General features: G+C 31.4%; 2 protein-coding genes and 1 long non-coding RNA gene across 9 annotated transcripts in view; 2 read left to right on the top strand and 1 right to left on the bottom strand.

The window, feature by feature from the left end:
- Nucleotides 1-24860: 24860 nt before the first annotated feature.
- LOC134724920 (FMRFamide receptor-like) lies at nt 24861-102684 on the bottom strand. 7 transcript variants are annotated; one of them, XM_063588282.1, is made up of 3 exons: nt 102385-102684; nt 36817-36883; nt 24861-27054 (listed from the first exon to the last, which is right to left on the bottom strand). In XM_063588282.1, exon 3 carries the CDS (start codon nt 26988-26990, stop codon nt 25836-25838), a length of 1155 nt encoding a protein of 384 aa, XP_063444352.1. In that variant the 5' UTR covers nt 26991-27054; nt 36817-36883; nt 102385-102684; the 3' UTR covers nt 24861-25835. The 7 variants fall into 7 exon arrangements, with proteins under 7 accessions (XP_063444352.1, XP_063444355.1, XP_063444353.1 ...); XM_063588285.1 differs by lacking the exon at nt 102385-102684 and adding an exon at nt 87994-88283; XM_063588283.1 differs by lacking the exon at nt 102385-102684 and adding an exon at nt 64962-65089.
- LOC134724921 (uncharacterized) lies at nt 33828-40130 on the top strand. The gene is made up of 2 exons (XR_010108505.1): nt 33828-34076; nt 39697-40130. It is a non-coding gene; the product is annotated as an uncharacterized LOC134724921 (long non-coding RNA).
- A 32883-nt stretch (nt 102685-135567) lies between the features above and the next one.
- The window catches only part of LOC134726965 (perlucin-like protein), a 6462-nt gene continuing 3952 nt past the window's right edge, over nt 135568-138077 (top strand). Inside the window, exons 1-2 of the mRNA XM_063591362.1 lie at nt 135568-135575; nt 137220-137373. Coding sequence (XP_063447432.1) covers nt 137235-137373 — 139 coding nt within the window. The 5' untranslated portion in view covers nt 135568-135575; nt 137220-137234. The remainder of the gene's footprint in view (nt 135576-137219; nt 137374-138077) is intronic.

Below are 138077 nucleotides of genomic sequence, written 5' to 3'. Positions count from 1 at the left end.
GTGAAAGATTTCATTGTTATTATATTTCTTGATCGAACAAACTTTTCATATTTTTTTTTATCACATACTTCAACAGGAAACATACAGAGAAAAACTTTTTTTCAAACTTTGAAAAATTGCTTTAGTTGTAATATTTCTTTTGCATGTTTTTCTGACTTTTATATTTTGTTTGTTTGCAATTTTGCTATGTTTTACACAAAAAAAACGTATCATTGAGGTATATTTTTCGGAACTAGCTGAATGACATCGACATGTTATTCGATCATGTTAAAGCAAACAAAGCATGCGATATGAAACGGAAACAGTGGATATAAACCGGAAACAGTGGATAATAAACGACATATCACACGGCTTAGCGATTCTTCAAATGAATAAATATATGTTCAAACAAGTTTCATCGTTACAATTATATCATTATTTTCTATAAGTATATGATAAAAATATTAATTCATAGCTACATACAATGTGTAACTTTGTACTTCTTTGAAAAACCGTATCAATAGAAAATGCAGCTATTTACCATATTACGCTAAGCTCAGTTACAAAGTGCTCTCAGTTTGCTATTTCATAATTACTGTATCTGATTAAATGCTGCAACAAAATTAAACGACATTTAGGCAATTCTGTTGCGCAGTTCTCTTTGATTGAGACATGCTTAAAGTTGTATTTATTTGAGTATTTTCAATGTAAATAAGAAGATTAGTCTGTTTTGGCATTGCAATTTGGGTCAGAAAACAATAACAATTGATTGTTTTGAAGAGAGTTTAATGACGAAGTCTGAGCACGCTATTAAACAATCGATTAAACAGTTGAAATTATTCTTCAAATGAACAGTTTTGTCTGATTTTTATTTGCATTTGACGATATTGCACCTGAAAGCTATCGACAAAAGCAGTTTTGTCCAATTTTCAGTAGCATTTGACTATTTTGCATTAGTTATCGACAAATATATATAGTAAATGGAATTTATGGTACAATTGTATACTCATCGTTTATATCTAAGGTAATCGCAACAAAGAATACATCATCAACAACAAGAAATAATAAATATATGCTTTCGGAATGATGCACTCCTGTTAACGCTTACCAAAAGTCACAAAGTTGAGAAAAATGTGCATCAAAAGAAGAATTTAACCAAACAAACCGAAATGACCTGCACTTGTTATCAACTTGTTTGGACTTTTAACACACGGAGTCAAGTGATATTATTAACTCCATAAACCATTTCATCAGGCGACTTACGCATGCTTTTCAATATTTATTGTCAAGCAAATTGACCTAAACATGTAAATCTTTACAATTTAATCAACCTTATATGATTAATATTGAATCTTTACAGAGAACCGAAAAACAATATTTAACTTGAAGCTATAAGTATGAAATTGACTGAATTTTATTACGGTCTGATAATAATTTATAAATTTCCTATTTAACGCCTAGGTGCTATCGTGGAAATTTTCCTTAAGCTTTAAGACATTAAATGTGATTTCAGAAGAATTTTTCAACCATTGCGATGCAGAAAGAAATGGTAATGTTTTAAGGCAATGAATGTCCAGTATAATATAGGCAAAGGTCAGAGAGATTCACAAAAATGTTGTCTAATCTATTTATTACAAAATACTGTCATTAGTTATCTTTCCATAACATTTTTTTTTGGGGGGGGGGGTGGGGGGGGCAAAGTTACCAATTGCTACGAGATTGGACAAACAAATTTACACACATATATTTGTAGAAATATACCTGTTCAAAGTTGGTTTTGTGAGTGCATTATGCCGATCTGATAAGTAAAACTATTTCAAACTGATTTTAAGTATATCGTAGTGTTAAACACCTATCCCACTCTCACGGAAGGGTTGAGCACTTACATGTTAAACGCCGCCTCATTCTATATATATATACAACTATCCCAAGTACTAGTAGTCGTTTGGTTTTTTATTGCACTGCTCCACATTTTGTCAGATCATGACATACTAAAGCTGACAATATGGTATATGAAATTGAGAAAGGAAATGGGGAATATGTCAACATGTGGTATATGTAGTGTTCATTGTTGAGGGTCGTAAGTTGACTCATAGTTGTACAAATCCTCTTTGAACTATTTTTGATAGTTTTTTCTTTGGTAATTATACCATATCACCTTATTTGATCTCTTTACTGTTTTTCTTGCAATAAAGAGTTTTGAGTTTCAACAAACAAATTTAAATATGCAATTCATTAAATAAAATTCTATACAAGATTTTAGCTTAAGCTCATTAGTCCAAAATATTGACATGTAATGTGAACTGAAATTATATTTCCAACTGCAACTAATCAAACGCAAGAATAAACAAGTTTTAAACAGAGTCAAGCATCATTTGACATTTTGAAAGCAAGTGACTGAATTTCCAATATGTATAAAAAACAAAAGAATAAAAAAAAAAAATGCATCCGGCATAAACAAGCTAAAAATCACTTTAGATGCAAGGATGATTTATTATGAATTCAATATATTAGTAACATTCAACCTGGTGGTACTGATCCGAAACGATTTCGCACAGATATTGAATATTATTTCCAGAGTGAAACTAACTACAATGTTATTCGGTGGCCTAGATTACCGCAATATTTATAGAATTAATTGTAGTTAACGACCCGTTAAGCAAAATTCATTAACACTCCAAAAGAGAGGTTCGAACGCCATCATGTTCTGTTATACGCCCTAATGGACACATTTATCAATTATTAAGGCAGTGATTTCGTTGCTACATATTACTTGCAACTTTTACTTAGTCCTTTCATAGATACAATGCTTTGGTAAAAATACATGTAGAAGATCATTACACACGGGATACTCTATCCTCAATTGTACGTTGATGTTGTTTAAAGAGTCATAAATTTGATGTGATATGTGTACACACGTCGATCCTTTTAATAAACCTAATTTAAAAGGTTATTTATTATATATAACATTGGACATTATAATACTTTTTTTAAAACTGGTATATTGATGATGTTATCTATACTATTAAACGAGAAGACCCCATTTTTGGTGTCGCTTCTCTTCCTTCCACAATAAATCAATCATCATGCCTCTGTGTCCTATATGTAACATGCATAGTCGCATTTGTCATCCATTCTTATGATTATTCAGATTGAGTTATTTTGGGAGAAAAAGGACAAAAAAGTAATCCGGAAATGATTCCGTCACCAGACTGACTTTTAGTCATAGATAAGACTTCCTGTTTGAAACATCCACAAATACAACCAATCGTATGATAGATAACAAAAAAAGAAAAATAGATAAGCCAATCAGAGCGTTCTCCATTTCATGGTGTTTACATTGCAAGAACCACAACTATTATACCTCCTAAGAGAGGACAATTATTGTTCACGTTTATCTACATGTAAACTACGATTATACTCCTTTAATATATAGAGAATCTCTGTATTCTGTCAACTGTTTTTTTTAAATGTTCATTATTCAGGGGGTCATACCAGTTGCATTTATATCAAAATAAGTAAAACATGTGACACAAGTACAACCAATCGTAGAGCGTTCGCCATATCACGGTGTTTAGATAGCAAAAATAACAACTATTATATCCTTTAGAGAGGACAAATATTTTTCGCGTTTACGATCATACTACTTTAATATATAGAGACTCTCTGTATTCTGTCAGGGAATTTCTATATATAATTTATTGTTAAAGGGAAAATAGTGATTTGGCAAAAACGAAAGTAACTTGAAAGTAGAGATTAGAGGGATGCGGGGCCTTTTTCGGGGCGTCAGGATCGGGTGTCTTCCTTTAAGCTCGGGATTCGGGGACTGATCCTTATATTTTTCGATTTCGGGATATGAATTCCTTTAAATTCTGCATCTCGGGATTTCATGGTTTTAAGCCCGGGATATCGGGATCAGGACCCCTCCGATCGACAACCCCTCAAATTAACCTTAGTCGCTATTAGTTATTTATACATGATTCAAATCCTACCATTGGCATATTAATAAGGCTCTAAAAAAAGCACTGATGGATTGTCATAGAAGCATATTTTTTAGACTCATAATGGTCTATATATAAGCAGTTACATTTATTTCATGTTTGAAACGGTGCAAATTTTTAATTTGATTTGACTTTTACCAAAAGAAGCATTCACGGTAGCAAAGGAGAAAAATAATAATTGTGGTTGTAAACCAGAAACACGAATATATTAATTGAATTTAACAGAAAGGAAACAAATATCGGACTTTGGAAAAATGGATATTCCTTTTATGTAATTCTCAATACATAATATCTTTTACAAAAAATCATCCTACAACAGTTCACAAGCTGTATATGCCCGCGATTTCGCGGGTGTTTTCTAGTATCACTGAATTATTCATAGTTCAGTCAGTACTTGCATCTCATATTAATTACATTGAATTTGAAATTAACTGATTAACTGATAAATAAGGACTGCTTCATACCTTGATCTTTGCCTCAATATTGACACAGATGGATGACTCAACTTCCCAATTATTAATTTCCCATTTTCAATTTCTCAGGAGTTAAATACCCTCTCAGTCCCCGTCATATGGTGTTTACATGTATGTAAATTGGTACGTTATGCAGTTGCATGTTCACACTATACCGACTTCATTTGTAGAAGTGTGCACCTTACGCAGAAACTGCTCCTACAGAGTTGTGAGGAGGAAATTTTAGAGATAGACAGTCTTTAAATTTCATGGATACCATCACAAATTGGTTGATCCATACGATGTATCTGTGTATAAACTAACTAATGGCATTATAACCACATCTTAGATTGTGGTTTAACATCCATGTGGTATGTCTGGTTAACGTGAATTACTCCCGAATATGACTCTTATACCGAATGTGCATTTTCATTGCTGTACGTGTCTCAGTATTTTGTACGTCCATCATTCGTGTATTTATTTTTTTATGTTTCAACTATGTTTTTGTTTTGATAACTGTGATGTTGTATCGTTTGTACAACAAATAATTGTAAAAGTCACCTTAACATCTTTGTACTGAAAATTCTATGAGATTGATTGTTAGTTACTTAAGTGCGTCACTGTTTTTTTTTTAATTTTCTATGGTGTTTGTCTGTGATTTAAAATGTTCGATGTCTTTTTGCAGTTTGAATGTTGTGTCGACCTTTATAGTTGTTATTTGTTCGTTTCTCTGTGATGTTCTGTTTGTGTTTTTGCTGTATTTCTGTCATGTAAAGTTGTTATGTCCGCGATATTCATGATTTAACATTGTTATAAAGCAGGAGGTTTGACCAGGTTCATCTCATCATTTTTTTTCTTCAAAAAATGTCCTGAATCAAGGAGTACGGCCTTTGTTATCAAATAGTTCGTTACTATATATGCTCGGGTTTGTTTTGTTGCACTTCAGTGTTCTTGCGGTTTTATGGTTTTCCTCTTATAGTTGATGTGTTTCCCTTGGTTTTATTTTGTAACACGATTTTTTTCATTCAATCAATTTATGACTTTTTTTTAACACCGGTATACTACTGTTGTCTTTAATTATTGGTACTATCATTTCATTTATGATGATTGATAAATTACCAAAATAATAATTTAAAATATGACTCTGTACTCAAATACAAATGTGACGGTCAATCACTACACGAAAAGGTCGATTTGAATTTATTTTTCCTTGTATAAATATATTTCCTGACTGTTTGACGTCTTTACACTCAATCTGTTGGATTTTTACTAATTGATATTTGGATCTCTGCACCATGATTTATCTATTAGTAACAATTGGCTTTACCTTTCTGTAATATCGAGTCATCTTAGATAGGTACTTTGTGCCATCAATCTTGTTGTTAATTGTGCTTTTTTTTTTTTTTTTATGTTGATCGGATGAGTCAATCTTTCCATCTCATTTTTTTAATTATTTCTTATGTTTTGATGCTTCGCCACTGTCGCTGGTTAGAAGCGCTTGAGCGCTAAAAAAACATAAAATACAGAACTACTGTAAACCAACTTATTTTCGCGACTTTCGCGAGTAGAAAAATAACGCGAATATAAATCGTCGCGAATATGTAAACCTTGGAACTTTCCATATTAAACTTCATCAAGGAAATAAGAAAATCGCGAAATAAAGTATCCGCGAAAATAAGTTGGTTTACAGTATTCGAAACACCTTTGTTTGTCAACCCCATTTCATGAAAGACTAAGCCGTATTTATACAATTTTTCAGACATTAGATCTCTGTATATAGTTTACATTGGCACTAATATCGATTTTGTTATTAGCAAATTAAAACATAACTAAATTGTTTTTTTTTTTAGACAGGCTGTATAGAGACACACACACGTTAACCTTTATCTCTAACGAAGTCGCTTCTAACTATCCTACTACCTCGATACATTTCTTTTTTGCTTGCACAAGTCATGCCTCTCTGACTGTTCGTGACATTAAAATACTAAATCCCTGGGATGTGTAGATGATTTTTTTAGTCTTTGATGCAAGATTTTTTACGTTCATAGTGTTTTAATTTACGTTGTTTAATTGAGTTCAGCCTTCCAATTGATATTTTATCGTGTGTTTTTCTATGTTGTGATGTTGTACTATTGTTTCAGAAAAAGGGAGAAGGTTTGGTACCATTAAACGTTTAATCCCGCTGCAAATATTTGCACCTGTTCTAAAACAGGAATCTGATGTACACTAGTTTTCGTTTGTTTATGTTATTTATACGTGTTCCTCGTTTCTTGTTTTTTTTTTATATAGATTAGACTGTTGGTTTTCCCGTTTGTTTTCCCGTTTGAACGGATTTTGTCGAAAACTAAGTCCGTTTCTGTGTGTGTTACATTTTGGTGTTGTGTCGTTGTTGTCGCCTTATATTAAATGCGTTTCCCTCAGTTTTAGTTTGTTGCCCCAATTTTTGTTTTTTGTGCATAGATTTACGATTTTTGAACAGCGATATACTACTGTTGCCTATATTTACAGTGGTAATTTTGAGGCCCTTTATAGCTTGTTGTTCGGTGTGAGCCAATGCTCCGTGTTGAAGGCCGTACATTGGCCTATAATGGTTTAATTTTATAAATTATCATTTAGATAGATGTCTCTTGGGCTCTCATACCACATCTTTCTATATCTATTTTGGTTGTAAAATTTCTGATTTCTTTTTAAAAAGTAGACAAAGTGCGCGTCTGGCTTACCAAATTATAACCCTGGTATCTTTGGGTAGTTTTTCGTTTATATGATACCGTTTATCGCATACCAAAGTGTGAATATCTTAGCTGTTGTGTTTGTCAACGAGACAACAATCAAATGACACAAATAATCAGTAGAAGTCCAGAAATGTAAATACAATACTTTTGACAACAACAAAATATCAAATTCCGCAAAAATGTATTGCATAGTGTGTTGATGTTAAACGACTTATAAACTTGTAATGAAAGTTTCAATATATATCATTTAAAGACTGGTAAATGAATAACAGAACAAAGTTGCACACTTACAGATCTTCAAGTATTTCCTCTATGACCAAGCATATACAGCATATGAGACTCTTTTTGTGCCAATCATATAACAAAGCATCTGGTTTGCCGTCTTGAAAAATAATGTGCACATGAATTGGCAATTATAAAAACAAAACTAGTCATTCTTGTTACTGTATTACAACAACATGCTAAGTCTTCTTGGCATCACAGAATAGTCACCAAAATAAAAGTTAGTTGATAATCTACTACATATATTTATACTTCGCCGATTGTATTTGCTTTCTATCCAAATAGTCACCCATTTTGTATGAATTTAATCAGTAGTATTTTAAATTCTAAATAAGATAAATGCAATATTTTTTCGATTTTTAGTTGAAGTGCATCCATTCAGAGTTTAAAATGCAAAATTTAACTGAAATCTGTGTCATAAACAATTTACTGTTATTTGACCTCAAATTAATGAACCTCTTTTTGTACTACCAAACGTCCGGACACCATCGGGCTCTAATATGCAATGAGAGGTAGCTATGTTTAATATTTGTTCAGCTCAAGTCAGGATGAATTTTAAGATTCAACCTGAAATAGCTTAACATGATCTGTGAACTATGAGTGCTTGAAACTACAAGCAATGAAATAAATGTGGCTGTGAATTATGATAAGTGTTTTTCCTTTTAAAAGTGTTTTTACTTTATAAGGAACCATATTCACATTCGCCGAATTACAGTTATGTCCATGCCATAAACTATAAAATGTAATGACGTCTGACGGAACATGAGACATTAAACCCTAAGATTTCTGTTCTTTGTACTGTTAAAAGATACATATATAGATTACATAACCAGCATGTTTTTCTTTGCTACATGCTAACAATTACAACACGAGATAATAACTTTTCAGTTCTTTCAAATATTTGTATAACCTCTTAATTTAATTAAACCAGAGGAGTGGATTTCATGGAAAAGATAGCATCAACAAATAGTATGATATATTAGAATAGTCAGATGTCAAAACTGATTAACCGCAAAGACTAGTACATGTCAATATGGTTCCAATGTATTCATAAAATGGTGAATTCGATTAGTATACAGTATGACAATGTCGGGGAAAATACAGAACGAAGGTCGACTTGATTATGCTCTTGAGGAAAATGGTACCAAGCGACACTGGTTAAATCGTAACAAAAAGATTAACTTTCATTCGCCTCATCGCAGACCGTTTAGGCATTGTTTAGACATTCTGTCAACAAACATAAATAATAATCCCGGAAGACTTTGTTTGCATAATATCATGACTCAAATATTTCAACCAGATTTTTGTTTTATTTAACAAAGTACATAAATCTTAATAGAAACAGCTGTCCCACACTACATGCAATATGTTTTATTGTCCTATCCTGGGTTTTATTCTACTATTCATCAATTTATAACTACCAGACAACACATTCATTATATGAACAGCAAACTTTTAAGTGACTAGGGACAGTCGCGTAAAAAGTCATATCACAAAAATACTGAACGCGGAGGAAAATTCAAAACGGAAAGTTTCTTTTCAAAGTGCAAAATCAAAACTTCAACTCATCAAACGAATGGATAATTTTAAATGATAGTATATGAAAGATAGTCAGAGTTACTGAAAGCAACATTAAAGGACATACACCTGCTTTTCGAAAAAGCTCTGCCGTTTTTATATAGAAAACACACACAGACGAGAAAGGAAAAAAACCAACACAAACAAACAAACAAACAGAAAAATACAACAATGACGTGTTCAACTGTACTTATCACATGATGTATGTAGAATTAATAGACTACGAATTTTGATTTGTAGCAAGTTTCCTTAAGTCAACTCTTATAAATTAGATTTAAAACAAATGATAATAAATATATTCGTCAAAAGCCAAGCGACTTCAAAAGATCTTAAGGAATAGTCGATGATTGATGCAATGATTGTTTAATTCAAATTATATCAATATTTCACAAACTGGCATACTTGCTATTCTAACTGAATAAATATCTTGCCAAGAAAAATAGAAATTAGACAGTGATCAAACAAAATTCGAAGTATCGGAATTGGAAACTTATATTTCAGAATGCTAACTGGTTATTATCTTACCTCATTCATATATGTACAGTTATGAGAAGAAAGCTAACCTATTAATTTATGCTGAAAGAGTTTTGTGGGGGTATAACATTTTGTATTTTAATGAGACAGACACCCAATAATTTAACAGTACTGGTAAACAAATCTACATATTTAATATGTTACGACACTGTCTCTGATGTCATGCATATATAAAGTAAGACAATTATTATATCTATAAGTCCTCATCATGAATATTCTGCAGCTTTTGGTTTCAATTTGCATCATTGTGAATGTCCTTGTTCAATTATTTGCAATACATCAATTTAATTAGTATACTTTATATCCATTTTACTTCATTACGCCAACGCCCCCAACATATTGCGAGGCCATGACAATAAATTGCTCTTGTAAGGTAAAATATTAAGGCGGTAGTAAATGAATATTGAATATTGAAACAAAAGAATGCAAATACGTAGAAAAACCTTAACCTAGCATCATCAAAATCGACGCAATCAATCAAAATGACATATTAAAACATATCCCGTGCTTAAATCAGACTTCCTCGGACGAAGAATTTCAGAAGTTGTACATAATTGGTCTGCACTTTAAGTGAAACAAATTAATAGTATCCTTGTTTTGTTATACTATAGACAGATCAGGAGTGTCGTGTAAAGATATAAGAGATGGAATTAAATGTCACATTTAGCTATTAATCACGTGTTAATTATGGACTGTCCAGTATCGTCCACGCAAATTTCTTCTGATATCTTGACCCTGATGGACGATCTGTGTACTGCCCGATATCTTCCTCGCTTCATCATTCTGTTATTTTCAAGAGTTATACTTTTCTTTTGTGTCAAGCTTGTGGTACTGTTTGTTTTTCATATTGTTTCGTATGCAGTTCTGCAAGGCAAATATAAAAAGTCTCATTGAAAGAAATGGTAACCTTAAATCAAATTTCATTTACTAACAACTTGTATGTGATGTTATGTTTACTTATTGATTTAATGATATTTTCGATTTCAAGACGTCACCTTTGTTTTTCCTCTTAAGTATCTACATGTATGAGCAATGGTAATTTAACGTCCCGAATATTAAAAATATCACAATTATTTTTATTATAAGTTCTTGCAGGACTAGGCAGAACAATGTTTACAAAGCTTTTTTTTACCTGAAAGAGACATTGCCTTAACTTTGAATTTTCTATATATTTAATAAACATTATCTAGACATAATTGGAACGCCATCGTTTGGGTGAATGCAATATCAGCTGGTCCGTCTTTCCATACAAATGTCCGTACGTTATGAATTGATTTCAGTTCTCTAACTTAATCTTGCCTGAACCATATATTATGAAACTTGTACACAATGTTTGGATACCACAAAACACTGAAATTTGGTTGCGCCACTTTTATCTTTGTATCTATGTAGAGTAATGTCCCTTTGCAAGTGGAATAGTTCCTAAATGTATCGTTTCCGTTCTCAAACTTTGGTTTCCTGAAAAAAATGGTATGAATCTTTTATATAATGCTAAATACTATATAACACTGATCCAGCTTGAATTTTGGGTGCACTTATACCGTTCTAGAGTTACACCCTTTGCAAATGAAAAAAATGCAGCATATTTTGCTTTTGTTTAGTGTCCCTAAATATCAGCTATATTTGTCGAGGTTAAGATACTGGGGGTATTTCAAGCTTTGTCGAGCTATTACTCCTGTTTCAAGCCGAGTACAAATACAGCTGATATTTAAAGACACAAAACAGTTATTGTCTTTATCCTTGAATTAATTCTGTAAACTGTTTGTGCTTTGAAAAAAACAAAATAAAAAACTCATTTTTTTGGCAATTTTTTTCGATATAAAATCTCTTGAGGCTCAAATAGTAATATTAAAATTAAACATTAAGCTGAAGACGGGTTTGCAAAAAAAAGAATCTCGAGTGGTCAATAATTATACATTTCTCAAGGTGGATAATTATCTATTTTAACACAACAACTAATTTCAAACTTTTGAACTTAACTTGACATTCACCGAACATGCATGCTGAAATTGACATGATTGATTTTGTTACACATGTAGGCATTCAAGTTTTGTCGCCGTAGCAAATACGTTTGTTCATGTTTGTCTGTTATCAGAAAATTAGGTTCAATTCTTATTGCTCTAAAGAAATGTTTGAAAGCAAACAGAACATATAAAAGTAATCGTGAATTTATATAAGGTCAAACAATACATCATTAGAATACGATTGAAATATACATTCCGAGGTCACGCAAGTTCATACAACACTCGTCAACAGAAATACACAAACGTAGTCCGGTAGTAGGCGGAGCTTTAAAGCGATATCTGTATAGTATACAGATACACCATCGCGATATTTGTACGGCTGGACCTGTATAATAAGACACCCAATTGCAGGATAATTGTTTTTAATCCTCGTATCTGTGATGAGTTTATTTGAAGATAAAAATCAAAAATGTTTTTGCTGAGAATTTAATGTATAAATATTACACACATTCTGACAAGAAGATACTGATGTGTACACAGTCGTTCTTATCCCAGGCATGGATTACTTTAGCCATATTTGGCACAACGTTTTGGAATTTTAGATCCTCAATGCTCTTCAACTTTGTACTTGTTTGGTTTTATAAATATTTTGACATGAACGTCATTGATGAGTCTTATGTAGACGAAACGCGCGTCTGGCGTACTAAATTATACTCCTGGTACCTTTGATAACTAATTACACTTTTATTCTATTTGCGAGTGTATCGGCCAAGATTACACAACTCTAGAAAAATATTTGTTGAATCATTTATATCATTAATGGAAACTTTTGATGCTCTTAATCAAATACAACAAGCTATCAGCTGATTTTGTTCTGTAAACACCATTACCGAACAGATGGCAAAACAAGACATCGGAAAGAGTCATACATCAGAAGCTATCATAAAGACAGTTAAAAACTTTCTGCATCGATAAAAAGCTAGAAAACACTGGTTGTATCATTAAATATGTAATTTCATTTCGCTCCAATATGAATACAATATCAAGCTAAGTGAATGATTAATTATTCTGTTGAAAGAAATTCGGTCAGAAAATGTAACAAAAAATGTACTTTTACACTTGATTGTCATTTTCCCGAAGTTTCTTAAACTTGTAAATCTTCATTCAAAATTTGACAAAAGAGAAAGCCATGGATTCTTTAATAAATATGGACGCAAAAGTTTTTTTTAATGCAGCATTTCCCTCAACAACTGGCCATGTGTGATTCAAAATTAAAGTGGCATTAGCTACCAATTGCATGCCCACGAATTGACTTAAACTCTTAAACTTACACTTATTAACGGGTTGTAATAACATGAGCAACACGATGGGTGCCACATGTGGAGCAAGATCTGCCTTCCCTCCATGGGCACCTGATATCACTCCCAGTTTTTGGTTGGGTTCGTGCTGCTTATTCTTTAAAGTTGTGTTTTATATATACTATTGTTTTTCTGTTTTTCTGTTGGTCTTTTAATTTTTTTAGCCATTGCGTTTTCAGTTTATTTTCGACCTATAAATGTTGATGTCTCTCTGGTATCTTTAGCCTTTCTTGAAAACATTTTTTTGCCACTTATACTTATACTGTCGAACCTATAACTCGTGTTGTTTCGATGAGAAATTATAAATCAATCACCATCGTTATTTTTAAGACAGAAGTAATGATGCTTTTAATAAATGCAAAACAGTGAAGTATGACGATTTAATTTTAATCATACGATATTCAATATTAATCATATGTTATTCAATTCTAGTGGTATGTAGTCGTATGTTATTCAATTCTAGTCGTTAATGTTATTCAATTCTAGTCGTATGTTATTCAATTGTAATCATGTGTTATTCAATTTTAATCATATGATATTCAATTTTAATCATAAATTATGATAAAAGAGGGACGAAAGATACCAATGGGACAGTCAAACTCATAAATCTAAAATAAACAAACACTATGGCTAAAAGTGAAAAAGACAAACAGACAACCAATAGTACACATGACAAAACATAGAAAACTAATTAATAAACAACACGACCTTATGATAAAGTAATGCTTGTTACTCAATTGTCTAGGTTATATTTCAAAATGTTTACTCCCAATGTAACAGTACTTGTCCGTAGAACAAAACGAAGCAAAAAAAAATCCACATTATATTTGTGTTTGAAATACGAAACATGCTTCTTCCAATAAAAAAACACACTAAAAAGAGACCACCGAGGATGGCAAACAAATATATATGATCTACATCTTCCATTTGATAATTGGGTAATTTAAAATGTCTTTTTATTTCAATTTATATCTTTCTAGTCTGCGCTTATTTCACTTACAAATAGCAACAAGATCGTAAAATTCTACGATGCTGATGAACTCTATGTATATGATAATACGATTTAGAGGCGTTTAACTGATAAATAGGTACAAAGTTTCACCATTAGAATAATTAGATAAAATGTTTAATTAAACTTCCGAACAGCAGGAGGCTTATTCTAATATTGGCTAAACTTGTATTTTATGAATGAAACATTGCTTAATATAAAACTTTAAATATAGTACACACTTTACAAAATTGTAGCATCATTATTGTTACATTTATATAATAAGAAATAAGCATTACAGCTAAAACAAAACCCCAACCTAAATACTGAAATGGAAAAAAAAACCTTACAAATATTCCAGAAATTAAGTTCGCAATATAGAAACCACCGTTACATTGACTTGCATTATATATAGAATCTTTAAATTATATTGTCAATAGCGTATGGACGTGAAAAACAGTTTTTTTTTTCAAAATTACAGAAGGGATACATATGAAATATGTTTCACTGGATTTTAAGCAAGCAACAGTAAATAGTTATTGCACTGATTGATCTTTATATGAAAATATAAAAGAGCATAAACCATCCTATTTTGTATTCAATGAAAAAAATGATCGGTTGGTCAAAGTGTAAGTCAAATTTAAAGATATGTGCCCTACAAGTTGTTCCGTTGATATCTTGAGTTTTCAGCTGTCATAAAACAGAAGTTCCTTAACAATATCAGTTTCAAATGGAAGACATATTTAGGATTATTAATTCTCTTTTATCAAATGACTGTTTGTTCCCGTAATAAACGGTATACAATAATTGTTTCAGCAGGAACAGATATGATGGCTTTGCTCATAAAAAATCCAGCACATCTTTCTGACCTGATAAGAGGAACAAACAAACGTTGGCACATATATTATATATATTTGTTCTATTTTAAACTTAAATGTCGCAAGCAAACGTTGTAAATGTATATAAGTATATGATAAAATAAAATTACAAAAAAAGCTTTTCAAAAGATATTTGACGAAGATATATATATATATCGTGTCATGCCATTAGTCTGGACACAGTTGAATGACTAGTGCAGTCATTGACCTTCCTGAATACGCTAAATGCGTCGGCAATAAAAGAAAGAATTGAACAAATGGGAAATGGCGCAGTCCAACTTTTTCCATGATAATTAGAAATGTAATGTTGATCAAAACCGTCAAGTAATAATAATAGAGGATATGGTGTCTAGACTTTTGCGTGATTTTAAAATTCAAAACGGGAAAATTGACATTTCTAATTCAAAGGCCAATTCTTCATGCCTCTTTTATTTTTTGAAAATAACAATTAATATTGAAATTTGATACTAAGCTGAAATAATGCGTAATTGCAAATGGCTATTTCGTAATTCAATGTATGAATTATTTTGTATCATGCCATTTGTTGCATGATTTTAAATGAAGGTAAATGAGTGCTTTTTGAATGCTGATGTAATATGAATGAACCATAGCTGTAAAAATTTAACAAAGTTTGACAAGAATTTTGCTTCACAGAATCGAAATAGGAAAATTGACAAAACCGTGGAAAAACTGTATTGACTATACTTCTACGATTCCTAACTAACGAATCCTTTTCATGTAGGCTGGCATATAAGACTGATACCAGATCTCTCCATAGTTGTCTGTCCTTTGCAATCTTCTCCATTTCACCCCAGGTCTTTCCCATGCTTTTAAATTCACTATCAATTGTCCTTCTCTAAGTTTCTTTATGTCTGGCTCTGTTTCTGTTACTTTCAGATGGTGTCCATTTCAGAGCTGTTTTGGTGATGTCATTCTGCTCTTTTCTGAAGTTGTGTTCTAGCCATCTGAATCTTCGTCTGTTCTTTTGTAATATAAACAAAATTGATAAGTTACACAGTATGCAATTGTCTTAATACGAGAAATTACCGGATCAATAAAATTCATATCAGGTGAGGGGAAGCCAAACCCGATATGAATTTTATTCACCCGTATTAGGATATTTGAACACTGTGTTATGAATATATCCTGATTTTGTTATATAACATATTATCAGAATGTGCCAAAAGAGACATCAAACCAACCAAAACGCAATGAATACAGCCACCAACTGGTCCTTGACACAACGGGACAGTACCGCACCCAGAGGCGGGCTTCACTAATCTAAAAAAAGAACCAACATATAAACTGAATCAAATAAATAGCATGCCTTGTCACATAACTATAACCCGGATAAAACAAAGTAGTTCAAAGATTTCTGATGCAATAAAAATGTGTTTCCGGAACCTGATTATGTATTTTATATGGCAAAATCAAAGGTACTTTATTCAAATGATTTGCACCACGTGACTTTGTCCCTTTTGATCAAATTACTTATTATGTTGCTTAAGATTGAAAATATAATTTGTTTTAGATTTTGCAGAATCTGTCTTTGGCGGAAAATTACAAAAATGCTGTGTAATTCCAAGGGAAAATGCCTAAAATTTTACTTTTTTACGAAATGGGAAGGTTGAAATCATCAAGTTTAAAAAAAAATTGGCCGAAATCTTCTGAAAGCAGGTAAGTTAATAGTTGTTCAACTTTAAAATTCAACCTCTCTTTATGCGAACAAATCATGAACAATATCTTTTTGCATATGTATTTCTGTTTTGAATCTTTAAGTTTCTATTTTACAATTTTCCTTTCGTCTATTTGATCGTATATAGCAATTACACAATGGTTACGCTTCCAATTTTTAAACTAAAAAGGCCGACAGAGTAGACAATGTCCATTTGTACAAGGACAAAAGCCTAAAAACATGTACAATACACCTATATGCGAACAAATTGTTTACTCGACATAGGTATTTCCATATTGATATTTTTATCAAAGGGCTTATATAATCCTGTTGAAATGGCTGCCGTCATGATAAAGCAAAATGGCCCCTATGCAAATTAGCAAATTTCCCCCAATTTAGCCATACGTTTTCCATTTTGATATTGCACATCTGCACCTCCTATTTGAAGACATTTGGGCAGCATACACGATTGGAAGAATTTGAAATTGCAATGGTCTACCTGCTTAAGTTATCTTGATACCTGGTATCTATTAATTAAATATAATTTGGTATCAGAAGTTATTTGTTTTTCTATTTATACATTATATATTATATATTTTTGTTTGTAATATATCACGAGAGTTTATAGAGGTTATGAGTATACGTCACTAGCAATAAAATAGACGTCACAAACTAGGTGAACCAAATTGATTTTGTCTGGTAACGTCGTTGAGCGTTATTTGTGATGCCTTTTATTGCTAATTATCCATTTACTGATTAGATGTTTTAAAACTTATAGTGTACAACAAATAATTAACAGATTAAATCACGCCAAAAATCAATAGATTTTAGCGCAAGTTGCCAACATCAAATGCCAATGTTGACTAAACCTTCATTACTAATATTTCCAAATGATACTAGAAATATGAAAATAACCGTAATCCTAAGCTAACGAAGTTACAAATAAAAAACAATACATGAACGTATGAAAAAAGCCAAAAGTATGCCACTGCTGGTTGACATTTTCTCCGAGAGTTACCAGATCAGTAGTCAGCACTTCGGTGTTGACATGAATATCAATTATATATAAAAATAAAGATGTGGTATGACTGCCAATGAGACAACTGTCCACAAGAGACCAAAATGACACAGACATTAACAACTATAGGTCACTGTATGGCCTTCAACAATGAGCAAAGTCCATACCGCATAGTCAGCTATAAAAGGCCCCGATATGACAATGTAAAACAATTCAAACAAGAAAACAAACGGCCTTATTTATATAAAAAAAAGCCGAAAAACAAATATATTATACATAAACAAACGACAAGCACTGAATTATATGGTAAGTTTTATAAATTTTCTGTTTACGAAGGTGATTTTTTTCCTCGAAAAACTAAGGATGTCCTTATCCCAGGCATAGAATACCTTGGCCGTATTTGGCACAACTTTTTTGAACTTTGGGTCCCTAATACTCTTCAACTTTGTACTTGTTTGGCTGTATACCTATTTTGATCTGAGGTCACTGTTGGGTCTCATGAAGACGAAACGCGCGTCTGGCGTATTGAATTATAATCCTTCTCTCTTTGATAACTATTCAATTTACTAAATTTTACATGCCACCTAGCAACAGAAATGTTGCCTAGCAGCTTCCCAGACATTTGATCTTTTATCAATATATGAGTAGCTTATGTTTAGTAATCTTTGAACAATTTATCTATTGTATCTATGCTGTTACACTCTAATATCATATATAAGCCGTCCTGGTTTTATTTTGAAGTTCATATGTTGAACTTAGCAACACAAATGTCAGCAGCCGAATACAATGTAGGTGTGAATTAAAGATAGCTACAAATGAATGTGTAATATAACTACAAATTAGAAACAAATGGAACACCAGATTGTCTGGAAATACAAACATACAAGTGAACGATAGACATAACTAAGGACTTCTGCAGTCCTAAACTGCCATGGGTGTTATTATGTTCAAAATAATGGATAACAGTTCTGCAAAACATTAGTTTGCCTCCACAGGATAAATAACAACAATACACCAATCTCATTACGTTGAATCCACAGGGTCGATAACAACAATACACCACTTTTATGACGGTAAATCATCCACGAAAATAAAGTTCGTCTCCTATGTAATGTGTCTTCTCATAAACATAGTCTTTATCGTTGTATATAGTTAGTGTCTATATAGATATAAAATAGTCTATATTGCCTTGACAACCTCTTCTTTAATTAGATGTTATACCATATAATTCAGACGGACATGATGTAAAATAATTTGAGGAATTCATTTATTACCCTACATTTTTCTAACCTGTTCTTCTTTGAATCAGAGCAAACGAGTTCATAACCTAAAAAACCAGATTAAACAATAGAAAAGTCAATAACTACCCCCCCCCCCTAAAAAAAAACAAACAAAAAAACAAACAAAAAACAAAGCACATATTTGACGTTAAACGTGGCACACATCACTATGCAATACTTGTATACTATGTATAAAGAAATAACAAAATGTACAAAAACAAGCATGTATGATAAATTCTTGCTTTAGTTGTATTTTGAATGCCTTTATTATCTTTACCAATTATAGTCAATTCTACGTTAAATATATAAGATTTGCCACCAAATCAAGACTTCCTTTATAGTAATAAAAGCCGATTCAGATAGACAGAATTATGTGCAGATGAACAACTACATAATGCAGATAAAGCTATCAACATTTTTCTTATGTAGTTTGGGAAACCAATACAAATTAGGAGCCCGGAAGTAGCTTTTAATCCGATAAGCAGCTTACAAGCGGGTAGTAGTTAATGATAATGAAGTATATACCATCCAGAAGAATGAAATTATACATTTTCTATAACTAGTACATAATATTGTCACTACCCCATCTCAGTTTAAGGCCTCCTTGGAACATTTAAAGGTTCAAAATTTTTAATGGCTACAACAAAAACCCCAACCAAAACAAACAAAACCCCGAAAAAAAACCTTTAAAAGAGGGACGAAAGACACCAAAGGGATAGTCAAATTCATAAATCTAAAATAAACTGACAACGCCATGACTAAAAATGAAAAAAGACAAACAGACAAACAAAAGTACACATGACACAACATAAAAAACTAAAGAATAAACAACACGAACCCCACCAAAAACTAGGGGTGATATCAGGTGCTCCGGAAGGGTAAGCAGATCCTGCTACAAATGATACGGAACATATCCGATATCATTTGTGAAACGGTTATTCTATAACGGTCAACCAACTCGTGATGGCGTCCGTAAAATTTACGAAGGGATGATTTCAATTTGGAACTCTTGGTTTAATAGCTTCCTTGTGAGCAGCAACCCTCTATCAAGAAAATCACGTTATGAAATGCAAGCACGGGAATATCGTATCAATTGGGAGATATATACCCCGTATGCAGGTTCTGCTGGAATGTTGCTACTTAGAAATGGAAAGTTCACAATTGGAAAGCTAAAATCATCTCTTTTGTCGTAAAGTTTTGTTTTCAACCGACCCTCATTGTCAATTTCTAAATGTAAGTCAAGGTATGAAGCCGACTTAAATGTATCTGTAGTATCCTTTATATCTAGTTCGATGGGATAGATGCGTTCCACATAGTCACCAAATTTTGAATTATATAGTGAAAGAACATCATCTATATAGCGGAAAGTAGAGTTAAAGGATATTGCTTAATTTCATTTTAATTTGACGTTTTGTGATTTTTTTTTCTGAGAACTAGTTCTCTAATTTCTTTTAAAGAACTCGTTATTTTTTTTGTAACTAAGCATAGGAAAATAATGGAAACCATAATTTTATGGATGTTTTCTAGTGTTTATCTTAGTTTGTTAAAATACAGCATTTTTTCTTAAAATGTCTTGGACTAAGTCAGGAAAATGACAATTGTTATTTGATAGTTCGTTTCGCAGTGTGTTGAATTATCGATTATTTTTTTGTTGCACTTTAGTTTTTCTGTTTTTTCGTTATTTTCCACTTATATTTGATGTGTCTCCTGTAGATTTGGTTTGTATCCTTGTGAACAGCGGTATACTACTGTGGCCTTTATTTAAACTATACTGGTTTTTCTTTTACAAAGTGTGACTTGGATGGAGAGTTGTATCATTGACACTCATACCACATATTTTTTTTAAATCTATTTATGCAATACATTAAGCCATTTTTTAAGCAGTAATTGCAATACTTTGACATCAGACTTGTTCTTGTATTGTTTTGAATAACAATGTATGGCTATAAAAACTCAGTAAAGATCCGTCTTAGTTACATTTCATTTTGTAATGGATAAATTAAAAAAATTTTAGAATACCCTTCACAAGATGATAGTTTTGCTCTAAATAATCCAGACTTTTTTTTCGAAAGTTTAACTATTGGAAATTTCTTTAACATAGAATGATAATGGTGTTATTTGTCCTTTTCTAGATTAAGATATGCCATGTTCAAAAGTGAAACAATGTAGAAGCGTTTACGACAAAAAATACAATACATGGTCCGAGAACACAATTAATTCGTAGTGTATTTCTTTTAGAACATAAATGAGAATAAAAAAAATCCCACCTGCGCTTTCTCAAAGAAACTTTTACAGTGTGTTGTACTACTTTTGGGACAAATTATATCAAATTTATAGAAAACTTCATCGCCTCTAACTCAAAATATGGACAATTTTATGTTTAGGGCGTCTTGAAATCTTTTGACAGCTTCCGAAGTGCTCATTTTCAACCTTTTTCAGCTGGACCAAATCACTACTTTCCTTTAAAATTCTGGACCCAATTTTTTCTACAGTGTAATTTCATCCCCCTACTTGCAATTTGAGGCATTGAACATGGAGAAATAAATTTGGAAGGGGTATAGAAATTAATGGCAAGTAACCCACTGTCAACACTAGGGACTATATTTGTGTCAAGGGACGACAATGGTGGTCTCGGACCACATCGTTGACTACCCGATTGTAATTTTTTTCTTATCGAAATATTTTTCTTGTTGAAAAATCAAATTAAAATTAAATATATTTATGTTAAGTTATGCATTTTATTATCCTTCATTATTTTACATCCATCCTGTTGATATTGTTTACTTATCTTTGACATCAAACTAGGTTATGTGTTTCTCAGACTGTTTGTGAGGTTTTTTACTAAATCTGTTGGATGAATTATGATTAAAACTAATAGAACACGATTTATATTGATCATTTGAACTTCGATTTGAACGAACTTACAGTAAGTGCGAGAACTCTTACATTGGTGCTTTGTGTTTTTGTGTCTTTTGCTTTTTTATTCTTTTTATAGTCGTGAGTTAAGAAACTCCAATATATTTTTCTTCAGAAGTTATAGGTACTTGTTTTCATAACATTATATGTACTTATGTTTTGCAAATATCAGTATGATACTTAAATAAATGTTTTTAACTTCAAAATCGTTTATGGCTGTTTCTTCGCGATGTTTTTTTTACATTTATTTTAAATCTATTGCGTATGATAGACACTCATCTTTCATTTAATGTTATACTATCATTTGCACTGTGTAGTTGCCGAAGTACTTACGAGTCAGATGTCTCGCGGCTAAGGTAACTGCACTGAAAATTAGTCCTCGGCAATTTAAACTACGAAACTTGTCAACTCAAAAGTATGAAAGATTTTCAATTAATTTTTTGAATTTAAGGTATCAAACGACTATATTTTTTAAGTGTTTTTAACAAGATTCCCTTGGTTTTCTTATAAACTGCAATTCTTTTTTTCTTAATAAGTTAATAACAAATGGAGTAATAATAAACGCGTATTACGTAAATAAACTCATCAAAGATACCAGGACTAAAATTTGTATATACGTCAGACGCGCGTTTCGTCTACAAAAGACTCATCAGTGACGCTCGAATCCAAAAAAGTTAAAAAGGCCAAATAAAGTACGAAGTTGAAGAGCTTTGCGGACCAAAATTCCTAAAAAGTGTAAAGGACAAAAGGTGAACCTTCAACGCATGTATATGTCACAAACGAGGAAAATATTAGACAATACTTGATTGTTGAATAAACCAGAGATAACAATAAGGTTACTCATCTATGAATCGGGGTACTCAGTCATAGAGTGGTTTAAAAAGTGTATTTTCTGTATTTCTAACCGTTCAACACTGATGTTGTGAGATCATGTCACAAACGCGCCCGATGTGTTCGACTACAATCGTACATGTAATGAATATGATGGTCTGTTTTTTTTCTAAAAAAACAAAGGTTGAAACATATATCCTTTTAATCAAACGGTAAACGCTTATCAAATTTATTTCTTCTGTTTTACATAGTATTGTTTCATGAATTCTAAGTATTTATCGCCATGGTGTTATAGTTAAATGTAATATACGCATATCCATCTCCATTTATAAATACAGAATTGTTGTAGATGCATATGCAGGTCAGTAATTGAATGTTGGGTAGTATAGCCTTATAAGCATAGATTGCGATGGTCACCCGTCAACTATTGAATCAAGTTTTCGTCTATATAGCTAGTACTGAATACTTATGTTCAATCCATGGTCGTCAAACAAAATAATCACTCTTTTAGCGACCTCAATACTTCTCTACAGTTTTCATGAACCATGAGAAGTTTTAAACAATGTTTCGTTGTACAATGCCTGAACTAAATATATACTTAATATACTTAAATTACGTTTATGATCAAGTTAAGCAGGTTACGGATGGACGATTTTATTATCTAATTTCTTTAACGACCAAATAGATGATGAGACTACATGGATATGTCGTCCTGTCATAACCGTGCATTCCATAGAGTTTACATCTCCAAATAAAGTGTCATAATATACTAATCAATGATACTAGCCATAAGTTTGTACGCCAAAAAAGACTCATCAGTTGCGTTTGCCTAAAGAATTTAAAAGTCATTGGGGCCCCCAAAAGCCGAATTATTTTGCCTGATACAGCTACGGTAAAATATGCCAGGAGAGAAAGAAAAAGAGACAAAAAGATTCCCTTATGATTTAAATAAAAGGTATAAATAAAATGAATACAGATTAAAGAATCAAAATATGAAAATAAAATAAATCAAAAAATCAAAACTATGTCTCAAGATTTTTTCGCCAACCACATGGTCATGATTTCAATTAGCAAGGAATTTTAACAAAGTTTTTATAATGTTATTTAATTAATCTGAACAGTAAAAACACTAAGCAGTAATTTATAATCCTGAATATTGAATGAATGAAAAGTCAATGAAACTATTGCTGTCAAAATAAGACAATAAAAAATAACAATAAGTTTTGAACGTAAATCCGTCATAAAGACAGGAAAATTGACTTAATTAATCTATTATGATGGATAGGTCAGACTAGTTGTTTTTCGTGTTATTGTGACATATTTTCCTTCGAAACTCCTCTATATTTTACATTTTGAATACATGGAGAGCAGAAGTACAAGGGAGCGTTGCAACAGCGTGTTGACAATAACAACACAGTATTTTTAATAAACGTTGATAAAAAAAAGTGAAAACGTTAATCCCCAAAAAGATAAATAAAAGAAACATAAATAAAGTTAAAAAAAGTTGAAGTATCATGTATGATATCTATGCTGACGTTCCGAAAGTTTCGTTTGTCGTCTATGACTTGAAAAAGACTTCGAATGTTTGATATTTTATGGGTGTTAGAAGTCAATTTCTGCTTTTCATGCCAAACAACAATCTTTATACTCTTTTTTGTCCTTTTATATTTATAACCTTTTTTGATAAGTCTGGATGTGACTTTTATTTCAAACAGGTTTTCTTTAATGGATATCTTTTTCATAAATTTCCTTGTTAAAAATATGACGAACTTTAAAGATCAGGTCATCAGTTAGTATTTTTATTTGTATCTATAGAAATAATTACTTTATTAACAAAATATATATAAATATATCATCTATATATTAAATTACATTAATAGACATGTTTAACAAGTTTTATTCTTTCAAGTTTTTTTAATTGATAAAAGTTCTAGATGTGGTATGGTCGCTTGTGAGACAACTGTCAATCAATGACTATGAAGAAATTCCCAATATGTAAAATAAGAAAAACTCTTTTGTCGGAAATTTTCACTCTTTGTGTTTCCGTCAAATTAATTCTTATTTTAAATGAATCTAAAAGAAGACACAGTACCCTGCTAAATCAGCGTTTAGAGTTGTATCAAGTTTAACATATTATTGTTTTCTAAGTTGGCATGAGTTTTCTCGCTTGAATTGTTTTACATTGTCTTATCAGGGAATGTTATAGCTGACTATATGCGGTATCGGCTTTGCTCATTGTTGAAGGCCGTACGGTGACCTATAATTGTTAATGTTTGTGTCATTTTGGTCTTTTGTGGATAATTGTCTCATTGGCAATCATACCACATCTTCTTTTTCATATGATCCAGAAAAAATGTCAGTTACCTACAACGAAATTATAAACCAAACCATTAATCATATTTCTCATTTAATTTGAAATGACAATGTGATATTGAAAGACAAGTGTATAATAATAAATAATAAATGTATAAATACGACCTATCACATAATTAGCAAGTATTGTTTACACTGCTATAAATGTCAAAATATCAATAAGATATACACACATACATGGAACTCCCTTTTTGAGTCATAGTTTTGTATTCATAATTGCAAAGTATAAAACTTTCTTGACTGTAACACTAAGGATCACGTTTTACAATTTATAAAAAACAAAGTAATGTGTTTTTATGATTTTAAAACAAATCATCAACTCATTTCCATTACATATATTGCCCTACATGCATTTTAAAGCGGATTGAACTACAATCACAACAGTTCATTTCAATACATGTACATTCTAAAAGAAAATACTTCAGCAAAGTCGAACATTGGATCGTGAGATATTTAAAAACAAACAAGTTAGACAACGTTCACCGACCTGGTATCGAGTCAAGTTTTTCGTAGTGTTTATGCATAAGCCAATGAATCTGGTCATACATGTACTATGTAAAAATGTGAATAAATCGTAAACTAATTTCGAAAACACCCTATGTTTTGTATGGCACTACTGGTTGATAATTATACTGTCAAATATACAACTTTACATATGAATAAAATCTGGTTACCATAAACGAGACAGCAGTCCAAAACCGTGAATAGTAAATACACAAAACAGACATTAAGAGACAACCAAAAGGTATTTTACGCTGGATAACGTATATTGAAAGCTCATAATTTTCATTTTCCTAGAACACAAGGTTTTTGAATCATAAAAAAACTACATGCAAATAAACAGTACATAGTTTCATAGTACGTTTTAGGTTTGAAAATTTAAACTTTAAAATTTAGTCACTTAATTGGCACAGTACCTCTTATTGATATTTTGACATCTTTTTGTTACGATACACAAACAAAACACTAATAAATACATATATGGAAGCAAATAATTTAATCCTTTAGACGCATCTTCTCTAAATTTTCAATTTGTGTTTCTTCTGAAACAGCTGTGTAAGTTGTATTGTTTAGTTCATACCCACCGACAGTTCCTCGTCTTGATTGAGAAGATCGGGAAATTTCAGAAAAGGAAGATCCACGAAACACTCTTGAGAAAAATTTCATAAGGTTCTTTCGGAATTTTCGACCAACGGCAGTGTAGATCAAAAAGTTCACTGACGAATTTGTAACGAACAGAAAATTACTCACAGCTAAATATTTAATCATCACAGTAGGATCAAACAAAGTATCAAATTGTGCTAACAAGCCAGGCGTCTGACAAAGCAGAAAGACAACAACAATTAATACAAGAACTAGGCTAAGGTTTGCTTCATTATCTTCCTGTATATTTAAACCAGCACGACGTCTGCGCATACGCATAAGTTCATTAATTATCAACAGATTCAAGACAAGAAGTGAACACAGTGGTATCACATATATAAGAAAAGTATACAGATATAGTTGGTAAAAGTGATAAAAATTACTGCCACCAAATTTAGTTGTCATAAGGACAAAACAATCGCCACTTGACTGACCCTCCACACATGGAGTTTTTGTTTTAAATGCTAAACAGCGTGGAATGTTATAAATAATCGAGACAATTGTAATGATGGCTAATGATATTTTCGTTTTCTTTTTTGAAATCCACTTTGATGCTTTAAACGGATGACAAATCGAAACATACCGTTCTACGGATGTTGCTACGGTTATCCACACGTTACATTGTTGTATCGACATGACTAGAAATGTACAAGGCATATAGATATTAGGATAAATGACGTTTTTGAAATACCTAAGTTCCGGGTGATAGAACGCAAGTGTATATGGTGTCATTGCTACACACGCGACAATTATAATTCCAGTATCTGTCACCACCAACCCGCGCATTAAAATTATTGTTGATGAATGCATCTCTCGACGCCACAAAACCACCATTGTTAAGGCATTACCCAGAATGCCTACCACTGCTAATATTGGTAATAATATTCCATTGAACACATACTGAAGATATATGGCGTCCCAACAAGCGGAAGTGTTACAAGAATCTTGTAAGTATTCACCGTTGTTATATGACAAATTCAATGCAAAGTTTATCTCATGGACTCCCATATTGAAAGTACCTTCACTTTGTCGATCATTTCATTTTTCTCTCCTTATTCTTCATCTCTATATCCTGAAAAAGAAGACACATTATTACTAAAGGTTTCGGAAAATGATTTTAACAACTCTTCACTTTAAAATGAAAATAACACTTTCTAAATTTCCAGGATTTATCTTCTGCAGGAACACTGAAGTAAAACAAACTTGAGAGCTAAAGTCGAATGAATACTGAATACGCAAAGAACTATATGACCAAAAAGGGACCTTTATATGACATGTCATATATAAAATATAGACACACTAATTGGTGATCAACTGAAGGAGCTGAACCTTAACTTGACAATTATGTATCACTGACTTAAAATGTTACTGTCGGTATCTTTAACAAAAAGTATAGTATAAACAATTATCTCGGAGAATAACTAGATATAGAAGTTCTGTGGTCTAGATGCAATACTTTACTCTACAGGAATGATTTGATAAATATGTAAGGTGTGTGTGCATCAACATGACAGCTGTCTAGGACACACGAATCAAAATCAAATCTATAGGTCAAGCTATACGTCTAGTAGTCTTAAAAATAAGCTTTTATAAGATGCGAAGCTATAAATGGCCACGACTAAGACATGAAATTGGAAATGGGAAATATAACAGATAGTGCTAAAAATATTACAACAACATCAAACTCCTTAAATGCCTAAGAGCATTAATTGATCTGACAAAAATCTTGACAGTGGTCATGACTTAAGTATTGATATTTTTCCCAACCTTACACAACCTTATTCGTTATCTAATAGGTAACATATGCTATCCTATTGCATCTCATACAAGTATATCATAATATGCAACACGTTATAGAGTTCAAATTAGTTTTATAAGGTTGTACTACTTACATGTATCTTGGTTTTACTTAAGGATTATGTACCATTGTGATTTTTCAATGCTAAATATATGGATTTTTTTTTAAATCCACAGCCTTTCCCCTTGTTCTCTCATATTTGACAATTCGATGCTTGATAAATAGATGATTATTGTGTTTAGTGCAAGCAATGATTATCTTACAACAAATCTATACATTTAGATATCGGTGATCACAATGTCGTACAAATGAGAGGTTTAGCGCTACATGTATAAACCCAGTTTCAATCCACTGTGTTTTGTCATTTGATTTTGCCAAGTGATTAGGGACTTGCCGATAAAATGTTCCTCAGAGTTCAGTATTTTTGTGGTTGCTTTTTAAAACAAATAAATATGCACCAATTTAAGTTTACCTTCTAGGGTGCGCTCAACTTTAGTGAATCAGCACGATATGTTATGGAATTTAAAGGTTGTTAAGAACTTTAAGCAAACAAAAAACGCTAGCACATCATAGAAAAACAATTGAGTAATCTATGTTTTAAATTTGTAGCAAACAATTGGTATAATTGTCACCATATTCCCTTTTTCTATTAAATGCAATAAAACAATAACAAGTAATGTTTTGCACAATGTTTCCCTTTGGTATATGTACAAAGTTGCTCATCTTATTTTTGTATAATCTCTGCTGTTTTGATACTATTGCAATTTGAATATTCGTAATTCACAGGCCACAGAAGGGGTCATAAACCTTAAAATATTTATATATGTTAATGCTGTCAAATTTAAACTATGGATAACATTTTGGGATTTAACTCCTTACCGTTATAACAAAACTTTTAACTAAACAGGATTTTTTTTTTATCAACAAACGAGGTGGTAATTTTGTCTATCCCCGATTATATTCAACTCCGTACTTTATTTGGTCTTTCTCACATATTTGATTTTAGGGTCACTGGTGAGTCAGTTCAGTTGTGGACACAATGAGTGACTGACATACACATTACTTAACTTGATATCTTTGATGGTTTTATTACCGGAAAAATATAGTCTATTCCAGATAAACAGTTTGGTCTTGTTCTACAATACTATTAAAATACATGTATATTAGTACAATATTTATTATTTATGCCAATGACCACTAAATATATGAAACGAACAGGATGCACGACAATATATCAAGTGTATTGAATAATAAGAGTTATATCTTTTCGTTTAAAGTTTTCAAATCTTAGAAGTATTTTGATTTTGTAAAATCTGCAGGTAATTGAGAAGATTCGGTTTATGTTTATACCGTATTTTTGTTTATTTTTGATGCTTTGTAACATTTTATTAAATTAGCAATACAATTTTTGGAACCTGGTATATGTGTTTTCATGCTATTATTTTAACACTTACCCTTTCGACCAAGTTGGCCTCACTACCTCTTGTGTTTATGTGATCCGAACATATTTCGTTTGTTATACTTTTAATCGACTTTCTAATTGCCGAGATTAATATGATAATGGTAGTGGCAATGTTTCTATAGGCTTATAGATACTTGTTTCAGATTAAAAAGCTCGACTTTGAAAATGATGGCCGAAAAATTTCTATTATAAAGTCAAATAAAGTATTTTACAAACAAAGTGAAGCTTTATCGAAAAATCATCCAACATTTCATCAGGATAAACGTCAAAGGATAGTGTTAATTTACTGTCTGACTGTTATGTAAACGATGCGCAAATGAAATGTTGCGTTAAATCAATGACCGTCTCGGGACGTTATCAGCAACCTATAACATAATAAATCCGATGATATTAATGCAATTTTCTCCACCTTTCATAACCTACTTCGTTTCCTAATCAGATTACTGATTCTATCCTATTGCGTCGCATTTTAGTATATAGTATATACTTAACAGTCTACGTAACTAGCTAATTTCCATTAGGGTGAAAATTTGATAATGAATAGCATTCCGTGACAACAAACACTCCCAAAACATGAAGGTACTTATTTTGTTTTTACAATAATGCTTTTATTTAACGATAGTCATCTCTCGGAATCAATTGACATGTCCAACTGTAATTGAAACCAAGATATTATTGGACCTTTTCATGGTTTATTTGACATTTCGTTTATATCTGTTTTACGCCTTGGTTACGAATTTACAGACACCATAAACATGTCTGCATTATTGTGATAACGGTTTATCAGCGGTAGAAGCTACGTTTTCATGACTGAATTTGGTGTAATATTTTCAGATTTAAATAAACCTCTGTTGAGATTGCTTCATTAGTCATTATTATGCAAAATTAATGGAAAAATAGCAACAAAATTGTATGGTTTTACTATATCACATATTATATGACAGTTAAACCTAAATATTCCAAACCATCTATAAACCAGTAGCCTGCATATCCTGGAGCTCTATATCAGATATAGACTAATTATTGTTAGTTATTCGACCTGTGGTAAGCATATACCTGCTCAATTAGAACAAATTTTCATTTGTAAATGAATTTGGTTATTATAGGCCGGTTTCATTGATTTGAAACTTTGAACAATTTGCCATTGTGTTTTTCCTAATTTTTCACAAAGTTTGTAATGAGAACATTTTAAATTATACAAAGTTTTAAGTTTTCTATTTTCAATAACGGGCTCTTTAAAATCACATTTCCGCGTCGTCAGTTACATGGTGTGAATTCCTAAAAATCAAGAAAACTAAGGTAAATATGAAAGGCGGGAAAATGCATGTTTGCATGGTAGATATTAACGAATCTGAATAAAATAAAACAAACTGTCTTAAAACAACACTATCATATACAAGAAGAAGGTTATGCTAGCTTTAAGACTAGGCTGATTAACCATCACTTCGGTAGGAAATGCCTGTACCAAGACAGTTGATTTCAATTCGTTTGGTGTATTTGCGCTTTTTTATTTTGTAATTTGAATTTTCCTTGGCGCGCGGTATTTTTTGTTGTTTCACTTTTTTAATATGTTATGCTCGTGATCAATTTAATTAACATCTAGGAAAATATTCCCAAAGCGTCTGTTACATGGTGGTCCGTTTATTTAGTGAACGTGTATTTTCATTAAACAAAAATTAGGAAAGCAATCATTTCTACAAACTTTTGAACAGAAAAAGTTATTTAGTTAACATTGACACAATTAATCTCTGAAGATTCAAGTTCAATATTAGCTTCTTGTTCAATTCATAGGATTTTGATTGAGAAAAAACGCTGTCTAGATATTGGAAGATAATATCCAATTTAAACGTATACGATGTCACTTTTATCGACATATAGCTAATATAACTATGTTACAGATGTTAATTAAATATATCAAATCATGAATTCTATTTTGCTATCAATTATTTCAAACGCGTCTGGCTTAGTAAAGACTCAGTGCATTTCAAAATGTCATTTTGACATTAGAAATTATCTCCAACAAAACCTTAGATCCACTTACACTACTATTGCTAAACAGGGAAGTTGTTGCTACATAGAAGTTTATGATTGCCGATGATACAATTCTTCAGGGAAGACCAAATGACAAAGATATTCTGAATTGAAATGTTATCAAGTCATTTGACCACTTGCTGAAGACTATTTTGGTATAGTATTGAACAATTTGCAGGTTTAAGCAATTTTTTTTAATAAGATGATTCCTTTACATGAATTATTTTACATAATTATGAAAAAAATGCATCTTTAAATTGCAACACTTACGTTTTTATGTTAGGAATGTCCTTCTACAATTATTTCTTCCTAAATTATGATCAAAATTTGACATCAATCGTAATGTTGTTTTGAATTATGATTAAGCATTAAGAATATAATCAATATCCTGATTTTTTTTTGGAGAACCAGAAGTTTATCCTCAAACATATTTTTCATTATCGACGATTGTGTTTGAAATATATTATTGTATAACCCGATGTCAGACGAAATGTTTTCCAAAAGAGATTTGGAAGATACCAAAGAAATATGATAACTCGTAAGTAACAACTAACTGCCAACCCCATCGCATGAAAACTAAATACGACCAAGAAGACACAATAGTCTACAATAAATGTTATATAAAACTAATAACAGGGCAACATGAATCCCTGTATAAAACTGGATACTGCAAAATGATGGGCCCAATCTGGTAATGTAGCTGTTCAGAATAAATATATATATATATATATTTCATACATGTATGGACTATAAATTATTATTTCATTTAGAACCTTTTTTTTAGACGAACCTTAGTGAGATACATTTAAAAAAAACACGCCACTTAAAAAGATATGATTCTTTCGTCACTGAACTTATAGATAAACAATAAACAGTCTGTTTTACACCAATCATGTATTAATCTAAATAATTCTTATGATAAATATCTAAATAAACAGGAATTTAGATCATTTACATCCCATTTCAATACAATTACTACATAATTAGATAATAAATGGCACAAGTGCGGAGAAGATAAGGTTCTTCGGAAATGAAATTGATTTTAATCCCGCTGAGAAAACCGCTTAGCATAATAAGGTGGCAAACTGGACAATATGGTTATAGAGTAATCCTATTATGTTATTTTGACAGGGAATTGTATCAATATCTCAGTTTCAATCATATGAGCATTAGAAAACAATATGATTCCCACTGTGTCCAAATTACTTCACAACAGAAAGAAATCGATTCATCTCTCTCAGTAAGTACTTCATTGACGAGCATAAGTAAGAGCAAATCCGCTTAAAGTCATATTCTATTGTCTATTGTCGGTTAATGCTGTTAGAAAATTATTTTGAGAAAGTTTTTACTCATTCCGGAAATGTAGAAGTGATTGATCCAGCAGTTTTAAAGATAAACAATATCAAAAATATTAAAACCATAAATTCCTAAAACGTTTAGAAAAAGACCTCCGTATTTTGCCATAAGCTTTAACCAACAGAATATTTAAGAAATAAAAAAATACTCTCTTCAAAAGAACCGTTTTTAGAATGAACATTTCATTCCAATAAACCTATTGGTGTTAATCTGAACTGAAAATGCCGTCGGGTATGTCAACATGAAAACACACATGACTACAACATGTACAAAACAACTACTTTTCGTGATTTTTGCTTACAGAAAATATATTATAACTTTGAATTTTAATCGTCGACATTATATCAAACTTAATATAAATGACTGAACGCGGAAAAATGATACAGCTAAAACAAGTTACTTTACAGTATATATGTGCCAACGATTTTTTTTTAAAGCACTTGTTTATGAACTCTCGTTTTCTGCAAGTACATTTACTTTTTTGTTAATTGTTTTAATTCGGCGACATCCGGTTGTTAATTGATATATAATGGCAAATTTCCAAACAAACAAAAGAAAATATTACAACTAAAATCAATTAAAAAAAAAAAATTTGGGTCAAACCTGTCTGATGTTGACAATCTTATTTCCTGGCTGATAATAAAACTATTTGGTAATTATCAATCATACTTATTGTTTGTTTACTATAAATATCAAATCTATAATTGTTGACAAGTAATATTTAGTTTTTACTGTTATCAATGTGATGAACCATTGTACTGTTTTAGTCTTTCGTCTGATAATTTACTTTCGACGATGTTGGATCTTCCGTTCCAGATATCACAATCGTGTTGTTATTATATGGGGGTTTCTTTGTATAATTCATTTACAATTAGTCTATAGTTTGGAGAACTGTAAATTAAGGCAACAATGGTTTACCGATTATCGTAAATCAACTTAGAAGACACGTTAAGGATATGAAAAACGAAAATTGAGGCAACTGTATAACCCAAAAATGGGAGCATGTTTCAAATGGTAGACAAAACAAAAAACCCTCCTGACCATAATAAATTATGTTAGAAAAGGATTTCAATTATCTATAGTATTATTGTGTGTATTATAGAACTTGGAAAAGTAATTACATTTCAAAGGTTGATCATTTTTGTTCAAAGAAAATCTTCTTTGGATTAGAGACTTGTGTATGTTTGTGCAGAAGACATTCAACTAAGGTATTTGAACCTGAATTAATTATCACATGATTTAAAAATAATATTCCAGTGGAAGATACACCTTAATCGCTAATCCCGGCTGACCCGGCCGCTTGACATTTTGACGCATACAACAATCATTTTTCCATTGCGGCGTCAGATATTTTGTTTTATGACGTCAAGATTTTAAGGGGACTTGTATGATATCCAGTAATGGCGGACATATAGCGATAAGGTGTATTGGGAAAACCAGTGTAAAAGTAAGTTTTATAGGAGGACTGCCATTGTTTTCATTAATCATTACGTAATTCTAAATGTAAAGTTACGTCTTGTTGAATTGCATAAAGTTTCGATCAAATTGATCCTTATATTTTAATGTTTTTGACAAGGCCAATATACAAACTTCACTTGGAAATAATTGGAATATTACTACAGCTAATAAACTCTTTCAAGCAAATATAATTATAAAATACAAAACGATAGCCGCTTAGTAGTGCAAACTTTGTGTTATAAACATGGATTTGGTCCAATGTTTCGATAATTTATAACATATTTTACTTTATCACAACCGATGATTCAGTTTTTTGTATGTCAAATAATTATATTTAAATCTTGACACCTTTTGGTTGGGGAACATTTGTATCGTTGGTTATTACCAAGGTTTTCCTAAATCTTTTAGGTCCACAAAATGAACAAAAATATCTTAACAACTTTAACAGAATACTTTTTATATCTTTAATATGAAGAAATTGAAATGCAAGCCCATATTGGCCAAAAGTGAATCTCGGACATATTTAATGTAAGAAAATCAATATTGTATTTTAACGGGATATTAGATGAGTATGGCACCTAATTAGTTTGTCGTTGTCTTTTCTAAAGACCGACGTTCGTTTAAAATCTCTAGCGATATATATTTATATGTGGTGTTTGTAATTAATATACATTTCTTTCTCTTTCTACGCACAAAACATTAGATGTCACTTTTTTTTTCAAGTGACACTCGTAGTGGTGTATGAAAATAGCAACATGCGTCATACTGAAAGTGCTTCACTAAATAGTCAAGTTGCAAATATAAAATCAACACTGACATTATTACCAAAAAAGTGAAAAAGTTTTTAATTTTTTTTTTAAAGGTTAATTTTCTATTCTTAAGCTTGCTTTTGAGAGTGAATTTGTCACAGATTAGATATTCTTAAAAGTAGTCGACATGATTAAACAAAACCAGGAAGCAAAATGAAAACGCAAAAATATCCCTTTTTTTTTTGATAATATACTTAACTTTTTGAACATCCATAGATACTACTTTGGACTTGTTTTTCATGTGATTGATGCATAAAAAGGGCTGCATATCTTCACGGTCATCATATCAAACTCTTTTATTTCAATTGATATTGCTCTATTCTACGTCTGAGTGAACGCAAATCAAAAGCCTAGTTTATTTGACCAGTTTATTCGTATCGAAACGGACATCTATATTCTATCTTCGTTCATTCTATGTGTTTGATCTTTCGATTTTGCTATTTGAAAAAGTGCTTTTCTTTTTAAATTTTCCTTGGTGTGTTTGTTATTGGTGTAATTTTACTTACTTCCATAATTCCGATATACCGACATGTCTGGTGCTTTAATATTATTCTTATAAATTTCAAAATTGTGATCCCTTAACAACAATCCCAATCACCATAAAATGTTTGCCACTATACATGCACTAAATGACGACTCAAACAAGGATCTTTGACAGTCGAGATGGTTGCAGTTTTCCTGCTAATATATCTCTGTTTTAAACATATTTTCATCCAGCTTTTATCGTTTACGTAATTATAGGAATAACTATCCCAGATGTTGTTTGGACACCTACGGGTAAGGGAATTCTCGCTACATTAAAGACCCATTGTTTGCCTTCGGCTGTTGTCTGCTCTATGGTCGGGTGGTTGTCGCTTTGACACATTCACCATTTCCTTTCTCAATTTTATTCATTAGAAAGATCTGACAAAAAGATATGTTTTTCTTCGAAAAATCCAATTGGTTTTAGATGATGAACGACTACATCGTCAATTGACGAGATATAGGGTCGACACCATGAATCAGTTGATCCATTCTCTGTCTTAGTGTTTCAAAGTATTTCTAACATATTACGGATTGATGTCTACCCTATCCTATATCTCACAAGTCAAGTATTATCATTCGTCATTATCAGTCATTATTATTGGTTTTGTAATCGAACTGACCCAGACATTTACTACTGGATACGACTTTGGAATCGCATGTCTGGTAATACATGTTTCCTCTGCCAAAGAGCTTACAAATCAAGGGTTGCAATCTGACATTATTCAAACCTTGTACCAGTCCATTTCGTGTATTCATTTTTATTTTTATTTTTTTTATGTTTATGTTTTTTTATGTTCATACTAGGACATACAACCATTTAAGCTTTTATCAGCGAGCCATCTTTATATTCTATGTGATTTTACTCAATTTGATATCAAATGATATTTCTTAAATCATTTGTCTTGAGCATCCCCGAAGAGACATTACTTATCAAAATGGGCATCTGGCGCAGTAAAGTATGCTTAGTTAATGTTTTTATGAATCTTATACTTTTACTTGTGTTCCATAAATCTCTACGTTACTATTTCGACGCACCTGGTCTCGCTCCATTTAGAAGTTAATTCGATTGCCTCAAGTTTTATCTATTGGATTGTGCATTCAAAATAGATTTATGAGTATCGAACATCGCCAACTCACAGTGTAGTCTTATTCCTCACCAATTTTGTTAAATATGTTTTACTTAGATGCATCATAGTAACATTAAAGACATGAAATTAAAATACAGTTACGGAATAATATTTGTAGTTAATCAAATAACTCAATAATACGCAGGCTATATATTGTTAAAACGCTTAAATAGAAATCTGCAAGAAGCTTGTGCTTTACTTTCAAATAAGATTGAAAATAATGTCAGACGTCCTGCTAAAAGAAAATTATAATTATCACAGTACTTACTTTTTAGTATACATGTTTCTATGTTAGTGTCCTTGGTGTAGAGTAAGTATACCGTAAATCACGTAATCTGTAAGAGATATGAAAAGATCTGGTTATAAACGTCTTTACAAAAGTCAATTTACAGTGATATTGTATTGATAATAAAACATATATATGATAAATTTAATAAATATGCATTTCACCCTTATCAATGAAAATATAAAAATTGTTTACCTCGATAAGCTTAATTTCCTGTTCACGCATTAATTAGTTGGATCCACCTTTAAGTTTATGTTTTGAAACAAAAAAAAGGTTAAAGGTTTTTGAGATAATATTAAAAGACAGCTAATTAACCATTTGCGTGATTAGATTAAAAATGTACATCAATATTTAAAAAAATATCAGATTGAATTGACCTTGGTATATTGTTTATACTGGTGTGGCGTTGACATAAATGAAGATAAGATATAATCTGCTAGTTTAGATGATAAAAAAAAAAAAAAAAAAAAAATAATAATAATAATAATAATAATAATAATAATAATAATAATAATAATAATAATAATAATAATATATAATATATATAACAATATTGAAAACAATGTATATGTATGTCATTTCAATTGTTTTGTAAAATCAAAATACCTCAACATCTTTGAAACAAGTTTATTGATCCTTTCTATGCGAAACATGATCACTTAGTTGTTAAAATATGAGCAATAAATGCATGAGTCGCATGAATAATCATGAGTCTCTCACATGTACCCAGATCATAAGAACTTCCATTAAAGTAAGATGACTGTCAATACACTTACCATTTAGTTTTTAATTCCTTTAAGTATATCAGATATATATTAATGTTAGTTTCCATTTTAAATATGAATCCCGTTAGTTTACATATCGTAATCACTTTATCTCGTTCTTGATAAGTTTTTCTTTAAATAGCTTTAATTGAAAAACTATTGCTTTTACATCCAATGAAAGCAGAAAAATATTCACTCTTTCATCATTTCTAGTATTTCGTTTAACTTCCGGAAATCAATACAGATCCGACAGTAAAGTTTTTGTTTTGATTTTATGTATATCAATGCTTGACTATAAATGGTAAAAGAACATCCCATTTCCATCCAATACTATTAACACAATGAAGAATTAGAAATTCGCTTGATAACCAATCGATTCCTTAGAGATTTTTACTCCGATTTAGTTTCCTTGATATTAAAGAAGCTTATAGTTCCAATAAACTATTTTGACCATTTATTAGTCAGAACGATGACGTCTACGTCGTACTATACCAATGAAATATTGCCCCTGATTAAATTCAGATGATATAGAATTCGCCCGTTTACTTCCTGATACATATTGCCTATACGTCGGTTTCAGTAACTGAATTGGAATAGTATTAAAGAACAAATATGTTTCTTCAAACTCATACCTCAAGTTATTTCAAAAGTATGTGTCCTTAAATACACATATACATGTATATTTCATACGCCGAGACAACACTTTACTTTTAATTTGTCATCCATATCCTTCCTATAAAATTTATTTTATTTAATTTGTAAAACAACACACTTGAGGAGAGACAAAGAACAAAACTACTACAAATTCACTCAGTGTACAAGTGAAGTGAATAAGATTATTCATTATTAGATACTTATTGGAGTGTTGATCACTTATGTAGATTGTTCTTATGTAAAATACATTTAAAAATTTCCTTTATCACTGCTTAAGTTCTTAAACCGTCACACTTAACTCTTGAAAGCTTTTTTTTTTTTTTAATAAAACGTTTTTTTGGGGGTTTTTTTTTTTGGGGGGGGGGGGGGGGGTTGGGTTCTTAAATGTGGTGAATGTTTGTTTTGTTTCCCCATTCATTTTAAACTTAAAACAAACATAAAGCGAAAAGTCAGTAAATAGTTATCAAAGGTACCAGGATTATAATTTAGTACGCAAGACGCGCGTTTCGTCTACAGAAGACTCATCAGTGACGCTCATATCAAAATATATATAAAGCCAAACAAGTACAAAGTTGAAGAGCATTGAGGATCCAAAATTCAAAATCGTTGTGCTAAATACAGGTAAGGTACCATCTATGCCTAGGATAAGAAAATCTTAAGTTTTTCGAAAAATTCAAAGTTTTGGAAACAGGAAATTTATAAAAAAAAAATACCACGTAATTGATATTCATGTCAACGCCGAAATGTTGACTCATCAACACATCATTGAAATTTTGGGTAGAGCTGTCTTTTATCATTCACGTTAAGGTTTATCTACCAGGCTGTGGATTTTCTATAAAAATCTTGATTTATTTGCCACAAAGTCCTCTTTTTTTACCAAATGCAATGAAACAGTAAAAATTAATGCTTTGCATCAAGTTTCCGTTTGGAATATGTATTAAATGGCCTATCTCTATTATTCATTATATCTGTAGTTTTGATACAATTGAGGTTTAAAAAATTGGTACAACAATGGCTACAGAAGGGTACATAAACCTTAATTTGTGTTTCGACACAACTGCGAACTTCTTGTGTACGTTTTATTACATAGTTTTTATATTCAAAAGCATCAGTTTGAATTACAAATAGAAATGCCAATAAAAGGCAAGCATGCTCATAAAAGGAAGCCATGCTGTGAATCAGCTCAATTTACAAGTAAGCCAAATGATTAAAACTAAGTGTCACTATTTATAATTAAACAAAACTGAGGTAAATCGAAGCTGCTATAAACAAACAAAAACAAAATCGGATCTCTCTGCGCGAGTCAAAAGCTCGCGCTATTCAAATCATACAGAATATAATATATTGTTGATAGTTCGAATTCTTTAGTGTTTTCTTTTACTAAAAACAATATTTTGCCTATACGATTTAGTATTTCATTATAAACATTTTTTTTAATTTACAGACTACAAGTTCAGTAAATAACATAAAATGCCTCAAACTTAAAGCATTCAACACATAGAAACTGTTGACATTGATGGTGTTGTTGGAGGAGTATCATCGTCGTTATGTACTTGGAAGCATGATTATTGCTAAATAGTCGTGATCTTTTGACATTAAAATGATTATAACTTCCCTAAATAGTTCCTATTTGGATTTTAATTATCAAAGTGCATTTGCACTCTCCGCAATGTACTCTGTCAACCGACACAATATTCAGGATATTCTGTTTGAGTCAAAAATAATCTCACATTATAAACTTTAATATTTGTTTAATATTTAGACGAATAATGACATTTAGATGAATTTATATAAATAATATAACGTTTTTCAGTTTCTAATTCCTGTTGAATAGCATGGAACATACGCAATCTTATCGATATATACTTACAACCTCAACATTGTCTTAGTGAGTAGTTATTGTATGACACAGATGTGTAAGGCAACCTTAGTTTACCGATGTACAAGTATTGTTGGTCCGCTTTTGTTATTCCAACCAAAATATCAAAATAGGGAAACGTATGAACTCAAAACGCAGCAAAACTTTATTGGTCGACCGAAAGGGATCGCTATATTTTGTGAAATACATTTTTTATTTTGACCCTGTCTTGAAAAGATTTCAACAGAGTGATGATGTCCATTTGATTTTCAGCGATTTTGAATCGCATGAGATTATTATTGGACTGCATTATTTATTTCTATCAACGCACATTCTATATCGTTTCTTGACATAATAACAACACGTAGTTCGAGTCATTGTTTCGAGTATCTGTCAAATATTTTATATAAATATTAACGGTTTAACATGATTTTAGTTGTCATATTAAAACTTGTCATTTCATAAAACAATAATTATGCGATGGCAATTTAACCGGCTGGTATTGAGACCTTCACTTTAGCGGAGAACCTTCTATTGAACCGCCTCACCAAATGGTCACCCTTGAACAAGGAAGTGATCATAGGTCCCAAGCCTTTTGATAGAACTTACCTCTCTAAAAATAAAGCCAGGCAATGCCTCTTCACTTTCGTTTATACAGTCCACATTAAATGTACTCATAACAATATTTGATAACTCCTTTCGTATTACATGTATGTAGCGAGTGTTACGAATACATAGAAGTTTGTGTATTTTCAATGGATAATATTTATGTAAATAAGCGTTATACTTTACACTATAACTCCCTTTTTGTCAGAGTAAAAGATACGATATCACATTTTACACGTCGGTCAACATTTTATTTAGTTATATGTTGTATGAAGTTCTTGGATTCCATTTCCAATAAAAGTAACATTATCTTTTTAAAACATGAACACCAATCACATATTCCGTTTCTGTGAATGTTGGTGTTTTTTTTTGTATCTTTTCAGTGTTTCTGTTGATCCGTTTATTTCCTTTCTTAGTTCATGTATTTTCCTCAGTTTTTGCTTGTTACCCGGATTTTTTTCAATTAAAGCGATTTATGTCTTGAAGAGGAGTATATATTATATTGCCTTTAAATAGTGCCAAAGCAAGGTTTCAATTTTGGAATGCAATTTCTCTATTTTTTCGTCAATTGATCCCTTTCTGCACCGATTGTATATATTTTTTTCAATCATTATGTGGTTTGTTTGATCTCAGTTCTTCATTGGTTAAAATCCGATTATGACGTCGAATTTCTTCCTCTGAATTTCCTATCGTGACGGCATGAAAAGGGCGACGATGCCTGATGACGTCATATAGAACGAACAGATCTTTTTGCAAGATTATCTAAAAAGAAGGAATATTTTTGCCTGCATATTGTTTGATAATCGTTACAGAAACAAATTCCACCACCAAATCTCGTGTAATAGGATATATATATCCACTCTCAATAGTTTGAAAATTTAACTGTCTCGAGTGGATATATATCGTATCACACTCGATGTAGTTGTGAAGTCAATATATGTGTATATATTTAGTGTTGATGTTAAAGTGTAGATCTTAGAAAAGCATATGCGTTTAAATCTAGGCTCGACTATCTATCGTTCCCTTTCAACCTTAGTATTTGAATTTACAAACAACTTCACATACTAGTAATTAAAATAAAAATCACATAATGACATGACTTTCCTGAGTTCGAAAGAGCATGTTCAAACGTTTTTCCTTTAATAAATTGTGTTAATCCTAATGTTTTATTTACTAAATAGTCCATAAAACTTTTTGAAACAAAATTTTAAACATAGCATATCAAAATTCATCTATCGAACAGAAATCAGAGTGATTTATCTAACCACACAAAGTTTAAAATAGTAACATGAAGTGAATATGATTGAGGCATATCCTGTATACATGCAAGTTAAATGATATTTTGATAATAATGTACAACCAAAAAGGAGACTGTGTTAGAATGCCAACCTTTTAGTCATCCCCAGTCCTAAAATAAAGGACAGTTTCAAGGATTGGCTTCTTTGAATGTGCTAAAACAAACACATTACCATAAATTAAATCGAAGCATTTTCGTTGAACTCTGCTTTTTTGTGAGGTTATGTAATTTTTCCTGCTGAGTCGATCTATAAATTATGCACAAGTATCAATACAGGGGAAATCAGACTACACTGCGATCGGCCGAAAGACATACATTGAAAAGTAAAACGAAACTCCACAAGCCTTTACCATGATAACAACGACATGTAATACAAAAAGTACTAAAATGGGGAATCTATAATGACAACCTATTCATCAAATTTACCGTTAAGAAACATTGGTTCAAAGCGTCCTTATGAGCAGCAAGCCTCTATCAAAGAAAAGGGCAATACATAATAATTCTATTTAGTTGTACAGTTAAAATGTAATTGCTGCTGACTAACTTCAGTTCTTTTAGCTGAATTGACTAAAAGAAGAAAAGACTATCATTTTAAAGTTGGAAAATTTCAATTTGACCGAATTACTTGATCGACTTTAACACACTTTTTGATGAACTATTTGATAAACTAGAACAAAGACTTAATGGTAAATTGGAGTGAATTGTTTTCTGGAGATGTCTTTTGAAGTACTGGGTACAGTTTTTCATGCTTAAGTAAATATAAAAAATATTTTTTATAATGTTGACAGAATGACAATTTTTGATGGATTAATGTTCACTATTAACAATATTTTGGAGATCACTTACACTGAGACAATGCGAAATTGTGTAATCTTCGGTTGTGTTTTTCTAATGAAAGTCATCTCAAGAATTGTTCAATTTGCAAATATTAATCTAAATTTCAAGAAAAACTCTTGATGGAAATGGTTTCAATATAATTTAATTTGTAAAGGTCACAATACCCAGATAATCCACTAACGGCTTGTTTCCTGTCTTAGTAATGGTTTTAAACTAATGTGTACATCTCACATAAATAATTCATTTACTCGTTACAAGTACTCTTAGAGAATGAAAACAAGGACATTGTTGACATACGTGGCTTCTTAAGCAGCACTTGTTATTTGGCAGTTCACTATTACTCTTTTAAAATCAAATAACATGGCTTTAAATTCGCTAATAGGTATAAGTGTCAGTGTCGTTCTTAAAAATATTTGAAAGGTTGGTCAGGTACAAGATGCATCTAAAAAGAGGCAAATAAGAAAGGGTTACAGGACATGATTGTGAGAAAACGGGACAAGAATTGTCTGACAAGGCATGATGGTAATAAAACGAAACTAGAACAACCTCACAGGGCAAGGCGGTTAAAAAAGAAACAAGAAAAAGCCCAAAAGGGCATAATGGTAAGGCAACGAAACAAAAATAGTCTGACAGGGCATGCTGGTTAAAAAACTAACCAAGAAGGCAAGAAAATGACACAAGGGGGGAAATCAGACAGGGCAAGATTTTTCGAAAACAAAACAGGAATTGATTGTCAGGAAACTAAACAAGAATAGTCAGTTGACAGTGCATGCTTTATCTTTATCTTGTAGATTTGATATAGATTAGTCATATGGATTGCGTTAAAGTTTTGTCCGTTCTTTCTGTTACCCCTGATTTTGATTAACCCCCCTGATACATTGTACATTCACCCTTTTCAAAAATAATCAATCAGCTCATTCCATTGCATTTTGTTAAAATGTTTGCTTGTGTCGACAATAAAGCTATTTAATTACGTCTACTAAAGCTCTAGTTCGTTTTTTATAGACACTGTAGTAAAAGTTGTGTTTCCGTTAACGTTATGCATAACACGAGTCTAGGAATTCAGATACGCGGTTTTGTTTAGGTCAGTGACAATGTTTCTATTGTGCACTGGTATTTCATTCATACTAATTTCAAAGAAGATTGACAGATTATTAACCTTTGAGAATAAAATGTACAAGACAGCTGACTTACGGTACTGATTGACTCTTTACATGAAAATTACAACACTAAGTGTCTCGATCATTACGCAACGTATGTCAAATTTACAATTTATAAGAATCACGTAGTCTTTTATCTAAACTGCTTAGGCGTTTCAAAATGAAATTTAAGTGGGTGACTATTTCAAGAATTTTAAAAGGTACTTATGCTGACAGTCGAATTAGTAAATTGTTGTGATAATATTTTTTTATGAATGAGTTATAACAGATATTCGACATCAATACTAAGTTTCAGCATCAACGGTCTGTCTCTCTGTTGGTAGGATAGTTGTATCCAGTATGTGAGGTTGGTCGTCGTGACTAATGCGATACTTTAAAATGCACATTTGCTCTTCTTCGACAATTAGGAGTAAGCTTAAATTCTGATCGGAATTTGTCAGAGTAGGATGGCACTTTTTTTCAGGGAACTGTTACCATTGTATCGAGTATTAAGTATCCGACTTCCGTGTGGTACAAAGCAGGACAAGTGTATGGTCTTATACCACAATTAGACGTTACCGCCATGGGTACTCATGTGATATTTTCTGATTGACATTAATCAGTCATAAATCAATCAATCAGTCAATCAATGTTAGATATCTATCATTTTACAAATGTCAAACACACAAAATACTTGAAATAGTTTTTTGGTGTATTTATTTTTCAATTAAATTTTCACATTAAGACATAAATTTCTACCACGTGTCTTGTAAAGGTACAGTGGAGATCACTTCTAACCTCTCATTAAATCTGTCAGAATCTGTCAGGAGAACTGTTCTAGGACAGTACGTAGAACTGTCAGCCTGACACCATTTAGTCAGTTCTAGGTTAGAACTGTTCTACCTAGAACTGATTTGGACAGTTCTACCTAGAACTGATCCTGACAGTTCTACCCTAGAACTGATTTGGACAGTTCTACCTAGAACTGATCCTGACAGTTCTACTCTAGAACAGTTTTAGTCAGTTCTACTTCTAGAACAGTTCTGATTACAAATTCTACGGCTAGAATTGATTTATAAATTCTACGGCTAGAATTGATTTATAAATTCTACGGCTAGAATTGATTTATAAATTCTACGGCTAAAATTGATTTTTAAATCCGACGGCTAAAATTGATTTATAAATTCTACGTCTAGAATTGATTTATAAGTTTGAAGAACTCTTTGTCTAAATATAAATGCTTCGGCAAAATATCGATTAATATTATAAAGAGTTTTGCTATTTTGCCGGTTTTATTTCAAATTTTTCGTCGACAAGAGAACATGTTTAACCCCGTCATATTCTGCATGTATGTGGCTGTTCCAAGTCTGGAGCCTGTTATTCAGTGATTTTCTTTTGTTGATGTGTTACATAAATTATTTGTTTTTCTTTCATTTTTGAACATAGATTAAGCCGTTAATATTGGGAAAAAGGGGGGGGGGGGGCATTTTTATTTCAATTGTTTTACATTTGTCATTTGGGGAGTCAGGATAGCTCATTTTACATAAAAAAATTATCTGACCTTAATCTTTGTGTAATATGTTATTCTGGCCCAAACCACCAGGGACGGATCCAGCAGTTTTAAAAGGGGGGTCCAACTAAATGGCCTCATTCAAATGCATTGATCGTAAAAAAAGGGGGTCCCCCCACCGCTCTGGATCTGCCATTGAGCCACTATTAACTTAAACTGATCATATTTGATTTCATCATATAAATCTAAATACATTTAGCTGCAAACTGCAGGAATCCAGTTTATCTTTAGGCAAGGATACCAATTATATTGGAAAACATTAATGATTTCAAAATTTTATTTGCACTCAATTTATAGTACCTAAGCATATCCTCTTTTTATCTAAAATATTGAATTGTAAACAAATGTGATATCTTTTTACAAGTAGTTTTCATACCTCGGACGGACCTGTTATACAAAAATCTTTTGACCGCATCAATCTAAACTGACCTTATTTGCTCTTTCTTCCTGCAAATCTATATAGCTGCACAGTAATTCAGTTATAAATTTAGGTCAAGAGGGACTGTAATATACAAGTTATAGCAATATTGGAAAACAATGACCTCAAAATTTTGTTCACATGAATTTAAAGTGCTAGCATGACCTCTTTTTATTCAAAGTATTGAATCGTAAACAAATATCAGTAGTTTTCATACTTCAGACTGAGTCGTGTAATAAAATATTTTGACCCCACCAATCTAAACTGACCTTATTTGCTCTTTCTTTCTACAAATCTGCTTAGTTACAATATAGCTGCACAGTAATTCAGTTATAATTTTAGGTCAAGAGGGATTATAATATACAAGTTACAGCAATATTGGAAAACAATGACTTCAAAATTTTGATTGCATGAATTTATAGTGCCAGCATATCCTCTTTTTATTCAAAGTATTGAATCGTAAACAAATATCAGTAGTTTTCATACTTCAGACTGAGTTGTGTAATAAATTCGTTTGACCGCATCAACCAAAAATGACCATATTTTCTTTTTGTTTATGCAAGTCTATATAGTTGGACAGTACATCAGTTATAATTTTAGGTCAAGAGGGACTGTAGTTTATAAATAACTGCAATATTGGAAATCAACAACCACAAAAAAAAATTCGCATTGATTGAGAGTGCCATCATTTCCTACTTTTATTCAAAATATCGCATCAGAAACAAACATCAAATAGTTTTCATACCTCAGACTGACTCATGGAACAAAAATATGTGTCTGGGCAACAACAACCCAACCATAGAGCAGACAACAACCGATCACGATGGATTGTATAATTCAAATGACAGCGTGTCCTCTTTTTATGCAAAATATTGAATTGTTAACAAATTTCAGAAGTTTCGATATATCAGACTGAGTCGTTTTAATAACAAAATTATTTAACCGCATCAACCAAAACTGAACATATGGGACCTTTTATAGCTTGTTGTTCGGTGTGAGTCAAGGCTCAGTGTTGAAGGGCGTACATTGACCTATAATGGTTTACTTATTTTTAAATTGTTATTTGGATGGAGAGTTGTCTCATTGGCACTAACACCACATCTTCATGATCTTCCTATATCTATATATTTTTTATCATGTAAATATATATGGCTTCATTGTAAACCAATAATATTTCTAAGTCAGGACAGATATTGTATGATAAAGAGGACACCAAATTTTATCCACATCAGAGCGCCATTATTTCCTCTCTGTATCGATAATATTACTATTTAAGGAATGACTGTAATATTTTTTCTGTCTATGAAGAAAAAACATAAAAAATTTGGTCCACACTGATAAATGCGCGTAGAGGGTTTTTTAAAAAGTGTGCACCACATTTTTAACGTTATATATATACATGTATAATATAATAGACAGAAAAAATATTACAGTCATTTCTTATAATTTAATTCTAAATTTCATTTTAACAAAATGTTTAAACCTTGGCAAAACATAAAAAAACGTTGATGATGTTACGTTCACATGACTAACTTATGTCTATGGGTGTTGATAACAAAATAACGTCAGAAGACCCGTTACATCCAAACTTAAATTATTAAATATTGAACCGTCACAAAAGTGACTTTTAAGTCAGTAGTTCATGATGGTTTTTTTAAACAAAACTATTTAACGGCATAATCCAACACTCACATGACTGATTCATATACTTTATTTTAAAATGAAAAGTACATGTATGAGAAGTTCTCTTCTTGGACTTGGAATAGTATACTGACTATACTGTTAATATATAATTTGAAGAAGGACAATGATTGGTTTTGTTTGTAGCCTAACGTCCAGTGGCAAATATTTCATTTATGTTCAGATCGAGTATATTTTTCAGACTTTCAGGACTCCCAGATATTATTCATAATCGTTATGGATAAGTTTGGCAACGAGCTAATGCAAATGTACATAGTTTTTTTTACGTTTAACAACACTGATTTGTTTAATCCCATAATCCATCCACTGTACAATTTTCGTTTGAACATTTGTCAAAACAGAATCCTAAGTCATGAATGTAAATCCAAGGCAAACAAGGTAAATTAAGATTAAATTTCCATGAATTAAATGCAGAGTTATATTTATGAACACGGGGAACGAAGAAACGTAAACAATGATGTTTCATTTGCAATCTTATAAAAATATTTCTCCGATGAGTTGGATAACCTCCTATCCACTTCGATATTTGTACATGTAAATTTTGATCAGTAAAAATATAGAAAAATCCGCTATTATATATAGCAAAGTAATTGGAACTGATTTTTTCTTCTAAATTCTAAAGTGCCCTTTCTGCAGTGACGTCATTTAGAACTGTTCTTCAGTCCTGACTGATTTGGTCAGTTCTGCTGACAGTTCTACAGTTAGAACTGATTTGGTCAGTTCTACCTAGAACAGTTTTAGACAGTTCTACCCTAGAACTGATCCTGACAGTTCTACCTAGAACTGATTTAGTCAGTTCTACCTAGAACTGATCCTGACAGTTCTAGGACAGGTTAGAACAGTTCTATGACAGATTATTCTGACAGTTCTAATGAGAGGTTAGAACTGATCTCCACTGTACAGTGCCCAATTTATATTTTTGCTAACGATGCAAAATCATAGCAAAATCAGAACCGTAATAACAGTTTTTGTATTTATATTCCTGATAAAACACGCAGGATTGACTCAAAGGTTTCTATCTCATCAGATAGAATACTAAACAGTTGATTAAATAAGATAAAAGACGTTTCTCTCAGATCTTACCTACTGATAAAAGTACTGATTCGGTTACATGTAGGTGTTTGATAACGTTTTGTTACACATCCATAAAGCTTGAAACAGTAAGATGTATGAGGGTTAACGTGTTAACAGTATACTTGATGTTAATCTAGCCAACACTATATTTGTGATGTTAATCTTGTCAATAATATATTGGATGTTAATCGCGTCGACATGAATTTAGTGTAACAAATGTTATCATGATAACAGTATATTCTGATTCAGCAGTTATCTGTTTATCTATGTATGTGTTAAATAGTAAGAATCTCTCATCGACATCTGCTGCTTTCGTTACGACTGTTAAAATTACAGAACTTTTTATATATCAAAAATTAGTACGAGTGTACTCAACGTATTAAGCATTTTAAAGGAAATCCAACTCTTTAAATGACTAAATTCAAACTGACAAACATTAGCTAAATGCATTTTCATTTAACCGTAGCGTAAGTCAGACAATATGTAGATGTAGCCAACAAAACGTTTTTCGTATTATAGCCTTAAAAACAACCATGATTACCTTTTGATAAAATCAAGACAAAGCAAATCGAAACCGAAAACATACGGAGAGAAAAACTTGTGCGTTATAAATTGTGCCATGTCTTTTTCTGAAACATTTAATACATTGTCAACATTTATTTAGAATGAAACTAGTTCGTAGTGATGAAAATATTTGACAGAAATATCTTTTAGTAACCGAAATTTTATAACTTATAGCACAATATAAACAATTATAATAAAATGTCCAAGTCCTCGGGATTGTTTTAAGTAGTGCTAATTCTTATATTGCATTATATAAAAGATAATTTAGGGAAAAAAATCTCTTATGTTGATTTATAGAAACGTAGATCGTAGAATTTTAAAATGAAGTTTGAGGAGATAACTTTCATTCAAAACGTCCAGAAACTAGTAAAGTAAGGCTTCTTTTCCGCTAGTTTTGGAACAAAAAGTGTATATCCATAGTATAATCTATATAACTCTAAAGATTCATGAGGTGACCGCTGCTTTGCCCTTGGTACTAGACTTGAATTACAATCAAATATTTACTACACAGCTTTTCCATTTCATCTGATAAAAACTGTAAGAAGATTAATGGCTATTCGTTTTTTCCCTACATACGAATACAATGTTGATGATAAGATGTGTCTGTTTGTATAAGTCTGGAAGAACAGTTACCTTAGGACAAAAGTAAATGAAGATTGTAAAAAGCCAGTATTGATGTGAAGAAACCCAAGTCTATCGAATAGGTTTGGGTCTAAATTTTACCCCTTTTAACACTAATAAACAAGGTTAAAGAGATAGATTGTAGAAAACAACGAAAATGTATGAACAAAAATAAGTACAATGAAATAGTCACACAACGACATTCACATATTTAACTAAAGATATTTAGAGGTTGACAATTGCGTTTTATTTTATTTTAACGAGTTGTGTGCATTGCATTGCTAATCTAGAAGAAAGTAAATTGTATAATTGTAAAACAGTTCACTTGCACGAATGTAGCTCATGTTAATGAATGAAAATTAATGATTGTGGATTATTATTATTCGTGGGATACCTTTTTTCGTTGATATCGCGGGTTAAGGTTAACAGCAAACTTAAATGTCTAACGAAGTACAAATGTTCTTAAGCCATGTACGCATACTTTGCCATACATTGGTACTCAAGAAAATAAATCAGTCCACAGTATACATACACGTATATAAACGATGCTTGTGAAATTTGATCCTTGAAGAAAATAGTATTTAAGAGTTTTATAAAGTAAATATATTCAAAAGGAAATGCTCAGTTGAAAATGATCCAATCTGAGATAATGCCATCGCCCCTGCGTTTAATTTAGTCTTTAATTTTCCCTGGTATGATGTAATGCATTATCGCCTCTGTATTTGATAAAGAGAGAAATCACTCAATCTTGATGCAAATGTTAAATAAGTTGTGGGAGACTTCGCATGAGAAAATATTACCACCCGATATTATCACTTTATCAACCTGATACACGATATCTTCCCGCTTCAATCGAACGTCTGCTGGAACTTTCATTTCAACCATTTTACATTTATGCTTGTAATGATAGGGAGATTTGAGATTACATAAAATCCTAATCATTATAAATCAATCGTCTATAGTATGTTTGAATGTTGTCATCAAAATGCAAAACGTGACATTAAAAACTTTGATTACTAATTAAATCGGCTTGTGTCAGGAAGAATAAAAGTATTTTATGTGAAAATGCAAATAAGTAAACCTTGACTAATGTTTATCGGGATGACATTATTTACTCATCTAAAACTAGTAAATCGTGTGGATCAATTGTAAGTAAGCAATTAGACTGTGTTTTCTTTGAAACAAGGCTGTTGTTTCAATTCCCATCAAAATTAATGAAATCAATTACTTCCGGTTAGCAGAAACAAGAAATACTCTAAAAAAAACTAATTTATTTTTAGAACGGTGCCTGAGAAAAATTGAAATATATTTTTGTGTTTTTGTATTTGATTTTACGAATTAATATTATCTACTTATAAAATGCCTCTCAAATGTTTTCTGGCTAATTTTGATGTATCGATGATAGCAGATATTTCAAGATACATATACAAGTTCATTGACGCCTTTATAGTGTTATCTAATTCTATCATTAATATTCCATTCATTGGAAGGAAGTCTTTAAGAAATTCTTTTCCGGCATTTTCTGTCAACCAAAACATCTGAATATGACATTAATTAGAAGAATAAATTTACACATATTATTAATTAGGTTTTGTAATTGTAAATATATTCGGATAATAGATATATATGAAAAAGATAACAAAAAAACTAAATCAATTGTGTAAGACAATAGATCATATATAAATACCATCTCAATCACCAGAGCTAAACCCTCTTAAGTAAGGAAAAAATACCCCCCCCCCCCCCCCAAAAAAAAAAGACAACTGACTAAGAGTAAAGAAATATGAGTCTTAGATAGTCTGAGAACATATAATAATTATATATATATCGGCTAATTTGCTTGATTTGGAACATACTTACAACCTCTGACCTTTGATAATCTTGTATGTATTTTTATTATGAAATCATAGACAAAGGAAAATTTGGTATGAGTGCCAATGAGACAACTCTCCATTCAAGTCACAATTTTTAAAAATAAACTATTCTAACTCATAACAAGGAATTGTATATTTAAATATACAATTCCTTGCTCTTAAACAAACTAACAATGTCATGGTATATTGTAATAATATGTGTAAAAACAACATGCCCAGTTTTTGGTGTTATTCCTGTAAGGACTTTAGTTTATTATTTTTTGTTTAAATTTGCATACTATTGTTTGACTTTTGATCGTTTTTACTTTTGTTTGCCATGACATTGTTAGTTTGTTTACGAGTAATAATGGTATTCCTTTGGTATCTTTCGCCTCTCTTTGATATTTCTTTAGTTTATATAGAAAACATTGCTGATTGTTTGGACATAGTAATTTTATAACTTCAAAGATATTTTGACAGTAAATAGTCATATGAGGAACAGACAGCTATACATAATGGACCATCAGTTAGACAGACAGACATACAGACAGGCTATATCAAATGAATAGTTGTGATATACTATATATTTTATGCAATATTCATAAAAGCTTTTGACGGAAGTTGATCAATTACAATTAAAATTTACTTCCCTAGTCAATTATAATATTTTGTAGTGAATTATACAATTATATGTATATAAATCAGAGTTTGATTTGCTTCCAAAGTTTCAGAATTTATTAAGACATGTATGATAAGTAAATCAATCATTTCAAAATTGACACATTCCAGTGTTTACCTATTTCACAAACATGCTTTATGGCTCTAATCAATTGACATGGTATTCAAAGTGGACCAAAATAGTTTAATTCATCATTACAATATTTTCTGCATCACTGAAAAAAATACCTAGTAACTATTACTAGTTTGGCTAGTACTTCATTAAAAGTCCCTAGTAGATTATCAAACAACTAATTAGACTAGTATGTTTACTATCGTGGATGCCTCGTATTACCAGGAACCAGCTGTGCAACTGATAACAGGATTTCCCGCCGGACGATATCATATTCGCGTGGCCAAGTTCTGTTGTACATGAAGTGATGGCCGCAATCAAAGAAATAAAGAACCTGGGTGATTTTTGGCCTGATTCATTGAAAAGCTGTAAGTATTTTAACTAAGTTGTGTTTTATTTTATCGGCTTAACTTGTTTACACAAAAAAAGAACCACATCATCTCGCCTTTCGCGTAAATAAAATGTACCACAGGAATGGTCAAGCTAACATTGTGACACGTGGAATAAACTTTATCTATTTAAGTTAGGATTTACAAGATGCAAATTTCGTTATTAGAATTTTAATACATTTTCTTCTTTTTTTTAATACGAAAACTAATTAATAATTCTTCTATTTCACCGCAGAAAACCGTAACTTAAATCCGAAACGTTTTATGATTATATAATTAAAGTGCGCCTCGTTATGAATATGATATGGCTGCGCCCATGTAGTGAGAAAATGAAACTGCCAAAACCATAAACACAGTCAATTCATGGTATATCTTCAATATTTTCACATCAAATATGAAATTGAAAAACATTTGAAAGCACTACAGAATGTACTTGATGACATACATGCACCATGTAGGTGTACACTTGCGATCTTGACTCAAGTGCACAAATGCATTCTAATTTCAAACAAGTTATAGCTTTTCTAAAAAGCTGACCGTCTCTTAGCTTCAGGATGAATGTAGAAGTGTTAAAATTCATAAAGGCTAATACAATTTTTCCTAATTTACTAATGTTTTTTGGATAATTTACCAACACTGGATTAGCCTTAACTGTTTTTTTTAATTAAATATAAAAATATTTATAAAAGTTTTTGAAAGTAGATTTTAAAGTTTAACATGGTTCTTGGACAATTATTGTTTTTGCCAGTATTTTAACTCTCTGTATAGCAGTATAATTGTAGATTTAGTATAAATGCATACGTACTAAACTCACAGAGGCAGATTTAGGGGAGGGGGCACCCCCCCCTTTTTTGGAAAAAATTTGGTTGCTTTTATAGGGACTCACAGAAGCGTGACTGGAGCGGGCCCCTTCTTAGGTCAGTCAGTGGGTCCCCACTTATGAAAATTCCTGGATCCGCCACTGAATCGTTAATGTCTTACTTTAAATACTTGTATGCAATTGCTTTAAAAAGTTTTTAAAAAAAGCACATACAGTTTGTGTATCTCTATATGTCTGACATGATGACTCACCTATCACACATAAGAAACAAAGTGAAATATAGTTTTTTAAATACAACATTTTAGTAGAAGTTGACAGTAGAGTTATAGTTAATCTATATTAATAAATATTGACAACACTACATGTAGTTTTAATATGGATTTTTGTATAATTTCAGGCTCTGAAAAAATCACAGGGGATGATAAATTTAGACAAGAAGGATCGACCACCAACATGCAACACTAACTGGAACTTGAAAAACCTACAATTCACAAGAACAAGTCAAAGACTAGTATTACTGTACAAAGTGGTTGAGGGTATGGTCCAAGCTATCCAAACCTGACAAATTATTGGTACAATGTAACAAGCAATCTTTACCTAAAAGGAACATCAAGCCGACACGCTTTGCAGACTTTGAAAGTGATAATTTACAAATTTGGTTAAGGCTATTGAAACAACAAACTGTGAAAACGAGTAATTTAAAAACTCATTCTTCGTCAAAACTGTGATTCATTGAAAGAAGACGTAGGGAGCCAAGTCAGTTGAGAGCTTCAAAACAGCTCACCAAGGCCGTCAATAGGAGTCCGCTCTCCAATCAAGTTCAAGCCAGAATTGGGACCTTCGATGTAACAATGCAGATACATATAGCATGAAAACTTTTATATAATGAACATCTATATTTATATCTATTGATGTTTCAGTACAAGTATGATTATTTGTTTTTGTTGTGATATATGACATTCATGAATAGTATAAACAATTTTGAGAAAGTGGTATCTGTATACATGTACATGACAGTTCCTTGAAAATGTTAACAAACTTTTGTGTCAACTTATTCATTCATCTAAAAAGTATTACAAGCCAATATTATAATTCAATAGATTAAGTCTATAAAATCAGTTTTGACCTAGTCCTGTTCAAGTTTATTAAGGTCAAAATAAGATAAAACAAAGTTTCATAATATATAATATCAATGTAGGAGCAAACGGTGAAAATAATTTAGATCCTAGTGCTATATGAGATGGGTGACATGTATTTAGATCCTGGTGCTCTAGAGGGGTGACATTGAGTTGGATCTGTTTGCTCAAACTAAAATTTACAGTGCTTTAAAAAATAATAAGTGATCATGCTTTATAAAGTTATAAACTGTTAGGTACAATCTGTATACTTAAATACTTCCTGACAATTTTATTTTTACTTTTAAGTGTTTTAAAATGTAAAATTTGAAGTAGGAAGACATAAAATAACTGATAAGTCTTACTTTGTTCTTTTTTTTAAAATAAATATTCGAGTGAGAGTTTATTCATTTCCGTTTTGCAGGGAGAGCTGGTTTTTTTAAACAGGGGCCATACAAAACTAGATGTGTTGTAATTTATTAAACTGACGTTTTAAATTTTTTTCATTGAAATAACTTTAGAATTGTAAACTAAATAGTCTAAATACATGTATGAAATATTGTTAATATTGATTAGGGAACCACTTATTAATGGTTTTGAAACATGAATTTAAATGGTTACTTTGAAGTAAATTGAGAACATGTTACACATTTGTTTGTAATGTTGTTGGTTGGACACCTTTTCCTATAATTGAAAATAACTACGTTGTATTGTCTACTCAAATGTATTGTCCATCTTATGTAAATAAAATATGTAGGATTTATCTTAAAAATTATTATGCTGAATCTCACACACTGACAAATTTGGTTAGGTAACTGTAAAGCTTTCAGGCCTAACATGGCAAAATTTAAGTGAGAATATATGTGAAAGAGAAAACAGCAAGAACAAGAAGTGAAAAGAAATAGTTTTGTCTTTATTGACATTGAAGTTCAAAAATTATCACTACTTATGCAACAAATTTTTATCTGCATTCATTACCAACCAAAGTATACATTGTAAGTCAACTCATATTGAGGATATTCTGACCTATTGCTGATGTTTTTGCTAGTCTTTTCAGGTCATTGTTGTATATTTATCTTTACAATTATTGCTATTGTCATTGTGTTTCTTGAATTGAAAGATCACAAACACATATTATACCTACCTAGAGTAGAAGCTTCCTGATTCCTGATGATTTTACTGAGTGATGGATTAAGGGGCCCTAAGAGCCCCTTTCATGGGAAAAATTCATGACAATACAGTGAAAAATTGAACTATGGCTTGAGTGAGTCCCCTTTTATGGCAGTCCCCCTTCTTAAAAATATTGGATTTATCGTTTTGAACTTTGTACCAGTACAATAGAGAAAAAGCTGTAAGAAATTGCACTGCTATGAAACTATGCATAAACGAATCCTCAACTCAGTAACATTGCTACATGTAGGTACGAAAAAGTACCACACGAGGATGACCTGGTACAAGTACTTCTAGCTAGTAAAGTTACTAGCCGAAGGAGGTATTCCTACTAGGAAATGTTTGTAGGGTTACTTGAAGCTAGTAGAATCACTAGTCTTACTCTTACCATGTATTTGCCACTAGGAGGACCTAGTTATGTTACTAAAAGGTAGTAAAAATACTTATTCGGACTAGTAAAGTCACCAAGCAGTCTAGCAAAATTACTAGGGACTCCTAGTATAATTACTAAGTAGCCTAGTAAGTTTACTTAGATGGCCTAGTATAGTTACTAAGTAGGCTAGTAAATATACTTCTGGCCTAGTAATCTCATGGACAGTAATTTTACTAGTTAACCTAGTAGAGATTACTAGTTATTTTTTTCAGTGATGTTATCATAACTGATAGCGAAATTCAGTAGACTACTAAGAGTCTCAATGATTTCTTAAAATACCGAGGCTATTCAAATGTTTGTCAATAAGTATAATCATATATGATAATTTGCAGTCTTATTTTATGCCAAGAATAACAAAGCAAATCTTAAGAGAGTCATTCATACCTATTTAAACCCACTAGCATTGACTTTGGTATAAATACGAAGTCCGAATGAATGGTCACTATTTGTTGATGATATTTACATTCTAACGGTCAAAGTAATGTCAGATGCCAATTGAAACAAGGATTTAATCTCTTCGGACTCGTTATAGATGTTATTTGACTGGCAACGCCATAACATATCCACTTTCAGACAAGTTATTATCAGTTTAAAGCACAAAAGATATATCATAGTGACAGTTCAATTCCGATGTCTAAGAAAACAGATATGAAAACAAGTATGTAGGTCCTTAAACTTCATAAAAGATACCCTCTATAAACAAATGTACAACATGTATATTGCTGATGAGGCAATTTTTATACATTTCGAATAATTTAGTTAAAACTTTTAAAGTTAAGAAATTTAAAAAATATGAATGCGAGTCTGTGGTTTTGGGGTTAAGAATAAATTTTCCTACGGTCAGTTTACATGTAAAATTTATACTTGCTTCCGATTGTATATATGATATGAACAACCTGTCAATCAAAGGAACAATGCTTTGACTGCTGTTCTTCGTCTTAAATTCATAGTGGATATATTACACATGTTAGGTGAAAGAGATGTTAGCATTTTACATTGTGAAGCCTTAATATCATATGAAAACAAGACTGGCATAATTTTCATTATTCCAGTAACAATCATCTGTATTTCTCAACTTCTTTAGGATAAATCTGGATTGCATACTTAATAGTAACTATGACTTGTGTAAATAGAGGTAATTATATTGATTTATTTTTAATTTTCGAAGGGATTTGTTTTTTCCCCTGCAAGTACAGTTTTGTACTTTATACTATAAAATATATGTACTACTGTGACAAGGAAAAGTTTTGAAAGATTTACTATGTATAAGAAAATATATTTTACAAATGTAATTAGGTTAATGGTTTAATAGAGAATTTATATCTATATTTTACAATTTTTTTACGAGAATATATTAATGAAAAAGTTGTGTAATCCATGAATCATTCCGGGAAGAGCTGTGTATAATAAATCAAATATTCTTGTTAAATATAGGGCGTTGAACAAAAGACATCATGAAAACAATTTTTGTTTTGTTTTTTGTTTTGTGCTAGATAGTTTCTATAATAAAAACAGCAAAGTCACATAGAAAATCATATTATATATATCTTTAATGAACATCTGTACTTACTGATTCAATAGAGGAAAAAGCCCAGCATCAATTCTTCCGAATGAAGTATATTATTTTCACTAATAAGAACAGAGTACACTGGTACTTCATTAGGTTTATATTGTCGGAAAGAATATGAACGGATACATGGATGGAATAGTGTCCAGTGGAAAGTACTACAAACAAATCAATACGAACCTTCACTAATGGCACCTTGATTCGGACGTTTAACGTACTAATTCATCAGGCAACAGTCACAGGAAAACATGTCACCCGACTCATGTTATTCCTACTTCAATCAGACTATAGTAATTTCTTTGCATTACCAAAGAACACCTAGCGGAGAAGCGGCAGACGGCATTTTTACACGTCTTTGATATACCCAACCGTTGATCGTACCATGGACCAACATGGACCCACAACGAGACAGTCGAGGTGATTTGATGAAAAGATTAACTTTAATACACAACAAAAAAATACAAATAAATGTCAAATCAATCCTAACCAAAATCGGTAGGATATTTCTGAGAAGCAGAGGTTAAAAAATACGATAAAAATTAAGCAAGTCCGGAAGGGATAACAGAAATATAACAATTATCTAGTTTAATACTGACAAAAGGCAACAAAACTTTTATAAAACACCAAAATGTCTACGTTTAAACGGTCAGTTAGAGACCGACACAATATGAAGAGACAGAATCAGGAGGCAACAACAACAAGCATGAAAAAGAAAAAAGACTTGTAAAAACAAAGCATGCATTTTTCAGAGTACTTTAAAAAATTTGCTAGAATCTGAGTATTTTTGTTACAAAATAGGATTCATCCTATGTGTCCAATTCATGAATTTGCTTTTGTATATCTGATAAAAAGAAACACATGTTACGATAATATTTTATGGAAGACTAAAATTGCATGTTTTCTGAGATAAATTGTTTGAACAAAATACGACAAACAATATACTATACATGTAGGTCGATCATGACATATTTAGTACAATTCAAAAATATTGCCAGAAAAGTAAAATTGGGTAAAGATTTGGTCAGCGTTGAATCATCTTGAAATCTTCTACCAATATATGTAGGCGTAAGACGATGAAAAGAATAAAAATTCTCAACTACTTTATGTCAGTTTTATTGCTATATGCCATTATTGTATTTGTTTGATAAACATTAATACTTCTTTAATATAGAAAAGGTCGGAAGAACACAATTGATACACTATATATACTAGTAAAGCTACGATATTAATATCATCAATATGATGAAAGAGAAATTTTATGATACAGTTATTATATAATCGTAAAATATCGTTATGGGTTTGAAAAAGATTTGTCCTATTTTTAAATTATTGATGCATATTTTGTCACAATACATTTGGAGAAATGTCAGCGTCATGCAGATTGAGCCAATATGACAAATCAAAGCACGAAGATGTATGCATTTTAAGTATTTGGTTTACATCTTATTAATCGGTCCCCTAAAATATTTAATAAATTAATAGTAGCTAACTAAAAGTAAATTACAAAAAGATACCAACAAATAAAATACCGATCGGAACAATGCACCAAACAATATTAAGTATATGTAACCAATCGGTACGCAACAATGTCGGATATATACTTTACTTATCGGTACATAAAGATAAAAAAAATATGCAGTTGACAAATTATACAGGATTTATGCGTTCCTAAACAATTGAGCGTCTTATCGTGGCAAAAGTAAGCTATTTCTTCGTGTACGTGTAAAATGACGAAGTGTTTTGGACTTTAAAGGAAAGAAAAAAAAACCTGACTACGTTTGTTGATGTACGAGGCTAAAATGGGTTCATATCCAAGTGCAGAAAAGGAAACATATACAAGATAACTTCCAAAAATAGATTCATAACACAGTATCGTATCAGAAGAATGTGACATTTCAACAGGATTAAATTGGTATCCTTCCCTTTTTCTACAAGAAGTTCAAAGAAGACCCTTACATATTCAAATATACTTTGTATTATATACTATACGTTATAATGTACATACATGTAATACAAGTATAAACGTTATATACCCACGGTAATCATGCCAAACTAAACACTAAAAATTTACTTTTTTGACACCAAAACACAGTGACCGCGTTATGGTACAACATCAATGATGTAAATGATTGTTATAACATGAAAACATTTGTTAACTTGAACAGTTTGACATTGTGTCATGACACGTAAAATGACGCAATAAATCTGGTTAGTTGCAGTCTTGCCAGTTTATACTATTGTTGAAGGGTATTCACGAACAGGTGTCGTTTAAACTCAGTTTCGTATCACATATGTATGTATGTGTTTTTACAACTCTGCTTTTGAATTGTTAGCTACAGGATTTGCAAGTGTATCACATATGTATATGACAAGTGGTTAGGTACATGTATCTCTGCTTTGAAACTTCGAGCCCTTCCCCTCCCTTACCCTCCCTTACCCAAGCAAGATTTCAAAAGCTCAGTACAACCATTTTCTTTTAGAATGAAATGTTACCACTGTTCATTGGAAGGTTATGCAACTTAACAAGAAAGATCAGCTGAATCCTAAGTGGGGGTATTTATTTTGATATGAAAGGAAAAACAGTTACATGTATATATAGAAAACGACTTATTTCCGGATTTTTACCTGAATTTGACATCGCAGCGGTTGACAGTAATGGAGCAGATATTATTTACCCTAAACAAATCAACTCAGTTTATCCAATTTTGGGTTCTTAATTTTTTTGTATTTTTTTGTGTCTATCATTTTTTTGTTGAACGTCATGATTGACTAGAAAAGCAAAGACAATTCGCCGACAACTTGTAAGTTATCATGATCAAAACACATACGTTCACATCAATCACTTATTTTTTGAAATATCAGATATTGATTATATATATAAATTAAGTTTAATTTTCTAAAATAAAAGATATACCTACTATTATTTATTTTGAAATACTTAACTCTGTTTTTTAGCGAAAAGAAAAATGTATCCTATTTAAAATCGGAGCCATGTAATACAAAATTGTATACTAGCCCTTTTTTAAGCTAGATTTCAAAGTTCAGATCTATCAAAGCACACTTTTATAGAACCAAAATGTTATGGCGCTCTAATCAAGCATAAGATTACAGCAACTTTCTTTCATGGTAAAATAATGATAATAAAATATATAAAAATACTCAGATTGTATAAATAAAACTACGAATGTGTTGCTACAATTTCCTATGATTTTCCGATATGTTCGCTTTTAAGAGAACAGATAATAAATCTATCGAATGCTTAAGGCTTCTGTTTTATAGCTAAAAACAAATTAAACAACCACCATAACATAAAAAGCACATAATGTTGCAAAAGTTACGTAAGTTAAGTAATAACATACCGTTAAAGCTACTCCAGTACAGATACGGTCTTAAGTGTTAGAAATCCATGTAATTACAGCGATTATGTAGTGATTAAATGAAATTTTCTATTCACATATCCATTTGTATTGATAAAGTAACATAATTTCTATCGGTGTTCCCCAAACAGTAATGTAAATATGGTTTGATTGAGTTGACAGAAAAACATGATTAATTAAATCATTAACCTACGAATCTACAGGTATATATTATCAGGTATAGCGTAGGACTACTTAGTATTATTTAATGATATGTAAATGAGATGATGTTTCTGTCAATCAATCTACGCTAAAGGGTTCGGCAGTAGTTAACTGATAAAAACTATGCCCTAAAACTAATGGTTTCTTAATTAGGTAATTTTTCAGTTGCAGCAAAAAATTGAGTGATGATTTAACGTACTTTGAATTTCTATTTATAACCGATTGTCAATTGCTCTGTCTATTTTAAATTTGTATCCATGTAAACTAAATATAAATGTACAATGAAACAGTTCATATCTCGTCAGTTTATGTTAGAAGCTTCTTTGATTTTAGTGCAACTTCTAATAAAATGAATGCTTAAAGAATTATTCAAACTGTAAAAAGCAGGCAAACTAAATATATAACCCCAATGTCCATAATGGTTTAATCAGTGTCAAAGAGACAACAACCCGACAAAATAGCGGAAATAGGACTGGCGAAGACCATCAATGGGTCTTCAATACAGCGGAAAAATCCCGCACCTGGAGGCGTACTTAAGCTGCTCCCTAAACAGAATTGTGTACTAGTTCATTGATAATGGACGTGATACTAAACTCTTGAAACATAGTATTGCAACCAGGTATTAGGTTCAGTTCAGGACATAGTCACATAGGAAACATGTAATGATATTCTAAAGGACGTGTGTGTCCGGCAAATGACCGTAGGGTAATCGAATCATTTATTATGCATAAACACGTCTGTATGTTGATTTTTAAGATCATAAGGCTATGATTGTGATAACCAGTATACATTAATTGTTACACGCATTTATTAAGTCCATTGCAAAATGTAAACAAACACAGATAAAGTGAGGAAAACGTAAATACAGCAGTGCACATGTAAATAAATAAGTGTTTTTTTTTCTAATTTAGAGGCATATTTGAGAACAGAGCACGGGTAAATAAACAAGTGCTTTTTTGGTTGAATTCGGATGCATAGAAGAGAACAGTGGGTTGGTATCTAAAGAACTGGATTTCTAATCCACAGGCATATTAGAGCACAGTGCATGAGTTAATAAAAACTGGTATTCAAACTCTGAGGCATATACGAGCATAGCGCACGGGTGTACATGTACCTTAACAACATATTTCAGAATCTACAGTCGTTGTTATTTAACCTATGAAAGTGTTATAGTGTCAATATAAATTAATCTTATCAGGGACATCGTAAGTCGTTGTTTTTTGTCTAATCGTTTAACGGGACAACCATTGGGTTGGGGTAGGATTTTTTTTAGCGTGATGGTTGTTCATTTTCATCTGTCACTACGCATGATTTCACCGTTAACCACAACTGTTTCCTTCATATTGTGTTAGAAATAAGTATTATTGTTATTAAACTATGATACGACCAGGATTGGTGACTAACTTATAAATGCAAGTTGTGGATTTATTTAAAGTAAATGTAATGATAACAGATGAAAAATACCGAACAACTTTAAAAAGAATGGCGAAATTGTAGCACTTGACACTAAAAAAACACAAACGAATGTGATTCAGCTACACTACTCTGGTGACCATATCAACTATTATAAGACGTAAGTCCTATATATTGTGACAGTTACAGGGTTGTATATTTAGTTTCAGTTAGTTGTTGTTTTGCTGTCAAATTAATTAACCTTTACCATTTCCCACATCTCCTGTACAATATTTACCCCATAAATAAATTTATATTCAACTGTGTGTTTGTTGTCTTACTCTAATGTTACCTTCTCATATATCCTTTCCAAACAGTGAAGGAGCATGAAATATAATGCCAAGATCGAGGTATATTTAATTTACTTCATTTACTATATTTATACATCTAGAAGGGAACAACTGTAGCAAGGGAAAACCCAGCTATAATTATAAAAATTTCTTAAAATCTTTAATTTTTTAATTTGTATCGTCATGCACCATAAACAAACTTGAATTTTCCTCGCATACTGCTTACGCAGGCGGATCTTTGAGGTTGTACCGTGCCCATAAATGTACAACACAATAAGTATTTATTTACAAAAATGTAGGCCAACAGATCTATTAGCCACGTTAAAACAAAATGATGAATGATTGTAAATGCACATTATGCAACCTTTTGCTCATGTTACGTAAACGAAATGACTAAAAAACAGACATAACCACATATCATTACACGTGTATTCGTCAAATATTGACTTCCGTTCGCTAGGCGAAAAAAATAAGAAATACTGCGACAAAATATAATTTCCTTCAAATGGCGCAATAAGCAAAAAATATAATGTATTATAAGGATTGATTGATCCTATACGAAACTCTTCAGGGAAACATAAAACTATATCAGTTATGGGAAACAAACATTCGGTTTACTGAATATGACATATCTATTACAAAATTCAATTATAACAGAATAACTGGGAGTAAAATGGTAGTCTCGGTGACATTGTTCTTGTCGAGGCAGATATCATAGAGCAGTGATTGAACCATTCGGCCGTAATTGCTAATGTTAGCAAGTGTCAGAGACGGACGTTTTCATTGTTTAAAGAAAAGTACAGTTATTAACTCAATTGATGAAGAAGAGTTCACAGAAATATGTAGCTTTTTTTCAGGATGGCGAGCATTTATTTTATAAGTCAGAGGCAGCGGTCAGTAATTAGAAAGAACTCGCACACTTCTTTAAATAGTCCAAATACATGATAATTTCACATATGAAGATGGATAATATTTCATAAAAATCTGATGTTTCTGCGATTTATATACAGGCACATGCAAATCGTCAAATATCAACACTAGTTTTTAGTGTCCTGTCGGACTGTATTAAGACAGGCAAATATCGAACACAATTATTGGCAGAATTAATTTTTTTTATAAATTTCAAGAATAAAAAAAATGTAAGAATATACTGTAGCTATAAAACAGAAGTTTTAAAAAAAAAAAAAAAATATCCATAAAAATCGAGCTGATATTCTTACTAATGAGTCAATATCTTAACTTTCAAAACAAATCCTGTAACCAATATGTTGTCAACGAGAGAAACAGATGTCTGTGAAAAAATAAATCACGGGCTACATTTGATTTGTGTTTTTTTTAATTATTATATCAGGTGAAAACAATAAAAGAATAGTTATAGACATCGAAAAATTTCGTTTCATGCTAGATGAATGCAATAATTTATCGACTACATAAAGCTAGATGACTTAATAGTTTAATTTCGGCGGCTTTAGAATTAAGCATAAAGGCATCTTACATTTGTTTCAGGTGCGTAGCTCCGTATACGCTAACACGCAGTTGCGTTTTTCTTTCAAAGAATGTTTCTTACCTTTTATGAAATTCCTGCTAATGTATGTATTGCCTAACACAACAGAAACATTTACGATTTACGATGGATACCATATACATGAAATACTAAACACATTAAGCATCAGATTGGTTTCTACGCATATATACATGTACACTCAATGGTAAATTTGCACACAACCAAAACAAAATATTATTCATTCATCTATATAAATAAGTTTATCTATTTTAATATTTAAATAAATAATTTTATCAGTATGCATAAGCACAGACAGACAACGATGAGCACATAAGAGGGCGATAACGACGAGAAAAATGTACACGAGGGGCGATGTATTATTAGTTTACGTAAAAGTCAAGAACCTTTCATATACAATTAGGAAATGCAACCTAATCAAGAACGATGAACTCCTTATACATGATTATCTCTTGAATAAGGATTTATTTATAAACATTAATGGTATAAACAGTACAATTATTTTTTTTAGATTTATTTGACACATAAGTCTTAGTGCGCATTTGGAGTAGATCGAGGATTTGAGGATAAGGAAGGAGAGCTCGAGGGAGCACCTATAAATCATGAGTTAAATATATGACCATATTTTGAAAAGAAAAAATGACTGCAGTTTTATCTTTTGATTACCTTTTCCCGTTTTATAGGGACACTCGCTACGTGGGACTTCTTCTGTTACCGAGCCTGTAGTCAAACTGATGAAGTTGAGATTTAATGATTCATGTGAAATTTTGGAGAGAAAAAAAATCCACTTCAACGAAAATATGCTGATTCTTCGATTTTGTTCTTACCGTATTTTTTACAAACATTTTAAAATCCTTCGTTCTTACTGTAATAAAAAAATCATCATCAAATTATCATATGGTTTTGCCATAACACCTCGTTGATGATGATATTTTCCACCTCGAGGGAGTTTAATTTTAAACATTAAAATGCGAGGTTTACCGATATTGAACTGTCAAGGAGACACACCAACACGCATCGTTGTCAACGGGGAAAAGAGGAAGAATATGTTTCCCTTATTATATGAGGAAAAGGTCGAGTATAGGACGTCTAATGGACTTGGCGGAAAACACGAGACAAATTAATGGGAATTATCAAACTTACTTGAACTGGTTCAAATGCATGTTGAATTAGAGAAATATTCATACACAATTCACAATTTCAAATTGCTTGAAATATCAAACAATGTTCTTTCTTTTTGTTTTATAACATTTAAATATTTCAATAATTTCATGCTGAGAAACTTTCAATCATTCTTCCTTTTACAGACAATATCTGTGTCTCAGTAATTATGTCAAACTGGCAGTTGTCGGCTGCTTGCACTCAAAAAGTTTGATTATTGTCACGATTTATCATTGTTTTTCGAAATTCAATGGGTTGTTTTAACATTTTTTTTGCTTACATAATATCATTTTTCACGAAATCAATAAGCATACGCTTTATCCAACTCAGTGGAAAACCAGACTCCCAGTGTGATTATTTTCTACAATGCATTAATAATATCTCATTTTAGTTATTATTTCATTGATATACATGATAATAATAAAACTACATCGTTAATTTTGAAAAAAATCAATGTAAAGCGGTGACTTCCGGCGAAATGGGACACTGTTGAGGAAAACTTAAAATCCCTTTTGTAAGTCAAAATGTTTTCGAACAACCTTTACTGAAAATAGTTTAGATTTAAAGAAAGCAGAAACACGTTGTCCTATCAAGGTCATAAACTATTTTCTACGGAAATATTATGCAGCACATGACTGTGTTCTCGTACTAAATGCTTGTGGTTAGATGTACCATGTACAAAAAAATACTCCGACAACTAATGTTGATTAAATAATTATGTTTATCATGTGCCTGCTGGTAAAACAAATAAAATAAATGGATATGAGATATTGGAATAAATTATCACATAATTGCTTTATTTTTCTATTTTGTTTTTACAGATTAATAACTAAATGTTACTGAATTGTTTCATAGCATCATCGTCTTGAAGTGCAATATTGAAGTTACAAAATAGTGAATTAATTACGTAATAAAGACACATGTATATTAAAACAGGACATACTGTTTGCATTTGAAAAAAACCCAACCAGTTTATTAACACTTACTTGTTAAAAAAGGAAGTATATATAGCGTTATTTGTAAATGTTGAACTTTCAAACACCTAAAAAAATAAGCTTTCAAACAGCAAACAAAAAGAAAGAACCTTGCATCATTAAATCAAGACTTCAACACTATCTTATTATGAGTGCAATCTTGGAGTAAAAAAGGTTGCCGGTAAATATTGCAAACACAAAGAAAACTAACAGAAGTACATTTATACATGTGTGTTCTAAGCGCTTTCCTTGATACATGCTAAGTGTTTTAATTTCAATATAATATGAATGGTTAGTGAAAAAAGCATTTTCAACCTGTGTGAGAGTATCTATGTTTGTATAGGCTAATTCTGTTTAAAGCTGTAACAATTCCAGCATTTCATTTCAATATGTAAAAGCACTAGCCTGCAAAACAACACAAAAAAAATTAGTTAGTATAAGTATATATGATGGGACTTGCAGATAAAAATGTCATTTTTTTATTTCATGAAATAGATGCACATCTGACATAACAGCGTGAGAAATGTGCTAGTTTGATAATTTCTAATTCAAATAAACATATACATGATGATATCATCTTTAAACTGACAGGGAATTTGTTCGAACGTGTTAACTACTAATCTTTTACTATTCACTGAATTATACTAAAATTAGAGGGTTTTTAAAAACTCGCAATTTTCTCTTTTTTTTAATGAAATGCCGTGACTAATTCTCCTTCACTTCTGGAAGTCTGTAGACATATTTTCGTTTAAACATATCCAGGCCAAACTGTGGATAATGACTTGACTCTAGGAATTGACGCTATGTTGCATTCATTTTGTCCATTTACCCTTCCGTTCATTTATGAAAAAATGAAAACTGTCATAGTTTGCAAATATAAATAATAAAAAAAGAAAAAAAGAATAATAACTTTATATTTGGTGACCAGCACTGTAGTTAACGTGTGAGCTTTTTTCTGATCTTTTCGACACCTACTTCATATTTGCAGATACTTGAAATTTTTCAATTAGTTGAAGGAACGTAAATTGTTGTGACCCTTTTTCTCAAGAGGTACTAAGTGCACAGTTTGTATATAATCAACAGATTGGCAGTTGAGTGTTTAAATGAAATTAGTATACGCTTATAGGTTACAATACACCATTAGATTTTATGGGCGCAGCCATTTTATGAGCATAACATGGTATTCAGAATTAAGAGTATGGCGAATCCTGATTGGTCGATATGTGCGCCCGTTATTTTTTATTATTAGAGACTTCGTGCACTCTGCTTTATACAAAATGCAAAATAAAAATTATTCCGTAGCCCTAAAGGCACTGAGATGACTTTTCAACGCTACGACAAGACACGTATTTTTAAGGGCAAAATTGATAGGCATGGGAGATAAGTGCAAAATACGCTAAGAAAAGCAACGCGAACCTATATTTTTTGGACCAAAAAATACTGTCCTAATAAGTTTTCTTTGATTCTGGCAAGGTTTCGTTAAGAAAATCAACTTTCTTAAGTCTGTATCTCGAAAAAGGCTACCATTGTCGTCTATGGGGAAATTAATTGTTTATTTTAATCTTTAGGATTTGTAAGATGCATGCTTACTTCCTGTTATCTGATACTGTGAATAACGAGCCAAATCACCGGCCAAAAATGATTATTTGTATGGCACAAAAAATATTCCTTGTATTGTGCAGTTTTGTAAGACAATGATTTCATGAAGCAATCAACTATTACGCTTACACTTTTGCATCACAGGAACAGATTTCTTGCTAGAGAGATGTATCTCGTGCTGTTTTGAAAGACTGGCGATGACCCGATTGTCATATCTATGAAAACTAAATACAAAAATAATTTGTCTTCATCTTTGTATCACACACTGGTGAAAACAGGTTTGCATATTCAGATACAGCAATCATTAAGACATTTCGCTCAAAGAGAAGATAATTCTTTGAAGTACGAAATCACAACACGCAAAATTATCAATAGTACTCGATTGGTTTATGACCGAGGAAGTTAAATGGAAAATAAATGTAAATTTAATTGTTGAATTTTAGGCATCAGTCAATTTTTGATTACTTTATACTTAATAACACTTTTAATTCTTGCGATGATTCCAATGATTTATATGCGATAAATTTTCTCAAAATGAGTTTTGTTCGCATATTTCATATCAAAGGGTCTGCTGATTTACATACTCAGAATTCAATTCCCAGGATTACAAGACATTTACGTAAAATGTAGGTTCGACACGTCATATTTATAGTGATATTAGCGAAAGCGAAAACAAATTATTATTTTTTAATTATCATTGCCTGCTTTATAAACATATTTAGAGTTTATTTGCGTTTGAAAGAACCAGAATAGTTGCATGTAGTTTTCAGCGGCACAAAGGAAAACTGTAGACGTCGAAGTTTAGATTTTGCAATGTTGAAGCAAAAATAATGTCAACCGAGGTAAAAATAAGGTCTTTCCCCGAAGTAAAGATCCGTACGGTATTTCGACATTTTTATCTTTAATCATGTTAATATTTGCCACCTTTTAAAAATGTATCTTACCGACAGTAAAATAACCCGATAACATTCTACCGACAAAAATAAAAAAAAATGCTTAGTTAATTTTTTGATTTATCTAATCCTTTTGCATATTAAATATATTTCCTATTTATCTCTACAACCATTTCGGTTTTATTCATCCTTTGCGTTCTAAATAATTGTCCTAATAGAGGTTTCTCCAGAAAAAAAACATGTCGGGCGCATGCAATTCATAAAGTGCACTGAGTTTTATCTTTTATAACATTGAAAGCCAAGGTCCGATATCGCTGATGGTGGGTGGACTATCAGCAAAACCACTAGACTAATTTTAGGTTTTTTTCATTCCAGTATAAATGAATTGTCTGTTTAGGAAATCATGTAGTGAGTTTCAAGTCGCCATTTACTATCAAAACCTCCGTTATATCTTCCACTTACTATAAATTAGTTATCTGAAGACTTTCGTTAAACGATAAAATTTCAACTTAAGGATATCAACGCCTAAAGAATTATCTTGATATAAAACATTAAAAAAAATTTCAGATGCTTATACCTGAAAGCTATATACGATTTCGGTGGATTTGGTTTATTTTCGTATAACCCCATATCACCAACGAATGCGAAACTAACGTCGTCAAGCAGGTGGAAATGAACAAGATTATGGATCTGTTTATAATTTACTGCGTTTTGATAATTACTGATGCGTATTCATGTCTAATGTTTTTACCATAGATACTACCTACAGCGATAAGAAATTAATGAGCAAAAACAATGTACCTAAAGCTGTGAGAACCAATACACATCTAATATTGTAAATTCCAGACTATTAAATCAACAAATTATAACTTACGGCAATAAAAGAGATGTTCGAATGTGCAATGCTAAAAAAAAATTGAATCTCGAATTAAACTGCGTTATAATAACAACATACTCTTGTGGATATTCATGTTTTCTTTACGACTTTTAAAGAGTTAATATCACAATGGCACCTTTAATAAAAGGTTGTAGTGATTATGAATATATATCAATGGTTTTGTTTTCAAATTTATATTAAACCTGCCTTTCTTTATATATATAATTGTAATTGATTTGTCTACATAATCAAAACTTTTGTTATCTTAGCACCTACATATATACATATAAAAAACCCTGCTTTTCTTAGAGTTCTGAAAATAATGTCACGAAAAACCCCAAGACGTTAATTGTTTTTGTTAATTTACACAAACAAACTTTTAGTTTTAACTAAAAGGGAGGAGTTGTCAGTTTGAATTCAACTTTTGAGTTTAAACATCCCTTTGGTATCTTCATCCTCTCTATGAAATGAAGACTTTTTATGACTTTGTTTACAAGAAAGAAACAAAAAACACTAATTGATTAAACGTTTAACAATTATGTTATATCAGAGGAGATAACTCTAATTTGGTTAATTAATTTATCAAGACTACAAGTATAGTGATCTGAATATATATCTTTATTCTCATAAACCAAAGTACAATGGTACAGAGACATATACAAATAAATTAACATAGTATAAATTTTAAATACAAATGTAAAATAGAGAAGTGATTACCCAGGAGATTCTAGGCATTTAATAATAATTCTTATAAACTTGCACAGATTGTTGAGTTCAGACGGGTTGCTACTATTCATTAGACTTTGAAATTTTAAAATATTTGGTCTGTTTATAAAATGATGCTTTAGTAGCTGTTGTCTACTATCGTTTATTGTCGAGCATTTTAAAATATAATGGAACTCGTCGCCAATGTCACCGGAATTGCACAAAGTACAAATACGATTTTCTCTTTGAATGTTTTTCCATCTACCAATTTCGATAGGAATTTTTGTGTTCAGCGTTCTAAATCTACAAAAAGAAGCAATATTTTTGTCATCTAAAATATCAAAGTAGGTTTCGAAATTTATACTATTTTTGAATAATTTATAATTTAGAGCTTTTGGAGAATTCTGTACAGTAGCATACCATGTCTGTCTGAACTGGTCAGTTAATCTTAATTTAACAGTATCATACAACCAGTTTTTACTTATAAAATATTTAGAGTTCCATATATTTGATAGTCCACAGTTATCAAGCATACGAAGTTGTCTACTATTTTTTTCTTATACATAAATATTAATATGAGAGCTGTCTTCTCTTACTGTATTCTAATGAAGTTTCATCACTGAGTTCCATAAGAAAATAGTTTTACCATTATAATCCTTACAACATCCAACAATTTCCAAAACTTGAAGCTTAGAAAAACTTTGGTGTTCCATAACTATTAATACATTTTTGAAATTGAACCATATAGCCTCCATTTAAGAAATCAAGATATGGAAAAGATAAAATTGAGAATGGAAATGGGGAATGTGTCAAAGAGACAACAACATGACCAAATAAAAATCAACAGCAGAAGGTCACCAACAGGTCTTCAATGTAGCGAGAAATTCCCGCACCCGGAGGCGTCCTTCAGCTGGCCCCTAAACAAATATATACTAGTTCAGTGATAATGAACGCCATACTAATTTCCAAATTGTACACAAGAAACTAATATAAAAATAATACAAGACTAACAAAGGCCAGAGGCTCCTGACTTGGGACAGGCGCAAAAATGCGGCGGGGTTAAACGAATCTATCGAAAAATGCTCATATCTTTTCTTACATAGCGTACTCTTTATCGACAATAACAGGAGTTCAGATATATCAGTTCTGGATAGAAAAAAAAACTCAATTCTTAATTCTTAGCAAACGTAAAGGAATTTAAAAATACAACAATTATACATTTTCTTTCATTTTCGAAAATGCAACTCATGTATTTTCCTTAATCAGTGTTTTTTTTACCAGAAGAAACAAACGACACTTGTTGAATTAACGATATTTTTGATAATTAATACATGATTATTGCACAATTAATTCATTTATGTCAATTAGTTAGTTTCCCTACTAGAATCATAGTTGTTTTGGAAATATCTGATTTGCCAATAATGAAAAAACATTTCAATTATTTCAATTTACTCAGTTGAAACATTGAGTTTATAAAAAATCTTACAGACAAACACAAACTAAACGCTCGTATCGCGTACCAAAGTTAACTTTAATCCCTGTATCTACGGTAAGTTTATCTACAACCACATTCTCGATACAATTTCTCTCTCGAGATATCACCAGACCAGTATTCAGCACCTCTAATTTGACATTAATCATAATTGTCGTTATCACAAATTGACTGTTTAAAAACTAAGGATTTGATACTATAACAGGAATATTTATTATTTTATCTGTATTTGGCTAAACATTTCGGAATTTAGGATCCTCCAAGTTCTTCAATTTATCATTTTATTTGGACTTTTTTTTATCTTTATTTTCGATCGTCATTGATAAGTCTTTTGTCATTACTAGAGTCCTGCGTACAAACTTTCATCCTGATATCTATAAGGGACGACATCAAAAGATCGATGTAGGATAAAAAAAACTTAAATCAAATAGTTTGGGGGGGGGGGGGGGGGGGCGGTCAACATTGCTGCAAGTAAACAGGAGACTTAAAATACTGAGACAACAGGATACTCCATAAATTAACACAAGAGACTCCAAAAACTAAGACAACAGCAGACTCCAAAACTAAAGCCATAAGAGACTCCAATAACAAAATCAACAAGAGACTCCAGAAATTAAGACAACAGCAGACTTAAAACATATTCAAACAGCAGAAGACTTCGAAAACTAAGTCCACAGGAGACTCCAAAACTAAAGCCATAAGAGACTCCAATAACAAAATTAACAAGAGACTCCAGAAATTAAGACAACAACAGACTTAAAACATATTCAAACAGCAGAAGACTTAAAAAAAAGTCCACACGAGACTCCAAAACTAAAGCCATAAGAGACTCCAATAACAAAATCAACAAGAGACTCCAGAAATTAAGACAACAGCAGACTTAAAACATATTCAAACAGCAGAAGACTTAAAAAAAAGTCCACACGAGACTCTAAAACTAAAGAAACAAGAGACTCCAAAAACTAAAACAACAGCAGACTTAAAATATGTTTTTACAGCAGAAGACTTCAAAAAGTAAGTCCACAGGAGACTCAAAAACTAAAGCAACAAGAGACTTCAATAACAAAATCAACAAGAGTCTCCAGAAATTAAGACAAAGACTTCAAAAACAAAATCAACAGGAGACTCCAGAAACTAAGACAATAGGAGACTCCAAAAATCAAGAGAACAGGAGGCTCCAAAAATATTCAGACAGCAGAAGACTCCAAAAACTAGGTCAACAGGAGATCAAAAGAAACTGAGACAATATAAGCCTCCAAAAACTTATTCAACAAGAGACTCAGTAAAATTTAAACAACGTGAGATATCTTGATGGATCAAAACCTCAGACATATAAATAATGATTTCTTTATTGGGATCATTCTAGTACTAAACATTATTTGTTTGATGTTTGCATTATAGAAATTGTAACAAGAAGACGTTGTTCTCCGCTTTATTTAGCAACAACTTCCTGAAATGTATGTAAAAAGAACTAGGCAATATTGGATTGCGTTACTGCTGTAATAGATACAGGAAGATGTGATGTGAGTGCCAATGAGACAACTCTTCATCCAAATAACAATTTAAAAAAGTAAACCATAAAACTGTTTAAGGATTAAAAATAAAAAACGGTCTTTATCAGAGTTGAATAAATTTTCCAAAACTTATGCTCGGTAAGGTTTGATATACATGTCGTGCAGTAAACAGTGAATATTTAGTGCAACGATGATGAAACCAATATCGATATACTGTACCCATGCACCAATGGTTCATTCCCGAAATAAATATCATGAATTTAAAGAAGAAGAATAAACACGTATGACTATGTAGCAAATTGTTAAAGAAAATAAATGATATTTGACATATATGTAATTATATAAAAATTTAAACCATTAGTGATTATCAAAATATTTATCATATGCAACATGGTTATAAGAATTATATTTGCAACTTTCTAAATATTCTACCAGAAAAACAGAAGACCGTTTCCACAGCAAACAGTATTGACATAGCAACAATACAAGAAATACTAACTGAAGCTTGACAACATAAAAGTTGACGATACAAGCAGCTGGTATAAATATTAAAATCATACAAATCTTGGCCAAACCCTTGCTTTAATGTTCCGTTTCATTGCCTAATCATTGTGTCTCCCGAAACCTTTTGGCATCAAATTCTGGAGAATGCATTTTATTATTAATTTAACATAAGATTAAACATTCTAATTAGTGATAGTTTTAATGGATTGTCAGTGCCAAAATTGCATTCAAGTAATAAAGTAAAATTTAACAAGTTTCTCACATGTCTGCCGTTGTAAATGTAGTTTACAATAGCAATATTCCTGCATGCTATTTTTCTGATCTTCTAATTACTTGTTTTACATATATTCACAAAAGGGTAATTTATAATAAATATATTTTCAAATCATCAAATCTATTTTGAAATTGTATTCTCGAATGCCAAGATATATAGTTGAGAGACTATTGGCAGGGACAAAAACAAAAGATGGACATTGCCACAACCAACACCAACATCCGACTCTTCAGAAAAACAAACGCACAAAGGCCAACAGCACTATAAAAAGTCCAGATATATAATGTCTATCATGAATAACGGTAATACCAAGACGAGTAGGGACACGTGTCCTGTCAGAGATGTGAAAAAGGACGGACAACTTATTGGCACCATAAGACTATATTTATGTGATATTACATTTACGTATGTCATTCACTTATGCGCGTACAAGTGTATGATATACATTCGAATGAAATAAATAAATTAACAGCTGGAACAGTCTAAAATAAAAAAAATATATACAGCTGTTGGATAAGATACAACTTGAATTCAAAATCAGATTTATCTAGTTCAAAGAACTTAACTAGAGGCTCTTAAGAGCCTGTGTCGCATATTAAACAAATTACACAGATGGATTCCTGACAAAATTGAGTTTTGGTGATGGTGATGTGTTTGTAGATCTTTATGTACTGAAATTCTTGCTCCTTACAATTTTCTCTATCTATAATAAACTTGGCCCTTTCTTTACAGAGAAAAATATTTTGTAAATTTATTAAATTAATGAAAATTGTTAAAAATTGACTATAAAGAGAAATAACTCCTTAAGGGGTCAACTGACCATTTTGGTCATGTTGACTTATTTGTAGATCTTACTTTGCTTAACATTATTGTTGTTTACAGTTTATCTCTATCTATAATAGAATGGGAGATAATAACCAAAAATGGCAAAATTTCTTTAAAAATTACTTTGGGGGGACCGCAACCCAACAACCTATTGTCCAATTCATCTGAAAATTTCAGGGCAGATAGATATTAACTTGATAAACAATTTAAATGCGTCAGATTTGCTTTAAATGCATTGGTTTCAAAGTTGTAAGCCAAAATCTACATTTTAACTCTATGTTCTATTTTTAGCCATGGCGGCCATCTTGGATGGTTTGCAGGGTTACTGCACACAGTTTTTTTAACAAGATACCCTAATAATGATTGTGGCTAAGTTTGATAAAATTTGGACAAGTAGTTTCAGAGAAGATTTTTGTAGAGGATTATGAAAATTTACGAAAAATTGATAAAAAAATGACTATAAGTGGCAATATCCTTAAGGGGTCACATTTCGGGCCAGGTGAGTTAAAAAGCGGAGTTGAAACACATGCATATTTACTAGAAGAAAAGGAAATACAAATATCAATAATTCAACAAAAATATTACACACTATCAATGTTTGTACACTTTACATCGACAAGACGGATGACACACATGTATTAATATAACAAATGCTCAAAGAATGAACAGTATTCAATATCATTTAAATTCAGACTACACAATTTAACCAACTTCGAATGGGGAAGAAAACAAGAAACATGTTTTCTGAGTAAACCAGGCATTGTTGGGGCCCTTTGTAGCTTGTTGTTCGGTGTGAACCAAGACTCCGTGTCGAAGACCGTACATTGACCTATAACGGTTTCCTTTTTTTAAATAGTTATTTGGATGAGAGTTGTCTCATTGGCACGCACATCACATCTTCCTATATCTATATAATGTTGCATGACAGGCACACATTTACTCAAGACAAGACACATAAGTGGATCTGGAAATAAAACAGTGGTTGTATAACCAATTCAATTACAAAGTCGAAGAGCAATACAAAGAAAAAGATTGCAACAAACCCTGCTGGTGCCATACGTGCCTGGAGGTAGAAAAAACCTCAATTAGTGTTTCAAATGATTTAAACAAAAAATAAATAGAAAATTTATAATATAAAGACACATCAACGATATATATTTACAGCACTTAAGTATTGACTTCTTGGCTGGTACTACATTCACAGACGAAACGTCAACTAACAGTGGAATCAACTTATTTGTTGCAAAACTTAACAAATAATGACAACAGTAGTATACTGTTGTTCAAAAGTCATAAATCAATTGCGAGGAAAAAAATCAGGGTTACAAACACACACAAAGTAGGAAGATATACCACATTTAAATGGTCAAGAGTTAACCTTTTGACAACCTGTAGGGACAACCGAGGCTATATATTTTATATCTTATATTGATATTTGGAGGTGCCTCTTTACAGTCTTGCAGGTAATGTTCATTAGATGTTGCACAATAAGTTAGAATTATCGATGTTAACTATTTAGACCACGGTCATATCATACACTGGTTATAATATGTATATTTACACAATAAAAGGGAACCGCGAGGATTTGGTTCAGTATGTAAATTGTTCAAGTTTTTTTACTTAATTTGGGATTGTTTTACAAATAAATTTGTGCAGGTGTGACATAATAATTGCATTTAGTTGAATGAGCTCGAGGTTAGACTGAATCATTATATTTCAGTTGAATGCAATAACATTAACGGTACAAATTGTCTGCAAGTGTCACCAGTGGTTTTATGCTCTATAATCGGAACGAGTAGACCTGTTTTCTGACAACAGTCATAACAATACATTCCTCCGATTCAAATGTCTATAAACGTGAAAAAGGGAAAAAAAAATGAACAGGAGAAAACAAAATGATATAAAAATCCTTTTTTTTCTTTACAAGAAGTTTACCCATCTGGAAAACATTACAATTCTATAAAAATAATTTTATTGCAATTAATCTGAAAATCTGCTTGTTTGAAGAGGTGTCTAATGAACCACGAATAACCATAACAATAACACTATATGACAAACACACAACATTAAATGCCTTGAAACGACGACAATGTGCCATAAAGACGGTTAGTTTCAACATCTGATGAAGAAAAGTGATAACCGCGAGCTGACATACTCTCTATTCTATAAAATTTTTGTAAAATTTACATTATCGTTACAGCTGAATTAACGATTAATTAATCGTAAAAGTTAAAACGGAACAATGTGACGAGTTTCATGTATGCACTGCATGTATTTAAACGGCAATAAAAAGGATATTGCAAGAATTGATTACTGAAGGTCTTGCGATATGTATGTCACGTTCATACTTTATATGAACTGTTATTGTTTACTATTCAAAATCAAAGGAAATGAAAAGCTTTATTTAACTTTTCATTCTGACTGTGAAATCTAATAGACTTGTTATCCATTCGGCTGATGTGTATTGCTTTTGATTTTCCATTTGATTAGGGACTTTCCGTTTTGAGTTTTCCTCGGAGTTTTGCGTATTGAGTTTTATTGTTTGATGTGGTTGGGCTTTTAATTTTCCCGTTTTCTGCGTGTTTCGCGTAGAAGCAGCAGATGCCATTATTCAAGGCTTAAATTTGGACCCAAACTCGATCGAACCCACAACCTCACTCAGTCCCCAAAAAGTACGTGCTTCCACGTTACCACTAAGGAAGTAAGAAACAATGAACATGAATTATAGCCTAAATGGTTCCAATTTTAATTTGAACTGCACTAAATGCGCATTTTAACAACATGTTTCTCTTCAATGATGCGCAAAGCCAAAGTATTTGAAAAATATAAACGTAAACAAACGTAAAAGACATCTCGAATCTCACCAAAACATGGATCGCATAGGACCACGACATATCCAACGCTTCACATATCTAATAAGCATATTCTATTAAACTAATTAAGCATTAGATGGATTTTGAAATTGTAATCATTGTTCAGACTATTTTTTAAAGTTTCCTTACTTGTTATGTTTTTTCGCTGAAACTGACGATCCAGAATAAAGAAAATATCACTTGTAATTTTTTTAAATAACGTATCTTAGCTTTCATCTATATAAATCCATAAGGTTAATTTAATTCAATAATAGATACCTGTGTTCTTGGGGTATACGTTGTCTATCAAAACTAAACAAAAACAAGTTTGATCAAAACGATTTTTTTTCACTAAATTAAATACGATCACCAATCAACACAATACAGTGTCATGTAGTTCATTGTATGGTAGCTTCTATGTTATCAACTTTAATTCTACAAGGTGTTTACAAATGATTTCACCCGCAACATTAAAAGTGAAACATTATCTGACGTACATGTATACCAAATTATCCCTTTCACTCGCGTATAAAAATTAACAAATATTTAGGGATCCCGGTGTCATTTTTACTTATATTTGATAAAAATAAGAATAAAACAATATGACATAAATGTGGAACATTTAAGAATGAGTTCTATTTGGAGCGTTATTTATCTTTACCTCTTTCATGTATTTTGTAGGCAAATTCATATGTGGTTGTAATGTATGAGTAATCGTTTGCATCAATACTAATGATAGACAATCAATTTGATGTCTTTGTTTCATATTTGCATCTTTAAGCATTTACTTTTATTTTTGTTTTTTTAATATTTTATTAATTTTTCTGAAGCATTATGTTTATGAGAATACATTTGTAGCATATTCGCATTAAAGTTTAATAAATCAATTTTAAAACATCTTGAAATCAACTTAATTCTTAAACGACCTGGCTGAATAAATAATCTATACTATCAACAAAATTTAGAAAATAGCTGGCCGTATTCAGTTTATATATGCTATATGCATATATGTATTTATATGATGTTTCAGTCTTACTTGATAAAAACATAGTTTTGTGACAAATTCCCACATTGAATTTTAATCGCATTTTAATTTTTTATGTGACATTGGTCATTGTTGGTACAAATGGAAATTAGATCAAAACTTTTTTTATTTGTTTTGAATTACTTTACAACGTGTCTTACCTCTAAGCCTTGCTGTATTTAAGTAAGTGATGAAATATAATAAAGAAACGTCTTATTAGCTATTCATCTATATAAATAAAAAGGGTCAATCAATTCGATAACAAACTCTTTTGTTCCCTGGGGTTATGATATTTACCCAAACAAACCCCCGCAAGTTAGATCAAAACGATTGTATTTCACAAAATTAAATTAAATCATCAATACAAACAATACATAATCTTGTAATGTGTTAAACAGTAATTTCTATGTTATCCAAATCTAAGTTGTGGTATTAAAGTAATTATAGAATGATGTTAACAAATAATTACTGTATTATATACAGACCGTTAACATTAATGGTGATACATAAGCTTATGTTGTTGTAATACCCATGAAGAACGAAGGAACACGGCGAAAATGGAGCAACAAAAAATTGAATTGCAGTCAAATGCTCTTTATAACAGACTGTCATTTATATAATAAGTGTTCGACGTAACGACGATAGCAAAACAGAACAAACACAAGACAATTAAAATGAGTTAGGGCAAAACTAACATATTACAAAATTTTGATATTATTGAAATCAAAATGAGAAATTGAGGTGGACAACTTTTTTACAAGCGTAACCCATTGCATACACCGACATACCGGATATTCTACGATATAATAAAACCACAACAGACAATCCCATCGAATAGTTTTAAAAAACTAGTTAGTAAGGTTTGATATATATGTTCTGTTTGTCCGGACACCAGTAACATTACTTCATTACGTCTCTTGTATTGTACAAAAATCAGGAAAATACTTCAGATTGAAAGGCAAGTTATTACTATTTCAATATAGAACAATTGTACACCTAAATATATTAAAAAATAAATGAGTCAATTGCTTTCAATACTAGCTATCATTGTTCCCTGGGGATAAGATTTTAATCCAGATGAAATCACAATTTTGATCAGAACGTATTTTGTTACAGTTAATTAAGTACAATGTGAAAGTTACAAAGTACAAATGAATACAATATTTATTTCATACATAATACAATGTTGATTTTCATTGATTTGTGAATTTTTTGGATAGCAGACTTAATCAAATTAATTTTGCTCGAATTTTACCATAATAAAGGACACAAATGACAATATTGGCCGTCAGAGATACATGACGGTCGTAATTAATTTTGAATATTAAATAAATGGGCGAAGACGCAAAGGCAACACAATTTTACAAATAACTTAACCATTGTTTTATGTCACACATAAGTGTCATTCTGCTCTCGTTTTGTCATCATTTTATGTCTGGTTTGCTTTTTACGAAGGTAACTCGAATGATTCTATAAAAAAGAAAATGTGGTATGATTGTCAATGAAACAACGGTCCACAAAAGACCAAAATGACACAAACATTAACAATTATAGGTCACCGTACGGCCTTCAACAAAGAGCAAAGCCCATACCACATATAGTCAGCTATAAAAGGCCCCGATAAGACAATGTAAAACAATTCAAACGAGAAAACTAACGCATGTTCTATCGGTCAGTGACCTCTCGACGTGAATACAGCTATCAAAAGTGAGTCGGATTAAAACTACTTGATTATTCGGATTACTACGGAAGTAATTAATATTGCGAATGTTTACAAACTAATCACGTCAATATTATATACATGTATATTTAGAATCTTTTTACTGCAGGTAAACGTACACAGCTGGATAAATTTATTAAAAGACAATAGTTACCTATGTTCAAATTTCACAAATCTCTTAAAGGAGAAGCAACTCACTCTAATACATTTGATATGTATCGGATCGACTTTATATATACATGTATATATCATAAAAAACCCATATGTGTATCGATTTAAATTTTATATATACATGTATATCATTTGAATCTGACTCGTCTATAATAGGGATGTATAACATTATAGATATTCACTAATATTACATTAATTAATCTTAATGGTTTGAATACATTGGCATAACACATTATTGACAACAGCTTGGATAAGACAGCATTATTTTTTCAAACTTGCTGCAGGAAAAATTGAATCAAATTAACATCTGAACTATTTTAAATAAATATACATGTGACATGTTCAAGAATTTAATAGTATAGATAATATAAGATAAATAATAGTTGAGAGTAACACATTTATCTATAATAAAATTTAAAAAAAACCATCATAAGTTATATATATTTATATATATGTATGCACGTATACAATGTATGAAACCGTCAACTTTTACGTTTAAAAGTACCCAAGTAATATTTTTAAATGCAATACTGTATAATACTAGGAACCATTAAATACAATCAATACATGTAAGTAACATCTGTCAGTGTAACTGTTTTGAAATACGAGGCAACAAGGAAGAGATTGTCACGCATATGTTATTGTGTACCCTAACTCGCCAATTGAAACTGTTATAAAAAAACATCCTACTTAACCAACTTTTTAACATGTCGAAATGTTTTCACTGAACATCTTTAAACGTTTGTTTTGTAAATCGTTTCTGTTTTTAATAATGCTTTGATTCGTCACTTTATGAATCAATTACGCCAATCTTTATTGTAGAAATAGAGTTCCAAAAATTATTAAGTTTAAATAATTCTACATTATTTCCTATAATAATAAGGTAAAAAGTTGTGTTAAAGTATTATTCAATCCTTTATATAAAACATTCTGTACAGAATATCTAAACAAAGATTATAGTAACCTATCCGTTGTCTAAAAAAAAATGCATTGTAATTTGTCTCCTGCTCTTTTCAAGTTTATATTCGTCGGGTCCACACAAAGCCAAATATTAAGTACGAATGAACAAAAACAAGTAAGGAACTGTATGCTCAAATTAAAACAGACCACCTAAACTTAATAGTCAAATCCATCTGAGGTCAACTTTATCTGATGGAAGTGGAAACCTATCGACGTGAAAACGGACAATTTCAAAAACAATATGTAATAAATCAGTATCATAGAATCGACAACTTAGCTGATGTTACCCGTTGAGACGGAAAGACCAGCAGGTTATAGATCCACTACAATAGACAATAAAATAATACCTTAAAAATTGTATACATCCAGATATTGAATATTGAGTCTAGAAATTGACAATAAAGATCAAATCAAGAATATGGCAGTTGTAGTCCATTCGTTTGATGTGTTTAATCAATTGATTTTGCCATTTTATTTCCCATTTTGAATTTTCCTCGCCGTGTTTTTGTGATTTGTTTTAACACTAAACGTTACTGCAAATTATAAGTAATGGTGGCAGATCGGTAATAGTCAACTATTCATTTTTCGTTTCAACAAATTCAGCAGCGTTTTCATATACAGAGTATATATCTCAAGTTTATACTATATTCCAGAGTTTGCATTCCCTATCATGATTTCCTTGATAGAGGATGCTACGTTATCATAATTTGATTGACGGTTATAGAGACACAGGGTCAAGATGTTCTAGCTGTCCTTGTCATAAGTCCGTCCTTTGTATCCTCAATTAAAATATCTATGAATACAACTCGCTGAATATTTCATTGTACACAGCCAATTTTGCAGAGGTACTATTTTTGTACTTAAGTCTGTAGTACTGAAAATTTAATTTTGATATGAAGTACTATTTCTTTACTTTAAAATTATTGTACTATTTACGTACCTGTATTTTACAGTACTTGATTTGTAATCAAAATTTTGGTACAGAAATAATACCAAAAGCGATCACAATATTCCATGTGAAAAATCATAATTTTAAGAGATTTGAAATAGACATACTATCAAAATGCTGAAAATGTAACGTTGTAAACAAAACTATGTAGCACTTTAATTTTCAAGTACAAATCAAGTACTGTAAAAAAACAGGTACCTAAATATTACAATAAATTAATTTTAGAGTAACAAAATAGAACTGAATATGAAAAAAGTAGATTTACAGTACTGCAGATTTTTGGTGCAGACATAGTACCTTACCAAAATTGGCTGTGTAGTGAGCTCGAGCCAACAGTAGAATAAATGTGTTTACCGACGGTTTCTTGTAGGGTTTTTTAGACTATATTTTTTTATGTTCGTTGTTTTTCGTTTTGGCCATGGTGTCGTCTATTTTTCTTCTACTTATATCTTTTATTGTATGCCGTTCTTTTGATATCTTCGGTCTTATAATCATAAAAGGATGAACCGTAAGAAGTGTGTAGAAATTTTTTTAATGAAAAGGGCATTGAACACACAAGCAGGTGCTGTAAAATTATAATTGGCTGTAAATGAAATGGCAGCAATACCAGCTCGGCATCTCTCTCTCTCTGATACTCATTAAATGTGACAGCACTTTATTTATTTATTATTATTTGAAATTCCATTGGGGAAATATTCCGATCCGTAATGATAATGTGTAGAAATGGTTATGTTAAATAAATCAGAGCTTTACTAATAACATGGTATGATTTACAAAGATCCGAATTGTTTTACAAGGCACAGTGACCTACAAAGAAAGGCAATTTGTACGACAGCGTGTGCATGTACGGAACGACTTTCTTAATTATGCAATACACAAAGGCGGTAAATTACTAAAACACATGGTTAGATATTTAAATTTCGCGTTTCGTTTTCAGTATGCTATTTTTGGATGTACTTCTAACACAACGAGAACCAGTAATTATTACAACAGAGATAATACGTGCAAAACATTTGTTATGCATATAACAAACAGCTCTAGCAAATGTTGCAGTATTTATTTTCACAATAATCTATTTGGTACAAGAAGAACTGGAATCCGACCGTAAAATGTAACTATTGTTTCAGACAAAAGGTAAAATCACAAAAATACTGAACTCCGAGGAAAATTCAAAACGGAAAGTCCCTAAAAACAATTTGTATTTTCTAGTGAGAAACGAATCAGTATCCAACGACTTGTCACGATTGAAGATCATTGGACAAAATACGAATTTGAAGAGCGTGAGGTTCAGTCCCCTGCCCTTCAAATGCTTAAAACATTTGTAGGATAATGAAAAAAGTATTAACAAAAATCAGAACTCCAAAGTATATTCAAAGATGGAGGTCCATAAAAACTGCCAAAATCAAACGCAGATCTTATCAACCAATTGATTAAATGAAAAATAACTGTCATATTCCTGACATGGGACAGGCATTTTACTTTTAACATTTTTAATATAATATGCTTGTATATCAACAAGATTTTTATTAGTTTCTGGGTTGAGGTAGTGGCGGAATAAAATCGGCTCTTGACCTGGTCCAACAACTAGAGCAAAGCAAAATTGCATAACATGATAAATCATGATTAAGAAATTTATTGGTTAAATCACAAATACATCAACTTCAAAAAATATTGCAGAGCAGGAATCCACCATTATCGTTACCAAAAAAAACCACACATCACTGAAAATTAGTATATCAGCAGCATGTAGATAAATGATAATAGATTATGCAACAATGCAATTAACTGCTATGAAAATAAAACATTCCGAAAAATGTCTACATGATACGTCTACGAACAGTATCTAAAACAATCAAGCAATGAATTAGATAAGAAGTATGCTACGGTAATGGGAAATTGTATCTAATACAATCAAGACATCTATTAGACAAGGAAGTATGATACCTGATATTTAATTATTGTAAACTTCCTTTTTATTATTATATAGCATAATAAGGTCCTCATAATGTTTATAAAACACATACATCTACGATATCGACAAACTAATATTTAACAGTAACTGTACCACACATAAGATCTACAAGTCAATTGGATGATCTAATTTTGAAATTTTATTTTTCCGTTAATGGTACTGACAATAACGTAATTTGAGTCTCAATGCAGGTTTGATGGTAAAAATTATTGAGCCACATTTACTCATGCTTGCATATATTATAATAGGGAATACAAACTGGAAAGATGTTAAAGGGACAACAACCGGAACAAAGAGCAGACAACAACATAAGCCCATCAACGCCTTTTCAACGCAGCTAGGAAATCCCGCATTTAGAAGTTGGCGTTAACTGGAACACTTTGCACTTTGTTGAAACACTGATTTAAAATGAAAGTTCCTAAATAATCGAGCACCAGAGCGAGTTGAGAGAAAAACAGGGCTTGTGTAGTGCTACTGTATAAAAAACAAATTCTTTTGAAAGTTTCAAGAAAATACAGTCAATGTTTTGGGAAAAGTTCAGGATATACAATTCGAATAGACAAACAAACTGGCGAATAAACCCAATTATCAATAGTACATAGATCCCTCACATTGCTGGCGGTGTTGATACGTCTAAATTACCTTAATTCTACAGTACCAGTATTAATAAATAATAATTATATAATTCACTTCTGAATTACAACATTACCAGCACAAAAATAAATCTAAAGGCGAAAGCAATTATTATTATAACAAAGTAATTACTGTAATAAAGACAATTGAATAATTACAAATCAGAAACACGTAACTGCAATAAGTTATAAGTGTAATTGTGGAATTATAGTACTTTCACGGTGTAATTAACTTTGTCTTTACAGTGTGAAGGCACACTGTCTTTTCAATGAAGCAATTAACTAATTGGAAAGAAGCATGATACATTGTACCTATCGCAAACTTTGTCTGATAATTTGATTTATTTGTTTACAATGTGTTTTAATAAAAGTTAAGTTGATTACAAACGAAGATAAATAAGACAAATAATGAACTCGAACTTAACTAGTGTACATCAGTATATCGATATGTCGGAAGACAGAATAAAAAGCACGTTGAAAACAGATTAGAAGACGATTTGAGTAATTGGTCCTTCAAAGGTACTACACATGTCAGTATCAAACACAAAAGATAATATAATCTTGAATGTCAAGTTTGCATCCTTTACAATCCTCCGAACCTCTGAATCAAATAAAGAGCAATGATTCAATTTAGATATAACTTTATTCATTTGCTGAAAAACCTTCAGGTCATTCACCATTGATTGAAAATAACACTTTGTATTATCATGCGTCCTCAACTTTTTCCTTCATCCTCCTTCATCCGGAACGCTCTAAACAAGACATTTACATGTCAAGGATGGATAAATACATGAAGACTTGAGGAGATAAAAATTAAGCACTCAAAAAGAATAAACAACTTTATCTAACTTAAGTCAATTTTTCATAGTACTGGTCTTAGTTTACAAGTATTTCCTTTATTTCTCAACAATTTCATCATCAGAAAATTATGATAAAATTCATTTCAGCGCCGGATCACTGACTACTTAGCTGATGCTACGATCCGACGACGGGAACTAACAGTCTAGCAACAGTGGATTTGAAATTTGAAACGTACTGATACTGACCGTTGCGATGTGATAAAGTGAAAAGCCTTCAACGATACACTTGACTGTTCACACGTTATCGTGAGGTCGAGAGGTCATCATTACTTATATAAATGATATTCATTGATTCGATCCTTATATTCTTGGTTCCTCCTTAGTATTGAAATGTAGACTTTGGAATATAGGCTATGACAAGGGTTGATAAATAAAGGCATCAGTAGTATACCGCTGTTCAATTGTCTTAAATCGATTAAGCGAAAACAAATCCGCGTCATAAACCAAAACAGAGGGAAACACATAAAAAAGAACGGAAAAACAGAAACACTGAACTGCTATAAAACCAAAGGCCAACATATACAGAAACTAATTATTTGTTAACAACTGCCATATTCATGCTTTGGTGAAGGAACACAATTATAAGTTAAATCTGGTTTTATAGCTACCAGGAAAAGAGAGCAAATGTTCAGAATGTACGTTAACAACTTGAGAGTGTCATTAGTTTAAATATATATGTTTACTCTTTGGGAGAACTTTTTGTCCTGTTTTTATTATAAGACTCTTGTTGTTTAATCCTTTGTACAATAATGCATACTAATAAACTCATCATGAATACTAGGCTTGAAAGTTTCTACACAAGACACGCGTTCCGTCTACAGAAGACTAGTCAAAGACGCTCGAATAAAAAAAAAGATAAAAGTTTAAAATTGAAGAGCATTGGCTTTGCAAAATACAGCAAAGGTAATCTATTCCTTACGCGTCAAATTCTTACCATATAGAATAATTCTAAGCTTTGTTAACAATAAACTTATAACTAGGACCGTATATCAATGATAACTCATGTCGACACAGATGTGTTGACTACTTATACTGGGCTGGTGATACCATTTAGCCTTTAATTATCATAATTTGCATTGGTAAAGGAAAATAACAAAATGAGTGCTGGAAATGACTTACCTTTATATGTTCGTTTTACTAGTAATTACAAAATGCTATGTTAAATCACTTAAATCCATAAACAGCAACATTCAGCATGTGTCGTTGTTAAATATTTATCACAGAACACATCAAAACATGATGGTGCTCCTGCTCATATACCTTCTGTTGTTAATCAATTAGGAATTCCTATTTCTTATTAAAATAAGACTGCTCGTGTAAAATTGTTCGCATATTACACTTGCTTTATTTGATGTAACGTTAACTTTAACATGAATTTAATGAATCAAGTTAACGATATGGTGGTTAACATTCATTAGATATACACCACATTTTATTTGAAAATGTTCATCCGGGCAATTAAAACCGACATCTTTATTTTTGAAAATTGAACCATGATAATTTCAATTATCTTTAAGTGTAGTTGATGTATTTACAACTGCATTTTTCAAACAAAATTACTTATTATATGTTGATGCTATGTAATATGTTAGTAGCTGTTTTTTCCTATATACATGTACAACCATAGGTCAAATAGATATGTTTTTCATGAGAACGTTGTAACCTTAAGAGATTTGTACATTTGGTTTTTACATATTATATCAATTTTAAACTATGTTTGTTCTATAACTCATTCTTTTTATTTGTCAAAAGCAATTTGTGAGTTGACAATTTGTTCATTGGCTTATTTGATTAAATCAAAATTTGCAGCAAAGATGTAAAAAAGGACAAATCTTAATGTAGGATCATAATCTCATACAAGCTGCATGTGATCAAATTTGAATTAGAGGCTGATTGAACACATCTAACATCTGCGTCACGTGACAGTTTTGAGATGTAAGCACTCTCGCGGGAATTGAAAGTAGTCACAGCACAGAATGATCAAACAAAACTGCACTGTGTCACCAACACGTTTTGATTGACCGATACTATGTGTCTGTTTTGAAACTCACATGAGACGTGTTTTTCGCAATCTTAGATCTTTCGATACCAGAAAAGTCGTCTGATCTTTCAATTTTACGCTGTGTCCTATTCCCTGAGGTGACATTCTGAGTAAAGTTAGATACCAAAGCGGGTAATACATAAATCGTAAGAGACAAACTTCAACGCTTTTTCGAAGTTCTGTTTCTTTGTTCTTTATAATTTAGGAAAGTCCTTCGGGTTTTTGATAGCCTCTTGAATTGAATATAATTCTAAATAGATATTTGAAAGATTTGTACATGAATGTTCTAATATGGTTACATTTTCATAAAACGGAATATCCTTTTTTAAGTGGATTCCTTGATTTTTTGCCCAGTTATACTGCACAAGGATATCAATGATATGCTTTCTGTCTATTAACAATAAATCCGATTTCTTCATTCTTTTCTTAAAATAATTATGTGTTATTATCTTTATATTTTGGCTCTTAAATGAAAGTATACACGTGTTTATATTGGTTAACCACATACAGTTGTTTATTTGTATCATCATTACATACATCTATTTATTTTATTCGTTTATATCTTTAGCTTTGATATAAGTTCAAACTCATACAGATATACAATTGTGTAATAATCATTTGAAAGTGTTTAATGATGGTTGGTAAATTAGCTTTTTATTATGCAATAAAAACAGTAAAAAAAAAATTCATTATATAACTTGTAGTGTTCTATTCTTTCATTGTATCTGCGGTAGTAGTAAAGCTTTTATAAATGTAAAAAGGAGCAATGAATTATTTGGTAATCTACGCAGTTAAAATTGATTTTTACAAATCTAACAAAAAGGTATTCCACAAAAATTGAATGCGTGTCTTTATTTTATTTTTCGTCTTTTTCATTTTTATAAATTTGAAGGATCAATGACGCATTTGCAATCATCCTGAATAGAATGGAAAGCAAATAGTAGTATACACACACCTTTGTTTTTAATTTCCCGACTAGGGAGTTTAGATTAAAAAAAAGAATAAAAAGAAGAATGTAAATAAAATATTCTTTTCAATCTTTCAATACATTTTCTATGATTCAATCTAGTAGGCATGTGGGTTAGAAAAAGATCTCATCATTTCGATTGTTCTTCATGAATACCAATTTGCCGAAAAGACCATATACAGAATGGTAAATCATGTACTTCTATCGGCAAACAAAAACTTGCTAACGTGAGGTATCTGTTTTGCATAACGTAAAGAATTAGTACGCAGCCTAGTCTGATTTGAAAGTTGAATCCAATGCAAGGATTTCGCCATATTCTAGAAACGTTAAAGAACACTTCAAGAACGCACTTATACATGTTAGTTGGTAGACTACCAGTTTAAGGCAAAATTCCTTTCCCTATGTATTGTATCATCTTTTTCAAATGACAACCCAAATTTGAAAGCCTTCATCACGGCCGGACGACCTACATTTAAAAACCTTCCTATTGATGTGAATATTTCTCGTATTGAAAATGCATGAAATATTTGCCACTGCTGCTTAAGTGAACATAAATCAATTAATAAAATAATGGCAGTTTAGCAACAATTATGTATATTTATTAACACAGCAATTGCATCTGCCATACAATTGATATGCAGTTAGTATAATATGTAGAAATCTCCTAATTGGCTGTTATTCCAGTCTTCGCAAAATACTGATGGCGTGGGAATTACACGAGGTTAATAACATGCTCATTGTTTTCCGTGCATATTCTCTGTGTTAACATGTTAATGCTAGATATAGAAAGATGTGGTGTGAGTGCCAATGAGACAACTCTCCATCCAAATAACAATTTAAAAATTAAACCATTATAGGTTAAAGTACGGCCTTCAACACGGAGCCTTGGCTCACACTAGACTACTATCGCGACATTTTTTTTTTTAATCTTATTTTGACACTTTGTACTAAACGTCTGCTTCATAGTTCAGCTGCATTGTAGTTTTCATTGCTTTATAATGACTACCAGCAATCTTTTATCTGTTTTTTTACGAAACATGCAACAGTCATTTTTTACCTTGGAATTATTAAACGCACAGATTTTCTGTTGTGGTAGTCACGTTTTCTATGTTTTAATTTTTTATTCAGTCATTATTTTCGATTATTTGTTAATTTGTTAATAAAACAATATAGAAAAGTTTGACTGAATATTCAAAGTAACCTTCATGACTATAGAGTTTGAACCACTTGAATGAATTAAAACAAACGTTTATGACACGTTATGGTATTTTTCTCTTTAGATCTTATAAAATTACCACCAATTACACAGAAATAATTGTTAAAATTGCCTTTTGAGTTTTTGCCCTTTATCTAGTTCAACTCGGAATAAGTCACTGTACTACATGAAGGTCACATGTTATAGTATATATGTATAACAGTATAATTGGATGACATTATTCATTTATATTTTAAAAGTAACAAAAAATTAATACAAAATAGCAAATAAATAATGTTTTACGGAGATATGGAAATACAAAAGAATTAATTTTGTCGGTCAAATATTGACAAACTATATTTTAAATCGTCAAGAACATGCATCACATATTTTCCAATGGAAATGAAGCCACAATTCAATTGATGAAGTATAATAATTGCTTTGTTTCAAGGAAAGTTTCAACTGAAATTTTATATATATATAAACTCGATAACAAGATAATAACACACCATGCGATTATCTTTGTTATGCATTAATTTTAACAATTATATTTTCAACACGTATACATTTTGGTGTTAAACATGTGATGCTGCAAACGCGCCTGTAATTTACATTTGTTCTTAGATATAGGAAGATGTGGTGTGAGTGCCAATGAGACAACTCTCCATCCAAATAACAATTTAAAAATTAAACCATTATAGGTTAAAGTACGGCCTTCAACACGGAGCCTTGGCTCACACCGAACAACAAGCTATAAAGGGCCCCAAAATTACTAGTGTAAAACCATTCAAACGGGAAAACCAACGGTCTAATCTATATAAACAAAACGAGAAACGAGAAACACGTATATATTACATAAACAAACGACAACTACTGTACATCAGATTCCTGATTTGTTCTTGTATACAAATTAATCTGACCTTCTATACATTTCTATGAATATGATTGGTTAAAGCGTCCACGTGAAGACCGTGTATATTCAATATTAGGTTAGTAGGGAGGCGGAGCTTAATTCAATACACCGTTAGTAGTGGATTTACGACTTTGACACTGTTTGTTTGTTTAAAAGTGTTGAAAGACAACTCTAGTTTTAATTCAGAAAAATAAAGAAAGTCGGTAAGATAGATTCGTTACATAGTGTGCTTGTGACCTAATATGCTATATACGGGGTAAGTAAATTATATATGGGGTTAGACCCGTATATATCATATAAGGTCCTTAACACACGATGTAACTAATAATATACTTGTCCATAATGTAAGGGTTTAAAGATTAAAGAGAGAACAAGACAGTTTAATAAAAACAGATATGTAGAGATCTGGGCTGATCTGGGCTGATCTGGGCTGATAAAACCAATTAAGTTAAGATATTCAATCGTAGTTCTAATTTATCATAGGACATGCGGAAAAATCCATACATTCGGAACAATTTGAAACCTTTAATTAGTTGTTAACTTAAGTTGTTTTTAGCTTACATGCATCAACCCTAAATGCTGTTTATATTTTAATGTACGAATAATTAACAGAGTATATTCCTTACATTCCAAACTTAAGTGGTTTGATGCATATGAATTATGTTTATGCTTCAATGTACGAAAAATAACAAAGTTTTTTCCTTATATTCGAATTGGAAACACCTCACAAAGGAAAACGCAGAAACAAGGACGTTTGTTACTGTAAATCATATTTGTTTTTTGTTCATTGTTTTGGTCATCAGGCCAGTAGTTTTCTTGTTTGAATTATTTTACGTTTCGTCATTTCCGGGCCTTTTATAGCTGACGATGTGTTATGTATTTTGCTTATTGTTGAATGCCGTACCACGGTCTAATATTGTTAACTTCTATGTCACTCTATGGTGGAGAGTTTTCTTATTGACAATCATATCACACATGTTATCTTTGTATTTGAACGATGCTTGTTTTCCTTTTACCTCGCTTTGAATTTAAAGTGAATAATAATGAGCATGTTGGATAAGTGTTTAACTTCCAGTGGCAAATATTACCTGCACATCTTGATGAGAATACATTTATGTGATGTGAATTTGAATCCTGTTTCGTATAAGACCGACACGGTATGTCGAAAGTAAGACATGTCGTCTTATCTTGACACAAAATCTCGACTCCTAGTATAGACCTGTCTGAGGAGTTTAGCTAGGAAATGTTTAAGTCTTTGGTTTCCCCGGCCTTGGGTCGAACTCGTGACCTTCCGAAATAGAGAGGATGATCGAAATTCAAAGTTTAATGAAGTATAACTAAAGAAAATAAAAGTTGACAAAATGATGTACAACATGTTACACATCAAACTAACGATTGAGCCACAAAAAACTAAAATTAAGCCACATAAAACTCAAGATTAAGCCAAGGAAACTAAAGATTGAGCAACATAAAACTAAAGATTAAACTACAGAAAACTAAAGATTGAGCCACAGAAAACTAAAGATTGAGCCACATAAAACTAAAGATTGAGCCACAGAAAACTAAAGATTGAGCCACAGAAAACTAAAGATTGAGCCACAGAAAACTAAAGATTGAGCCACAGAAAATTAAAGATTGAGCCACAGAAAACTAAAGATTGAGCCACAGAAAACTAAAGATTGAGCCACAGAAAACTAAAGATTGAGCCACAGAAAACTAAAGATTGAGCCACAGAAAACTAAAGATTGAGCTACAGAAAACTAAAGATTGAGCCACAGAAAACTAAAGATTGAGCCACAGAAAACTAAAGATTGAGCCACAGAAAACTAAAGATTGAGCTACAGAAAACTAAAGATTGAGCCACAGAAAACTAAAGATTGAGCCACAGAAAACTAAAGATTGAGGCATAGAAAACTGAAGATTGAGCTACAGAAAACTAAAGATTGAGCCACAGAAAACTTAAGATTGAGCAACAAAACATTAAAGATTGAGCCACATAAAAGAAAAGATTGAGCAACAGAAAACTAAAAAAATAATCTTTATTTAGAAAGGGTAACACGTAATTAAAAAAACATTTGCAAATAGCGGTTATGTAATATGTTTGTTTATAATAAATCAACATTAAATCAGTTATTTGAGAAGCGTAAATAAAGATTAAGTTTTCAATTTCATATTTGATTTGTAACATATGAGATATTACGCTAGATAAAGGATGATACATTTTGTCGTATCATTCGCTCACACTAACTAAAAGGTTGGTACTTGGAAATGATATTGTAACAGCTTGTTAAGAATCACGACAACCATGATGCTTAGCGAAAGATTGAACAATAGATTTAAATCATTTATTTCAGATATTCATATAATATTTGCGTCGTAAAGAAATGACCTTATGCAAGCGTACGGTATACATGCACCTATATTAGGCGTTTAGTTCAAAGCCACTAACAACTAATAAAAAAATCATGCATGATTTTTTTTATTAGTTGTTAGTGGCTTTTAACTAGCTATCAGATAACTGCAAGTACTCTCTGATCTGTTCCTAGTGTATTTTTGTTGTCGGGATGTACAAGTACCGACCAATGTTCATTTGTATTTTTGTCCAACTGATTTGTATAGTTCGTTCTTATGTTGTACTGTTATTCCACTGTCCCAGGTTAGCGGGAGGGTTGGGATCCAACTTACATGTTTAACCCCGCCACATCATTTATGTATGTGCCTGTCCCAAGTCATGAGCCTGTAATTCAGTGGTTGTCGTTTGTTTATGTGTTAAATATTTGTTTTTCGTTCATTTTTGTATATAAATAAGGCCGTTAGTTTTCTCGTTTGAATTGTTTTACATTGTCATATCGGTGCCTTTTATAGCTGATTATGCGGTATGGGATTTGCTCATTGTTGAAGGCCGTACGGTTACCTATAGTTGTTAATGTCCGGGTCATTTTGGTCTCTTGTGGACAGTTGTCTCATTGGCAATCATACCACATCTTCTTTTTATATATTTAATTGATATTTAGAACATTTAAATACGAGAATTTTATTGTGTGTCATAGGTTTCTTATACCAACTCAATTTTCAGACAGTTACAGACTTTGAATAGATACATGTTTAACAGAGGTGTCTATCCTACGCAATTATAATTATAGTAATATATAAAGACTGTAAAAAAAAATTAAAAAAATTAATTTAATTAGATTATCAAATATTTGCTTCAATACATACATTGTTAATGCATACTTAATTAAATTTTTGAAATATCAGAGTTTTATAGTTTATAACACAACCAGACGTCCAATTAAAATGTTTAAGATACCGAAGAATGTTATTTTTTTTCTACATGTTATTCTCAGTTTATACAAGCAAATAATTACTACGAAACTATTTGAAAGTTATTTTCGTTATTTAAAAGATGAAATTGAATTGATTTGGTTTATTGTTCTGAATAACAATTTAGTTCCTTACATTCTATTATTTTGAAGTGACATTGAATAATGTAAAATGAATTGTTAAATCATGCATTATTTACGACATTTGGATACAGAATTATGAATGTATTTATCATTCAATTTGTATTTATTAAATGAATACTGAAAGTAATGTCACGCTATCGGTTAAAACTTCATAATTGTATTTTAACACTACTCGAATTTGTAAAATTTCTTTTTCATATACCTTCGAAGTTATTTCTGAAAGCCTTAATTTGACAATACATTAGTAATTGAAACGAGTTATTCCCCTTCTATGTGTGTAACCCTTACACGCTACAAAGAAGAGCGAAATTTAGAATGTCAAAATAAAAAGTTAATTGCTTCGATATATGCAATAAATTTTAACTTCGCTTTCCTTGAAGTATGAAAAAGACCTGAAATGGTCCTTAGAAAGGATCGATAACTCTGCATGGGAGATTGTCGTCCTCAATCGGAAACGGGAAAATACTGAGCAGCAAATCCGTGCTCTTTTCAAGAAAGGGGAGTAACTCGTCTCAAATTATAACTAGCATTCAATATAATAAGGAAACTTAAAAAGAAAGTTACAGGGATTTAAGGAAGAAAAGAAGTTGGTTACATATACAATATTAGGTCAATGTCAGGAAAATATGAACTTTTTGTATGAGGCTGAGAATCAGGGGAAGGGCGAGGTTCTACCGAGGTTCTACAGAGCCCGGATTACCCAGTTTTACGCCGAGTACAACTACAACGAAGTTGCAGTTTAACATTGAATATTTCTGCATATTGATGTGTGTATATTGAAAAGATTTCTGGTAATATAAAATGAATTTTCTATCGTTTATCTGAAAATGTCCTGTATATATATAAAAAAAGTATTTAGTATTTAGTTTTGAATGATTTATTTTTTCAACTAAACTATTGAAATTGCGATGAAATTGCGATGAAAATACTTCTATGACTATGTTATTTTTAAATACTTTAAAGATTCATTCAAAAATTCCACGTGTAAGCCACTATTAATTGATGTACAGGATATTGCGGTAAACGATCTTCAAACTTAATAATTTCCTAAATACTGTATACATTTTTACTTATTGATTATAATAGAAGATCAAAAGATTGGCGAATTATCATAGAACGGTCAATACCCTCAGACAGGAAACTGACATGTACAAAAGGAGATTAAATTAATTGTGCCCGACAGGGTTTCATTTAGGATAAAGATAAACCAATATATTTGTGAGATATCTAGTAGATAGTTTTGTTACAAGATATAGCTACTACGAAGTCTTGCTCAATGATCATTTGTAACGGCAAAAGTGAAAATGTAATTTTGAAAAAAAAACATTATGTCGGAACGGGGACATGAAGTCAAATATTCCGTGTAGGGGAATCAATTTTTCAAGGCTTGCACGTTAAAGAACCCTTTTAACAACTCTATGAATGGTCTGCACTCGGCCTGTAGCAAAGAAGAATTCTATGTTCTTATCCAACACAACAAAATGTTTCAGTTGCAGTTCAAATTTACACCCTTCGTGCCTTGCATAGCCTTCATGAATGTACTTTTTGTAATAATTTGAAATTTGACAGTTTTTGTACTCGTCCTAAATAAGCATGGAATGTTGCTTTCTTCTGTGGAATTATCAATCAAACTCATGATCGAATGGCGTATTTAAGAGTTTGCGCTTAAAACAAAATTTCAGTTTTGCAAAACACAAACTATCGACATGTCATGTAAAGATAGGTTCATCGGTTAAAGTGTTTTTAAAAAACACAACGGAACAGAATACAAGAAAAGGAAAAAAAAAAACGGTTTACAATTTGATAACAACGTCAACTCTAAAAGCCTCGATTTTGAGTTAAATTTAATCTGACGATAATAAATAATGGAGTCCATTGTATTTTTCTAAGAAATATTTGTTGTTGCGTCTCCATTCAAATATCGCTGAAACTTCATGTATTTACGACAATGCGGGAAACTCCAAAAGGAAGTAAAATAAGGCCAGGTGCATCGATATCATTTGAATTTCCTTGTGATCTAAATCATTTAAAAATGGAAAATCTTCCTTCTTCTGTGTTTCATTGTGTACCTGTGGAATCAATTACACATGTTTGTTTGGGTTCTTGTAACTTTTATAATAGTGTTTATATTGGCACTATGATCAACATCTTCAATTCAACTATTGAAAATAGTTAAGTTTGCTTTGATCATGTTACGTGTGAATAATGTTGTAAGGTATCATTAAGATTGTTCGTAAATAGAAACTTTGCAAATAAAAGAAATAATAGATGATCTTATAAACAGGTCTGCTATACTGTACATGCAGTTCAAAGATAACAGAATTCATTAAATCAGTAAATAAATTGCATAATAGAGAGATAAGATTGAAGATGAATTCCTTCCGATTGATAGTGCACATACAATGAAAGTGATTTAATTTTGATTTCTAATTTTGCTGTAGTGCGTGTACAAAATAAGATACAAGTGCTGAGAGGTTATCATCAAATTTAAACATTAAAGATGTTAGCAATTTATTTTGAAAGAAAGATATCTTTAATTTTAAAGGATTCGTCAGAATGAAAATATCTCTCTATAAAAACCCCTGAATGAAGTGGTTTACGCGTCGAACTTTTTTCAAGCTGAATATTGTGCCAACTATTGTAGTATGGTATATTGTTTGTACCTGTCCTAAGTCTGGAATATGGTGTTCAGTGGTTGTCGTCTGTTTATGTTGTTCATAAGTACTTCTCGTTTCTCATTTTTATATAGATTAGACTGTTGTTTTTTCCGTTTGAATGGTTTTACAGAAGTTTTTTTGGGGCTCATTATAGCTTGCTGTTCGGTGTGAGCCAATGCTCCGTGTTGAAAGCCGGACCTTGACCTATAATGGTTAAATTTACTTTTATAAATTATTACTGGGATGGAGAGTTGTGTCATTGGCACTCATACCACTTCTTCCTATACACATAGATCGAAAGTAAGTAAACAGAAAGAAACAGTAAGTACAGGATCAGATTAGGTAATATACTCAAATTTTGAAATGTCAAATATTTTAAGATTTGAATTGAAAAAGGAATAATAACTGATAAATCAATACAATGCTTTGCAATTTCAATGTTTCAGTTATTTTCTATTGGCCATATACAAATAAGAGTTTGGTATGATTGCCAATGGAACAATTCTAAAATATATACAAGAGGCCAAATTACGGAGATCTAAAAAATAAAGATTTGTTTTTAGTTATCCAACGTCATTTACAACCGGGTGGATGATTGGTTGATAAGTACACTGTTGAACTATTGTGCTATTTCCTTGTGGCAACTTTTGTATTGGCTGAGGGAGGCCTGAGAGAACCACCGACTTGGTTTGAAAACTGACATTTGCGACAGCTAATCATTACCGTATTAAGATATGACGAAATGAATTCAAAGAAATAAAACTGAACTGCATTTCTATTCTTAATTTGAATAAAATGAGATATCGAATAGTATGTTAATGATACACAAGTCAAACTACACAAAAAAGAAACAAAACCCAACTAAACAATTTAGCAAGCTCTCAATCGATGCCAACACAAATAAAATGAACAAAGGACAAACAACAGTATACCAAACTAATCATGGAAAACAAAAGTCTGAGCAACACGAACCTTTATCAAAAACCAGGGTGATCCCAGATCTCATACAGAAATATGTTATCCACGCGTCGCCTACAAGAGAATTCCTCAAAATTAGAAAACACTTGATAAGAAATAACAAATAACATTTAAAATTGCAAACGCTATTATAACCATATTAAGATAGGATAATATGGATTTACTATTATACAAAGACACTATAATTGTGTATAATTAGTGTTTACTAACTTTATCATCACATCAGAACTTTTAAGATTAAGAATTGTCCCCACATTTTATTCTAACTTAAAGATTGTTTCTAACTCAAATTACAGTTGGTAAATTGGTGCGATTTAGTGATACCAGTAAAACAGCGTCAGTTGACCTTATATTTCATAACCGTATAATTGGTAAAATTTTCAATGAAAACAATTTCGGAGACATTAATTCAATGTTAATTTGCTGAAAAAGAAAGATAATTGTGTGTGATAAAAATAAATACTTTAAAATAATCATAATGATTTTGAAATTTTTAATAAACATATAACAAAAACCTGAAGACGACAGATGTAATACACATGTTGTATGTCTAAAATCACGATTTACAGTACTGAAAAATAATTTTAAAAAAACACATCATCGCCTACTCTCAATATTTGTTTTTTTTCTATATTGCATGTGTAATAAACATAACTTGAAATATCATGACGCCCGTCTTGCAACACAAACAGTCGGTATAGATTTGACAAGCCAGATTGAAAACTACTTAAAGTCTATAGTTGTCCATGAAGGAACAGAAATATATTTAATGGTATAGATAAAACGATACCACATCTAAATGACCTTGCATTAATATTCATCATTCAGAGGTTATTGGATAAAACATCCTTGAACCCGACTCGTATGGCTATAACTGCCTCATCAACAAGTCATGATCCAGTCCAGAACCCATTACATTACCAGTTTAAATATATGTATATTAATATTCTATCAGTGCCTAGTTACTATGATCGCCGTATGACATTGGAAAGCGCATTCGTCTTAAAGTGACTTTTAGTAATAAATAGTATGATACGTTAAATCAACTTCATATCACTACGATCTACGCTATTACATCGGACAAAATCATAAAAACAGTTGTTGAGTCAAAAAGATATACGTAAACTTTTAAAAACGACTGTTCAAATCAATAACAAAAGTATTTTGAAAAGATAAATGCATTAATGATGGATACCTGTGTCAGGGGGAAAGAAAATCATATGATTGATATGTTGTCCGACACTTCTACAAAAAAGCAATATATTATAGATATCCCATTGTGGTTCCTCAGATAACACAAACAGAAACAACAATTTTGACTAAAGTGCTCCTCGACACTTTCTCTATATTCAATATCTATGATCTTGTGTATGTCCCGTTCATGTCCGTCGTTCTATCTGTTCGTACTCCTAAGAGTTAACCAGATTATGTTATAAGTATGCCTGAAGATAGAGAGCCAATAGTGGCTTTGATATGTAAATAGTGAGATTGAGGTCGAGTTTTTGTTTTGATGCAAATCGATTCACGGAGTTACCGAATTAACTGTATACATGTACTTAATTTTAATTGTTTTTGTTCCTAGTCGATACTTCCATGTCCTATAACTAGACTTTGCAAACAAACTGAAAAAAGGAAAATACCTCCAATTTTCTCCGTAAAGAACTTAAAAAGGAGGACTCGGCCGAATCTATGAGTACCTTGTTGAATTCACAGAACTGTAAGTGTAGAATTGTAATCCAAAGATAATTAGAAACTTAGGAAGATGTGGTATCATTTCCAATGAGACAGCTTTCTACCAGAGAGCCCATGCCATAGAGGTTTAAAACTCTAGGTCATCGTACGGCCTTCAAACAATTAGTAAAACCAATACTGCACATCAACATATCGCTATAATTTAACCGTTTGAAGTGTTTCTAAGAAATATATAAATATATATAAAAACCTGATTCAAACCAATGTCTGCAATGCAGAGTGATAAAGTACATGTACAATGTAAACAGGCATCTATCAAATTGTTTATTCTAGTTATTTTCTTGACTAAGATTACTAGTTGTTTATCAGCATTTTATACCTACGATCAATTAGCCTAGAATATTTAATTACTGAACTCAACAATTATTATAAAATAAACGAGATATTAAAATGTGTGTGGTTACTGGCTATTTTTAACGTAAGCTTTGACAAATATTGTTACGTTACATGTAGATGTACAATGTAACACACATTATAGACGACCTCACATTTAATCATATAAAAAGCAAACAGGGTTCAAATAAGATGTGGTTTCCTACAAAATATCTTAATCGCTATCAAAGTTTTTTTTTCTCGCTCTCCTCATGGTGCCAATTTAAGCACTCTTAGATTTTAGGTATGGTGTCTTTATAATGTATCTCTTTTACTTTGATTGCTATCCCTTCTAAATCTGCAATTGTTTTTATAGCCACAACTCAATATAAAAATAATTAATTCTTAACTGACTTAATATACTTCAAAGATGATTTGAAATATTCAATTTTACGCCCTGGACTTTCTTATTATGATCGTGAATTATCTACCGCAAGCCTCTAACTACGGTGAGGTATTAGTTTTATTCTACATATATCTGATCTTTTTGTAAATGCCTGTTTCAATCTATATTTTCGTATAAGAACAACTGGAAACGTTGTTGTCTTAAACAAATTGCTATCGTTTCAAAAATGAGTTTTAAAACAAAATGACTCAAATAAATATATGAGGGTATGGATCCGGATTTAAATGGTTCCTGACTTTGTGTGCAGAAACAGCAAAATATATGATTCCCCCCCCCCGTTACTTGCATACATTTAAATCAATGACAATACAGAGTAGAAAGCAATTATTGTCCATAATTTTATAGACATTAAATAATTAATTGATAACATTGTTTTGTATATCAATTCATATATCAGTGTTACAGCGATCACATAGTTGCCATTAAGTCAATTCATGAAGTCCTACGAGAAATACTAACACTTGAAACATAGATATGATCTTTATCAAATCGTTGTTTTCCTGACATATATTTATGGTCGAGTGATTATCAATAACGGTATGAGAACCCTTTCAATGCAGGTATATTTTATGACAGTTTCATATTTTACTGACATTGTTGGGACAATACCAGCGCTCAGAATGGGTGGGCACGCACGCCATTTTTATCATAGCGCAGTAATCATGATACATTATATAAAAAAGTGTCAGCTACAAGGAACTCTGTATTAAAAATCAATTTAAATATGTAAAACATTAAAAACAATTGCAGAAAAAATCTTACCTTATTTTTATCGTTGCAAATTTAAATTCTTCAAAAAGGAGAATCGTAAATATCCATTGTTTTTAAAACACAATTAAAATGTCCCATTTGAATACGTATTTCACAGTGATACTACGTTTGTCCAAGGACTACTGCACTTACGTTTATTTATACCAATGATACAATTTTACATGGTTAGTTACAGTTTACAGTAATTTTACACTTCACCACAAAAACTAATATAACTTTCTTTTGATCAGCTATATAATATGAAAATCAGCTATGTTAATATAAAATATTGCGTGTCGAAGTTTGTGTGTTGTAATGATGAAGCCGTTTAGTATGTTTGACTATTTCTACTATTCATCATGTTAATTTGACATACACGGTATTTTTGATTGGTTGTTTCAGAATATTTTTATCTCATTTCAAAAATGCATTTATACAATGAATGAGTGTTGGAAATCGATGGATATTTGAACATAAAAGCTGTCAGATTTATGAAGTTACGTACTTCATACAACATTAGATTATTTATCAACTATACAATAATTGAAAAATTATAAATAATAAATTAAACTAAATCTTTATAGTGACAGGTTCTGCAATAGTACTCTGACTTCCCTTAGTACCTGCATCATAAAACAGTTGAAGGTTAAAGAACTATATTTCAAGGTGTTATATTTGACAACCACTAACGATATATGGATAACCTGCATTTTGGGTATTTGTATACTAGTATTAAGTTATCAATCATCGCATAGTTATGCATCTTAAATCATAATTGATCTGAAATAATCGCGATCATAGTCGTATATTTCAACTCACATATTTTCTGCAGAATAAGACTTCAAAAAGACAAAAGACAAGTCCAACTGTTTTTATTTGACACAATAATTCATTGGTACAGTGCGTTAGGTTGCCACATGTGGTGCAGAATCTGTATACTCTTCCGGAGCACCTTCATGATTATGACATCTCAAAAATTTTGATGGGGTTCATGTTGCTGTTGTTCCCCTATTTGTGACATTTTTACCTATTGTGTCAGTTTGTTTTGTTCACACATCGTTGTAAATATAATGACACTTCATGCGACTGTTATACACGTGAGAGGTTTTGCTAGCTTTAAAACCAGGTTTAATCCATCATGTTCTACATAACAACATGCTTCCACCAAGTCAGGAATATGACAGTTGTTTCCCATTCGTTTGATGTCCCTGAGCTTTTGATTTTGCTATTTGATTAGGGACTATTCGTTTTGAATTTTCCTCGGAGTTCAATATTTTTACTTTTAGTTTAGTTTAAAAATCTATAAAAGTTTGGTTTATTAAAAATGTTAAACATTGATTTTTTCCCTTTTTCAATTACATACGTGTGGCATGCATATCGCATCTTCTTTTATCTATGTTTGAAGTTTCTAGATTATTATTCATATCATTATACTAGTATTTAATTCAGTAGAATATAGCAACAATTTTCTGATAAACATTAGCTAATAATACCATGGAATTTTTTGATATGCGTTACATCATATGTGGTATTTAGTTATATCCATCATAGACAAACAACCTGTTATTACTACATTCAATACTTCAATACTTTGCCTGTTTGTAGTACTAACAGCTACATTAATATATAATTCTAAAACACGATTCTTACCTATCCCATCCTAAAATGCTTGACAAAATATTCTGAGATTAAACACCAATCTGCTTTCACTGACTTTTTTGCAGTCAGTTTTATTTGGCACTAAATGTTATCTGTTATTTTACAATCCTTCACATTACACATTTGAACATGATTCCTCTATAATTTCCCCAAAAAACTATTTTCATGAATCGTAAATATTGCTTTTTTACAATTTCATTCCACACTGTATGTTTGTTCAAAAGAACTGTTCTGGTGCATTCGTGATTACGAAATTTGGAATATAGATTTATAAGTTTAGGGATCTCAAAATGTAAATCCGACGCCAACTAGACAAAATAAATTGACCACACTCTTAGGTTTAATTAAGTATACGTACATAAACTGGCAAAATAAAATACATTGGTAGCAAAGACGAATAAGTGTTTCGATAGATGAAGCCCTCGACTTATTATATTCCATCTGCTTTGGTATCTAAACAGTAATTACCATTTGTTTGCACCTGTTCAAAGTCTGGAACCTGTTGTTGAGTGGTTGTCGTTTGTTGATGTGGTTCATAAGTGTTTCTAGTTTCTTGTTTTTTATATAATAGATTAGACCGTTATTTTTCCTTTTTCAATGGTTTTTCACTAGTCGTTGTTTGGACCCTTTATAGCTTACTGTTCCATGGCTCCATGTTGCAGACCGTAAGTTGACCTTTAACGGTTTTCTTTTAACAAATTGTGACTTGGATGGAGATTTTTTTTAATTTACACTTATACTATATCTTCTTATATCTATATAAACATAGGTTCTCAATCTTAATATGCTATTGGATGTCATTCTTTAACTTGTGGTTATCTCCTTGGTAATTTCATACTTTATGTGATTAAATTTCAGATGCGCATGACACATTTTCTTTGTATATCTTATGAAACAGGATCATAGACAAACAAGAATGTGTCCATAGTACACGCATGCCTCACTGGCACTATCATTTTACATGTTCAGTGGACCATGAAATTGGATTCAATTCTTTAATTTGGCATTCAAATTAAACAGATCATATCATAGGGAACATGTGTACTAAGTTCAAGCTGATTGGACTTCAACTTCAACAAATCTACATTGACCAAAAACTTTAACCAAAACTTTGACCTGAGCTTCGCACTATATTTTTCTTTGTTCACTGGTACGTAAAATTGGGGTCAATACTTTAATTTGGCATTAACATTAAAAAGATCATATCATGGGGAACATGTGTACTAAGTTTCAAGTTGGTTGGATTTAAACTTCATCTCAAACTACCTTGACCAAAATCTTAAACCTGAAGCGGGACGAACGGACGCACGGACGAACGAACGAACGGACGAAAAAACAAACGGAGGCACAGACCAGAAAACATAATGCCTCTCTACTATCGTAGATAAAACCTAAAAACTCATCATAGATACCAAAATTAGATTTTTGCGTTTCGTCTACAATAGATTATTAAGTTACGCTCAAATCCAAAAAAGTTAAAAAGGCAAAATAAAGTACAAATTTGAATAGCCTTAAGGTCCAAAATTCCTAAACCTTTTGCCAAATACAGCTAAAGTAATCTATTCATGAAGAAGAAAATCAATATTTAAAAGATTCAAAAGTTTTGTAAACTGTTAATTTATAGATATGACAATATCAATAATACTCATGTCAGCATATTACAGACTACTGGGCTGGTGATACTCTTGGGGAGTTTTTAAAACTCCATCAGCAGTGGCATCGACCCAGTGGTTGTAAATAAACTCATCATAGATACCAATATTAAATTTGCTATTTACTCCAGACGCGCGTTTTGTCTACAAAAGATTCATAAAATGTTTGGGCAACTTTTTACTTGTTTGGCTTAATAAATATTTTGATGATGAGTCTTATGTAGACGAAACGCGCGTCTGGCGTACTAAACTATAATTCTGGTACCTTTGATAACTACTTACACCACTGGGTCGATGCCACTGCTGGTGGACGTTTCGTCCCCGAGGGTATCACCAGCCCAGTAGTCAACACTTCGGTGTTGACATTAATATCAATAATGTGGTAATTTTTACAACTTTCCTGTTGACAAAACTTTGAACTTTTCGAAAAACTAAGGATTTTCTTATCCAAGGCATAGATTACCTTAGCCGTATTTGGCACAACTTTTTTGGAATTTTGGATCCTCAATGCTCTTCAACTTTTTACTTTATTGGCTTAATAAATATTTTGATATGAGCGTCACTGATGAGTCGTATGTAGACGAAAAGCGCGTCTGGAGTACCAAATTATTTCTGGTACCTTTGATAACTATTGGGCACAGTGAAACTTATGAAAACTATTGGGCACAGTGAAACTTATGAAAACTATTAGGAGTAAAAAAAAAAACAAGAGGTGTGTTTTGATACCTCACGATGGAATTAGTCTTTCTTATTCACCACTTCAAACAGGATAGTCCATTTAATTATTTCGAACTTCATTTTTGAGCTTTTTTTAAATTTGCCAGTCCCTCCTTAGCATGTTAACTGCCGTGGTACTTCCAATAACAATAACGGTACCAATGTTCTTGCACCAGATGCGCATTTCGACAATACATGTCTCTTCAGTGATGCTCGTGGCCAAAATAGTTGAAATTCATAGCTTATATAAAAGATGAAGAGCTGTAATCCAAAAGGTCCAAAAAGTAAAGCCAAATCCGTGAACCTGAACAATAGGATATATATAAGGTTTACATCTTCCAAGTAGCTACAATATTAGTTTGTCCAAAGACCGTCTATACACCAGGGTTTTCGATATCACAAACTTGTCAAAACATTTACTAAATTTTATCATCGGTATAAAGACATCATTCGTAAATATAGCTCAACATGCAGACTTCTTATACGTTCAGGTATTTCACATCCAATTTTTTATGGAAATATTCTTTATAAAGCACAAAGGTGCCAGTATTCACCTCAGAAACTTACAAAACCTTTGAATAGACTTATTAAGAAGGGATATATTTACGATACTGTTGTCAAGTCATTAAAGATTGCATATTTTGGCGTTAATATTGAGTCACTGATAAGGTCTCTGCGTCGGAACTAAACACATTTATTCTAAAAACAGTTGTTGGCATGACACGGGTTATGCTCTTCTCATATATGTTATGATGGTATGATACTAACCCCTAACGGGAAGGATTGTGCCTGATGTTCATATGATGAAATCATAATCTTTTAGTCAGTTTAATTGAAGTCTGGAGCTGGCATGTCAGTTAAATGCTAGTAGTCTGTTGTTATTTATGTATTATTGTCATTTTGTTTATTTTCTTTGGTTACATCTTCTGACATCATATTCGGACTTCTCTTGAACTGAATTTTAATGTGCGTATTGTTATGCGTTTACTTTTCTACATTGGTTAGAGGTATAGGGGGGAGGGGGGAGATCTCACAAACATGTTTAACCCTGCCGCATTTTTGCGCCTGTCCCAAGTCAGGAGCCTCTGGCCTTTGTTAGTCTTGTATTATTTTAATTTTAGTTTCTTGTGTACAATTTGGAAATTAGTATGGCGTTCATTATCACTGAACTAGTATATATTTGTTTAGGGGCCAGCTGAAGGACGCCTCCGGGTGCGGGAATTTCTCGCTACATTGAAGACCTGTTGGTGACCTTCTGCTGTTGTTTTTTTATTTGGTCGGGTTGTTGTCTCTTTGACACATTCCCCATTTCCATTCTCAATTTTATTTCCCCTGAATGCACATCGTCAAGTATGTCTTAATTTTTTATACTTATAGTGAACACCTTTCTTACAGTTGCGATAGGCTTGTGACAAATTTGAACACACGCATATAACGTTTGAAAGTTACACTAAGGTTGCGATGCGATCATAGCAGAAAATGATTGCTTTATAAAACGGAATTGTTGCAATTTGTTTGGTTAGCTTTCAAATATAAGCTAACAATTGTTTAAAAGAACAGCAGCCAGTAATGGTATTATATTTAAAATCACTACAATCATGAAACAGAATTGAGGTAGTTGCTAATGAGTGGATGCACAATTTTTGTAACTGGACTGTTAGTTCTTTAGCATGTCTGTATCAATTAATGTTAAGAAAATGACGTCTGTAATATCTATTATAATATTTTCTTTCTTTTTGTGACAAAAGCTATTAACTTTTCTATTTCAAAATTGATTTAGTGTATGGTTGTCGCCTTATGTCCACCAGAAATGACATAATTCGTTAATTTAAAATAAAATATTTGGAAAACCGTAGTCATCTCATGCTCCAATGTGAACGAGTTCTCGGAACGCGTTTCCAAGGCAACAATGATAATAAATGAATTAAACTGAAAATCATGTACGGTTTTAAAAAAACAGTTTCTATTATTTCTGCATTAATAGATTATTAACTAAAAAATATTCAAAATTACATTTTCGATTTATTATATTATATGATATTCAAATGCAATTAAAAGATAAAATTGCATCTCAATTAAGACACACAATCATATGACGACTGCCTACACTCTCATCTATATTTTAACATGTTCAACCAATTTATTGTAATGCTATAATTAATCCTACTATTGTTGAATGAATGTTTGAAACAAAAATTATTGATATTCGAAACCATCGGTAATGCAATAACTAAAGTCAGATACGTGGTAGTATCCATTATAGTTTGGGATCAGTATTTAAGTAAGTATTACCCTCAGGTATTACCATCTATAGCTCCTCACTTCACTTATGGAATGGTTTTTGCTTTAAAAATTTCTGTACAACGTATCCTATGATGTTCACATATATAGATTTCGGTTGTAAATTTGACGAAACAAGATGGAATCTTATCACTAAACATTAAAAATATATAGGGCTTTTGAATGTGTACGCCACATACTGGTTTTTCTACATAAAACTTACTAGTGGCGCTCAAATGAAAAAAATAAAGGAAGGCAAAATCATGAAATTGATCAGCTCGAAACCAAAATGATAGAAACAGGCCTAGTCCGACTAGGCTTTCTTTGTCCGAAGGATTTCAATATGTAATGAATATTGAATGTACTGAAAACTCATATATGAAAATTGTATATCATGTTAGTACGAACGAAATATAGCTTCCTAATGTTTTTGTTTTAATTCAATCATTTGGATAAAATGATTGTACAAATGTTGTTCATTTGAATAAAGTTATTAGTAACCATTGTTATAAGGTCTCTTTTGAAAGCAATGTTGTTAAACTTTTAATATTATGATACAAAATAAATTTATGTATCATACTTATCCGGTGGATAACACTTATAGTTCTACAATGAGAACATTCTATGATCTATAGTTTTGTCATGCACGATAAACGAAGACAACAGTAGTATATCAATGTTCAAATATCGTAAAAATAAACCATCTTTAGAAATACAAAGACCTTTGAAAACACGTGTTCTCCAAAAAATATAAAACAAAACCTTGTAAATGTCATGCGTCCGACGTTTTTTTTTTCTGGATTAACCTTCATCTGGAACTCTTAACGCTGAATATTTAAAATCAAAGGATGTACAAGAACCGACACGGTTGCAGAGCAATGTCACTAAAAGACCTTAAAATAGCCAAGTCCATCGGAGATCAAGGAGGGAAATGTAACCCTTATAGTTTTAAATAATTTAAAAATCTATTAACGGACAATTTAAGAAAGGTTTGTTATAAATCATGTCAATACCCAATTACTACCTATTGTAATGATGATACCATAAGAGACTGATAGTCTATCAGAAAAGGTAGCAACCCATTGCTACAAAAATTGAAAACAACACGATTCATGATGGTGACAGTATGTTTCAGTCGTTATTCTTCAGAACATTGTTGTATATATTGCATGACCCTGTTAGGGAAGTTACCCTACTACGATGATTATTGGGAAAAGAGAAAACGGCATCACGGTATTGATTGGTAAGTAGGAGTCATAGAAAAATATTCAGCAGAAACCGGTACACAAATTTGGCCCCATACATTGAATAGTTTTCATTTTACTCTTAAAGTCTTATATTTTTTATACAAGTTTCATTCGAAAGTTAAATGGACAATCTGTTAAAACGGAAAAAAGATAAAATGCTCATTCTACTTACTTTTAGTTTCTGAAACATTGATGCTTAATCAGTGGGAAACCAGGTTGAAATAGAACAAAAGAATCGAAGCTCTTTATTAGAGAAGGCGATAAATGCTTACTGTATTGTTTACTATAGTGACAAAATTTTTAAAAGTTAATAGAAACAAACAAAATTGCAATTTTCTTCTCAATAACGAGGTATTTTATTTTAAAAACACCATTTGCTTAAGTTTTCAATTTATCTAGTACATATTTAAGCAGAACAATTAGATATCAAGTCGACGTCATGGGTACCTTTCAAGTTGGATGAAGAAAATGCATATCCTCCGATTTCTTTGAAAAAACTACGGACGGAAAACATATCAATCTATTAGTTCAGTAATTTTCGTTTCTGCCCTTCCATTATGTGACTAAAGAAAAAAATCGAAAAAATGAGTAACAATTGTATCGAAAAGAGAAAATCGAGTGCACCTTTTAATGTTAGGGCGTGTTTGAGTTGAGTATTTTGTCTTGATATCGTACAAAGTAAGAATTTTTCATACATCGTCTCGCTTCAGATTCTATCATTTTATATATAAAAGCCACAGGTTGACTTTATAACACAAAAAAATAACAGTACTAAAAGATGAAATATATGGATCAAGTGAAATGCCTATCTTATGAGTCACAACAAAACAGAAGGTGTGTTCGAATAGCTATTTTTTACTGAAAGTACTTGACGACAGGCTTTCAAGTTGGATGATGAAAATGCATATCTTCGAAAAATTCTATTTTTTTTGTTTGTGATAACTAGGGTTTATAGTCTTCATACACTAAACAAATCTAGTCTGTCCTTCCACGAAATATTCAATTAGAATTTTTTTTAAATGTTTATGAACTTTCGAAAGTTCCACCTGACAACCGATCAGACAATAGTTTTAAGTTGAATCAATGCAGACAAGATTATTAACTGATGGTCATTAGATAGTTGATACATTTGTCTTTTAAAATACAACTGACATATAAGGATCGTAATGGTGCAATGTGGATAAATTTATCGGTTTCCAAGAGCAAAATTGGTAGCGCGTCATCCCTACAATGGCTTCCATTTCTACGATTGTGAAAATGAACTGGCGTAATGGGGAGATAATTTTGACGAAGTAGAGTCCTGACTGTAATTGAAGAAAAATACTTTTTAAGCTAATAACCTCTTTCACTTACACATGTCTGACAACTAATGTCACGCATTTCAGTTTACGTTTTTGAAATGTGCACGTGCAATGTTACTCACGTGATTGCTAAAAGAACTTATGCAGCTAATTTTCATCCAAAACAATTTTTAGAATTCCCCCTGACACAAATCAAGCTTTTCGATAGTCCTTTAAATTCCATATATTGTTTGTCAGACAGGAATTACGCAACAAACTGATTTCAGTGAAACTTTTTTATAATAATTATTTTTTGTTCGTATGTTTTAAATAAATTATATGTAACAAACTTAGGAGCTGAGAAAAAAATTAAGACAATAACTAGCAAGTTTAATTTGTAACAGTCATGTTGAATATTACAACATCTGAATGATAGATCATTGCAATTGTAATTCCTGTAAACAGTAGAAGTTGTTATTATTCATGTGTTGTCAAAGCGATCGATACCGCACGACTAACATTTAATTGCAGTCAACATGATGCTTCGGTCACTGTTCAGACATAATTGACAAAAATATAAAAAAAAAATGACAGAATTATCGGAGACGAAACTGATTTTAATTCACGGCAAATAACATGTCCAAACTATAAAATTAACCTAAATAATAATGTCATGATATACACTGAAATCTATCTACTTAATTTGTTATGCAGTCTTTATTAATAAAGGTCACAATCTTTAAACTAGCGATTTTCATGGGAGTAAAATGGCATCTTCTTCTCATGATTTATATGATCTAATTTGCTTATGAAATATGTCTAATGAAACAAAAAATGGCGAATACAAAAGAAGTGTTTATGACCATTGCTGTTAACCTAGCTCATAGTTTGTAAAAAAAATCGGTTCTTTGTGTTACGGTTAAGGAAATGGTGTATAAACCCCTAACACGTTTATTAATCGGTGTGAGCCAAGGCTCCGTGTTGAAGACTTATTATGGCTCTTACAAATCCGCACTTGGATGGAGAGTTGTCTGATCAGCATTCATGCCACATCTTATATTTATATACATGGATTAAATGGAAAAGAATTTGTTTCGACTTATATTACAAGAGCCAAGTGTGTCGATCCCTTAAAACCCTCGGCTATAAGATGTTCGTCTTTTAACGTTCTAATGGAGGTGAATCAAGAAATAGCCTCAAATACATGACACAAATAAAGATCTGTTTTCATCATCTTTTGGCAAATAAATGCATGGTTTAATGAGCTGGTTATATATCAATTACATCGCACTTTCCTTATTTGTTTTTTTATTCAGAAAGAGGCGAAACTGTTATCAAAGGTACAAGGATTATACTTGAGTATTCCAGACGCGCGTTTCGTCTACATAAGACTCATCATTGACGCTCATATCAAAATAGTTATAAAGCCAAACAAGTACAAAGTTGAAGAGCATTGAGGATCCAAAATTCCAAAAAGATGTGCCAATACGGCTAAGGTAGTCTATGCCTGGGATAAGAAAATCCTTAGTTTTTCGAAAAATTCAAAGTTTTGTAAACAGGAAATTTATAAAATGACCACATTATTAATATTCATGTCAACACCGAAGTGTTGACTACTGGGCTGGTGATACCATCGGGGACGAAACGTCCACCAGCAGTGGAATCTACCCAGTGGTGTAAATAGTTATCAAAGGTATCAGGATTATAATTTAGTACTCCAGACGCGCGTTTCGTCTACATGAGACTCATCAGTGACGCTCATATCAAAATATGTATAAAGCCAAACAAGTAAAAAGTTGAAGAGCATTGAGGATCCAAAATTCCAAAAAGTTGTGCCAAATACGGCTAAGGTTATCTATGCCTGGGATAAAACAAATCCTTAGTTTTTTCGAAAAATTCAAAGTTTTGTTAACAGGAAATTTATAAAATGACCACATTATTAATATTCATGTCAACACCGAAGTGTTGACTACTGGGCTGGTGATACCATCGGGGACGAAACGTCCACCAGCAGTGGAATCTACCCAGTGGTTTAAATAGTTATCAAAGGTATCAGGATTATAATTTAGTACTCCAGACGCGCGTTTCGTCTACATGAGACTCATCAGTGACGCTCATATCAAAATATGTATAAAGCCAAACAAGTAAAAAGTTGAAGAGCATTGAGGATCCAAAATTCCAAAAAGTTGTGCCAAATACGGCTAAGGTTATCTATGCCTGGGATAAAACAAATCCTTATTTTTTTCGAAAAATTCAAAGTTTTGTTAACAGGAAATTTATAAAAATGACCACATTATTGATATTTATGTCAACACCGAATTGTTGACTACTGGGCTGGTGATACCCTCGGGGACGAAACGTCCACCAGCAGTGGCATAGACCCAGTGGTGTAAATAGTTATCAAAGGTACCAGGATTATAATTTAATACACCAGACGCGAAAAAGATACTTATAAGAAGGAAATAAACTGACAAAGTCATGGCAAAACAAGAAAACAATTAAAAAGACAAAATCCTGTATACCGGACACATCATAAAAAAGCCAAAGACTGAGTAACGCAAATCCAATCAAAATATGAGGGTGATCTCTTGTAATCATTTAAAATCATTTCCACTGGTGGAGCAAAACAGAACAAGATAAATAGCTTATGCTTCTCACTCCGCTCATCTTAAAATACCAGTATGCATCTCACTAAATTTAAATCACTGAGGATATAATTGTGCAACTTTGTTCTACATTTCTTCTAGTATTAATGGATTATTTAAGTAATTTGTATCCACAAGAAAAGCTAAATAAGTAGCTTATTTCGAGGAGAAGGGTGTGTAAATGAGAGGTTAAAGATTCCAAAAAGATACTTTATATTACAAATCGAGGACAAACTGACCTCGCCATGGCAAACACGAAAAATAAGCAAAATTAAAGATAAACAACAGTGAACGAAGCACAAGAAATAAGCCTTAAACCCGAGCAACACGAACTTCATGGAACCTGGGGTTGATATCAGGTACTCTAGAAATGTTAATTAATCTTGCTCTACATGTAATAGTGTATAGGTTAGTTAAAGAACAAGATATTTTCATCTGATATGAAACCGTTGTTACGAACATGTCGAGTAACATTAATTATACGATTCAAACTAAAATGTTGGTCTCAAATAAAGAAAAACAAGTCCTTGACCGCATTACCTTTATCTGAAAATTTTTATTTAATCGGATTAATTGTAAATATGTTAACTCGGAAAATATTTATTACTATAATAAAGGTATCTGACATTAACCTTGTAAACATGTCGTTATTATATTTAAGTTAAAGAAGATTATCAATACGGACTGTAATTCGCAATCACGGGTTTATGCATGACATTATGGTGAAGTAAGTTTAATACTATCTTATTGCAAATAAATAAAAGGATTGGAAAAGGTATATTGTCCAACAGATTAAATCAATGTTTCAGCTTAAACGAGTCCTTTCCATACACTATTTACATACACATTACGAAATTTATACAAAGACAAGCCCACAAATAATGTATAAATTACCAAGAACTTATTTACATGCAAAAACACAAAACAGCTAGCAATAAAGGACCCCGCAAATGACTAGTGTAAAACAATTCAAACGGGAAAACCAACGGTCTAATCTATATAAAAACCGAGAAACGAAAAACACTTATGAACCATATTTACAAACGACAACTACTGAACAGCAGATTCCTGACTTAGGACAAATGCAGCCGATTTAAAAGTTTAAGGTGTAACACCACTAATTCGGGCTCGGCCAGAAAGCACATACCAGAAAGTACTACATATTTAACACAAAACAGTTCCTACTCATGGGACTAACTGTCAAAATATGTAGAATATTATATTAATATTGGTATCAAACGAAAGCTGCATGAATTATGATCATTTTAGAATAATTTTGACTGATAATTTTGAATAATAAAAAAATCAATTTAAAAAGCATTACAAATAGTATCAACAGGTCAAATTAAAAAGAAAGTACGATTTGAGAGTACTCGCAGTTAATGACAGTTAGTTAAAAGCCACAGTTTATTTTGGAATATTCTTACTAAGCATTTTATATATAAACATGTGATGAAGGACAATGTTTTTTTGGAAATACATGTCTGTCCAAACTTCATATAAAACATGACTTAAGTAGAGGCTACAGTAGTTAATTTATGTTCATATTTCATACAGCAATTAACAAGATCAAATGTGAAAACGAGGAATCTTGTGAATTCCAGGAATTCCAACAGCACGAAACATTCGCCATGCAAATTCATATTCATTCAAAATGCCTTAATCTGGAAAAGGACACAATTGGTTATTTAAAAAAATAATTCTGCCATCTTTACGATCTTCGAACACAACATATGCTGATACTAGATTGAGATAAAGACACTGTAATGGTCAACCAATTCATTATGATGGCCGCAAAATGAGACAACTCTCCATCCAAATAACAATTGTAGGTCAATGTACGGCCTTCAGCACGGAGCTCACACCGAACAATAAGCTATAAAGGGGCCCTAAAATTACTAGTGTAGAACCATTCAAACGAGAAAAACAACAGTCTAGTCTATATCAAAAAACGAGAAACAAGAAACGAGAAACACGTATAAATTACATAAAACAACGACATTGAGTACATGTACAGCAAAATGTTATAAGGGCATTCAATACAGTATTTATCTCGTATTTAATTTTTTTTTAGATTTGCTTGGGGGCTTTTTTTTACCTGATCAAATCAAATATGTAGTAAAAAATATACCTTCATGTGCTACTTTTTTGAGTAAATTGAGGTTTAAATTTCAGATATTTCCTCAAAATACGGATTTGGTGACGTATTTTTTCATTTGATAGAAATGCATAAAGTTTTTGTTTTAAAAGATTATATTATTTGTAATTTATGTGTTATATAAATAGTGCAAAAATTTGTACATTTCATTTTTACAAAAAACTCAATTTATCAAATGATCATGAATGTAGGAAAAAAACGTCATGTTTTGCTGTATATTTATCAAATTTTAAAAAAATGCACTATTTACGTTTTCTTGAAAATTGGTTCACATAATCTTCTTACGTAATCAAACCAAATGTCATTTTCCAAAAGAGGAGTCCATGAACTCGTTTTTAAGTTTAATCAGTTTGATTGATAAAAATCAGCCGAAAACTGCTTCTTTTCAAGATAAGTTACCGTTTGACGTCGTTAAAATAACAATTTAAGTTAGTAACGTCATTACCTCCCCTGTAACTGTATCGTATGCCCTTAAGATTGAATTGTATACGCCAAACTATCATGGTGCTGTCAGCATGTTTATGGGAACTACATAACTTTCAAAGTTTGAATCTTCACGTTTGTCATTGGTTTTAATTGAGGTCGTGCATCAGTGTTAATTAACTTAAAGAAATACATGATGCAGACCTTATAGTTTTTGACAACAAATCATTATCTCAAGAACGATGGATTTATGCAATTGAGAGACAGAGCACAATTTATATATCGAACAATTATAAATTGAAGAAATTTGAAACATTGAAATACCGCTTTTTTTAAATATCAACGATCAAACTTAACAAATATGATCTCGAACAATAGTCCACCATTTTATTGATATCATTATTGTTGATTTTAATGTTTGTATTTGTGTGATTCTTCTCTTTTCTCAATGTACGATTTTTTTACGACGTGAAAAAAGGGAATTTGTTTATACGATTCAGATTTTTGAAATAAAAATACTCTGTTTATGAGACTATGCACTTAAATCTTTGAACTCATTCATAACTTATGAAGGGTATATTTAGTGTAGATAAATTGTAAAGCAAAACTGAAACAGGTGTGATTTCACCTTTTTGGGGAAAATATTCAGAATGTTAATTCTGTTAACAAACTTTCAGGATTTTTGAAAGGTTATTGACTAATATATCTGGTCAACTAGTGCAGATTATATAAATTTCATATCTAGATACACGTATATTAAGTAACAAATAAAACTATAAAATCCCACTTTAACAGATAGCTAAATGAGTGGGTATTTAATCATAAATTGGTGCTTACAGTATTTTAAAATTCTTATCAAAAACTTAATTAATTGTTCAAATAAAATTTTCACTATTTTTTAAGTTGATGGGTTCTTATCAAAATTAAATCTGTTTTGTACTTTGGCTTACACTTATCATTTTACGTTCGAATTATCATATAATCTAAATGTCATCTAATTATTAATTCAACAAAAGCAAATCTCTAAATCCCCGTTAAAGTGCATTGGCTTATTCACCATGTTCTAAAACATTATAATCAAAGACTGTGAAATTAACTTAAAAAAGTCTCGTAATAAAATTGTACATTATTTATTGAGCATTGTTCAAAAAGTGCTGGAATATCATAAGAGAGTTTGTCAGCCATTGTTCTGAATATATGGTGGTATACTGTTATCGAACGCAGCCATATATCAAAATATTTGATGACATGTGTAGTGGTTGATAAAAAACATATGGTTGGAATGGTAAAGTTTAAACCGTTTTTTCATGAGATGATCTAAAATATTGTTTTACTTGCATATTTTTCCTCACAATCTATTCACATACCTAATTTGATTCTGAAGCAATCTAGACACACGAAATAAAACATTACCTATTGTAGAAAACAATTACGCAGAAATTTAAATGAACACAGCTATCATAAAATTGAAAATGGAAATGTGGAATGTGTCAAACAGCAACCCGACCATAGAAAAGACAACAACAGAAGGTCACCAACAGGTCTTCAATGTAGCGAGACATTCTCAAGTAAATTCATGTTTTACATAAAACAACAAGTTGATAACTCTGTAAAAAGTAAAAAAAAATCAATGTTTTTATCCGAGATAGTGTGTGGTTCAATTGTTTTAATATTTTTTTGTTAATCATTTTGTCAGAAGGGTCAAAATGAATTATTTTGTCTAAAATTTTTGACAATTAAACGAGGCAAATTACTTTTAATCAAATGTGTTTAGTGTCACCTCAAAGCGACAATAGTTAACCAATTTTTAAATCTCATGAACCGACTAAAAATGCAATTCTTGATATTTTAAATACTTTTTTAGCAGGTCTAATTTAGGTAGTACAAATTAACCGATGTTTAACACTCATTTCTTCTAATACTTTTTTTTAAAATAAGAGATATTTTTTCTTACCCCATAAACCCTCGTTTTTAAATATTTAAAAACTACTGATGGTAGGTTGAATATCAAAATTTATGACAAACGCGATGATTTTTATTGTCCTATAGCCAACTTTCCATTTCTGTGTATCATCATCTCAGAGGCACCAGCATATGTAGTATATGTGTCTCAATTGATACGTTACTCTAGAGCTAGCTCAGGGTACGTTGATCTTGTTGAACGAGGAATACTGCTTTCTCAAAAGGTGCTAAGACAGGGCTATGAATCAATCGAATTAAGGTCATCACTCAAGAAATTTAACGGTCGCCATCATGAGCTGATTGGCCATTATGACAAAAGTGTGTCAGAAGTCATATCTGAAATTCTTCCTCAGTCATAATAACCTTCCATCATTACCGAACTGAACAAAGAAATACCACGACGGGTGCAGAATACGATACAGGAAATGCTTACCCTTCAAGGCCAACTGATTTCACTCCCGGTTTTTAGTGGAGTTCGTGTTGTTTCTTATTGTTTTTTTTATAACTGTTGATGTAATGTTCCTTGATTTTGTGAGTCGTTGTTTACTCATTAGTTTTGATTGTTATTGTCTTAAATACATTTTCTTTTTAAATAAGAGATATTTTTTCTTACCCCAAAAACTCTCGTTTTTATCAAATATTTAAATTAAAAAGGCATTCGAATTTCCTCTATTGTATTAAAATACACAAGATTTAAAGAATGATTACTACCTGATTTGCCTCTTTTTATATATTTACTCGACTTTCTTTATTTCGAAGTCAGTCGGACCCGAAAAATATTTCAAAATACCCTCATGTAGACATATCGGGATTTTTCATCGGGGAAGGTGACAAAATGGCGGAGCACAGAGAACTGATACTCAAAATTTAAAATCGATGGTGATCTCTTATTTAGCGGAATAAAACTTTAATATCTATAAATTTGAGCATTTTTATACAGAATGGACATAATATCAATTTTTGATTTTTTTGCGAAGTTTCCCTTTAAGGCAAATTTAAGAAAGTTTTTAGACAATTTGATGTGCTTTCTATATCAATATTTACCCATATTGAAAGAAATTAATCTTTAATATTTCAGAAAACAAAAGAGATAAATGCATTATTTTTCGATTTTCAGTTTTAGTTTAACGAGTCAAGGTTGCATGCATACATTTTCCTTGACCTTTGATATTCTAAATCTCAAGTCAACAGAGCTCGATACAACGAGAGTTATCTGTATATATAAATGTTCGTATAAATATGGGAATATAAATTTTATGCAATATTTGGTATATTCTCATATTTATTTTAAAAGTTTGTCTGGAAGAATAGGTGTCCAAAAATGTATATTTCTGCGTACATGCTATTCAATCATCAAAACATCATTATATTTTTGGTGTCTTGTTGTAATTAATGAAGTTTAAATTATCATTTAAAATGACGCCATGTCTTATTAAAAATTGCCATCTCTATCTATTTTCTATTATTATCACTGCAGTGCATGCCAACTTCCGTTTACAATATTCTATTTTCAACCTATTCAATTTCCGAATGATGTTTCTTTCAGGTAATCTATTAGATTTGATTTTCATATAATTGTTAAAGTTATATTATTAGTTTAGAAACGTAGACAAACTTTTTTATTTATTTGTTTGTTTAGACGTTTGCAATTACTGAAATTTCTGTAAACACTGATAACTAAAAATGTATTATTGCTCCTGAGTAAAGGAGCTATCCACTTAGTTCCAATCGTCAAAATTAATATAACAATACAACAAAATCAATAAATAAAATGAAAAAATGTAATTTTACAACTGATTGAACAAGTCGATCACATCTAGCCTTTAGAACTTCATTTTTGTTTTATGAAGAACAATAAAATAACTGGAATGTAAAAGTAAAAAATAATTTAAAAATTCAAAACTTGTTTTCGTTAATTTGTTCGAAATCGGAATCAGCTCACTCAAATTTTTATACAAATATATGGAAAAGTAATCCTCAAACCAAAAGTGGTAAAGCGAACTTTTTATGTTATTTTCAAGTAGTTTTTAAGTAGCTTGAAACGAAAAGAATACCATCGACAAAAAACACCAAACAAAACAACACCCATGTCATCTACTCATTTTTTTCTTGTTGTAAGCCAAAGCGATAATCTTGAAAACAACTTGTTTTCGTCAAACCTGTATTTGTCGATGAAAAAAATATTACATGCAGAAATTAAAATACACACAACACACTTATTTATAACAAAACGCGCATTACTATTAAAATGAAAAAGAAAGTTGATTATAAAGTACAAAATACTCAACTGAGCATATGCATTACGCAATGGTTATAAGAAATTGCACGCTGGTTATTAAAACATGACACACTGAATATTGATATTTATTTTTCCTGTTGTGTTGTCATTAAGACGGAATTTTTAACATTGCATAATCAACCTGAGGTTTAGCAAGCATAAAATCAGGTTCAACCCAACATTTTTTTCTTCAAATGTCATGCACCAAGCCTGTAATATGGCAGCTGTTACTAAACAGCTCGTTTCAAAGTATGTAGCATTGTCGTTTGTTTTTTTGTTCACATCAGCGTTTCTGTTGTTCCTATGTTTCACTCTCATACTAGCAGTTGATGTGTTTCCCTCGGTTTTAGTTTGTAACCAGGATTTGTTTTCTCTTAATCGACTTATGACTTTTGAACAACCGAATACTGTTGTTGCCTTTGTTTACTTCAGTAGTTATTTAATATTCCTGCATTTCCAAAGCCTTGCCTACAAATTCCAACCAAGACAAGACCTAATTTTTCAAAGAAGACAGTTGCAGATGCAATAAAAAAAAAGCCGTATGCAAGGGAATATAAGATAAGAAGAATTGCACATATATATGTCAACTATAAAACAAAAGATGTTCAACGAGCAAACCTATGACAATTTCCTTTGCAAACGCTAACATCAGCAATAAAAACAATAAAAATTGATCACATCAAAATAAACATATAAATGACCACATTGTTTTACTTATCAAAGAAAACTTAGAATGGACAGTCATGAAAAAGTAAAATCGCAAATGTACTGCACTCCGCGAAAAATTCAAAACGGAAAGTCCCTAATCAAATGGCAAAATCAAATGATAAAACACATCAAACGAATGGACAACAACTGTTATATTCCTTACTTGGGACAGGCATTTTCAAATGTAGAAAATGTTAGATTGAACCTGGTTTAATAGCGCTAAACCTCTTACTTGTATGGCAATCGCATATATTCCATTATTTTTACAACGATGCACACATACATAACATGTTATATTGTCTAAATATGGTTACAGCATTAATAAAAAAAGTATATATTTTTTTTGTCAACTGAAAGTTTAATATACTACTACAATTATTATTTCAAACACAAATTCTTAAGATGCTATACAGAAAACGATTTGAGTTTTTTTATTTGAGTTGTACGTATATGATTAATCCGTGTATAAGCTGGTTGAATCAAAACATTAAATGCAAAGATCGTTGTCAATCCATTATTAATGGACACTTGCTATACATTTTTACGTGTCTTCATATCTGGTATTAATGAGTTTATATTTAGCTCACATTGTTGAACTATTCCACAGATATTTTTTTCGATAATCTTCGCCATTATATCAACAAAACTTCATCTAAACAATAGTAAAAGGAAAATACAAAAAAATCATTAAAGGAGCAAACTGTTTCACCCCTCATTTACTTTGTGCCTTGGTGCTGCACCAGTAACGATAAACACAGCTGTTAACGGCTTTCAGAAGCACTTGAAAAACCAATTATTGAATTACTTAGAATAGTATATTAAGTAGGTGTATTGCTCTGTGGGGTGCGTTGGCATTGTTTGTAAATAACCTCATTCAATCGTCAGAACTTCTAGAAGCTTATCATACCTATGTCCATGCTTATATCTAAGAAGGTGATAGCGTCCGGTTTTTAAAACATCATTATCTTTTTATCATTGCATGCCTCATTTACACGCTGACTGATAGGTTAATATCGATGACAGGCAAAATATTTTGTTTATTATAAAAGGAAATGACTCATCTTGCAACATATGCTGTACAGAAAAGTTCAGGTCTGTTTGCCTGTATTCATAATAAAAAGTATCAACCATTTTTTTAATTAAAAGAAAAGATATTTGCATAAAACATTCTTTTGAAAACATAGATACCAGGATTATATTGTGTATTTACACCAGACGCACGTTTCGTCTGCAAAGACAAAACAGTAACGCTCGAATCTCAAAAAGTTACAAAGGCTAAATAAAGTACGAAATTGTAGAGCATTTAGGACCAAAATTCCTAAAAGTTTTGCCAAATACAGCTAAGGATATATATTCTTAGAAATGGACATACAAGCAATTATTATAAATGTGTATTTCCGTTTGCATGTTATCAATTCAAGAAAATCACAACAGAAACAATTACTATGTTATCCATTTTTTAATTAAAAGAAAAGATATTTGCATAAAACATTCTTTTGAAAACATAGATACCAGGATTATATTGTGTATTTACACCAGACGCACGTTTCGTCTGCAAAGACAAAACAGTAACGCTCGAATCCCAAAAAGTTACAAAGGCTAAATGAAGTACGAAATTGTAGAGCATTTATGACCAAAATTCCTAAAAGTTTTGCCAAATACAGCTAAGGATATATATTCTTAGAAATGGACATACAAGCAATTATTATAAATGTGTATTTTCGTTTGCATGTTATCAATTCAAGAAAATCCCAACAGAAACAATTACTATGTTATCCATACATAGTGATTCAAATGTATTTAAGAGCGCATACCAGCCTATTTGTTGATTTTTTAACATCTATATGTATTTATGGAACATGGTAGTAGGCTGAAACACTAAATCGGACTTTAAACGCGATACATGTAGTTCCCATGACAATAGACCTACATATCTAGATCACTTTACATGTACACGGGTCGTTTTCGGGTAAATTGCTAGCGTTAATGTTATTTCTACCACTAGATCAAAACCTCTGGTGCTAGTTCATTATATGATCGGTTGTGGTATGCTATTTCTTTTTATCCTTTTCTAATATATCATCTCTCACAAGTTGTATTACATTTCGGCCTGCAGTATCACTAATTTAAAAATTTACTGCAGAAATTCAGTACTGTGTTCTGAAAGTAGGTGTATAGACAAAAATTCTAAATGTTAATTGAAATTTACATTTTCATTCAAGTTGAACGCAAAACTTTTAAGATGCGTGACTATTCCGTTTAAATAATTTTCCATATTTAAGCATGCTGCATTGTAAATGGAAATTCTAGTAGTTTTCGACGCAGGGGAGACATAAAAATTGATGGCCGTGAAATCACTCCATTTACTTTAACTTCCATATCCCATAGGGTTATACAAAACTTCCAAACGAAAACATTTCAATTATTGTATGGGTCGTTTTATGAAAGCATATAGATTTTGTCATCATGGTTGATTTATAAAACTATAAATATATGTTATACCGTTGTAAAAACCTATACAAACGACTTACATATAATTCGTTAATGTAAATCCTATATAACAATGGACTAGAATAATTCTAAAGTAGCTGGCTTATGCAACTGCACTTATGGACTAGTATCTCGTTTAAATGAATATATATATATCTGGTAATGTAGAAAAAAATAACAGGATATAGGATATACCCGACGCCTTAGTACCGTATTGTAAACATTTTTTTTTATTTAGGTATGCATTTATTGTGAAGAGGTGGCTCGTGTGTGAATTGATTACAATTCTACGACTAATATAATACAGATGTAACAAAATACTGTTTTCCCGGTTTTTTTAGGGATGTAAAGTCAGTGAAATACATGTGGTATACCTTACTTAACTTAGTTTCCTTGTATGTATAATACCAATATTAATGAATAAAGTGCTCTTTCAGACAAATTTGTTATGTTTTCTTTTTGGTCTTAAAGGGGCACTAGCTGTCAAATTCATGGTCACCGATTTAACTCAAATTCTCATATTTGATTTATAACAATGTAAAACATTCATCCAAACAATCAAAAGGCTAAAATAAACAGTTTACAGAGCATGGGATAGATAATATATAGGTTCGTTTCGTGTGTATTTTAGTCCAGACGCCATCTAATTAACTATCGATTTGCCCTCAGATGACCATATAAGCGACGATAACATAAATATAGATATGAATATATTAAACCAACATGTGTATCTGGATTTTTGAAGGTCTGCTTGATTTGATTGTATAGATAAGAAATAGATGTTTCTTATTGTTTTTAACCGTATAAGAATGATTTTTATGTACATCGCATTAGTAATCAAAGATTTACAGTAGTTTCACTTTCATTGTTGACATTCTTTTTCTTTGAAAAACCAGTACACGTACAATGCATGCGTTTTCAATCTCTAGCTAGGGGTTTAATTGAAGTTCACATAAATACGGATTTAAAGAGGTCGACTCAGTCACTTGCAAGTGAATAACTAATAATCAATGTTTCTTAGCGTAATTTGACAAAATTGAACCTTTTTAGAATTTTTATATATCTCGTAGATAGTGTCCCTTTAATTTGTTCCTTTTGTAGATCAACGATTAAGATAAAAGGTATCAGAATAAAAACTACAAACTTATTTTAAAGGGAAATATTTATTTTAATCCCGCTGCATATTTATATTTTCGTTCTTAGCCGAAAGCTTAGTTAGTGGTTCTTGTTGATACTTAAATGTTTGTACATTCAGGAATTAATTACAATTCAGATGTAGATTTGTAGGTTTTAGAATACTGATGTAGAGATGTTTCACTTAGGGCCTATAGGAGGTTCTGTCATCTTGAATCCCCCAAAAAAGAATACTTTTTAGGATCCGCAAAATTTATCGTTTAACTAACTCCCGAATCTCAACTGCTCTGAATCTTAAACTCGCGCGAAAATAAATCCGATCCTGAATACCACAAAAAATAACAACCAATCCCGACACGCCAAAAAAATGACATTCCGCCGCTTTTCACTTTGACATTCGATGGGTGCAAATGTCCAAATGTAAAAAGCATGTCACGGATGTTCACATATCAACACTATTTGTATCTGTTTTTCTGTACTAATACGCTGAATTTGGTCTTAAATGTGCTAGATTATTCGAAACAGTAGTTAGAAGACGTGATGTCGTCTCTGTGAGATTCACTATGTGGAACCCTTAGATTTACATTTTGGGGAAATTCAGAGAAAAAACACTCACCGATAATTGTTTAACCTGAATTGACTTGTAAATCGCTTTTGCATTTCGTATGTCTCGTATAATTGCAGTAATGTATCATGACAAAATATAAATCATAGACCTTTATCTCATCACCCCTGTCTAAATTAAAAAGATAGGTAATAGTTCACGTAAGAAAACAAATCTCAATGCCTTAACTTAACGGGCTAGTTCTCTTCAACATTGGAACTTAATTTATTATGTATTGTATTTACAGTTGGAAATTGATACAAATTTATATTAATTCAATCTGACATCGGTACTAAATGCTCAAACATCTTTTCAGGAAGCAGTTTCATTTATCAAGTCTCTTTGGTCAGTTCGTTAGAAGTGTGTTTCAAAGAAATACACAAAAGGCCCCAATTACAAGTATATGTGTTTACCATCTCAATTTTAAATTTTGAGTTTATTTTTTGGAGGAATTATTTCGCGCATGTTCTGTCTGTTGTCGATGCTGAACATTTAAGGTAAAAATAAGGTATCTAAATTTTAAATAAATTAACACTTTTACATTGAAAGTGATAGACAACATGTTTAATTAACACTTTTATATGCAAAGCGAAGTAACTCAGTTTAGCCACAATATCGAACAAATAATTTGTCTTTGGCTATGGCACACCACCACTTTTAATTATAATTTCAAAGGACAGATTTAAAAAAAAATGTAATACATTTATATAACATTTAAAAATTATTTATATGATCCTTTTAAATGAATATTAAAATCATTAGCACAAATTGAAATTTATATAAATCGTACTGTTGCATAGTAATTTTGGCAGTTTGGGCCAGCTGAAGGACGGCTTCGGGTGCGGAAATTTCTCGCTACATTGAAGACCTGTGGGTGACCTTCTGCTGTTGGTTTTTTTCTTTGGTCGAGTTGTTGTCTCTTTGACACATTCCCCATTTCCATTCTCAATTTTATATGGAAAACAAGAAAGAGATTGTATAACAACAAAAATTGTTCTCATTCTTGAATTTCGTGGAAATTGTCTTAACGTGACAGTGTGTCATTGATTTCGTTTTCTATTTCATTATAATGGCATTGAAAAACACAGATTCACTATAAAAAAAATCATCCAGGTTTACATTCAACTTGTTGCTCATTGAATCACATTGAAATTTAAACACAGGTAAGTTGTGTACAAACGATTTAAATTCGTGTTACTCTTAATTTGGATATTCATCGAGTTTAGAAAAAAACTTTATAGAATTGCCAAGTTGATTTATAGAGATATTTTGAATGTTTCGGTAGTATGCTCAAGCTTCGAAGAAAACATTTTCCAATAAATCCCGCTGCATGTCATTTACAATTGTTTATAATTCTTACATATATCTTGCTCCTGGCTAAATAAATTCAAGTTTGAAATATCTATAGGATCTTTTCATCACTATATGCATTTTCCTTGATTTTCGTCGATTTTTAATAGCAAACAAAAACTTTGCTATCAATGCTATTTCTTATGTAAATGTCCGTAATTCTATGATGTATCTTGAATTATTAAGAAATTTTTGTTTCCATGTCATTGAATAAAATTTACACGTATTTACTTTCAAAAAAGAATATGATTTTGGTAACAGTGTAGATTTAAGATAATTGCGTGCAGATAGAGGTCACCAAGTGGTTCCCAATTTCGGTTTTTCTTATACTCTCTTGTAAATATGTTTTTTTTCTTTATCACTCTTTTAATATTCAGGCGTTTATTACTTTCGATTGGTATTGGTCTGTTTAAAACTGAATACTTAATACCGAATAATAAACAATTCAGACCTGCAAATGAACACATATTTTTGTTTTTGGTTGAATTTAATTATATTTACCAAATCGTTACCAATGCATTGTACATTGTAAATTTTATTGTAAGTAAGTACTGTTTTAGATCTTTGCATGTGTTTGAAAAAACCCGGTTTTGGTGCTTTAAGTTAGTCTGTAAAGCAAAGGTTAAGTTATATATAAAATTGATTTGCTGTTTCACAAAAACAATTCAAGTAAAATACAAAGGACAGCACCTGAAGTAAAACTCGAATTTAACATTGCAAGATAATAAATTATATTCTTATTTGAGTGTCAAAGTCGATGTTAAATGATTTGAAGAATCATTTGACATACAGCGACTGATTTTACGATGTGAAGTACCATAATCTTCGGGGGGTTGTCAAATGTTCTAGCAAATCGAAGTGAATACTTATAGTACAGTTTTTGAATTGATTTGTTTTAAATATATGTGTTTAGTGCTGTATTTAACAAACGTATTTAATTAATGTTTTCGCGGCGTTTTCATCTGATGATATAAACACCAGAGACTACATAACTGAATTTTCAAAATTTATTTCTATGGAAAGAACATGGCTGCATCTATTGTGTTGTTAGTGCTTGCCTTAATGGTTGTTCAAGTTTGTTCTCAGTCATGTCTATCAGACAAATCTAAGAAGATATTTGAGAAAACGAAGAAGACATTGGATGGTCTCGAGAAGGAACTAGCGAGTAAGTACATTTAAACATTGACCTCAATTCTGAAAAAAACCCACAACATGTGTTAAAACAAAATACTTTTCTCCCAAAAAAATTTGGATCACTAGTGTTTTGTATCTTTTTTGTTTGTCATTGTACGTGGAGGGGACTGTGTTCAAAGTTTATTTTTATTTTTTGTTTAGGGGGGATAAGTGAAAAACAAAATTATTGTAGCTCATGTATGTACTAAAATAAAGGTTTGAAACATATTGTTTGTTTCGAGAAAAATACTCAAGCCCATCCCCCTTTAATACATGGACGAATGATCGATGCCTCAAAGCACGCATAGTTTTCTTAGTTACAGTTTAGAAACATCCTTAACAAACATCACTTCTGTCAAACTTTAAAATGTTATATGACTTTATTTTCCAACTCAGTTTACTTCGTAGTTTTATTTGGTAGAATTTGCTATATTAATTCAGGTTTGAATCAATATATTCAAGAGAAAGTACAACGCATAATGTTTTGCTTATCTTTTGATAGAGAAAGAATGGAAAACGTACAAAGATCATTGTTATTATCTTGTTTCGATCCCGAAACGTGGTTTACTGCAGAGGTAACTTATAACTTAAAGTATAATCATTATGGTAACTGATGAGTTTTAAACGTATTTGAAAAATATTTTATTTATATAGAGTTAAGTTGGAGTGTTCTCTAGCATCAATCATTTCAAAACGCACATATGAGGAATATTGTTTAATACATTTATTATGCTTGGTTTGTACAGGGGGGGTTGATATACGTCAACCATCAGTGTTAATGTGTAGTATTTAAACGTACGCACGGGGGATTGAGGTACTTCAACCATATGTGTTGATGTGTGGTATGTACGAGAAGACGATAGACGGAATTTAACTACATGTGTTAATGTGTAGTATGTGAAGTATATGTTGATGTGCACACTGTACATGGGCGATTGCCATACGTCAACAATATAGATATAGAAAGATGTAGTATTAGTGCATTTGTAGTACACAAATGTATGTACAGGGAACAACTAACTTAGATAAACCAAATGTGTTGATATGTAGTATGTACAGGGAACAACTGACTTAGATAAACCAAATGTGTTGATATGTAGTATGTACAGGGAACAACTGACTTAGATAAACCAAATGTGTTGATATGTAGTATGTACAGGGAACAACTAACTTAGATAAACCAAATGTGTTGATATGTAGTATGTACAGGGAACAACTGACTTAGATAAACCAAATGTGTTGATGTGTAGTATGTACAGGGAACAACTGACTTAGATAAACCAAATGTGTTGTTATGTAGTATGTACAGGGAACAACTGACTTAGATAAACCAAATGTGTTGATATGTAGTATGTACAGGTAAACAGTTGACATAATTTAACCGAACGTGCTTATATGTGGACGAGTCTTATTTGTCATTGATTTCTTTCACTGCATATATTATAATCTGATTACAGATTAACTTAATAATTTTTAAGCAGTTTTTGGTAAAAGAAACATATGATTTTAAATATTTTTTTCTAAACTTTTGCTTTATATTTAAATACTTTATGTTTATTGTGTACATGTATTGTTGCAATGTCCAACTTAAACAAACACACAGCCTTTTAAATCTTTGCTTTTTTACAGAAAAAAATGTCGTCAAATAGGTGGATATCTAGTCAAAATTGACGACTCTTCAGAAAATGTATGGTTGAAAACCCAATTTAGTCAGGGTGAGACTTTGTATCCTTAATGTTAGATTTACAACTGATATAGTCAAACACCATGTAACTATTATACAATTTAAAAAAAAATGTCAACTAAGTTTGAAAAGTATAACGTGCAATAAACATTAATTATGAAAAAAGGTCAATACAATTGCGAAGACTAGTACACAAAACTATTCATATGACACTTCACAGAACTCTACGATTGAGTAAATAAATTCCAACCACAGCCGGGTCGAGCTCGAGTGCTAAAAAAAGTTAAGAAGATTATATTTGACTTTAAGCGCCCTCTATAATGTTTAACTAGTCCTGTTTTGTAACATAACATCAAGTATAAAAATAAGGAGATGTGGTATGATTACGAATCGGACATATGTCCACCATAGTTCAAATGACAGAAAAACACTACAAATGTCAAGTTATAGAAAACCGGGCCAAACTTGAATGCTTTGAAAAGGTAAGAAGCTTCAACATATATGATGCTCCCAATCAAAATTTTGTTCTATGCTCAAAACGGTCCTGATATCGTATCACTACATACAATTTCTATCAATCTTTTCTTATGTTGTTGGATATATATTGAAGTATACCTACTCATCCTTTTGTTCATAAGCTGCACTTTTCAAAACTTAGAACCAAACAAGTGTTATTGCATTTTGAAGTAGGATTATCATTTATTTTCTTTATTCTTTATAACAGTTTTTTTCAAGCCAACTCTTGCAGTCTCCCTCTCAAGTTTTGCATTCATTAGGCACAAATAAAGGGAAGGTCAAATAAATATTGACATATTCGTAATGATTGGTATTCATGCAGTATAAAACCCATGATTTAATGAAATTGTGTTTAATTCAATAGTACTTAAGATAAAGAAAGACATACTTTTTTCTTTTGAGTTTTAAGGAATCCATTACTGGATTGGTCTGACTGATCTTCAGGAGGGACATTTTAGATGGTAAAAAGGCAAAATTCACTGCATGGCATAGTGGAGAACCTGGTAACCATGGTGGTAATGAAGATTATGCAGGGCATCACTATAACTTTGATACTTGGTTTGACGCACCATGTCATAGCTCCTACAACTGGATATGTGAAAGAAACTTCTGTAAGTATCGTTTAATTCTAGTTTCACATAACGTACACTGTAAAACACAGAACAATCAAAAGGAGTATTTATGTAGACAGTACGCTCTCAAATATAGAAAACATCATAGAAACATGTTTGTAGATTTGGGAAAGACAATGGAGTCTATTTAAACTTCAAAAAGACTACAATGACTGCAAAATTACGGTGTGGTAATTGATAACCCTTATAACAAATAAGGATGTTTTGGTCATTGCCTATGACACAAATATTCAGAATTAAGGACTACATTACCTGCAGGTTATCTTATGGTTTTCGACAATAAGCAAAACAAATTGGACACTTTAAAAGTTCGGGAACCATGAACAAGTAGGGTAAACGGTACAAAACTATTACCTATATTTTTTTAATACTTGGATGATAGTGACACTTAATATATGAAAATTACAAATAAAACAAAACATCGAGTATTTTAGACAAAACTGGTTTTTTTTTCGATGGTATCAATTAAGCTCTTCTACTTATTTTATTTGAAAGAAAGTTATAGTAATGTGATAAATTTCGAAAAAGGTAAATGTTCCTATATCATTTTTTACAGGCAACTAAGTTGAAGACTAAAGGCATGGGAGTTTGACGATGATTAATTTAAAAACCGGAATAAAATGCATTTGTTGTTTTACATATCTTTTATGATGTTCAATTTAGAGGAATTTAGTGTGTTATAAACAAGCGGAAAGAACATTTTAGAACGACATATCTCTCTCGTCCTATTGCCCCTTCTTTATAGTTTTCAGCCTTTCAGTGTGAGTGTCCCTATTGTATGTTTTGCCCATCTGAAACATCTTCTTGTAGTTTAATTTAGCCACCGGTCACGTTCTGTGACACTAACTCATGAAAGGTTTTTCGTAACCCTCAAGTTGTCCAAAAATGAAGCGTTGTTTGATATTCTTTCATACAGTTCTTGCTACTATTTGTATTGATATTGGCAGTCTAATATCTATTCATGTACAAGGGACAATTCTCCGTTTTTTCTTTGAAATTAATAATTATACATTTTGAGAAAGTGAATATGATTTAAACAGGACTGAAAACACATTTTCTTTTCAGTTGTAATGATAATCACTATATCTTATTTGTACTGTCAATCATATGATAGTACTATATATAACATCGATATGTAATGACACTTCATTCTTTTGAAAATACATGGTTTGAATTCCTCGTCTGTCAAAACATTACAATGTTCTAAAATATATGTACCCAAAGACAGTATTCAATTTGTGCTGTTTTTAAAGACATTTCAGCTGAAATTATGATACTTTCTAGCTGATGATATGCTAAATTGACTTATTTTGATATATCGTGAAACCATTTGAACATTTTATCTTTTTGGTTTTCTTCTTGTCATGAGATACATTTGTCGAAGTTTTACCCTTTCAACTTTTAATTTATAAGTACAATGACCACGAAACCCACAGAAAATCAACTGGTAAATACAGGCGACACGCGGCAGTAAACCGCTGCAACTGATTCTTTAACAATATTACACTGTTTACAATGTGTTTTCGGAACTTCATGAAAATCACACTTTATTAATTTCGTGCGTGTTAATCGTCTTTTTTGAATTCTTTTCAAGAGGAATGAGTGTAATAGTTAAAGTTTCTTAGCAACATTCCGGTAGCGACTGTATATGGAGTTTAAATATATTGCAGGGCTTGTATTTCTTATCATGATTTCGTTGATACAAGTAGATGGTATCTGCTCACAAGGAAGCTATTAAAACAAGAGTTCGAAGTGGTGGATTTGAAATAACTCCTTCGTAAATTGTACGGACGTAATCACAACCGTTGTTGAATATCCTTTTCACAGACGATAGTGGATATGTTCCAAATGTCTTAACTACAATCAGACCCCTTTTCATCAAATCTGACCTACTGATTTAGACTTATTAACGGGATTGTTCTAGCATGACAACACGACGGGTGTCACAAGTGGAGCAGGATATGTTTATCCATTCAGAGCCCCTGGTGTCACCCCTAGTTTCTGGTGGAGTACGTGATGCTCGGTTTTTAATTTTCTATGTTAATTTTTGTGTATTTTCGTTTTTCTGTTTGTCTTGTTTTCTTTTTCGTCACTCTTAATTTGAAACTAAAAACAAATGTTCTGTTTTTTTTATTCGTCCCTCGATTTGGCACGGATAAGATAATGTGAATTCATTTTTCAAGAATATTTTCATATGATAATTCAATATCCAGGAAGTGGCCATTTGTACAGTTTCACCACTGACTCTGGCTTTTATAATGTTGGTTGTTGGTTTATAATCATTGAATCGTCCCAACAGTGTATAACCCTTTTCACAGATCATATAAACAACTGTTTCGACAATAGCACTGGACCTGTTTTCCTCAGGGAAAACATTATTGCTTTTAACGCATTGATATCATAAGAGGTTGATAAAGTGTTGCTTAGGTAAGATGGTAGATGGTAGGATGCCTGTGATACAGGCAGAAGTTTCTCAAAAATTTCGCTAAACTCTCTCTTAGTGAACTGATAGCCCTACGTTTTTGAAATTATATCTTTTATATTGTGTGTAAACGACACGATTTGATCTGTTTTGATTGTAATTTCATACCCAACACAAAGTCAGTTCTCGATCCTTTTTGATGTGAGTATAATTTACGATGCTTACGTGGAGGAATCTCGCAACTAGAATATTATTAATCTAATGACTATGATGAGTTCTTAGTACAAAGTCAGGAATATGGCAGTTGTTATCAAATAATTGGTTTCAATGTTGGCGTTTGTTTTTTGTTGCACTTCAGTGTTTGTGTTCTTCCATTGTTTTCCTCTGATAGTTGAAGTGTTTTGCTCGGTTTTAGGTTGTAACCCGGATTTATTTATCTCGATAGATTAATTACCAGTGATTTTATTCGTTTGCCGTTATTTACTCTTTGATCTTAAGGAAACACAATTTCTAAAAGTAAGAATCAATTCTTTGGCATTACAAATGTATGTCGTATAACTAATACTTCGTCATTACGGGTGAGCTTAGTTTATTAACATGGATAGTGTTGAGATAGTTTTTTTAAAATTCAATTATTTGGTGCGTCCGAAGTGCTTTTGTGAATTTTCATCAGAAAAACTGAAATAAAAAGAAATTAAAGCTATAAATATTTAACAAATTAACTTGAGCAGCATTATGACCAATTCAAAATTGAAAAGCAATGTTCATTTAGTGCAAATACATGAAACATTACATACATTGTGTGCGCCCGAGACGCTTTTCTTAATTACTTTTCAACAAAATTTTGCCAAATACTGCTAAGGTAATCTATTCCTGAGGTAGAAAAGCCCTAGTATTTTAAAAATTCAAATTTTTGTCAACAGTTAATTTATATTTGTATACATATCAATGATAACTCTAGTCAACATATAAGTGCTGACTGCTTCGCTTGTGAAACCCTCGTGAAAATAAATCTCCACCAGCAGTGGCATCGACCCAGTGGTGGTTAATAAACTGATCATAGATACCAGGATTAAAATTTTATATTAACGCCAGACGCGCGTTTTGTCTTTTAAAGATTCATCAGTGACGCTCGAAACAAAAACATTTTAAAAGGCCAAATAAAACATTGAGGAACAAAAATTCCTAAAAGTTTTGCCAAATACAGCTAAGGTAATCTATTCCCGAGGAGCCATGGTTCCGTGTTGAAGCCTGTATATTGACCTATTATGGTTTTCTCTTACAAATTGTGACTTTGATGGAGAGTTGTTTCATTTGGCATGCATACCATATCTTTTGATATCTATATACCAAAATTATCACGTTCTCAATCAGAATTATTATGTAAAGTCGAGACAAAAGTCGAATACAATTAGGTACTGTTAAGGACTGTCGAGTTATGTCGTGTCTTGATATTGAAATCTGCGCTTGACATTACACATTACACGTAGGGCACAAATATATGATAGTTTCAGACTCTGGGCAATTTGTACAAGTTACGTTAATGAAAGCGAATAAAAATTTCAAATATACGATTAAAAAGAATGTATCGCTTATTCCATATGTTATTTTGACAATCTCAACAATACAGTTATAATTTATGTCTTTGACGGAATTCGTACACACATTTGCTGTCAGGAAATCATTTATAATTCACATAAGAAATTCAGTTTTCAAAGAAATACACCGTTTGCACATATTTATGTTCCTTTTTGAAAATGGTAAACAACTTTAACAGACACAAAGCGAAGTAACTCTGCTTGGATACACTATCGACTTTTAATTAGATGTCTTTCTTTATTTTTCTTACCTTTGTCTTGGGCAATGGTTGAATATAGATTGAATTATATGTATACAAATATATGTTAATATGTATTACAGAAATTCATGTAATTCAATATTTTTAATAAATCGCAATTTCTAGGAAAAACAAGAAAGATATTTTATGTATCTATGATGAGTTTGTTTATAACGACAAAACCTGTTTACGTATGTCTAGATTTTTGTGGAAACCTGCCTAAACGTAACAGTGTGTCATTGATTTTGGTTTTTTATTTCATTTTAATGGCATTTTCTGAACCGAACACTTATTTAAATACTTTTCACCCCGTTTTAAATTGCAATTAAAAACATTGTAATATAACCTTAAGGTAAGTTGAGTATTACAAAATATAATTCATTTTCTATAATGTTGATGCCATATCGAGTTGAAAATGCGTTCTGTGTTTCTCTTGTGAAAAATTTGGCGTTAAAATTTCCATGGTAAATTCTGCTTCATGTCATTCAAATGTATGTCCATTTAAGCTCGAAGACAAATCTAAGGGAGATGTAAGGATTACGAAGGTCTCGCCATGCCCTGTTTGTATTTATAATTATATGAACATATTATCATACTTTTAAATCACCTTTTGATTTCCATTTTAATGAGAATTTGCTGTAAAGAAATTACTTTGATTCCAATTAAGATTACTGTTTTTTTTTGTATTTACAATATCTTGCAGAGGTTAACTAATTATGTTTTACTTATTTTTACTGTTTTGAATATTGTCATCATTCCTTTTCAATTTATCTATTCTATAATATGCAGTTTACTTTTCCCTTTGCATCTTACCGACTGCTTGCAACCGGCTGACTATTGCATATAGAATATTGAATAATGACAAAATTCAGACGCTTACTTCACAGACATTATTCCTTTGCCGAATTGCATTTTGTTTATCTGTTGTAACTCAGGCCATATATTTTCACGAACATGTTTTATATAGTAAATTCAAATAAAATAAAAGTAAGTAGTGTTTTATATTTTTTAAATGCTTGTTTGATTAAATGATTAAATATTGTGAAGGACAAAGATTAAGTCACGTGAAGCAAATTAATTTTCATAAACAATTATAAATAAATGTAAATAACAGGAATAATTTTTTATAATCTTTTCTTCGAGGGTATCCCCAGCCCAGTGGTCAGCACTTCGTTGTTGACATGGAATCAATTATATATAAACTTTTATAAATTTCTTGTTAAAAAATATAAATTGTTTGAAAAACTAAGGATTTTCATATCCCAGGAATAGATTACCTTAGTCGTTTTTTGGCATAACGTTTGGGGAAGTTCGGCTTTATAACTATTTTGACCTGAGCGTCACTGATGAGTCTTATTTAGACGAAACGTGCTTCTGACGTATACTAATATACAAAATTTAATCCTGGTATCTATGGTGAGTTCATTTAGGAATATATACTCTTATTGAATGTACATGTTCTAATTGAAAGAAAAAAAAGGTTTTAACTTGTGTATGGTTTTGGTTTAAAAGTTTGCACCAAATGGCTTCTACCATAATACCCTCGGCATACCTATGCATGCAGGGTACCAGAATCTATCGCACTAAATGGTCTAGTGAATAGTTACAATTTAAGCTATTTCATCTTATTTGTTACCATACGTTTTAGTAATTGTCTTGTTAGATGTTCATATAATTTTCACTTCACTATGAACTGTTTTTGAATATTATACTTGATAGTTGGACCAACATTGCTTGCATTACATCATATGAATGTCAAGTAATTTGAATACAAATGAACAAATTAATTTCAAGACTTTAACGCTTGTGAAAATCAAAAATAACTTGACCACTTGGAAAATAAAACATGGTTAAATGTTTCATGTTATTCAAGTGATAACAAAAATATTGAATCTGTAATACATGAGTGGTTAATGCTGTATCAATCTAACTTACATTTACTTAATATATTTACATTGAGTTTTCATCTCACGAGAAGTTTTCACTTTTTATTCAGGAACTCTTTTATACAATGGCTGCGTTAACTGTGTTGATTTTTGCAACCATAATGGTAGTTCATGTTTGCTGCTTGCCATGTCTATCAGACAAATCTAAGAAGATATTTGAGAAAACCAAAAAGACATTGGATGGTTTAGAGAAGGAACTAGAGAGTAAGTACATAAACAATTAAATTAAATTTAGAATTTTTTTTTTGAGTTAAGACATTATCCTCCTAATGAAGAATATAATGAATATTTTACTAAATGCACGAAACTCAAATCAGTCTTCTGTCTGATTTATTCAAAACAAAATGATGTACTTATAATTATTTTTCGTGTACATGTTAACAAAATATCATTGTTCTATTTCGGGGTTTCAATCAGTATATACAATTTTTCCCACATAGAAGAATACTCATGAATCCAGTCATCTGTGTTTTAAGACATCTTTTCCAGACAAAACTTTTTTGAAAGTTAAAAAGGCGACCGGAATTCGTTTTATTTTTCTTTATTTTTTGTAAAACTGTTATATTCTGAATTTCATATTAATTTCAAGGGAAATAAGAATAGAGATGCATCGTATATAGAATAGTTACAATTTCTTATCTATTACGATCAGAGATTAACAAAATTTATTAACCAAAAACTTTAATCATAAACAATAGATGATAAATGATGAGGACTCAATCAAACACAAAACACTGATTGAAGACTTTGTAATTCAACCGTTTAAATGAACGTTAAAGAATAAACTGGAGTGATCCTGATATTGATGATTTAGCTTGGAGTGCGAGAAATATTTATTTCAATTAGTTGCAAAGTGAAACCATAACTTGAAATTGGAATGTTTTGCTCCTTCTTGGTAAGTGCGTGAC

Source organism: Mytilus trossulus, chromosome 7 (genome assembly GCF_036588685.1).
Source record: "Mytilus trossulus isolate FHL-02 chromosome 7, PNRI_Mtr1.1.1.hap1, whole genome shotgun sequence".
NCBI classification, from domain to species: Eukaryota; Metazoa; Mollusca; class Bivalvia; order Mytilida; family Mytilidae; genus Mytilus; species Mytilus trossulus.
Note: the sequence above shows the minus strand (reverse complement) of the source record. Positions and strands in the feature narration are given on the sequence as shown.

What these genes read in the sequence shown, in the direction of transcription:
- LOC134724920 (XM_063588282.1), bottom strand. Translation starts at nt 26,990, where the DNA reads ATGGGAGTCCATGAGATAAACTTTGCATTGAATTTGTCATATAACAAC.